Below are 144,179 nucleotides of genomic sequence, written 5' to 3' on the forward strand. Positions count from 1 at the left end.
TTTTTTTAATTTTGCCTTCTTTGACATGATGCTACGACCTCTCCCATCAACTTTCACCCACTTTTTTTCTTGCTAAATGACTCATCATGAATGACAAGTATCAATGTCCTGGTGATTGGATAATTCATAATTTCCTGGAACTGCCCCTCCCATACTAGCCACTCAGCATTACCTTACAAGCCTGCCTTTTCCCCGGGCACTTCTGGACAGGGATGCTTATTTTCCTTCCTTCATGATGGGCCCCTTACGGCATCTGGGCAAGGGTTGCATTGTCGATAGTTATGCCTGTGAGTACCCAAACTACTCCTGCCTAGGTCCTCTCTCTGTGACTGGGTTCTTTATCAAACACCCTCATGAAAACTATCTGCAAATACAGCAAATAGAATGATCCGCTTGTGTAAAACACTTTGTAAGCTTCATTTAAAGTTTAATTCACACTTATTTTAAACAGAAGTTCTCAGTACATCAAATGGTATTCATAATTACAACATAGCGACCAATTTTTATGATTTGCATCATAGCAATGCATGTTGCTTTCAGTCCAATTTATCCCTGTTTTTATTTTTTATCAACCAAAAAGTCTTAATTAATAACAGGTTGACTATGCTTTCTCATTGGGAGGATTTTGTTTAATCCTTACTAGGCTTTGTTCTCAGAAGTTTCATAGATCACTTTTAAGCTGGTTGTCCTTTACTCGTAATTGTTGGGCTAAGTTAGAAGCTCTCTGATAGGACTCTGAATGGTATGGAATATGGCTTTAAGTGACTACAAATGACATGAAGGAAATCCAACTACTCAAAGGCTAACTGAATTCTCTTGGCCACTCAGTTACAAAATAAAAGTAGCTGGGGGACAGCTTCATCTTACAGTACATTCAGAACAGCACCTTTTGCTCTTCAATCAAAATGATTGTTTCCTCTGGGCCAACTCGACCTCTAAAGAAAGTAACATTATCTGACTTCTCTGCCATCCTGGATTTGCAGAATAAAACAAAGGAAAGTTTAAGTTAAGTGAAAAAAAAGGCGGATAATGAAAAGAGCAAGTGAAAAACAACTAAGAGAACTGTAAAAGTTCACAACGAAAAGGAATAAAAATGTAAACAACTGAAGACTTCATTGTAAATGTGATTCGTTTTTGTTGGGACCATTTTAGTTTTTTTTAAAAAGATGATTTTGTGGTTTTCTTTAAAGTTAATATTTGTATTTAAGCCTTTAGTAAAGAAGATAAGCCATACATGGAAGAAAAATAGGGTTGCATTAGAATCTACAATTTTTATGCTTTTGTCCAAATCGACATAGAACACAAGCAAGATTTTAGACTGAAAGGTAAAAGCTTAATTGCAACAAGGTCCTTCAAGATTTATTGACCGCATTGTTTGTTCAGTTTTTGCTTTTCCTAAACATCATAAACTATATGTCAAAAATGTCATTCAACATTCAACAACATACAATATTCTACACTATCAGTGCAAAGTTTTCACTAAAAGCTCTTAGACCTTCTGATTCATTCTAACCCTGAGAACAAGGAGGACTTGACAAGTGGGGAGATTTTGATTCAAAGTATCACAATTACATTTGGAAACTGAAAAAGGCTTTGCAGCTGGTTTACTTTAAAGAAATAATAATAAAAAAAAAAGGATTTCAAAGCTTTTATCTTTTTACAGGGAGTGTGGTATTGGTTTTTATGGCCTATTTTAGCTGGAAAAGGTTTTCACTTAGAGAAGACTCCCAGATTTTGTCCTACCTAGTCTGCTTTATTCTGACTGTCCCCTTTTGGCTTTGGTATCATTTTGAAATACATCAACTCCTGATGCTCTCTAGTCTGACAAAGAAAAAGATAAAAAACTAGGGCAAGATCCTGGAAAGGACTGCGCTGTGTTTGCAACACTAAACCAGCACAATTGAGAGAAAAAATAACATTATTGGATCCATAGAGCGTACGCAAACTGTGGTGATCTGGATGCAAATTGTACCACAAATAATAGCGCCGGTCTCATTTGAATGTATGTAAATGAGGGAATACTCATTACTCCTACGCAATTTACCACCCTCGTATGCCAGCCCCGGTGTCAGGGGGTCAATTAGAGGGGCAATGCCCCCCCTGCCGTACCTCCTTGCCCCTCCATTGGCTGTCAGAGTGGTAGGTCTAATGATTTTTTTTTTCCTGCTGATTTTTTTTTTTTTTTTTTATAAAACGAGTCATAATTCGTTTTGTTTGTCACATTGTATCAATTCATATTCAGCTAACTGAAATCAATAAAATGTAAAATTCAAAAGAAATATTTTAAGATACTCTCGGCTTGTGTCGTGTGACTTTCCCTTTGTCCTAGGAATCCTAGGACAAAGGGAAGGGAAAAAGGGGAGAGAAAAAAATCCTAGGCTAGGATAGTGAGATGCGAATAAAAGTGGGCCCAGTTGCTACCTTGCGTCCCATTCCGGGTAGGCAACCAAGCAGACGCACTGTCCTGTACACCCATCCAGCCCGAGACATCTGGCGCCCTGGGCCCTCCCTGTTCTTAATTTTCCTTTTCTTCTTTTTCTTTTTTTTGGAAATAAAAAAAAAAAAGTTTGTATGAGTGTTTGGTGTTTTACAACTGGTTTTCATGTGCATATTAATTGAAATGTGTGCTTGTCCCGGTAATAATAGAGACCATAGTACAATACCTAACTTAGGTACAGTACTTAGGTAACCTAAGTACTGTATGCATATGTAGGTGCAGATCTGTGGGAAAATCATCAGCCCCCCCGTGGTCATCACATGCCCCCCTCACAATATGGTTCTGGAGCCGGGGCTGTTGTATGCACCCTCAAAGCACATAGCAACTCACCCACAAGCACCAGTGCTATTTTTCATTTGCTGTTAGAGCAGCACAGTTACAGCCGGTGAGACCCGCGTATTAAATCTGTGCAATTTCACCTTTGCCCTCTCTCACTCTCTCCCTCACATTAAAGGAGGTCAAATTGCCCTCAGTTGGTGGGGCCTGTGGAGCACAGCCTATATAAGGGCTGTCAAGCTACTGGGACTCCCCCGTAATTATGGCACCAGTGGTAATAGCCAGACAAAGGCACCGTAATAGCCGACGTGTCCAACAAAAGATATATCGGAGGAGAATATCACCAGTTGAGCTAAGTGAAGAGGAAGTCATTGACAGATACCGGTTGCCAGGCTTGCACTACTTGATGTCATCATGGATGACGTTGAGCCGGCCACCCAGAGAACCCATGCCTTACCTGGCATTTCTAAAGTACTCTTGACAATACAGGTTCTTGCATCTTCTATCAACATGGCCATGTGGGATGTTATACCGGACATTGTGAGAAGAGTGGGCAGCTATAGTAAGTTCAAAGAGTCCATTTAGATGAATGGATCATCGCGGTGGAGCTCTGCTATACAGTCCCCCAAGGTATGTCGGATTGTAGTGGTATGCTGCATCCTCCATACCATATATAGCCAGCTGGGCTGCATGTTGAGCAACACAAGAATAACACTGTCTCAGGGGATGAAGAAGAGTAGGCACCTGCCCCATTGGTTGATGTGCGGGAGGAAGAGGGCAGGCTCTAACAGAGCACATCATCCAAAATTATTTTCAGTAATATTTTGTAGCCGGCAAAACGTTATTTCTGGCAGTGTGTTTAGTTCACTTTAGTTCAAGCTGAAAAAAGTATTCTGGTTAACAGTATCATCTACTTTAAGCAGTGTGCTGTGTTAGCTGCAGTGTTGGGGAGTAACAGAATACATTTTATTGCAATTTTGTATCCGGAACACAACTTATGAATACGTATATATTGCTACATTTGCAATTGAAATAGTTGGTGTTTGGAATATGTTAAACTGTTGAAACCAAAGGATTAGCCTACACGAAAATGCTTTTTTTCAAAGCTTTCTCTCTAAAGAAATTGAGGCAACTCGATGCATTTCTAAGAAACCTCAATGTAAAAAGAATATAAAACCGTAATTGAGTGATCAGTTACAATGGAGTCGGAAATTATTAGTGTGTTACTCTTAATGAAAAGACCGCTAATCTACCTTGGTATAGACTATCTTTTATTTTGACCTGGATATTTACATTGTTCATGAATGAGTTTTGTTCAATGTGAATGAATCACGAGAGGATTGTTTAGTGAATCTTGCACAAAAATGTTTTGACATCACAAATAAGATTGCACAATATAAATGTTGGAAATTTGTACAAACTACATGTTTCAATACATGTTGTGCTAATGAGAAGCTGTTGCAGTCATAATAGACACAATGTTAACATATGTTGATGTTTATTCCTCGCCTTGATCTCTGTCTTCATGCAGTGTTGGAAGTTGTACGTTCCTCCACAACCTAGATGATTGCTGTCAGTACAGAGCCATGTACTGTGCATCAATACATTATCCCACCAGTCACATTTGTGTGATGAAACACACTTTTCACCTACTTACCCACATTTAAGAATTAGAAAAATATTGATTATTTCAAACAAACCTGAAAATTAATTACAACACAACTTCTTATCCTCACAATATTAATTCAGTGGCCACAGTGATAGGTTACAGTGGGTTTAAGTTGACCTCAAGTCAGGACCACGGACAGCTCTGGTCAAAAGTAATGAGGTCAGTACAAAAGATTTAGGACAGCAGACAGGTCCACATCTACTTTTATATATGTTGTAACAATAATGGTTGCCTAATAGTCAATAATATTGTCATGTAAGCCTGAATACAGTCACACACATGAAGTAAGATGCAATCACAGGTGTATCAAAACAATTATTTCATATAACAACTTCACTCTTGACACATTACAACTTTATCCTCAAAGTCTAAAATAAAAATCCTCAATGTGACCCTTAAACGCTGTGTTAGGGATGTGTAGGGGGAATAGCTTTGACAAGGAGTGATGAAATTTATAATATTAATTATTATTAATATTACAGTCATTTGCCAAGAGGTGCCATCTGAAATCGCGTTAAAGGGTTTCAGATCACTTCATTAGTTATTAATACCTTGTCATCCAGGGTTGTGAACTCTTTGTCAAGACTATCTACTCTCCATATGACAAACCTTGATTGTAATATTTTCATAAACCACAGACAACTTCTCAAAGTATAAACATTTATTAATCAAAACAAGTTAAAACCTACTAATGCAAAAAAGCTAAAAGAGCGCTACGCTCACTAAACTAAGGATAAATGTATATACATTTTAAAGGTAAAAGCTTAGTAGACAGCAAAAAAAAAAGCTCAGAGGCAGTTGTGGGTCCGAAGCAGTGGAACGCACTACTTATCAGAGAGGCTTCATTTCTGCCTGTTTTTAAATCTCTTTTAAAAATTCATCTTTTTACTTTGGCGTCTGGATTTTAAATTGCATGTATTTTATGTACACTGTTATTTTATATTTTGTTTTGTTTTATTGTTTGTCTTATAGTGTATGCACTTTTGCCACTTTTGTACAGCACTTTGTCCCCCTCTTCCTGGGTTTTTAAAGTGCTTGATAAATAAAGTTGGATTGAATTGGATTGGACACAACAGGCTGGGGGAAACACAAACAGAAACTACAAAATAAACCAAGAACTAGATTAATAGAATACACTTTATTGTAACACATGTAGAGTTACATACACAAAAGTTGTCTTCTGCATTTAACCAATCCCTGAAGAGCAGTGGGCAGCCACAATGTAGCGACTGGGTAGTCGTTAGGGTTAAGGGACTTGATCAACATCCCAAGATGATGGCACAGGCTGGATTCGAACCAGTGGCCCTCAGAATACAACCCCTCTTCCTTCACCATTAGACCACCACTGCCCTAAAACATAATATGTTTACCTATCATGTATGTGTCTACTCTGAAAAGAATGTCAGTGTGTGTGTGTGTGTGTGTGTGTGTGGGGGGGGGGGGGGGGGTCTGATGAGCACCTCCTACAAGTGGAGAGAGCACTGTCTGCCTTACTTTGGGCCTTTTCACAGAGGTTTTAGGATCAATCAATGCAGACTAAACATGTCACACACTTGCATAATCTAAAATTATGAAATGTCAGGGGATCTAATTTCTGAGCATACCTTTACAGTTTTTGAGAAATGTTCAATTTAAAGTGAGGCTGTCAGCAACATTAAACCATTTTTTTCATTATTTGTTTTTTTTTCCAGGATGAGAAATTATGCTACTCTTTATTTTTCTTTGCCAAATGCATGTCATTAGAAGACAATCATCCTGTTTTTTTTTTTGTTTTTTTTTTATACCAAAACATTAATCTAAACTTATACAAAACCTGGACATGCCAACATGACCCAAACAACTTTGACAATCAGAATATTTCAATTGACAATATGTAATTATGTATAGTTGTTTTAAATATTTTGAAAAAAGAAAAAAAAGTTTTTTTGTAGGCAAATTTCAAATGAGAATGTGACATTTGAAGTTAATTGAGCAAACTACACCACTTCAAAAAAAATTTCTCATTGAGCTTGAACAGAATATCATCCATATTTCCAGTCTTTTGACAGTTTTTCGCTCAAACGGAGAATTCAAAACAATAACGACAGTCTTTTATGAAGCTAATTGGAGCCATAACTGAAGCCAAATGACAAAAGTGCTTTAGTGCCTCTGCAAATGACTCAAAGATGAAATTAAAGTTCCATCAAGAGGCCTGAACAACAGCTGCAAAGACATTTGTGGTCTGCATATCGTTGACAGTTTAAAGAGCCAAGTGTCACATCACAGCATCGTGTGCATAGTTTAACAAATAAACAGAATCATCAAAACTCTTTGTATGATATGAAACCAGAACACAACAGAAATCTAACATTCCTCCTGTTTTTTTATTTTTTTTATTTATGCCTTAATTTACTGTTTGATAATAATCCTCCACACAAAGCCTTTAAAAAACAAATTTCCTATTTTTAACTTGATCGAATGGTATTGGTAGAAAACGTATTCTGCTCTGGACATGGTTGTTATTGGAAGCTCAACGATGCAGGTCAGTCCCTGCCAGGGGCAGTTTCCTCTCCTGTCTGAAATCTTTCCTTCCTTCCAAAAGTAATGATCACAGCAAGAGAGGAGCTTCTCAAATTGGCTGCCCAACAGTCCATCCTCTCAGGGAAAAGGACCAAACTCGCAAAGTGAGCAGTATTTTACTGGTGCACAGTGGTGGGCTGCCCTTCAAAGGCATGTGCTTGTTGGTGGGGTAATTGTTTAGTGTCTCCATATCCAACAGTGACCTGAATTACTCTGTAATCTCTAAGTCTGAATGTGAAGAGCCACGCTCGTCTCAGTGGGCTCATATGTCCTCATTGTCTACAAATAAAAGCTGAGGGGTGAAAAAAGGAAATCCAGACACATTTTGACAGACAGAAAGTTGTATGTTATGGGCTGGTGTGGGTTGTAAGTCCAATGCCCAGTGGCCGTTAGCTTAGTTAGCTGTATTTTCTAGTCGAGAGCATGTTTTCCCCAGATACAAAGTGCACTGTGAAAGGATCCCTCAGTGCGAGCACTTTAACTTACAGTTTCAAAAATAACTGATCTATTTCTGTCCGTGTTTGCTCTGTGACTGACTGAACACGGACCAAATGTGGACCCAACAACCTTTGCACAGTTTAGTACCTCAAGTTGACCTCATTTAAGCCTTTCCGCTCATTTAGAGAAAACGTAGATGATATATTGAAAAAAAGTTGAAAATTCTGTCATATACAGAGTATAATTTTAAGCAGTGACTAACAATAATGTTTACATCTTGATTTCATTGACTTAATTCCTGTTTTTTTTTTTCTCAATTTTGGGAGAATAGTGTGTTTCAAACTGCAAACAACTGCTTCAATCAAGTCATATGTATTTGATTTGAGGACTTAGGGATTCCATTTTGTTGTTTTAAATGAACAAGTGTCATTTTGGTTAACCCACTTATAACCCAGACAACACAGCCCTTGCTAATCCCTAAATGTGAAAAGTATTTTATAACTGTACATTTTCACATAAGAAGCTATAGAATATTGAGTTTGTTTGATATAGTTTGGCTCTGCTTTAGGGATTACTTAAATGTGTTTTTCTGATGGGTTTTGGTCTGGGTTGTTGAGTCTTGTTCTTGTTGTCTTGCTGTTATGTTAGACTTTTTTCCCTCTTTTTCTGATTAGTTTTGAAAAAATCTTCCAGCAAAACTTCTTTTTTTTTTCTTTCAGTCCGGTGTATTCGGCTGTCTGATGGCACAATTAGTAGCTTCACCTCTGCTTAGTTGGCGTTTTCTGTCAGTTTTAAACCTTTTCAGCAAGGTTTTACTTTATTTCTGTACGATATTTATGCTTGATTGTTTCTTTGACGTTTGTCCACTTTCAGTTCAATAAATGTGCATTTGGTTTCTCAAATGAGAGGCTGTTCATGGGATTTTCTCAGGTTATCTGCCACTTCTCTTCCTTTTCAAATAACTTATTTGTTGTAATTTGGATAAATGCAAGTAAAGGTTTTGTTTGTTACCCTGATGAAGGTCCTAAGTGTGCAGATCTTTTTTTTCCACAAATATGTTTCAAGCTCTGGCACCGATTGAGGTTGTGAGTGTGGTGACTTGTACTTCTGACTTGTAATTCAGATTTTTTAAAAAAATATATTTACTTGATTTGTTGCGTTTGCGCATCAAATAAGGAAATAAATAAGTGAAAAAGTAAAAGTATAAATAAACAAAATAAGCCCTTGATCTTCAGCTGAAGTCCCATGTGCTCCATTGGTCTCTCCCCTTCCTTCACAGCTGTGAGTTCCCCTTCATAATTAAATTTCATCATATGAGAAGACAATAATTGCCAGTTTGCTGTTGGCTCCTCAAACCAGGTGGTGCATAACATCTGCAACGTTTCACAAGGGGCTGCTACATGAAAGTCCAAATAATCAGGAGCACGCAGGACATTTTACATGGCCGTCATCTTCATGATCCGAGCAGAATGCACACTATTCACAAACCGCTTAAGCGTTAAAAGCTGTCAAATATAGGCTAACCTATTCTAATCCCACGCTTTTAAGCTGAAAAGTAGTTAAAGACAAAGGGATTGCTTCTCTACTTTTACCCTTGAGTGAGGTAAAGAGGTGGAGAGGGAGGGAAAAGGTTGAGCTACATCTAGTGTGTGAGTGGGTGAGGGAGGGAGGGAGGGGTGTGACTGAAAGAAAATCTCTTTTGTATTTTTGATCCCTAAATGTGGTCGTACTGTCCCCTTATCCCAGCTACTTAGTTTCTGCTGTGCGTAAGTGATGCCATGCACTTAGGGCTGTGAAAAGCAGGTCAATATGACCACTGAGAGGAAACCACATGTGCATCACATGGATAGCTTCGGGATTATTCCTCACAAAATGTCTTAATTCCTCTGTTCACTAATGATCTGGGGAAAATGCCCTCTAATCTCCATTCCATTAATTAAAAAGAGCATGAGCCCACGGAAAAACCACACCATCTGCTGCAGTTACACTGCTGCTGACAGATTGTGTTTTCACTTCTTTAACCATGGGGAGCTGGGCTTTTTAGAGCAAACGGATGGAGCGCTCATTGAGGTGATGATGGTGAACAGAGACAAGTGCTCATTGTAACGTGCAGAAGAAACAGTTTAATGCTTGAGGAATCCCTGGAAGGTGCAGCCGATATCTGAAGTGTCCTGCTTTTGTTTTAATTAGAAACATCAAAAATACGTTAGGGGTTTATTCATTCATTCATTCATTCTTTCATTCTTTGTCTGGTCTGTTTGTTCCAGTTCAGGGTCTCAGAAACAGGGCTCCACTGCATCACAGGACAAACAACCAACATCAAAAAACACTTCTACAATCTACAATAGATACACCATTCACCTAAAGATACATGTTTGTGGATGGTAAGAATAGACACCTCCCTTTTTAGGTCTTTTGACCACCAAATATGTTCACATTGACAGCCTTTTATTTTATTATTATTTTATTTAGATTTTTGTATATTGTTTGATTCTCTTGTGTTAATTATGGATCAACTACTTTGTTTGCACTGTGTTCCTGTTGTAGTGAAATTCTGTGAGTTTTAGTCCAGACTTGGTGCTTTGGTTCCTCAGTAATTAATAATAATGATAATAATAATAATAATGTAAACTTTATTCATCACCAGAGTGAAAATCTTCTCTGCATTTTACCCATTTAGTAGCAGTGGGCTTGCAGATGCCAAGAGAGCAGTTGGGTTGGGGTTAAGGGACTTGCTCAACATCCCACAGTGATGGCCCGGGTGAGATTTGAACTGGTTACCCTCCAATTACAAGTCCGCTTCCTAATCCTTTTTTGCCTTTACCGGTCTTATAATAACTATAAAAGTAATGTCTTAAAGTCATTTCTTTAATCCTATTATCCTTGACCCCATTCAATATGTATCAATCAAAACAATGATATTTGACTTTTTTTTTTTTTTTTTTTTTTTTTTTTTTTTTTTTTTTTTTTTTACTTTATATTTCAAAATATTCTCATGAGAGTAAATTTCAGAAGATTTGGATGAAAACTTTTCAAGATAAACTGATTCTAATTTCAAAGTTTGGCCTGATGATGGTGCTAGAGAAAAGGTCACGGTTTCATTATTAAGGGGTTATTAATGTATTCAACAAATTAACAAAGTGCCTGACACAAAAACTTGGTCAACAATTTTCTGAAAATAATTTTCTGGAAGCAAATATCCCCGAGGGTAAAATGTGTCAGTAATAATTGAGGATAATAGGAGGGTTTATGTATGGTACACATTAAAGTAACTCTGATTCTGGTTACCGCCATTAAATATGTAATATTTTCACCTGTGTTTATTTGTTTGTCTGTTGAGAGAATTTAATCTAAAATACTTAAAGTATTTAAAAAAAAAAATAAAAAAAATTGAACAAAAGATATTTACACCAGATTTCATTAAATTTGGGACGGGATTTGATCAATATTTTCTCATCATTGGTGAAATTTCGAGCATTTGTGCAGATGCAGATTTTCCCATTTCTTTGTTTTAAAAACAAAACAGTATAACCAATAAATGCAATAATTTACTCTTCTCTCTCACACAGGGATTCATGTACATATTCATATCCACAGTAGCGCCTCCAGGAATGAGGTGAAAATATGACAGGTCTTATCTGAATGTTACAGTTTTTTTTTTTTTTTTTTTTTTTTTTTTTCTTGTTGATTAAAAATATAAACTTTAAACTTTACATTTACTTATCAATCAAAAAACAGTTTAATTCAGAATGATGTGCACACAGCTGCCACTTTGTATTGGGTCTGTGGTTGGGAGACACCAGGGTGTGTTTGAATCTGATTATGCTCTCCTATGTGATCAAAGCGATGAAACAAGCTGATAAGAACTGAACGGCTGACCTGGACACGGAGACCATCAGACACTGTGACATGAATTGGATAGGGCCAGTGGGAAAAAAGGATTATCTGAGCAGATGTTTCCCCCTCTATTGGAACAGTAGGGCCAATAATAAACACACATACACACACTGACACACAGGATGCACACTAATCTGAGATGGGCTAGTCGCCACTGCGCATCCCCTTTTTCTCCTCTTTCTTTGATGGCTGGCAGCTCTTGCTCAGGTTCAAAACAAGTTTTTTCCCCTCCTTCCTTTAATATCTAAACTATAATCTCGTAGATTATTTTTTTGAATGTGTTTCCAGATGGATACATTATTGGTGATGGAGAGACTGTGTGTGAAATGGCATGGAGTTTACCGTTTTGTGTTGTTCACCTGTCTGTTGGATGCAGTATGGGGACAAATACGCTACTCAATTCCAGAGGAACGGGAGCACGGCGCATTCGTTGGGAATATTGCAGAGGACCTGGGTTTGGATTTGGATACACTCTCGGCGCGCAGGTTCCGGATAGTCTCAGGTGCAAAGAGGCAATATGTGGAAGTGAATTTGGAGAACGGGGTTTTATTTGTGAACGAAAGAATCGACCGGGAAGAGCTTTGCGAACAGAGTTTGTCCTGTTCTTTTCACTTACAGGTAGTGATAGAGAACCCACTAGAGCTGTACAGAGTAGAAGTGGAGATATTGGACGTGAACGACAATGTGCCTACTTTTCCATGGACAGAGTTCAATCTGGACATTTCTGAGTCCTCTGCGCCAGGATCGCGTTTTCCACTTGAGAGCGCACAGGACTTGGACGTTGGCCCCAACTCACTTCGCACCTATCTTCTGAGCGTAAACGAGCACTTCTTTCTGGATATACAGACGCGCAGTGACGGCAGTAAATTCGCAGAGCTGGTGCTCCAAACCCCACTGGACAGAGAGCAGCAGGGCGCACATCAGATGGTGCTCACTGCGGTGGATGGAGGCTCACCGGAGAGGTCGGGCACTGCGCAAATTGATATCACCGTTTTGGATGCGAACGACAACGCGCCGGTGTTCGATCAGTCGTTTTATAGAGTGAGGCTCGCTGAAAACGCACCAAAAGGCACAGTTGTCATCAAACTTAACGCGTCTGATTTAGACGAAGGTCCCAATGCGGACATCACCTATTCATTCAGCGGACACGCGCCCATCAAAGTGCGCCAGCTTTTCAGCGTTGATCCAAATACTGGAGAAATCAAAGTCAAAGGAGTTATCGACTACGAAAAAGCCAGGATGCATGAGATTTACGTCCAGGCTAAAGATAAAGGTCCTTCTGCCGTAGCGGTGCACTGCAAAGTGCTGGTGAACGTTTTGGATAAAAATGACAACATCCCAGAGGTGATCCTCACATCAGTGTCCACACCTGTGCAGGAGGATGCGCACCCAGGGACGGTTATAGCTGTCATCAGCGTCATGGATAAAGACTCAGGTGAAAATGGGAACGTGGACTGTGAGATCCCACACCACATCCCCTTCCAGTTACACTCATCCTTTAAGAACTACTACACATTGGTAACTTCCGATTTTCTGGACAGAGAGGCAGTTTCAGAGTATAATATCACTCTAACGGCCAGAGATATGGGTTCTTCTCCTTTGTTCACAAGAAAAACTATCTTAGTCCAAGTGTCGGATGTGAATGATAACGCGCCTAACTTCAAACAGCCGTCATACACTGTTTATTTGACCGAGAATAACGCACCTGGTGCGTCCATTTGCGCCATAACTGCGCTGGATCCAGACTTTGGCCAAAATGCATACTTATCCTACTCCATACTAGAAGGTAACATACACGGAATGGCTGTTTCCACGTATGTGTCCATAAACTCTGACAATGGCAACATTTACGCACTGCGCTCTTTTGATCATGAGGAGCTGAAAAACTTTCAAATAACAATTCAAGCGCAAGATGCAGGTTTTCCACCTCTGAGCAATAACGTTTCAGTTAATGTTTTTATTTTGGACCAAAACGACAACGCACCAGTGGTTGTATCTCCCGTTACGCAGAACGGCTCTGCGCCCATGGAGGCTGTGCCGCGGTCAGTGGATGCTGGATACCTCATCACTAAGATAAGCGCAGTGGACGCAGACGCAGGACAAAACTCGCGACTTTTTTATCAACTGCTACAAGCAACAGATCCGAGTTTGTTCAGCATCGCTCTGTACACGGGAGAAATCAGGACAATTCGCCAGATTGTGGAGAAAGACCCCACGAGGCACAGGCTGGTCATTTTAGTGAAGGACAATGGTCAGCCGCCGCTGTCGGCCACAGTTTCCATCATCCTGTCAGTGGTTGACAGCCTGCCAGATACGAAGCCCGATTTGGGTGACGTGTCACTGAGTGCCCGACACAGCTCCAACCTCTCCCTGTACTTAATCGTGTCCCTGGGCACAATCTCCTTCACTTTCCTAGTGGCCATCATCGTCCTCGTTGCAGTGCGCAGACTGAGGGGCAGGTCACCCAATAAAGACTCCAGCTTTCCACCCGTCGGCGGGTGTTGCTGCTGCTGCTCAAGTTCCGAAATGTCCAGCAGCAGCAGCAGCAGCAGCACAAGCAGTGCGGACGTGTTCACCAAGTCCAACCTCAATGTGCGGATGTCCGCGGGTGCGTCCGGCTGCGCAGAGACGAGTGGGACCGGCGCACTCCCTCAGGTGTACTGCTATAAAATGTGTCTGACGCCGGAGTCATCCAAAAGCGACTTCATGTTTCTGAAACCGTGCAGTCCGGTGATGTCGGTTCAACCAAACAACGCCAAAAGCACCGATTACTTGACCTCCGGCTGGAGCGCACTGGACCGCAACGAACTGTCCAGTAAAAGAACATCGACCCCCAGCGAGGTAATAACCTACATTTCAGGGACGCAAGCCAATATTTTTGATCTATGCGCTAACTTGTCCCTGCAGCTGTACAACACATGCTTTACACAGGCCAGTGCGCACTGAGCAGTCAAACCGATTTTGTACAACCTCAAAACTAATTAAATATATGACGAATAATAATATTTACCAGACATTAAATACATCGTTCTTCTCACACCTGTGGGTGGAGGGTTTTGTTTGTGCAGTTAACGAATTATAATCATCCATGCAGGTATAATCCCACAATGTGAGCTTTTCCATAAACCTTTGATGGTGCGTTGACCTGCTATTCTGCATGGTTAGACACTGAGCTGCTACAGCTCAAACGCATGGTTTTCACTTACAGTTATGTCAACAGCTTCTGCACAGTGCTCAAAGAGTTGGTATCTAATATTACTAATGTTAGATAAGTGTCAAACTCAAGGCCCTGGGGCCAAATCCGGCCCTTTACGTCATCTAATTTGGCCCACAGGGGCTCAGTTTTCCTGGTACTTATATATCGCATTATTGCAGTCATTCTTAATGTTAAACTGTTGACAAAAACTCAAAATTCTTACAAAATTATTAAATTTTCCTCAAATTATTACATAATGTTTCCCTTAATTGAAAAGAAATTGGTCACAGAATCTAGGAAATTTAAAGTGAGGATCCTATTGGGACTTATTGCTTGGATATTGTCTGTTTCGACATATTTTTCATTTTATGCACATAGAAGTAGAAACTAGGGCACAATAATGTTGATACTTGTTTTCCCGCATAAAATCTGTGGCTCACTTGACATTAAACTGCTCCGTATTTGGCCCCTGAACTGAAATGAGTTTGACACCCCTGGTATATGGAAATGAGATGTCAGTTTTAGCATATGTGAATTGAACTGTCTCCATAAATTGGTGTAAATTTGCACAAAACCTTCCCTTTTCAACAGAAAACTCTTTCCTCCTGCCAGTTTGGCCTTTTCTCCATGAGCTCCAACCTTGCTCAATATCTGATATCACCCTGACACAAATGCAGTATGAATGTCCTGCTTGAGTTGGTCATTGATTTACAAAGTTCCTCCATGTTTTCTACCTCTCAGCTCAAGTACTCCAACAAGGACTGGACATGGACCAAGAACCAATGCAACTCAGCATACAAAAGGTAAAATTATCCATTTTTTTTGACCAAATAAAGCACAAAATTGTATATGTGTGTTTATCTTGATAATAACTGGTGCTGTCCCTTTATTTGTTCAGGTACAGTTCTGCTAATATGGAGAGCACACTGTCAAGGCAACAAAAGTATGACCCAGATGGGTTTTCCTGCTCCGTGGCGCCACAATATTTGACATGGGGGAACCATATGAATGGTAGGTGTAAGCTTTTGTTCACTTGAAAGTATGTGGTGGGTAGAGGCCCTCTTCAGTCTATATGCCTTCAGATTTTGTCAAAGACATAAAAAAGTTGTTAAACCAAAAAATGCTTAACATAGAGCCCCAAAAACTGGCAGGATCGGGTGTCAATGCATGAACATGAGGGATTATTAAAGGCCCTGGAAGAAGGAAGAGTTATTTGCAGAACTGAAACTAAGAAGATGCCTTTAAACCCACCTTATTGAGATCAACAATTCCAAATTTAGATATGAGGTCATTGCAGAAATAATCTCCACATGCGAGCGGTAAATTATGCGCATTTTTTTTACAGATTCCAAGATGCCTCTTCAAGAGGAAGCAGCCGCTGACTATTCATGGACTCCCAAATACACTCCGCCTCAGTGTGAGCAGCCAGACTACCAGCACAACGTCTACATTCCAGGAGCTACATCCGGCTACAGCACCCTAAAGCTGGCACCCAGAGGAGAACTCCACATGTACAACACCTTCTCCACATTTGGCAAGAAAAAGAAATTCATCTCAAACTATGAACATACTTTTGATAATGACGATGCCATCATGGGCAATTCCAACTTTAAATAATGCATGAATCTTTTCACGTTTATCTCATCCATGTGTCCAAGTGGAAAGAGTTTTATCATCCAAATGGTTCATGTTTTTCACTTGATTCAAGGTTTATGTGCATAAAATACAAACGGGGTCATTCATTCATTTTGTATTAATAGAGAATGGAATGGACCTTTATTTTGAAATGGATGTTACAGAAGTTTAAATGTAAAGTAACAGTTTCTGTGAGGAAAGACTTGAAAATTGATTCAAGATCATTGAAAAAAAATTTTCATTTGTAAATAAAATTTCTCATGTTGCAAATCAAAGTGCTATACTTCAACAATATGAGATCTGTCAATATCTTTATAGAGAAACTGAAATTTGTACCAAAAGAAACCCCTTTTTGTTCCGCTTGTGTCGTTGACATTGTTTTACTTGCACACATATTCACGTGACCACAAAAAATTATACAATAAAATGAAACAACACAATATTAAATCATGTTTTCATTCATGCTGACTGGTGTAAATAAAACTTATGTTTCACATTATGGAGATTATGAACATTTATTCATGAGCAGCTCTCTGCTGGGAAATTGACCCACGATCGGTTCAAGCTTGACATTTTGACCCTGATCATGCATTAGTTCATTAAATCCAATGGCAGGTCATTTCAAAAAGCTTTGCAATCCGTCCACGATTCCCTGACTAATGGAATAGGATCTATACTGGATGAATATGAAATGGTAGTGTCATGAATGATAGAGACCACACATGCACAAACACTCAGTGACAGAATGCTGAGCTAGAACTATAGCATCAGGGAAACGGTTGAACTTCTTTGTGTTGTGCAGTGAACCTTCTCATTGGTTGATTGCTCAGTTATGTTCTGAAGGACAATGGAGAAAAATGAAGTGATGGTATTTTGAAAATAACATCGCCGGACATCCAATGGAGCAATCAACATTAACATCAGCCCTGTATAGTTTATATATATATAAATATATATATATATTATTTATTGATATCAATAAATGTGTCCGGGTCTGTTATATGGTGTTGTTTTGTGTTTTCTTTACAGATCTTGTTTTTCTGCATGCACCCGATTCTAAAAAAAAAAAAAAAAAAGATTTCCTTCACTGTGTTTGATAATCAATGCTAAAATTTACAATAACTTTTCATCGGAAGCCTCTTCCAGCAAGCACAAGTAAGAAAAAAATAAATAAAATGGAATGATCGGCTTTGAAGAGCATCCATTCACCCCAAGATAAACATCCAACCAACATTCCAACCATAAACCAATGAAAACAGAAAGAAAACCTCAACTATAATATTACTGTACACAGACTGCAAGCAAAGATCATCAGTCAGGGAGCATGAGGCAGCTCTACAACACATTTTGTGTTTCAAGTAGTTTTATTGAATGCATGGAACAACATCGATACAGGCTTTACAAGGCATACGCTTCTTTTACTTTATACAGAGTGATCGTTTTAATTAGGTACAAATAGAAATAATAATAAAAAATAAAAGTCAGTCAGCGCATTACAATCACAGTGTCGCCAAGTATGCATATGTAAACTTAATACAAAATGAAAAATAAAAGAGGCAGTACCCATGACATGAAATTATAGTAAAACAATTATCAAATGTAATTGGGAGATGTCTTGTGGCCTTCCAAACAATAAACACAACACTATGACCCACACGTCAAGCATTTTCAAGAAATGATAAGGGTTTCCAAATCTATTCAAAATGAGACCACCATAAAAGGCATGTCGTATTTTCTCAAGATTAAGTGTACCGCTAAGTTCTGTGACCCACATGTTGCCTTTACAAAACTGCTGGATGAGTTTCTTTGCAATAACCAATCGATCTAAAACACTGCCGTGCACACCCCATGTTCTCTGCCTCTAGAAACACCAAAAAAACAATAACTGTTGAATTTGGCATGACCTTAAATTTTAGAACTTTTGAACGAGTAAATGAAAATATTATTCCAAAAAGACTGAAGTCTAGATAGAACAAAGTAGGTATCTGTGTAGTAAGGTGCCTCGTTCTGTCATGCATTTTTCACACATACTGTAGGTGAACTGTGTGGGTAAATTTTATTAATTTTCTCTTTAGAGTTATGCAATCTATGCACAATTTTGTATTGTAAAGTAATGGTGTGCAATTATTGAAGTTGTATCACTTTTAAGTAAAGCCTGTTGCTAAATGTCAACAGGTAAAGGAGCATCAGATTATTGCTACCACTCCACTTTAATTGTGCAGCACATTTTCCCACCAATGCATCTTAAATATGATATATACTGTAGATTTAGAAAGGTTCTAATTATTGCTGCAACAAAGCTGTGCAAAAATACAGATTCAAGTTGATCTTATGGAGGTGAAGAGATTTATCTGGGAGTCCAGGAGTTTTTTTTTTTTTTTTTTTTTTTTCATTTTTTAAATCCAGTGAAAATGAGAGGAAAAAAAGGTCACATTTGAAACTTCACCTTAGGCTTAATATAAACTACTTTTCACTTTCCTGCTGAGTTGTCACCATAAATGTAATGTGACTCATCCTTCCTGTTAATTTATGAGAAGAAGCAGTCATTGCTTAAGAATGTAGAAGTGGGAGAAAAAGGTTATACATTTCGTTTGACCTCTCTTTACATCGTGGTGACTAAAGCCTGGATTTCAAACGACTGCTGTGGAGATAATCCTCAAGATCTATAGCACCTCCAACAGATCTATTGCAGATCACTGGGTTAATCCTTGGCCTGAGCCTGATTGTTAAATAACGGCTGCATCCTCACATTGCTGAATGCCAAGTGCCACATTTAGTTTCAAATCTCATGAAAAACACTAAAAAAAAGCAGCCTTTCACTAAAGACAATGATAAAGAAAGGAATCCATGTTGGATAAACAGTATCCTTCTGTCATTGACACACATTAAAATCAAGATTAATCTCCGACTCAATCAGAGGGGAAAAAAAAGCAGCTGCTTTGGTGGCTCATCTGTCCTTGTGCCACGAGCATTGTTGCATATGTCCAGTTTGTGCCGAGCTTCACCCACTGTGTCCCTGCTGTGAGGCAGCTTTACAGATCACTGTCCAACAGTGACCACTGCCACCATTGTGAACGGACATGGACGGACACGTCCCATTCGTATTAAAATTAAACAAAAAAACAGTGCAATAGATTTTTTTTAAATGCCCTGGAATCAGATTAATTATAACAATCAACCGTAACAACCATCAAAGTCTGATCTAAAGGTATTATAATGACAATTTATATGAAACAAAAGGTAACAGTAATTGAACAGAACTCTGATGTTGATAGTGTAAGAACTACTGCATGCAGTACCTAATATTCACTAATCCACTTATACAATAGTCACATATATTTGTATTGGTAAAATGCCTACTATAGACTGCAATTGGTGGCCTACTGCTTGGAAAAGCGAAAAACAACTTAAAGGCACAATGTGTAACTATTGGCCACTAGGGGCGCTAGACCTGTAACTATCACATCAAGTACCCCAAGTGGTCACAAGCACCATAGCACTATCGCAAAAATCAACAGTCAGTCAGTTCGGGCCAGCCTCCCTTCTCTTTTGATTGTGTATGCAGACAGTAGTTGACCTGTTACTTGTGGATAAGGATTGGCTCTAAGGACTGGGTCGGTCGGGCTGGGGTGCGAAGAGGGGCTGGGCTTGAGCCGCGGTTGGAGGAACAGCAGTGGCGCCCCCCCCCCACTTCCTGGCCTTGCCGCCATCGTCTGCCCCCTTCGACCAGTGGTTGGCGTGGCTGCCTGGGTCAGGGCAGACGGGGGTCCCGGCATGCACGGAGCAGTGTCCGGCGCTGGGCGGAAGGCGGGTCGGTGGAGGGGGCCGGATCTCGGCGGCATCTTTTTAGCCTCCTCAGAAGCAGTTTTAAACTTCAAGCTTGCCTCGGCCATGACCTGGAGTCAAACAGGCGGAAAGATAGTAGCAAAAGCCTTTTAGCCCAATGAGTATATCTGAGCCTGTGGTCACATGACCACATAAAGTTAAAAGTTCTCCAGGCATATTCCAGGTCACATGACCTGGCCAAAGACGGTCCGTCTACTTCAAACTTACATAGTCGGTATTTCAAGAGGGAAACCCCGCTCGGAGCATTGACATTGTCAAGTGCTGTATATTGGCCCATGAGGAATCATTTAAAATAACTCATATGGGTCAACTCTTTAGGTCAAAAAATCTGCGGCGTGCCTTTAAGTAAAGGTTTTATTTATTTTTTCATCATTTACTGACTTTAGTATTGCTTAGTTGACCACCAAAAATGAGCCCCAATATTGAAGAAACTTATTAAATCTAACTTCTTGCTCAAACGACACCAAACTCGCAACAACACATCTTCACACAAATCTGAGCCTATTGAAATGCTTGCAGTAAACAATAATGTAGACACACTTAATTGTTGTTAAATACATTTTCAAAGTTCTTTAAAAAAAAAAAAAAGAAAAAAAGTGACAGTTTTGGAGTCATGGTGTCACACTGGGAGCATGGATGTGGTGGTGGGGGACCGAAATGTAGAAAGTGATGGAGGCAGGATTAAGGCTGGCTAGCGTTCATCAAACTAGTCCATGTTTTATTGAAAAACTAACAAATCCCAAAATAGCACAAAGAGGCAGGAAGAAAACTGGGAACAGGAGGGGAAAAAAATGCAGCAGCACATGAACAGGTCAACACTGACAATGAACCAGCCATCATGCTTTGTCCAAACACTTATATAGTGAGAGAGTACTAAACATGAGGCAGCTATTCACTCACGACCTAAACACACTGACATCACGAACAGGAATACCTTAGAAGCACAAACACAAGAGATAAAACATAAAACTAGAACTAGAATGGAAACTAAACAGAATAAGCAAAGACTCACAGAGGACCACTAGGGCTAAATTTAACTAAAACTAAACAGAACCCACGGCAGTAGTCAAAGATCTTTGGAAAATATTAAAACTTTATCTCCAAAACTAACACAATATGTTTACAGCATTTTAAATTTGACTCTGGTGAACAATTGGAGTCAATGAAAATCTGTGTATTTTCAGATTTTTGTCTTAATAACTGAATTTTTGATTTTGACAGTCGTTTGAAATGTGCCTTTAAACGCTAACAGCTGCTGTCTTGCACACAGGTGACTGACTTAGTGAATTAATGAAGCTACAGGTGAAGTTCCCATGTGCTGACTAGCTCAGTGACATAGATGATGTTGCAACATCACAATATAGATGTGGATTAATTATATGTTTGACTTATTGATTTGTTGACTTTACAGAAATTGTGAGTTCAAGCATAAAATGCACCTGAGATTGTTCCCTTTTAACATCGTCCTTTTTTGCTCAGAATTGTCTAAATCCTTGATTCCCAAATTGGGGTACAGATACCCCCAGGGGTACACAAATTGTCATAGGGGGTACATGAATAACAAAATATAAATTGGAAACAATTGGAATATAAATTGATCAGCAGTCAGGAGCCTTCATGCATGGCCACAAACTACACAGTAGCCAATGGAACACAATCCATGGTTATAGATTATTATAAAAAAAATTAAAAAAAAGATTTTATATTTATTATATATTGTTTCTCAACAGGATGGGTCAAATTCTGAGACAAATTTCACAGTAGAGCTACATTATATGTATCATTACATCAGTGGTTTCCAACTTTTTTGGGTCATGACCTCATTTTTAAATCACAATTTGTTGGCGTGTCCAGAGCCTTATTTCTTTCCTTCTAGAATTAGCTTTTGATAATGTTTTGTTGTGTCCAGGGCTAGTGCACAAAGTGAAAAGATGCACCAGCTCAGATATTTTTTATATTCCATTTTATTTGAACTATACATTTATATTTTAACAAGTGAAAGTATAGAAAACAGTTGTTTAGGATTATTTTGTGTGTGCGAGTGTGTGTGTGTGTGTGTGTGCGCGTGTGGTATAATTTGAAAACAAATTTAAACACATTTAACATTACATTTTTAATTGGTATTTTTTATTATCATCATAATTTTTTTTTTGACATTTCAGGGGACCCCATTTGATATTCCAGGTGACCCCACATGGTGTCACAACTCCAAGGTTGAAAAAAAAAAAAAACTGCATTACATTAATATGTTTTTTTTAATTTTAATTGTGCAGGAGTAGGGGGTACATCACTTCAGGTTAAATGTCTGAAGGGGTACGGGACTGTGAAAAGTTTGGTGACCACTTGCCTAAACCATTGCTGTGCAACAGCTATTAATGCTGTCATACTGCTAAAGAAAAAAAATAATAATAAATTATATATATATATATTAGCAGTATGACAGCATTAATAGCTGTTGCACAATAAGTATAATTTATTAATTAATTGATTACAGTATAAAACTATTTTTGGCTCCACCTGTTGTGTATCTACTATAAGGATAAGAAGAACCCCAACAACTGTACAACATGATATTATCCATTAATTAGATTTACTAAGTTCTAATAGCAGAAATGTTGCATTATTTCATTTTATTCAAACAAAGTTCATTTAAAATCCCATCTCTCTCTCATTTTAATGTCTCTCGTTCACCCTGTGTGTTTTGCAGTCTGTGGAGTTTCCTGTAATTCTAACAGATGACACTAGATGGCGAAACAGGAAAGAAAAACATGAGGTTTGCTCTGATTTGGTCACCCATCACATCAGAATGTATTGTTGGAGGCAAGCCAGATGTAGAGAAAAGAATGGGAAACAATGAGATAAACAACAAGTTGGAAAAAAAATAAACAAAAGCTAAATAAGAATGGCTCATCATTATTAAATAAAATAAAATTTAATGAAATCAATGAGCGCATCCTCCAAAGGCCTTATGTAAGTTGATAAATATGCTGTTCGTCTAATCTTTCCTTGTCTAAATGCTGTCATTCTTAATGATGAAGAGAAATAACATGACGTAACAGAGCTGTTCACAGAGTGATGGTTGAACACCAAAAGGTTGTCACTTCTATGATGGTCTCAATGTGTGACAAGAGCTGGTGTCAGGCCCTGAGGTTATATCAGATACATTAGATAGATTCACTGATATACAATCCTAGGTTTGGGTTCAAGTCTTACATTCGCCTTTATTTTTTAGTGAGTTCGATTAAAATGTCCCCTTATCTCTCTCATCGATGAATTCCATTTTCCTGAATAGCCTGACTTTTTCGTTTTGACTGTTTCGTTGTGAGTATTGTTGTGAAACCTGACATTCCTCCTGTCATGCTTGATTCCTCTTACATTTTTATCTTTCTTACAAAATGTTCACCTTTAGCTGTTTGTTTGGACTCAAATGAACTAAGCTTTAATGACTACTTCCACATGCTTTCTCCTCTCTGTTCCTCAACAATGCATTAGGATGTTTTTTTCACAATAAAAGACACATGCAGGCTTGCAGAACTTCACTAATTTAAGGTCAACACATTTAAGAAATGATAAGGAAACAGGTGAAAAACACTTGTATTTTGAGTCAATGGTGCCTGTCTTACTTGGTAATAATGTGCCTGATGCTTGGCCTTGTATAACAGTGCTTTAAATCCAATGAGTTTGCTTTAAAGACCATAGCAAACACACAAAAAAAATTAAAAAAACAAAATGTTTTGACACAGGGCAAAAAAGGGGTTTATTTTTGTTTTTTTGTCTTTGTCTGTGGTTTTGATCTGTTTTTTGTCATTATATGTGTTTTTGTTATTTTTTATGTTCTTGTTGTAATTTTGTGTATGTTTCTTTCATTTCTGTAGTCGATTTGTGCATTTTTGGGGTCACTTTCTGTATTTTTGTTGTTTTTTTCAGTATTTTCCTATCATTTTGTGTTATTTTGTTAACGAGTTGTGCGTTTTTGGAGCTATTTTGTCATGTGGTGTTTTGTGTGATTTTCTACTCATTTTGTTTGTTTAAGTGGTTGTTGTGTCTGTCTTTGTTGTCATTTTATGTTTTATGAGTCATTTTGTGTGTTTTTGTGTACATTGTATATTATGTATGGCTTCATATTCCTTCCAACTTTTTGAATTACAATTTTGGGGCGATTTACTTTGGGTGCCGTAAAAAATTCGACTTGAGGGCCACATGTGGCTCCCAGGCCGTCAGTTGCCCATGTCTGCTGTAGAGTGATGTGGTGTTTATGGGTATGTGTTCTTCATTACAGTAACCCTCTTGTAAAATAATCAGTTCATTAATAATAACAATAATGAATAATTATCAGCATCATAGATTTCTGTTGTCGATTTTTGCAATTTTAGGGTCACTTTCTGTATTTTTGTGTTAGATTTTCTGTATTTTCCTGTCATTTTGTGTTATTTTGTTAAAAGTTTGTGTCTCTGGAGCTATTCTGTATCTTGTGTTGTTGTTTTGTGTGTTTTTGTTGTTATTTTTGTTTGTTTAAGAAGCGAATGTTGTGTCTGTCTTTGTCGTCGTTTTATATTTTATGAGTCATTTTGTGCAGTTTTTGTGTACTTTGTGCATTTGTGTACTATGTTGGGCTTCATATATTCCTTCCAACTTTTTGAATTGCAATTTTTTGGGGATTTGCTTTGGGTGCCGCAAAAAAAAATGACTTGAGGGGCCACATGGCTCCCGGGCCGTCATTTACCCATGTCTGTTAAACGTGTTGTTTATGGAAATGTGTTCTTCATTACAGTAACCCTATTGTAAAAAGAATTAATTTAATAATAATAACAATAATAAATGATCATCGTCACCATCATAGATTCACATTTAGTACCTTTATTTCTGTTTAGTAGTTGGCTCCATCCCAGGGCCCCCTGTTTACGCAGAGGTTTTTTACGCCCCTGTCAATGCATTGCCTTGCGCGCCCCGCTCTCTCAGCGTGCATGTACACTGTGAGTCTATGGCCTGCTGCAGCTCCAAGAATGACACCGGTGATCCACTCCATCAAGACGACCTGTGCGTAAGGGCGGATTTATTTCATTTCTCTCTTTGAAAGAAAAAAAAAAAAAAAAAAAAGACAACCTTTACAATGGCGCCGGTTATTGCACCTTCACGGACACGGTCGGTCGTGGCCGTTTTTACATTCATTGCACTGTGGGGATTTGCACACTCCATCACCCGGTATTCCGTACCGGAGGAGATGGAAGAGAGATCCTTTGTTGCCAATCTGGCCACAGATTTGGGTCTGGATGTTCGCAGCTTGGAGGAGCGCAACGCGAAGCTCGATGTCATTCACAGCAAAAATTACCTTGACATTAACAAAGACACGGGGGAGCTGGTGATCAAAGAGAAGATTGACAGAGAAAGCATATGCATGACTAAAACCACCTCGTGTTTCCTGAAGATGGACGTCATACTCTCCAACCCGGAGCGCATCTTTAACATCGAGCTGGAGATTATGGACATCAACGATAACGCGCCAGTGTTTCGCAGGAAAACAATGCACTTGGACATTACGGAGGCAACCCCTCCCGGTGAGAGGTTCTCATTGACAAACGCCGTGGATGCAGATGTGGGAGCGAATTCAATCAAAACCTACTATCTCAGTGAAAGCAAGTATTTCAACATTGACATCCAGACTGGCAGCGACGGCTCGAAATATGTAGATTTGGTGCTCAGTGGTAAATTAGACAGAGAAAAGCAGGCCGTTCATAATCTAATTTTAACAGCAGTGGATGGAGGGGTTCCTCCCCGCTCCGGAACAGCCAGCATCATCATTAACGTCTTGGATATCAACGACAACGCCCCCATATTCAGTCAGCCTGTATATGCAGTCAATGTATCAGAGAACACAGCAGCAGGGACGGTGGTTTTCACCCTGAACGCAACAGACTTAGACGAAGGCTCCAATGCCCAGTTAGTGTACTCCTATACACTGTACACCTCAGAGAAGACACAGGAGCTTTTCTCCTTGGATCCAAACTCAGGTGAAATCAAAGTGAAAGGGGTCATAGACTATGAAGAGTTTCAGAGCTTTGAAATGCACATCCAGGCTCAGGATAGAGGGACCAACTCCAAGTCAGGACATTGTAAAGTGACAGTGTTCATCACAGACCTGAATGATAACTACCCAGAGGTGACCATCCAGTCGCTGAAAAGTTCATTGAGCGAGGACGTGTCCCTGGGGACGCTGATCGCTGTGGTCAGCGTCAGTGACAGGGACTCTGGAGTCAATGGAAAAGTGGAGCTGACTTTGAGTCAGCAGGAGAGTTTGCCATTCATCCTTAACAAGTCCTCAGAGGGCTACTTTGAGCTGCTGGTGTCAAAGCCCCTGGATAGAGAGATAATAGGTAAATATGACATCATTCTGAGAGTGACGGATAAAGGCTCACCGCCACTGTCTGAAAATGAGACCATAAGTCTGCAGATCCTGGACGTCAATGACAACGCACCCGCATTCTCCCAGTCCTTCTACACCATCCATGTGGTGGAGAATAATCTACCTGGTGCTTTACTCACATCTTTAAGTGCGTTTGACCCAGACCTTAATGAAAATCAGTACCTGGTTTACTTCATAATGGAGAAGGAGATTGTCAACACGTCTATGTCCATGTTGTTTTCCATCAACCCTGAGAATGGAGATCTGTATGCCCTGAAGACCTTTGACTATGAAAGAGAGAAGGAGTTTCTGTTCCACATTGAGGCCAGAGACTCTGGTGTTTCCCCACTGAGCAGCAATGTGACAGTTCACATCATCATTCTGGACGAAAATGACAACACCCCTCTCATAGTATCACCTTGGCGAGCACAGGGATCAGTTGTCGAGGAGGTTATACCCAGATCCACTGAGAAGGGACACTTGGTGGCAAAAGTCATAGCCATTGATGCTGATTCGGAGCAGAACGCAAGGGTGACGTACCAGCTTTTGCAGATCAGCGATGCGACCCTCTTTAGTGTGGATCAGTACAATGGCGAGATCCGAACAACGAGGATGTTCAGTTACAGAGACCCACGACAACAGAGGCTCGTTATTGTTGCCAAAGACAACGGTAATCCTGCCCGTTCTGCCACTGTCACCATCAAGATATCAACAGTAGAACACGTCATGTCCTTTTCCGAGACCACCGAACTACCGCTGGACTATGACGTCTTCACAGACCTGAACTTGTACTTGGTGATTGGTTTAGGAGCTGTGTCCTTCCTACTTCTGATCACCATTTTGGTGATCATCGTCCTCAAGTGTCAAAAACCAAAGCCCAAGGCCATTAAGATGCCCCCAGCCAATAGAAACAGTGTGATCAGCAGGAACAGTATGATAAGCCAGAGAAGCTCCACCATCGCAGACTCCACCCTAATCTCCAGCGATGCCTACTGGTACAGCTTGTTCCTGGCTGAGACCAGGAAGGGCAAAGTGGTCGTCAGACAGCCCATAATACCAAAAGGAGCTGGGTATTTTGTCTCCAGTATACCAAGGAGCATAGGGCCCAGTGAGATTGACTCCAGAGCGTCCACGCTGGAGGTATGTTGAAATATTACATCACATAAAGTAGCACTAAACCGTTTTACATACAGGTGCAGGATTCTTAACTTTTTGTATATATATAGTACTCTTTAATACATACAGATAATCATTTAATATTGAGGTTTTTCTGTTGTAATTTGTGTGAAACTGAAAACATGAGATTCATTACTTTACCAAGTACTAAGTACTTATAGTATTGGAGATTATTTCAGAATAAAAATGATTCCTACACCCAAGGTCTGCTTCTAAATAGGGCTTCAACTTTCGAAGTGATACAAATATAAATAGCTTAAATAAATAAAGACAAAGGCTGTATGACGTTGAACTGACAAAAGGGGACGAAAATCAGAATATACTTTAATGATCCCAGGCGGAAATGACACCAACTTTCAAGTTCTAGCCTAAAGTATACCAGAGGTTGTTCACTTGTATTTACTATTATAAAAAAAAGAAGCCTAAAATGACATCAAACACAAAAAGCAACACATTTATATTTGAAAATACTAATAGTAAACTGCTGATTTGGTTAGCATTCATGATAGCGGTGTCCCAATACGATACTAATATCACTACCTTGAGAAAATGACCGATATCGCTTTGATACGGTCTCGGTCAATTTCTCAATTTTCTTAAACTTATGAATATTCTACAAATCAATAAAATAAATTCAAAGAACCTGAGAAAAAACCTCAATGAATCCAATTTCTTCTTCTTTTTTTTTCCTGACATCAGACCAATATCTGATATCACTATCGGATTGGGACACTCTTAACTCAATAATGATATTTACTGTTGTAGCCAGTTGAATAAGATGATATTCTTATTTATTGTGCTTAGTTGACACCAAGCGGCACATCATTATTGAAGCCCTGCCTTTTCAACTGGCTTCACCTAATCCTCAGTTTGCAACTTTATTACGTATATATATATATATATATATATATATATATATATATATATATATATATATATATATATATATATATATAATTAAGAGTGTAGCATTGTCATATTGAATGAAATGTTCATTGCAATGGGATTTTGAATGAAGGCCCCTGAACTTGGGATATTTTTAGAACATCATCCCGCTCTCTGACTCTCATGCATGTTTTGACACGCATTCAGTCTGACACTATGACTGAAAAATTCAGGTTGTGTTTAATATTTAGTTTGGGTTTCTGTTAAAAGTGTGAGGTTTGGAGAGTGCAACACAAACCAGTTCATCTCACTCTGGGGCTCAAAGTGAAATGTGATACGAGTACAAAACAAAACTCCATCTGATGCTGAGGTTGCAGCGTTTTCGATGGCATCATAATAGAAGTAAAGTATAACAAAAACTGATGGCACTCATTTATGAAGTGGAGATGCAATAAAAAGTGTGTTTTACTTTCATTTCCTTTTTAAAATGAAGGGACAATTTATGCAATTGTTATAAACAATGTCACTTATTTCTAGGGCTGGGCAAAAAATCAATTTAATCGATTATTCAAATTTGTAGATGAAACTATTTTTATTTTGCAAATTGGCGTTTAGAAAAAATAAATAAAATTATATACATGTTTTTTTTTCTTTAAAAAAGCAGAGTTTTTTTTTTTTTTTTTTTTTTTTTTTTAGGCAAAACCGCCCAGCCCTACTTGTTTCTAAAGAGGACGTGCAACATAAAAGGAGCAGAGACTAACAATTGAATGTGTACTCTCTTTTTAATATGTGCAATGTTGTTGTTTTTTTTTTTTTTTTTTTTTGCATAATTAGGCCAAAGAAATCCACATCACCACAGCAGCCCCAAAAATGTGCAACTATTTGATGTCTTGTATAGTATGTAGGTCATGTGCAGCAGATGCAGAACACACCAGCTTAGTATATCAGTGAATGATTGCAACGGAAGCCAAGATATGGCAGGTTCCACCGTGCAGGACGTGAGACATTAAAAGACTCCTGCAGTGATTTCACACACATTAGAACATCATCAATGTTAAAATACGTAGTTAGAAATCAGCCAAATGTTGGATTTGCAGAGTAAATGTTTAAAGAATATGTACAGTATGATACAGTGAGCTGTGTATGAGTGCGTGTGTGGGTGAGGTTCACACTTACCACTGAACTTGTCTTTTTTTTTTCTATTCTTAAGTACTCAAAATGAAAGGAAGTCCATTCTACAACTGGAGGTATGCTGGTTGCCAACTACATTCTGTAGTGCCACTGTATCTGTCCTCTCTTTATTGTATTTATTGTATTTGGTATCCATGTTTGGTTTGGCTCATTCACCAAAATTGGTTGAGTCCCTTTTGGTTGGCATAAATTATTCCTATTTAAAATGTACATTTTTACATTTAATAGAACGCCAATGCTACTAATGGTAGAAACAAGTGGATTGGCTGTGAAATGTAGTCTTTCCTGTCAGTTTATCCAGAGAGCTCAGATTAGGCTTGTGTTGGCTGTTGGTCAGATTTCCGCTGTGCACATGTGGCCAGCTGTGCAAATTTAGGACAAACCGATGGCACAGGCAGAATAAACAAGGATTAAAACGGATTTGTCCCAAATTGGTTCTCAGCAAGTGCCATACCTGGGTAATAAATATACAGCCTGCAGAGAAGCAGCTGTAATATTATAAAAACTATATTCTAAACCAGGATAGATGCAATTTTTGGCCCACCAAAAATACCAAATAGCACTTTGAGTTGCCTGCTTGTGCATGTTTTAATTACACTTTCTGCTTCCCCATGACAACTATTGGCTTTTTCCTGTACATGATTTTAGCTACCAAGTTATTGATTGACCATTGGACTGAAATGTCCCAAATTTGTAGTGATCCAAAGAACAGAGGTGGCAGTAACCAGTCACAATCCACTGTTGCATGAGTGAGGACTTTCCCTTATAATTAGTCAGACTGTCTGTCGTGAACTAACTCTACGTTCTGTTTCGCAGCAGGAGCCCAGAAGACCACTGCCATGATATAATCATCTCCTCATGGAATTCTCTGGGTGCCACTTTTCCCACTGACTCACAAAGAAGATGTAAAACAACTGTCCTCCCTTTAGCCCCCCCCCCCCTCCTCCTCCTCCTCCTCCTCCTCCTCCTCCGCTGCCCCTCTGCGCTCTGGCTCTGCTCTGGTTTCTCACAGCCAGACTACAGACCACTAATCACCTCTACCTGCTCTGCTCTTCCAAGCATGAATCTGCATGATTCTACGACTACTTTGAAGCATTTAGACAATAAAATAATCATTCGTAGCAGAAATAGCCGGACATCACAAAAGATAATAGTCATGTGGTAAAATCATTCAAATCAAAGTCAAATTTTGCCTTCTCGCTTTAGTGCTTGAAAAAAAAAAAAAAAAAAAAAAAATCCATAGTTTTTCACGAGTCACCACCTGGATGGGAATTTCAAAGCAAGACTTAAAAACACGCCTAATCATTAAAAAAACACACATGAATCAGGGTCAATATCCTTCTTCCATAATTTGGATAAATACATAACAGTATTTGGTTATGTCACTGATTCAGTTTTTGCACTCTGTGTCTCAGATTCAGTTTTATTTGGTTATTTTTTTTTTTTGTTTTTAAACAAGACATTTATATTGTGTTATGAGTGTGTTGCTGAGTATGGCTCACACTCTTAACTTTATTGTTAAAAAGAAAAAACAACGTTTTTTACAGTGTTTGTTGTGTTGAACAGGTTTTTGAATGTGTGGAAAAAGACAAAAAATGAATGAAAGAAAACAGTCGAGTGAATACAAATGTAGGAGATATTGTTCCGCCTCTTATTTGATTGTAGATATCGTAGGTCTGTCGGAATGAAAAAGGGACTTAGCTAAAACACGCAAACGGGACTGTGGAGAGTGGAATCACAGTACACTGCAATGTTGAAATCACTGAACCGCGATCATGTTGGAAACCGCCCACTCACTGCTTCATCCCGAACCTTCCATTGAGGAGGCGGAAGCATGAGTGGGAGGACTGGTGTTCAATTGGAGCAAAAAAAAAAACTGGAGCAGGGAGCACACACGGACAAAACAGCTACACGCCAAGCAAAATAGTTTCCAAAACTGGCTCAAACGTTCTCTCAACTTCCTTTTTAAAAGATGATTTGTGTCATAACGGGTTATTTTCCTATTTCTCTTGAAAAGATGCCAATTTAAAAAAAAAAAAAAAGAATAAAAATCACTACATGCACTGTGCAAATTGTATTATTCGATTTTAAAATCAAAGAAGTAAACATTTTGCAGAAAAAGTATTTTGTAATGGAAAAAAAAACCGCTCTGTTTATTGAAAAGAGTAAGAGTATTAATAATGTATTTATCTTTGTCAGGGTAAAAGGGGATAAAACGGTTCAGGCAAGGTGTTGTTTTATTGATATTCCTGTTTTTATAAATATTTTATGTATTAACTTAATGCTGCTTTTGTGAGCTTCTTTAAGGGCATTTTGTGTTGCATATTAGTAGTTTAGTGAATAATATGATGTTTTTTGGACAGTGTATATAACATCAAATGGGAAAACAAGGAATTAAGGTAGCGCTGTTGCACTACTGTGAAGCCCAGGACTTGATCCTGCAGAAACGGGAATCCTATTAAGAAGCCTCATTATAGGGTGCTAAGTCATCAAAAGTAATTGCATGAAATAGGGAAGATAGAATTAAGGGGAAAGAGAACGCCTCATGTTAATTATAGTTACAGTATTGTAGTGCTGACTTTGCAAGTTCAAATGAAAACTGCTGAGTCCATGTAGGGATGCATAAAAAAAGAAGAAAAAAAAACACATTAAGCAGGCGGCAGTGGAGAAGGTGGAATATCTCTTCATGTATCGAGCTTTTAGAATCTGAGTCGGTGAAATTCAACCCGTATTTTCTTTCCCGCTCACAGTTCCACCAAGCTGCCCAGACTTAAACACTGCACATGTCAGTCGGACCGCTAGGCGTCGTCTAATGAGGAATATCTTGCTCTGAGGAATGGGTTTATAACGTGCAATCACCGCAGTGTTCAAAGAAACTATCGATTGCACAAAGTGAGCTCCTTGCGTGCCTTTGTAAAAGATACATGTGACTGTTGATGAATGAAATAATGACATTTCAAAAAAAAAAAAAAGTGTGACAACTCCAACTGCTATCTTGATACACTTTCCCAAAATGGCCTGCCGGATAGGGATTTAGAACTAATGTTTTTGTTCATAATCAATATATACGTCCACTGTTATCTGAACTACTTTATACTTTGTGTTTTTTTATACAGTATAGACCTTTTTGATATCCTCTGTGTTCACTGTGATCAGATGTCACAGGACGTCCTTGTGCTCTGTGTAGTAAAAGTGATTTTCCTTTATGTGCTCAGCTTTTCTTTTTCTTTTTTTTTTACCCCTCCCATACAGCAGCTAATTTGCCAGTTGGAGTGTACAGTGTGCTTGCACCAGATTCAACAAGACAGTTATGGGTGTGACTGGTCTTGCTTCTTTGTCTCAGTCTGGTTAATCGTCAGTTTTTTGATGTTGCTTATTTGTCCTAAATGTCCTGCCTGATCATGCTAGTTTGAAATAAAGCTTTTTAACCTGTCTCTGTGTTAAACTGATCCAAAGTAACAGTTTGAATGTGACTCTCAGGATGTTTCTGTCGCTCTGAAACTCCCTCGCAAGAGTTATGACCCATTTTTCTCCTAATAACACGCATGATTTGGTCGTCTGAAACTGAAGAAGAAATCAAAAAAAAAAAAAAAAAAAATGTGCCTGTAGTTGAATCTTTAGCTGCAGGTAAAATACAGCTTCTCAAGATTAATCAGGCCTTTTGACTTCAAAGTCTTCATACTTTAGTTTTCTTTTGGTTGTTTTTTCCAGTTGGTGACAAGTATAAACTATAAACTTACACTTAATACTTAATGTCAAACCCTAATGTACAGTACATGTAGTCTTTACACTGAAGTTGTTTTTTTTTTTGTTTTTTTTCATAAAGGCAAATGTTACTGTGTTGGAGCGAAATCTCTTATAGTCTGGGCAAACAAGCGCCCCTTTATGATCTCCTGTTGATTAGATCAATGCTATTAATAATACATGACAAATGTACACACAGTGAAAATAGGCTTCTGTATTTATGCCATGTACAAACATGCCTCAGCAATGTAACATTCACAATCAGGATAATTTATTACTCTTATTTAAAAATAACTTTTTTTAAGCAAATGATTTATAACATGTATTTGGCATTATGGGAATATAAGTGCATGAAATACGTGCTGATGTTTATTTATTTGACACCTCACAAAAACATGTCACTTTTTCTTGAATTTTCTAGTTTTCTATTCAACCTTTTGTATTTCCAAATATATGTAACAAGCGCCTCACCCACTCTAATATAGGTTGAACGTTTGACTGACCTAAAGCACGTGTTAAATAAGCTGATAAAAGCACTTTTTCTTAAAACTACTTAATATTAAGTACTAAGCACAGATGAAAACCCATGCGAAATATTAGTTATTGATCAAACGTGCTGAATTGGCTAAAGATAAATAGACATTTTTAAGTCTAATTTTATTTTCCAAAAGAGTTTAAATTGACAATGATATATTGTAATAGTATAATAATTCATATAACTTGAACCACAGAATCTAAATGCACTAAGATCGATTTCAGCAACATTCTGACAGAGATTACATCAGATGGACCTTGTTGCTATAGACGCACTTTTCTAAACTAACATTGCTTCTCGTGCAGTGGTGCAGGCCTCCAGGTCTGTGACTTACTTGTGCTTTCAAAGAATCTGAAGTAGGTCGATGAAAATGAGCATTGCACCTGTGGCTACATTTATGAGTGCTGAGAATAGTTACCATCATTTCTCCCCTGCACAGTGAGCTGCTTTGAAGAATGTGTGCTATCCATGGTGCTGAAAGTGTTATTTCTTTTTTTAGAGGCAGCTGTGATAAACCAGAGCACAACCAACTGAAGCACAACAGTGTTTTTTTTTGTTTTTTTTTTAAAGGACAAATGTTAAAGCCTGCCAAAGTAGGTTTGTTATCACCATTGTTGTAGATATGAATCAATCCCACTCAGGCAGAAGCGCCGGAATAACATCCTCCTCCTCACTGTCAAAGTAGCAGAACAAGCTCTCACAGATGCTAATCAGTGATCTGGAAGAGGTATGCAATTAGGCACCACATAATGCATCAACTGGATTTCTATATGCATTGATGTAATGCATGCATATCTTGTCTTGAGGCTTCATTATAAATCATTTTCAAATGCACTCCTATCACTGTAAAACAAGCTTTTGTTTGCACAAAGTGTATTGATCGCTTAAGTGTGTTTTGCAACAAAATACGTCAGACACAGCATTTTTTTATTATATTTTTTGAAGAATTTATTTGACAATGAATGTATTTGGAGGGATTTTCATGCCAAAAAAATGCAACCATAAACACTTTTAACTGGTGTCTTTACCCAGTATAAAACAGGATTTTGTTTGCACGAAGTGTATTATTCGCTTAAGTGTGTTTTGCAACAAAATACATCAGACACAGCTTTATTTATTTTTTATTTTTTTTGTATTTTCTGAAGAATGTATTTAAAGTGAATGTATTTGGAAGGATTTTCAATGGCAAAAAAAAAAAAAAAAAAAAAATGCAACCACAAACACTTTAAACAGGTGTCTATACCCAGTACAAAACAGGCGTTTGTTTGCATAAAGTGTATTAATTGCTTAAGTGTGTTTTGCAACAAAATACATCACACACAACAGATTATTATTATTTTTTATTATTGTATGTTCTGAAGAATGGATTTAAACTTAATGTCTTTGCCCAGAGTTGATTTAAGCTGCTGAAGCCAAAAGCTAATGGACGTAGAAACTTTTCCCTACTCTCAATCCTTGCTTCTCAGCCATGATTGCGCAGAAGATGTGAAGTCAGTTTGCTGCTCACATGCTTCAATGGTCCATATTATTCTTGGTTAGTCCAACACTTATTCTACTTTGATTGTGTCATATTTGCAAAAAAACAAATTAATAGCATTTATTTTTTTATTTTTACTAAGAATAATAGTCCTTTACTCCTTAAACTGTGCCATTATTGGTCAAAGTGTCAGACAGGCTGTGAGTGCTTGACCCAGTTGCGTGAGTGAGCCAGATCAGCAGCAAAGATACCATGGCTAAAGCCTGTGCACAATGGGGTCATGAGATTTAGCACCTAGAGCTTGAGTTTGCACCACAGTTGGAAGGAAACTGAGCAAGAGTCCTGCAGCGAGTGCCCACTAATGTAGATCTCAAGGATAGATGTGTCATTTGTCTGATTTTCAAATGGAGGGCTTGCGTGAAAGGATGAAGCGCATATAATGTTGCTGCAGAAATTGATATGAACAGGTTGTCACTCTGATTTAGAGACAAACATGGGATAAGACAGGAATACAAATCCATTCCAGCATCCACAAAAGTCTACCATGAAAAATATCTCAATGTTCACAGACAATGTGTGTCTTGTTGCCTTGAAATTACAAGAGCGAGTCTTTTGTCAAACACTGATGAGAGCTGTAGGTGATCTAAGGATAGAAAGATAGAGAGAACCTAGATGTTGATCTAAAGGCAGAGAGCTGCTGCAACGCTGAATTAAAGCCTCATCTTGAGTGATGCCTTTGGCAGGTTATTTATGTGCATGGCTGCCCTTGCCATGGGGGTCACTGCTGAACTAGTTTGTGCTGGCCAGTCCGTGCTGCATGGTTGTTTTGGATGACCATGTGCTTGTTGAAATCCATGGCAGACTGTGTAGTTTGGCTGAATTAGGATGTCTGTCTGAAACTTAAAGAACGCTTGAGCGCACACATCTTCTGCCCTGCAATGTTGGGGACAGTCAGGGTTGCTTACTGACACACACACACATATACACACACACTGTTCCAAGTAACAACATAGTCCAATTAAAACATATCTTTGGGTGAAAAAGGTTAAACTTCACATGATTTGCATTGACAGTTTATTTTGTTGGCATGCAAGCTTTGTTTTTTAAGGATGCTGCAATGAGTTTCACATCGACGTTCATCGAAATGCTGTTGCCATGGAAACCCAACCATATGACTGCAAAACAAACAGATGCAAAATGGATTTTTGAATGAACACATACACATTAGAAGGTAAATGTATGTTGTTCTTGATGCAGGTCTTCACATTACTGCTGCTTGTTTGCTGTGCGGTCAGTGTAGAGGGTCAGTGAGTTCAGACTGCGATGCAGCAGAAAGCTGACACACACACACTAGGGAGCCGTTGGTTGCCTTTTCCCCTGTTTACATCAGTGTGTTAGAGCGAGAGCTGATCAATAAACCAAAGCAGAGCTTTTTGAAAATGTTCGGTGAAATCAGACTGGTATCAAACCAGTACAACAGCGTTTGGTCCATCATTTTGGTTAGATGTAAACCATTACATCAAATAGGTGAAATTGTCTTGTTTGTAAAGAAAATATTTAAATATAGGTTTTAAATGTACAGTCTGCTGTTGCACTTTTTTTTTTCCTTTTTTTTTTTAAATAACTCCCCCATCCTATTAGAGTTAGAATTGTGTTTTATTTGTCCATCACAAAAGTTGTTTTAATCAAAAAATGAATTTCACTAATAATATGCACTTCAATTGAAAAAAACACTCAGAATAATAAAAAAGTTCCAATGCAAATTAATATTTGACACAAAAATAGCATTTTAACATTTTTAATTAGAAAACATATTTCACTAAGCTTATTTCATTGTTTTTCCTGTTGTTTTCAATTTACATACAGTACTTTGTTTCAGATGTTATTTACTGCTATAGTATACGTATATATAAAAAAAATGATTTTAGTACTTCATTGCAAGAGCCTCTGGACCATCATACTGTTTAGATCTAAACCATTACATCCAATAGATGAAATTGTCTTGTTTGTAAAAGAAAATGTTTTAATTGAGGTTTTAAATGTACATTCCTGATCGCAAATATCCAAATCCTCTTGTATAACAAAGTCAGGCAGATCATTTATAATGATGAGCACAAAGGTATTGATCAACATTCATTTAATATTGGGATTTTAAAACATATTTTGGTGTTAGGACTAAAAGATGACAGCTTTATTTTACAAAACAAAACCAATTCCAGCTAACGGTAATCATCCAATGGTTTTCCACCATCAGATGCGTTCAACCAGTGATCTGCTCCAGGCTATCAGGAGTGCCTCGTTCTGCCTGCTGTTGTGACCGACTTCGCTTGTCTGTTTTGGATGAATTTCTCAGTCGTTAAATTCAGAGTAAAAATGCAGCGCCCTCCTCTCACATATACTATATTTACACTCTTTGTACATACTGTTGTAAATCTGCATGGATTGTGCTATGGGATATTATTTGATAGTTGTAATGTCATTTTTAAGCTTAACACCCCATTTTTTCCACCAGAAATCCTTAAATAGCCCCTAAAGTTTACGTGGGCATAATGTTTATAGGAGAACTTTCAATCTGAAAGAATTTTCAATCTGTTTCCATGTATGCATCATTCAAATAAATTACTATTTAAAAAACAAACACACAAACAAGACAATAAGAAAACACAAACCCCACCCAAAACAAAAAAAAAAAAGACTGCCAAGTGGCTGAATAAGAATAAGAAAAAGAAAAGAAAACAACAATAATCAAAAAAGTATAACAATAAGATTAAAAATAGAAAATAAATAAATAAATACATTTTAGAGATCTTTAATTCAACCTCCCCTGTTTATTTTATTTTATTTTTTTTTAAATATTATTACTTCATCACTTCTGCAAAATTCACATTTTTATTAAATGAGAGGCTTAAAGAATACACATATTACATGTTACAATTATGTTTTACATCGATTTTTGAAAAGTCAAGCTATTGTCGTCCTATTATTTTTCAGTGGTTATTTAAAAACACTGTGATTTAGATTGTCTTATATACTCAGAACTTGGGCACTTGGGGGCATGACGGGGTGGGGTGTTATGCAGGGGTGCTGGCAAGACTAAGCCATGCTGAACATTACGCAAAAGGAAACTGCATTATTTGCACCCAAAAGATTTTTATTATTACTGTTCTAAAATATGTGATTGCACATTTTATTTTATTTTTGAATTAGTTTTGGCGAAGAAAAGTCACAATTTCTTTTCACCTTTTTTCAATAAAGATGACATTTTTACTCATTGGTCCCCAGATTTACAATTTTGATATGATACGACATGAATAATGTTTGTTTGTTTATTTGTTGTCGTTGTTGTTTTTTTTAAAAAAAGATTTGCCTGACCCTCAAATAGCGGCTCGCCCTCGGACCCCAGTTTGAGAACCAGTGCTGTAACAGCATTTACAACCAGGGACGATGTGAATGTCTAAATATAGGAACATATTGAAATGTACAACATGAAAACATGAGCTCAGGAAATGAGAGCCTATAGTGTAGTAGTGTATTTTATCTAAAGGCTGTGATATTATCTCAGTATAACTATGGTGGTGTTTTCACTGCAGCAGACACAGCCTCATTGGATTCTATATCATGATGTTCCTCTTCAGGTCATGTTCTACAGAGAGATGATGACACCACATCTTTAAATACGATTATGTGACCTGACATGGTGAGGTCTACTACTGACAGCGATCCATGCTAAAGGAAGGCTGGGATTGTCAATGCGATCACAGCCCGATGCTCGGTAAGACGCTACTGGCAAAAAAAAAAAAAAAAAAAAAAAAAAGATACATGAACATCCTGGACCTGGCGACTCCAGCGCAGACAAAGGACGGTAGACATGAGCCACATAGAACCATAACATGTGTCTGTGTCCCAGTCCTGCTTTTCATCTCTAAATATTCAACTTGGAATATAATCTAATGACTGTTATAAATAACACGAACATGACCGTGTTCCATATGGTTTCCTCTCATTCTTTAATTTTCCTCTCACGTGGTGCACAAAAAATGTAGAGAGAGAGAGAGAAAAAAAAAACACACGAATTGATCAATAAACTTGAATCAATGCGTACAAATATGTCGCTGAGTTGGTATAGTGTCTTTATTTATGTTGATGCGTTAATGTAAATGTAAAATTAGGAGATGAGAGGATACAGAAAGGTGGAGAAGGAGGAGGAGAAGGAGGAGGGGAGCTGCACCACAGCTGGGAGACAGTGCAGGAGTCTGGGTGGGATGAGCCACGTTTGACCAAAGTCAAGTCAGCATGGATACAAGCATAGCACATCCGGTGTAAAGAATGTCGAGAATGTCTGTTAACAGACGCATACACAATCATCAAAATAATATCTAAATATGAGTAAAAGGAAAGGATTTACTAATACAACTATATATCTATATATATATATATATATATATATATATATATATATATATATATATATATATATATATATATATATATATTAGTAAATCCTTTCCTTTTACATATTATTTTGATGATTGTGAATGTATTGACATTTATAATCAAATACACTTCAAACAAGCCAGCGTTTGTCATTATTTCGAGGTGCAATGTACAATATAAATGAGCACAAAAATGTTCCAAATTATATTTACCCATCCATCCTCTCCGATCTATGGAGCTAGAAATGTGTTTTTATTTATCCATCAAAAAAGTATTTTGAATAAATAAATAAATAAAAAATAAAAAAAAATGACTTCAATCCAAAAACCCCACCCAGCATAAGCCATGTAATTTTTTTTTTTTTTTTTAATCAAATAAATTTGACACAAAAATTGAATTTGAACACTTTTTTATTTGATTCGGGGGAAAAAAGCGTTTTACTTAGCTTATTTTACAGATTATTATTATTTTTTAACAAATTTTATGTATGCGCTTTGTTTCAGATGCTGTTATTTTTAAAGTTCTGTGTACAAGTGAATTGAGATTGAAACTGTTTTTATTATATATATATTTTTTTTTTTATTAAAAAAGGTCATATTTGGTTGAAAATAATCGTTTTGATTGAAGTAATTTTTTTTTTAAATTTTTGTATTAGTTATTTTATTTATTTATTTCTTTTAGGATTGAATATTAAAGACACCAAACTATCTCCATACTAGCTGCGCTAGTAGAGGAATCTGGGTAAATGTCTTTCATTTTGAAGGATATTAAACTGCTTCCGGTTTGTGCGCTCGGATTACACTGACTTTGACGATCTTCCAGTTCCAGGGAAACACCCGTCAGCAGCGCGCTATGGCGACGGAGAAAAAAGCGCTTCACGGACAAAGAAAACATGGGTGCGCTGGAGAGGATTGATGTGAGCAGGGCAACACAATGGATGAGCTGCTCATACTGTCTTCACATGGAGACTTATTAGGACACCTTCATGAGGTGTTGGGATACGAGGCACTGCAAGCTAAAGAGGCGGAAGGCTGCGTTTAATCCGTCTGTGGATCACATCAGCTTGCAATGGCTGTGGCGGGGATATGCAACTGGATGGGAAACACTGTGCCTTTTTATTTTGTGATATTTTCCTTATTTTGTGGCCTTTCGTTTGGACAATTGCGTTATTCTATTTCAGAGGAGCTGGAAAATGGGGCACTGGTTGGTGATGTGGCGCACGACCTGGGGCTGGATATTCGAAAGCTTTCCACCCGAAAAATCAAGGTAACCTCCACCAGTGGCAGACGTTATGTGATTGTCAATTCCAAAAACGGCAAATTGCTCGTCAATGAGAGGATCGATAGGGAGGCTCTGTGTGATCAGTCCAGCACTTGCCTTATTAATCTGGATGTGATGGTTGAGAACCCCACTGAGGTGCATCATGTTGAGGTAGAGATTGTGGACACCAATGACAATGCACCACAGTTCCCCAGTGAAGAGTACCAACTGGAGATCACTGAATCCTCCCTACCAGGTTCTCGCTTTCCGATTGAAAATGCTCAAGATCCAGACATCGGGTCCAATTCGGTCCGCATGTACCAGCTCAGCACAAATGACCATTTTGCGCTTGTGTCTAACAAACCCTCTTTAAACTCCAAGCACATTGAGCTTGTGCTCAAGAAACCCCTTGACCGTGAACAGACGCCTTATCACCAAATAATTCTGAGTGCTGTGGACGGTGGGACACCAGACAAAACAGGGACAGCCAAAATCAATATCCGGGTCCTGGACTCAAATGACAATAATCCCATGTTTGACAGCTTAATGTACAAGGTGAAACTGCTGGAAAACTCACCCAAAGACACCATGGTGATCAAATTGAATGCTACTGACCTTGATGAAGGCACAAATGGAGAGGTTTATTACTCATTCAGCAGCTACACCCCAGAGAGGGTGAGGCAAATGTTCAACATGGACACAAACACGGGAGAAATAAGAGTGAGGAGCAATGTTGACTATGAAGACACCACCTCCTATGAGATGTACGTCCAGGCCATGGACAAGGGGCCGGGGGCTGCGGCAGCACACTGTAAAGTGGTGGTAGAAGTGGTGGATGTGAATGACAACGTCCCTCAGATCGTGTTGTCGTCCCTGTCGAGCCCGGTGAGGGAGGACGCCCGTGCGGACACTGTCGTGGCCCTCATTAGTGTCACCGATCGGGACTCCGGCGCCAACAAGCAGGTGAGCTTGGAGATCCCTGCAGGCCTTCCATTCAAGATCAAGTCATTCAGAAACTACTACACTCTGGTTACCTCAGCCTTCCTGGACCGCGAGACCACTGATGCCTACAATGTCACTCTGAGTGCCACAGACGGAGGAAATCCTCCTCTCTCTTCCCAGAAGACCATACAAGTGGATGTGGCTGATGTTAATGACAACCCACCACGATTTGAGCAGACATCGTATACAGTCTACGTGACTGAGAACAACGCTGCCGGTGCTTCTTTGTGTACTGTGAAGGCCCAAGATGCAGACATCAAAGAAAATGCACGCATCACTTACACAGTGCTCAATGACAACAACCACGGCATTCCTGTCACCTCATATGTGTCTGTAAAGGCTGATACTGGCGAGGCTTATGCCCTGCGAGCCTTTGATTATGAGTCATTGAGAGAGTTTCACTTCCAGGTCAAAGCCCAAGATGGGGGCATTCCTCCGCTCAGCCGCGTCGCCACCGTCTACATCTACATAATGGATCATAATGATCATCCACCGCTGATAGTGAACCCTCCTGGCAATGGCACTCGTTCTTTGGAGACGGTGCAAAAGAACGCAGAGCCCGGTTCCTTGGTGACCAAAGTGGTGGCCTATGATGCAGATGCTGGTCCAAACGCCTGGCTGGTGTACATGCTGGAGACAGCGACTGACTTGGACCTGTTCAAAGTGCATGAACACACAGGAGAGATCAGGACCACTCGGAGGATCCTGGAGGACAACTCCACCTCCTTCGCTCTGACTGTTCTGGTGAAGGATCATGGGCAGCCTGCCCTTTCCTCCACTGCCACCATCAATGTGGCTGTAATGGAAGTGCCACCCAAAGTAGTTCCAGATCCTAAGAGGATCATGCGACCTCACAGCACACTTCTTTTCTCCAATGTCACCCTCTATCTGATAGTGGCTTTGAGTGCCACCACCTTTGTTTTCTTGGTGACTGTAGTGGTGCTAGCTATTGTGCGATGCCACGCCTACTGCAGCCAGCCTGGCTCCTGCTCCCCCTGCTGTGGGTCACAGAAACCTCCGCCAGATGGTGGAAACAGCAGCGTGAGTGCCGGTGGAGCAGGTGGTGGAGCTGCTGGAGCACAACCTAATAACAATGTGGTGCTCCGTAGGGACCTCAAAGTGGAGCCCCATTACATTGAAGTGAGAGGGAATGGCTCCCTCACCAAGACTTACTGTTACAAGACCTGCCTGACAGCCACATCCGGCAGCGACACGTTCATGTTCTACAACACGGGGCGGCCCATCAGCGGCACCTGGGGCAGCGGCGCAGACCGCTTCTTCACTAGTGGAAGTGGATTTGTGCGAAGACTTAGCATGCCTGACGCCTCCCTGCAAATCTGCCCAGAGGTTTGTCAACACTTTTATTCGAATATTAATGTCAGTTTACAAAGCTTTAAGGCCCTAAATCACAGCATGTGGCAGATTCAAGGCTTGGGGACCAAATCCGGCCCTTTAGACCATCCAAGTGGGCCCGCAGGAGAAAGTTAAAAAAAAAAAAAAAACGTAAAAACTCAACAATATTTGCAGGGGATTACAGTTTTCACGGTGCTTATATTGCATGATTGCAGACAATTTTAATGTTGAACTATTGAAAAAACTCTTACCTTCAATTTTCCTCAAACTATTACATATTTCCCTTAATTTCATAGAAATTGGTCACAAAATCGAGGAAATTTAAAGTGAAAATCCTGTTGGAACTGATATCTGTCACTTATTGCTTGGATATTGTCAGTTTCTTACATATTTTGTATTTTATGTATACTTAGAAGTTTAAACTAGGACACAATAATGTTGAAATTACTTGTTTCACCTAGTCAAATTCCTCGTGTGTATAACATACATTCTTGGTCAATAAAGTTGATTCTGATTCTGATTCTAAAATCTGTGGCCCATTTAAAATTTAAATGCTCCGTCTTTGGCCCCTGAACTAAAATTAATTTCTTATCCCTGCCATAACTATTATTTTTATAGCAAAAAGTTAGATATAAAAAAAAAAATATCTCCCCTCAACATGTTCGCTATTCATCAGTTCTTCTATCAGTGGTTGACAGAAACTAGACTGTGACTAATTAAAAAAATACAGGTGAATGAAAACTTTATCAAAATATATTGATATTTACATTAACTAACTAAAACTAAACTATAATTTTGTCACATGGGACGAAATCCAATCAAAACTTTTGAGATCGTTTGGTCTTACGCGTCGATCACGTCAAGTCGGTCATTGATCACATCAAATCGGTCAATAACATCCAATATCAGGTTGATCAATGGTAATTGAATCTTTTAAAAAAAAAATGCATAAACCTTTATCCTGTATATTTTAGTCGACAATATCTAATATTTTAACAACGTAGTCACCTGAAATGTTAATGTCGTTTAGCTGACTAAAACTAGCCTTGAAATGCTCCAGGAAATTTTAACTGAAATTAAGTCACATTTTAGTCAAAAGACTATGACTTGAAATCGAAATTTGCTGTCAAAATGAGCACTGCTTCTAGTTACTGGTTGTATTTTTTTTTTTGCGTCAGTTAGTTACCAATGTATATGCTGTGAATGTGTATGAAGTTTGATCTTGACATCCTTCACCCCCTCCATTCATTCCTCACTGCCACTGTACAATCACCCAGTCCAGCCCAGCTGAGCTCACATTGAATCAGTGTCATTAGTGATGCTTTCCAAAGTTCTCGCGCTGTTTCTGATGAATCAGAGATTTGCTTTGCACTTTACATCCACACCATGTGACACGTCACATGATCAGTGTGACTTGAGTAAATGTGAACAGAGGAGTTAATCAAAGCCATGACAAGACTAAATCTCATTATATTTTTATTTTTACAGATATTTTTTTTTTGACTTATATTGTTAAATGGTTGGAGAAACATGTATTCCCATCACTATCTATTTCATCATCCTAATGTGTAATATGTACCATAATCCTTCTTCAACATTGGTGAATTGAAACACACAAATACAGTATATAGTCTACATATTAAAAGCATTTCCTGAATATTCAGTTGCCAGTGTTGTCGCTCAAATAGCCCCTTTTCTCTAACCCTGCAAATTACATTTTCTCATCTCGAAATATTTTCTCAAATTGGCAATTGATGATATAAATCTCGGTAATTTTATTTCAAATAAAGTCTTACCAGAAAGACAATTCTGGGTTATATTTGCTGATGAAAAATGCCACACAGACGCACAATATGCGCCACTTTTGGCTTTTTCTCCTCTAAGAGACAGCACGTGTGAGTGACTTCTGAAGTGTGGCTTGTTTAGGTAAAGGTCTGAGTCAGGACACGCTCAGAAATCCACCAAACTGTGTTTTTCATGCTGTTCTGTGAAGTAGTAAAAGCAAAGACTTGTAAAACAAGTATTTTAAAACAAAACAAAACAAGCTATACATACATACATACATACATACATACATACATACATACATACATACATACATACATATACTGTATATATCGATATAGGCAATATTGTAATTTTCTATATCACCAAAAAGAAAATGTGATATATTTTGAAGTCATTCCATGTATTTTTGTTGTCAAATTGTTGAATTTTGTAGTAGTTTTGTGTGTTTTCGGAGTAACTTTTTTCATTTTTCTTACCTTTTTGTGTATTTTTGTTCTCTTTTTGTGTATTTTTCTCTATACCTTGCATTTTCAAGTCATTTGGTTTAATTTTGCTGTCCATTTGTGTAATTTTGTTGTCTGTGTATTTCTTGCAAACTTATTAACAAACAGCTGCACAATATGCGCCACATTTGGCTTTTTCTCCTCCAAGGGACAGCACGTGTGAGTGAGTTCTGTAGTGTGGCTTGTTTAGGGTGCGCTCAGTGATCATCTACGTTTTTCACGCTGTTCTGAAAAGTAGTGAAAGCAGCAGCTCCTAATATGGGTATTTTACATAAAAATAAGCTATGAAATAAAAATATATTGATATAGGCAATATTGTAATTTTATATTTCGCCCAAAAAGAAAAGTCAATGTATTTTGAGGTAATTTTATGTATTTTTGTTGAATTCTTTATTTTTGTACGAGATTTGTGTGTTTTGGAGTAACTTTTGGGGGTTTTCTTTTGTGTATTCTTCTGTATAACTTTATTTTGAGTCATTTTGGTGTAATTTTGTCGTCCTTTTGTGTATTCCTTGCACACTTATTAACAAACAGCTGCACAATATGTGCTACATTTGGCTTTTTCTTCTCTAAGGGACAGCACGTGTGAGTGAGTCCTGTAGTGTGGCTTGTTTAGGATGCGCTCAGTGATCATCTATCTAAGATTTTCATGCCGTTCTGAAAAGTAATGAAAGCAACAGCTCCTAAAACAAGTATTTTAATTCAAAATAAACTATAAAATAAAAATATATTGCTATCGGCGATATTGTATTTTTCTATATCGCCATAATAGAAAACTCGATATATCACCGAGGCCTACATACTGTACATAAATGAGTAGCTTAAAACTAGTTGAGTATCTATTTAACACATTGCTGTTCGGCCATTCCTTTTTTTATTATTAGTGATATCCGATCTGTGGCCTAATGCCTGTCTGAGTTATAGGATGTGGTTGCCCTGGTGATGAAGGCCCATTCTGATTGGATTTAAAAGGCAATAATTCACCACAGGGGCTTCTGGGAATTTTAAGCACTCAGGCTAGGTCCATCAGGAGCAGACCGATTCCCTCCAGCTAATCGTAATCAGCGTGTAGCATGTGTACACAGTCAGTAGACACGCACAGACTACATCTCTCCCTGTCCTCAAAGCTGTCCAAAAAAAAAAAAATGAAAACAGTTGTTGCCCTTTTTCCTTTTTTTTTTTTTTTTTTTTTTTTGCCCTTTTTCCAATCCCATGTGTATCACTCTGTGTGTGTGTGTAAGCAGAGTCGTATCAAACTGCATTGTTCTCATCACATCCCAGTCCTGCTATGATGATTAATTAATGAGTTCATGGATCCTCTGTGCTCTGCATGGTATATGAAAAACTCTAACTCCCTCTCTTCTTCTTCTTCTTCTCCTCCTCCTCCTCCCTTCGCTCTGTCTCCCAATCTTTTCTTTTCCCTTTCCCCGTCCCTTTCTTCCCCCTCTTTTCTTTCCTCCTGCTCACTCAGCCAAAAGCCCCGAATGCTGACTGGCGATATTCGGCATCTTTAAGGGCAGGAGTGCAGAGGTAAGCATTTTCCATCTTTAACTCATTTGCAACTTATGATCAGCTACAGACAAAGTTGAGTTGCTCTAAATTATGTATGAACACACATTGTGCACCCTACACCTAAAAGGTTGCAATAGGCAACCATGTCGGTGCTTTTTCTCTGAATATGTGTTCACTTTGGGATGCAGAACCCTCTCCCTCTGCAGTGCCATATTATATTCCAGGCGTAGGCCATCTGCATTCTGAGTGCTGCTGCTTCCCCCCCACTTCCAGTCTTTAAGCAGGAAGCATGAAGGACAAATGAGCTGACCATGACCTTTCATAGACTATCAGATGATCACATGAGGCAGAATCTGCAAGAACTACTCAGATGCTTGTCCCTGGAGGTAGGGGCCAAAAACCCCAAAGCAGATGGCACTTCATACTGTAATTGTGTCAACACGTCACATCATCACATTGGAATACATCTTGATATTAGATTTCCAGGTACTGAATTAAATCTGTTTCGTTCATTAATCTAAAAGGCTTTTTTTGCCAACATGTGGAAAACCTTTAGAAGAAGCAACAACCATACAGAATGTTTCACAGCATATTCAGCTTTGGTCAGGCTTAGTGAAAAAATGTGTATCATAAAGTTCTCAAATAGGGGTACCTGTACCCCTAGAGGTATGTAATGTTACTACAGGGGGTACTTAAGAGAGAGAGAGAGTGAGAGTGAGTGAGTGAGAGGGGAAAAGTAACAAATAAAAGCATAAATTTTTTTTTTTTAATGTTTATTTTTTAGTTAAAAATGATAACCATATTAAATATTACCAGGAACTCACAACACAACAACAAAAACACACAAAATAAGAGAAAAATGTACTGAATAATCAAAATAGCAGACAACAAAATACACAAAATGACACCAAAACACACACACACTTAGAGAGAAAAATCCTTGCTATGACCAGCAACACACAAAATGACAACAAAGACACACAAAATCAGTACAAAATACACAAAAAACAACAGAGTAACATACAACACGACACAAGAAACAACACTAAAAAACACACACACTGAGAGAAAATAATTTAGCTATAATACCAACAGGGCACAACAACAAAAACACACAAAATAAGATAAACATATACTGAATAATAAAAAGAACAGACAAAATACACAAAATGTAAACCATTATCTTGATTAGAACATGAACTGAAAATACAAGGGACAATCTTGGTCCCACATCAGATGGGAGATGACTGGAAATGATACAAACTATAGGAATAAATCTATTCAGGAGGCACTAATATTGTTTATTTACAAAGTGAGATTCTTTAAAATGTGTTATCACTCATTAATTCCGTCATTATGCTCTATAGTGGTTTTTTCACAGAATTCTTAGCAAAATGGTCTTGTTGGACAAAGGGGGGACTTGCATCCTGGTTCCCAAACAGTTCCTGATTTAAAGTCACTTATCATTGTTTTTTTTTTCTTTGTAACCATTTTAGCAATTAGGCATTTAAAAAAAAAAAAAAGTGTTTATTTGTACGGTTGCCATACAGACAACCCCCGGTGCTATTGGTACGGTTACCAAAGTACACGTACGTAGCGTCTTAGGGTTAGGTTTAGGTTTAGCCTTAGTCAAGTGACCAAAACTGGCCAAATAGGGGCACTGCGTACGGATAGAATGTCGGTATATTGATACAGCAATCGTACGGATAGCCAGTGCCTTCAATAAAAGCCAAAATATCAACACAATAAAGTGTAAAGATTTTCAGATTAATTCAGATTGAGAGCGTTAATGCTAATGCCTGATCCCACTTTAGATAAGCCTTGGCCTTGCTCCATTAGAGTGGATTTTCCATCCTTTAAATCAACCATGGGCAACTGGCGGCCCAGGCCATATGCATGCAGCCCTTGGTCTAGGTTTGCTGGGTCCTCAAAGTATATGTACAGAATCACAAAAAAATACTAAACTATTCTAATTATAGACACAATGACAGAAAAATAAACAAAACATTGATAACACCAACAGAAAAATATACAATTTGACAACAAAAACACACAAAGTGGCAACATATTTACACAATAAGAGATAGAAAAATATTTGACAACAAAAATACACAAAATGTTGAATTTTTAAAAATGTGATCAGAAAAATACAAGACACAAAGCCTTTGCCCTTCCCTGTATTAATCCTCAAATTGGTCATTATTCTGAATGTTAGCATAAATATTGATAATGTGAATCACCTACAGTCACATTTTTGTGGCTGTGCTGTGATAAAAGTTCCCCATCCCTATTTTAAATGTATTGTTTTACTTTAGAAGTTTACCACTCAGCTCTGTATAGTCTCCATTAGCGTTGAAATGCAGCGAGATCCTGTTGTTTACTGATTCACTTTTCTCTAACACAATGAGGAAACAGTTTCTAAGATTTGGGTTATTCTTTCTCTCTTCAAGACATTCATGTTTTTTTAGTTGTTTTTTTTTTTTTTTTTGCTCCTGCAAGAACATCAGAGTAATAAAGTAAACACTCATTAGCTGACTTAAGTAAAGATCAGTGAGAGCAGTGAAGTTAAAAGAATAATTCACATTGCAATAATAGCTACAGTACAAGCAACAGTTGGCGGCAGTGTTGTTTAGCTTCAGCTTTGGAAAACTCAAAAACTGTTTCAATGTCATTAATCTTTTTCTTTAATTTGACTTGAAGAGCTGGAACTTTTGGAACTAATGAGTTTTCCTTCTTTTGGCATGCACATTGTACTAAATATTCATAATTTCATGCTAATTCTTGCAAACCATATGCCTAGCACTCAGTTGTGCTCTCATCAGCTCCAACCAAGTATGATTTAATTGGACATTAGTGGTAATTTCTGTGGTGTGGACGGGATCGTAGTAGATGCCCCTGTCATCAAGTCACTTTAACATGACATGGATTAACATAAATCATTGGTGCAATTTGCCTCTGTCAACCTTGAAATGGCAGCGTCTGTCGCAGACACGGGTGCGACGATGGTTCACATTAACGCTTAACTTCAAACTCACAGCGTGTAGCACCAACATGACTGACCCATTTCACAGTGTCAGTCTGCGTGTGATAAACAAGTCCAATCCATGTTATATTATTTCTCATTGTCATGGTCAAGGCTGTAATATGCTCATCAAAAATATTTCACTTTGCACGTTATTTTTTTGAATAATTGTATATTTGGAGTTTTTGCTGTTTAAAAAAATCAGGGGTTCTCATGATAAAAAGTTTATACAAACATAAAAATAGTTGGAAAATTATAATATATTGTTATATGTATGGATAGGTCTGAACTAGTTGAAAAGATCTGATACAGTGGAAGCAAAAAAAACACCTTTATGAATTGGAGCATTTATGTACACAAGGTGTACAAGTGTATGTCAATTTTGAGTAGTGCACAAGGGTTAACCTTCTATTATCTTTGGGGTCAGTTTGACCCCAGTCAATGTTTATGATTTGAAAAACAATAGTTGACTTTTTTTTCTCCTAATTTGATGGCTACAATCAGTTACGCATGAAATTATCATGATTATATGTTTGACTCATTGGTGTTCCTCTGGGGTCAATTTGACCCCAAGCTATTTTAGCTGTGTAAAACATCACTTTATCCAAATCATTCCTCATTGTGCTCTGTGTGTTTTGCAGTCCTCCACACTCTCACTCTTGAAAATGTCCTCTAAGAAAAGGTTTACTGTCAATGGGGTTTTGGAACAGCTCTTTCACAGTGAAAGTGACGTATAGGAGATTGTGCCTGAGACAGAGGATTGTGTTGAGTAGGACCAATGTTACAAAAAATGAAATAAAAATAACTAAATAAATATGGGGGGTCACCAACTTCAATCAATATGATTAGAAAAGATTTGGATGAAAGATTTTCAAGATACACTAAGTCCAAAACTGAAAGTTTGACCTGATGGTGGCGCTACAGGAAAGGTCATAACATCACCACAACCAATAGAGTTTGTACTTTTGTGGTCAATAATGTTGTCAGTAAATTTGAGAAGATTTCAATGAAAACCATTGAAGATAAATTAATTCTAATTTAAAAAGTTTGCCCTGATGGTGGCACTAGAGAACAGGTCAAGGTTTCATTATCAGGGGGTTATTTATGTATTCAACAAATAATAACAAAGTGCCTGACACAAAAACTTGGTCGACAATTTTCTGAAAATCATTTTCTGCAGGCAAATATAGCTGGGGTCAAATTGACCCCAAGGGTAAATGTGTTAGTAATATTTGAGGATAATGGGAGGGTTAAGCCAACGTGTTTTCCAAAACTTGAAAATCATTGTTTACATCCATTTCCCATAGCATATAATGTGGCTGCAGTGTGAGATGGAGCTGGTGTGCTGCATTGCAGAGATCCTCTCTGTGACGGCCCACCTGTATTATAGGCTCTGTAGGCTGCATTTTAAATGGCCCTGTATTGAAGATAGAAAAATCTCTCCAGGCGTGGTTTCAAAGACTAGTTTGGTCTTGAAAAAGTCATTTAGCCTCACATTTTATGCTTTCAAAGGAATAGCCTGACATGATCACAATTTCTTGAATAGAATCCATGACCTCCTACACAGTGCACAAGTCTCGTCTGTTGCCAGGCAACCAAAGAATAGAGACTTTCCTATTGGAGGTCACTGAGTTCAAAACAGCATCATTAGACTTACCACGAGTGTGGGGTCTTTATGCTCAACTGTATATGGCTGAGGAAATTTTAATAAATATTATATTGTTTTATTTTCCAATACAAGCGTATAATGACTTCAACTGCCACAAGTATGTAGTTAAAAGTATTTCTATTTAAAACCAATATTAAAATGGATATATATTTCCTATTTTAAGAAGCAGTAAACTTCAAAAAGACATCCTAACAATTGTTTTGCATTTTCCTATTATCTTTCACTCTATACCTGGAGTGTCAAACTAATTTTAGTTCAGGGGCCACATATGACCCAGTTTGAAATCAAGTGGGCCAGACCAAGAAAACAAAATGTATGTTTTTGTGAAGAAAAAAGCACAAATTCATACAAAATCCTGAATATTAAACAACTAATTTTCTGGAAATTTGCAATGTAATTTGCCAGTATTATGTTGGATAATTTGCGAGAATTTTCCAGGTTTTTGAAAATAATTGCGATTTTAATATTACTGTAAATAATGTAATGCTGCAATCTCCATCGTGTTTTATCAATGTATATGATCATTTACACAAAGTCCTGTTTTTGCTGTATTTTTTACTTTAAACAAAATCTTCCTGCGGGACAAAAGATGCTCTGGCTTGACGAACTTGGCCTGTGGGCCTTGAGTTTGACATACAGTATGTGCTTTATACAATCATACCGTCAAACTCTATTTTTGTGCCAACTGTGGGAATTCCTTTTATTTTTTATTACACTGCCTAGCCTAACGGAAACCTACTTTTCAATATGCATCATCTCAAACATTCTGGTTTAGGTAAATATTGAAGATATGCAACATGAATAGTTTATCTCATCTTGAACTCATACCAGTGTCTCGCTGTAAACTGATTAAAAATCCAAATGTGATGTCGCCACATACAAAATTTAAAGTTTTCTTCTCTAATTTAGTGCAATTTCCAAATCAAGTTCATTATTTATTAGAGGCTACAATACCAAGAGAATGAGAATAAATTGAAGCCACGTTTTTTTCAGAATCTGCGTATTTCTCAATGCTTAATGCATGACGGGGATGATAACCTGCTGTCCATTCACCTTTACCTACTTTTAGCCAATACATTTTACAATTTCAAATCCCCAAAACCAGCAGAATATTACTACTAGCTTATATAAATGTAAGTAAAAACCATTTATAACGGTTTTATGAATCAGATATGAGAAATGATCTCGTAGATTTGTCTACATTAGCATATAAAAGTAAATAATTTTTTTTTTCTTTGTAACCATTTTAGCAATTGGGCATTTCAAAAAAGAAAGTGTCTATTTGTACGGTTGCCATACGGACAACCCCCGGTGCTTAAGAATCACACTAGCATTGGGTGTATCACTTTTAAGCTCTCGTACAGGAGTAGACTTGACCTTAGGGTGCTATATTTGAACAAATGTGAGCCACAGTGAAGTTTACAGTGAAAATTTATCACACATTTTACATATTTTACTAATTGCCACCTACATACATGGACAAATATTTACTTTCTCATTCTGCAAAATCTGAGCACAAATGAAATGTTATAATGCTATATTTGTAAAAACCAACAAACCAACCGACACAAGTGGTGTTTTTTCTCTACACAGTGCTTAAGAGCCAATGAAGGGTCAGTTTTTGAATGGGTTCACGTTTTTCTGCAAAACATTTTCTCACTGATATTTGCACTTGTGTTCCACCCTCCAGTTCTGTCCATATGGAGGGGGCCTCGATGATGCAGGGGGCCCAGGGGATGCTGGTGCAGAACTGGCCGACTGTATCCAGCGCTGCAGGTGAGTAAGTGCAAGAGAATCATTTCTGTTTATACATCTTGCTTTCTTTGGAAATGCATGAAAAATGTGTGGTGTTTTATTCATATTATTAGGGCTGGCTTAGAAAACATTGATTCATCGAATTGAATCAATTTTCTTTTGAGTTCATCGATGTCGATTCATAAAATTATAAGAATTGATCATTTAATTTTGTATTTTCTATCATGTGTAATGCAGTGCTATGGTCTCAATTCTTAATGTAAACATTAATAATAGTGACTTTCTAATATTTAACAGAATTCTTCTTCTTCTTCTTCTTCTTCTTCTTCTTCTTCTTCTTCTTCTTCTTCTTCTTCTTCTTCTTCTTCTTCTTCTTCTTCTTCTTCTTCTTCTTCTTCTTCTTCTTCTTCTTCTTCTTCTTCTTCTTCTTCTACAATTTAAAAATTATTTATTTTAGAAATCATTACATATGATTGGACTTGTCTTATCAGTCTTCAACACAACATGCTTTTAATGCATTTAATTGAAATAGGAACATTTGAGTAATGTGGTAAAAATGGAATTTCAGCATGTGAAGTATGTTTTTTCCATTTTGCTGATTAGCTGTTTAAAAAAGTGTAAAAAAAAAAAAAGGTGTTATTTACTTGCACTGCATCAATTTGCAGCATTAATGGCTTCGATGTGATGACTGAGAACATTTAGGTAGAATTCTTCATATAATAAAGCCCCAAGAATGCCAAAGATGATAACGTTCCTACATTGTGAGCGTTTCTTCCTGCCCAGCTTTCATTCATTGATTTTTACATCTATCTTCAGGAACCAGAAGACACATTGACACTTGGTAGGTGAAGAGTAGCATCACAGTCAATCACTCCAATGCTCAGTGTCAATATGTCTCACCGTGTTTCAGTGAACAAGGGTTTTCACCCAGTGGAAAAGAGAGACTGGGAGTAGTTGGCAGCAGCCAGCTGTACCAGTTCATTGTGTTTCTGTGTCATCCTGCTGCACAGGTTTTTTTTTCTCCTCAAAGCAGATGGGAATGTGCCTCTGTGGTGATTTAAAGATTCAAATATTGCCTTTAAGCAGTGTGCACAGCATAACACGTGCATTTCAGTGGGGCGTCCTTGCATCGGTATGTGTGTGAAGCACGTCTGATCATTAGAGTGCAGGATAATCCTCTTTGTTATGCATCAGACGCCGGAGCCTTTTGTGACACATTTTCCAAGTCTGCAGTGAATTGTTCACCTAATGAAATGTCAGACATAGTGTGGTGTATCTAAATGTGGAAGCCTCAAACATTTTTATGTAAGTGACCTGTGGTGCAGATGAGGAGAGAGAGAGTAAGGGGGGTGGGGGGGGGGGGGGGGGAGTGTAATCAGTAAGTCAAATACACCATGCAAAATAAAATGAACAGTGAGGAAGATTAGGTAAAAGCAGTTTTGGAAAGGAGGACCGGAGGAGGCGTACAGAGGGATGGAGGGAAAAAAGCGAGGTGTTGGGGGATGGAGAGAGAGAAAGGTTAAGAGGATTGGCAGGTTCCTGCAGTAGTCTTGTTGCTAGGGAATGCCATGTGACCTGTTGCCTGGCAACACTGTCTAACGGAGATATTGCTGCAGCAGCCGCACCCTCCATCAGCAGGGAGTGGGCGAAGGCAGTTTCCATGGTAACCGGTCATAGCTCTGAATGGAATACTCACAGACGAAAAGAAAAAAAAGGGGAGTAAAGGACCGGAGGAGTCGATAATGGCAGGTATTAGCAATAAAAATAGGGCGATGAAGAGGTAATAATGTCGGAAAGTATAAGTCGAAGTCGACAGGATTCGTGCAGAATAAATGTGACGCGCTGCATAGATTTACAAAAGCACTATAACACTGTCAGATTTGCACATGTTCTACAAGCCACAGGAGGGATTTAGTCGAGATGAAACCTGTGTCGGACCATAGCCTAATTCAAATGTAGAACAAGAGGTTACATAAATTGGCGCTTTAAACACCCACATATCCACATAAGGTGTCATTTCAAGGAGCTGTACATGACCTGCTTAGCAGCAGCTAAACCAAAATCTTCTGCAGACAGACGTGTGCTTTGAAATATAGGCCAGTATAGAGCAGTCTTTAGAAAACTGCAGTAGAAAGGAAGGAAACACATCAATAGTTGTACATTTACTTGACACGTAGTTTGTCATACATTCGCAGACCAGGGTTGAGGTCAATTACAATTTTTTTTATTACAATTACGTCTTTATTAATGTTCAATTACAACTCAATTATGATTACGGTGACCAGCATTTTTTCCAATTACAATTAAAATTACAATCATTATTTTGCCCCTGAAAGCAGGGCCGGCTCTACGCAGGGGCAAGAGGGGGCAGCGCCCCCTCAATTAAATGTCTTACCTCCTCAAATTAAAGGATATGATTATGCTCAGATTTATTGAGAGACACATCTATTACACTCTGTTCCTGCACATTTTTACACGTGTATTAGCAAGCAAGCCTGCCTGAAGAAGGACCTTTAAGGACCAAAACGTCACGTTACCGGCTTGCTTTTTCTTCCTTTTGGCTGCTTTACACCAGTTATGGATAGACGGGGATATGAGGGCTGGTGGAAGGTGGTCTCCTACTGTTGGGACTGTGACAAACACCACCGCCGCGCTCCTCGGGCCGCTTCTATAACAGCCACGAGTGGCGCACTTATGCGTCCATCACACGGACAGGGGGCAGCCGCGCTACACACGGCAACAGAGAGCCAGGCTTTCAGCCACAATTTTTTGACCCACGGGACTACTTTGTAGGCCTAAAATGTTGCTCTAACACACCCCATAACACCAGGGATGATAAACCCCAGTGTGACAACCCAGACTTTGGGGTAAAAGTGCGTGTTATTTATAAAATAATAAAACTGGCCCACCATCTAAAGAATGTTTCAGCTTCTATGCCCCCTTCCACAATTCAGACTGACTAATAATGTATCCACCTTTATTAAACCTGCCAGCCCCTGTAATAAAACACAAACATTAATTACTGGGAATGCTAAATACTGGGGACACACCACCATGCTCATCCTCCAGGACCACTACACGGTGGCAATGAAGGCTGAGTTTGTAGCCCTCCGGGGCATACTCACAGCAGACAGGCGAGACCCCTTTCAGATAGCCTCATCCTGGGCTAGACACAACCTGGGGATGCGTTTACAGGATGAGACTCTGGAGCAGGTGGAAGTTCTCATCATATCTCATGTAGAAGATGTGAATGAGCAGGGGGAGGAGGTGAGAAAGGGGGAGACAGGGTCTCATCACCATCAGGATATTTCTGAGCCTTTTCTCTGTCAGTATACTTCTTGATTTAAATTATTTTTCAATGTAATGATTCTCAATGCATCTGACAGTTAAACGTGATATGAAACATATTTTCTTAATTGTTAATTACGTATGTGTAAGCCATACATGGTTCCCCGGGCTTGCGTTTCATGACATTGTAAATGACAGGTTTTTTTTAATAGAATTTCCATGCCAATTACAAAGTCAATTATCTGAACTCAGTTAAAAATAAATTATGATTACAACAGCAATAGTTTGGTTTTTTTCAATTACAATTATGTCATAATTGTAATAAATTATCAAATAAACAATTATAATTATAATTGACCCCAACCCTGACATGGACAATAGTAGCCAATGCCCACCGAGCAAGGTGCAGTGACATGCCGTGACCACGGGTTGGGTAGGCACGTTGCAAATCGAGACCACCAATGGCAGTTTCATATGTTTCTGCTGGCAAGTGTTAATTCAGTTCAAATCAACTTTATTTGTATAAAGCAATTTACAAGAAAGTCATCTCAATGTGCTTATCAAAATATAAAATTTATAATAAGAAAGAAAAAACCCAACAAGATACAGATGAACAAGCATTTAGTCATACAACAAAATCAACATCATAAACACCATAAAAGAAACAAGCAATTATTCAATATAGCCTCCATACTCTCCCAACAAGCTGTATCTCATGACACGGCAATACATCCGTTGTTTGTGTTGGAAACACAGAAACACGGAGAAAATGACAACAACAACTTAGAACAGCCTCAGTGAGGAGCATCTACAAAGCCAATCCTTCCTTTTGTACCATTCACTGTGAAAAGTATAAAACATTTTCTGACCTTACCTTTGCTGAAGCTCTGGTAACTCAGGTGTTGGTCTCCCATCTTTTAAAAGCTGTCGTTTTTCCTCAAAAAAAAGTTTCTCTATTGTCTCTAGCGCTGTTATCCTGCCTGTAGTGTTATCCCGCCCACTAGCTAGAGAACGTAGCAGCAGCGGTCACATGGGATCAATTCACTAATGCACTGTGAACTTACGTATAGCATTTAGCATAGCGCGGTTACGTCCAAAGGCAACTCTCTACGCTGCCTTTGGATGTAAATGGTTGTCATTTCGGGGAACCGACTGCGCATGCGCAAACACGCAAAAACACGGGAACAGAGGCAGAGCAGCAACGTGCCTTTGAGAGGGGGCGTGGCCTCCCTCTGCTTTTCAGCAGAGTGAGACGGCAGCCGTTCCAGGAAATAACGCTGTTTAGTAATTTGGGCTATTGAAATGCACAAAATGCGGACACTTTCAAACTTATAGGTACTGTAGGCTATTGTAAATGGAAAAATAAATAATTTATAATTATATTATAATTAAAACAAATAATCAAAATATCAATTCACCCTTGGGTAGGCACTGCCTACCTTGCCTACCCTGACGACACGTCACTGGCTAGGTGAGACCATCATATGACCTCCTCCAACCAAATCACAAACACATACTGTATGATCACACTCCTGCTTAACATTGAAGCACCTTTTACACTTTTGTTTCTGAGCTAAGTCATGCTCAATAAGAAGTAGGTCATGTCTTGAACCATAAAACCCAAACGATCTATGACCTGATTACCAAAGTTACATAAGCTGCCACTTCAGAATCTGAGTTAGGCAGATTCTGACTGCTATCATCATCCCTGCCTTCATTCATTAAGGGGTGAGTAGAGCTTAGCGTGTCACTGACCTTCTGAATCAAACTCTCGCACAACATGACTCAACTCAACAGTTCATATAGTTTAGTTTAAAAGTTTGCAGTGGGAGCTAATGATTTGTTAGCCCCGGAATCAAATTCAGTTATCGAGGGTGTTCCCCACTTTGCACGCAATGTCAGCTGAGATAGCCTTTAACAAACTCCCCCGGCCCTTTACTAAGGGTGGGACGATACACTGAGCTCACAATACGATACGATAGATGATAATGGGCTTGCGATATTGATGCAATACAATATTTTTGGAAAGGAAAACTCTGGCGACACTTCCTTACCCTGGGTATAACCTTTTCAACTCAATGGAAATGTAAAAACATATAATCAAAAAAATAACTAAAAACAAACCATGACAATCTGCATGTGTGTAGTAAATTTATTACATACAGAAAACAGAATGAAAAATCATGAACATACAGGTAAAGCAAACAGTGAAGGGCCACAGTACATTATACATTCCTTCCTTGAGACGATCTTGCACTAATAATGGTTAGTAAAGGAGACCATGTCCCCATTATCATTGCTTCTGTTCTCACAGCTTCAGTTTGGGGCTCCTTGCTTTAAGTTCTTACAGAATTTTTTGAGCAGAACTTTGGTGTGAAAAATACAGCCTTTGAGTAGTATTTAACCTACCGGTAGTTTGTCTGAATTTTTTTTTTAAAATGGAGACCAAATCTACTGGCCAGCATCAAATTGCCTGAACATATTCTATTTTAACTGGTGATTATTGTATTACTACCTTTTCATCAAATTGATGAATGACATATGTTTGTATGTTTTTTTTTTTAAATGAAGAGGAATGCATTAGCTGTCATTAGTGGTGTCCCAATACAACCTGTTTCACTTGTGATATGTTCCCGATATTGTGTCCTTGACTAATGATGACCAATGCCAATATTGATCCATTATTAAAACTAATCATACTTACTTTTATTACCTATTTTGCTTCATTGGGTGGTATTACTAAGACAGAGAACATTAGTCACCAACAGTGACTAATGTTGCAAGGCAAATGTATTTGTATAGCGCATTTCATACACAAGGCAACTCAATGCTTTACATGATCAAAAAGTGCAACAGAAAACATTCAACAGCTTGAAATCTATAAGAACATTAAAGTAAGCAATTTTTTAAAAAAAATCATCAGTAAAATCATTTAAAATTGTTAACAAACACGTTACATCAACAACATGAACAAAAACCTACACAGTAGAGAAATCATACACAGTAGAAGGCTGTTTTTGTAATAGATTTTGATCAGACTACTGAATGTCACATCTGAGTCAATCAGAACACCAAGGTTTTTGACTTGGTCTTTAGCTTTTAAAGATTGAGACTCAAGATACTGATGCTGCTGACAGCAGTCCTCTTTTCCTTGTACCAAAGACAATCACCTCCATCTTGTCATGATTTAGTTGAAGGAATTTTCCACTCATCCAGAAGTTTACTTTTTCTAAGCAATCACACAACACCTCTATGGGACCATAGTCATCTGGGTTCAGTGATAGATATAGTTGTGTGTCATCTGCGTAGCTCTGATAATCAACCTTACAGTTCTGTAAAATTTGTCCCAAAGGAAGCATATAAAGGCTAAACAGAAGGGGTCCAAGAACAGAGCCCTGAGGAACCCCACATGACATTGGTAATCTGTCAGATTCAAAGTTTCCAATGCTTACAAAATTACTTCACTCCTCCAAGTATGACTTAAACCATTGCATTACTTTTCCATTTAGTCCAACCCATCTTTGCAATTTGTGCAAAAGTAGGTATCTGAAAAACTAATCCATTTATTATTAACTAATGGATTACATAAATGTTAACCTTAAAAGTAAGAATATTCTACAAATGATTAAAATGAATAAATAAATAAATTCAATATAAACAATGTAAATTATATGTGAGATTTTAGATGCATGTCAATATAATCTGATGCTCTTTTCTTTCTTTTTCTATATCGCACAGATATCCAGTATTGATATTCAACACCTTAGCTGTTGTTGTTGTTGATGTTTACTGTACCTGTAATAAAAAAAAAAGATTTAGAATAATGTGAAATGTCCACCAGGTGAACTGAAATCGACTTATTTAAACATGTCGACTTACTTTTATCTCTTTTGCGGTCCCACCTGGTGACAACAATTATTTGTCCTGTTCTGCTTCAAAAAATTTCTTAGTCTTTTCCTTCCAACCAAAACGTGTATTCTGTTGTTGTTTATTTTTCACATTGCTCAGGTAGTGGGTGGAACATGTGTCAAACCGTGCTCTTCTTAAGTGAGCAGTTGCACAAAGACATACTGTAGATTGATTTTATTTATTATTTTTTTTAGCATTTTTCATACAGAACTGTTATAGTGAATTAATAATTTAAAGGCTGTCAAAGTCAGCTGCATTGGTATATTAATCTTAACAATATATATATATTATTTTTTTTATTTTATTTTTTGTGGAATTGATCAAACAAAGAGAAGTTGCTCACACACACACAAGGAAAAATCTTGACTTTTCCCAAACCACTGTCACTACATAATCTCATGACTTTATGATGAGAAGTAGTCAAGTGCACCAAGTCAAAGAATCAAATCACCCTGCATAAAATAGCAGGTGATGATAACAGGAAACGGTGTGTCAGTTATATAAACCTGACACTGCAGTCAGTGCTCATCCATGTTCTTCCTCCCAATGTTTGACACGTCTCCTTTACCTCACCAGTTGTGTTTTTTTAATATGTTTTTTACGCTTGTTTGTGCCATTCTTTAAATGACGTCGCTTTTTATGAGCAGTCGTCACTCCATCAAATAGGACTTATGGACTTATTTAAGGCCTAATACTCTGATTAAACACAAACAGACAGACCATACCCTCAAATACAATAATCCCAGAGCAGTATCAGGGCAATAACTCTGCTAATGGTGAGATAAGGCGATAACATGCGACACTGACTAATTATTGAACAAGCTCAATTACACTGAACCATCAGCTGATGGATGGTGTTTTTTTTTATAACCATGTTACTGAAGATAATAAAGACATTTAAACCAGTTATAAATGAATATACAAGAGTGATGGCATAGCTTCCACATTGTGAATAATTGATACATCTAGGTATTGGAAAAACAAATAATAATAGTCACAATAGTGTGATGTGTGGTAATTACACACCACTATTACTACTACTACATATTTTCTCCTTCCTTTAGGTTTGTGTTTTCTAAATTTCAATATGCAGTGAGTAATAGCACAACAACAACAACAAAAATGCAGCACAGCCTGGGCTTTTTGTGTTATTCAGAGGATTTAATTGGGGAAATAATGCAAAGCCACACTGAGTAATGCAAATGAGTTCATTAAAACAACAGCCGTAAACATTGTGTTGTTCTTCTCACTGTGGGGACACACTAGGACAACGTTGTCTTTATAAAATGAGGTACCATCTACGGGGACGGTGGTTGAAACCATTTCAGCACTCCAGTAATGTCATAAATAGCTAACGAAAAAAAGAAGAAAAAAAAATCAAACTGGATTTTTTTTTTTTTTTTTTTTTTGTGCCAGCGCCCATGTTTAATCTAAATAAAATCCAGACTGAAAGTAGGTCAGCGCAGAGGGAACTGGTGTGGTGCTGAGAGCACCGTGTCTGCAGAGCACACCCACCCCCATCCTTCTTACTGCCGCTCGCTCTTCCTCTCTGCTGCACGTCACCCTTCCTCGTTTTTTTCTTCTAAATAGAAAAGAAAAAAAATCACCTTTTAACCTGAATATAAATAATTTATCTTTCATCTTTTTTATTTTTCCAATATTAGTTCTTGCTATTCTATATTTAGTGATTTGCTTTTTATATTAATTTCCCCAACATCCATCCCAGTTCCTGTCATTCCTTAAGTGTGTAAAATCTTGTGTAGGCAAATACAAAAAAACAGAATCGTACTTCCCGAGTTAAACATCACTGTGGTCTTTCTGTGGTTTCAGCTGAATGGTTGTGCTGAATTTATTCCTTCCCTGTGGCTATCGTGCTGTTGTCAGTTCATTGACTACATAATACAGTCTAAGAAAAGGGCAATGCATGACATGTTTAAGAGTTATTGTTAGCTAATGGCAGGGATGATCTTGATTTAATGATGTCTGAGACACAAAGCACTGTGCTTGCTTATAGCAATGGAAAACAATAAACACATTACCATTGTAAGTAATTAACTTTTGTGTTATGAGAGATTAAAATTGGATTTTTCTTGGCTTTTATCGGATGTTCACTCCCTCTAAGTATACAAAGAAAAAAAGTGTAATATTCTTCCAGCTTGGCTGCAACGACCAGAAGTGTCTCATTGTTGCTTAGCAACTGTTGGCAAGATTAAACAATGTTTTTACTGCACAAACGATTGATGTTTTTTTTTTTTTTTTTTTTTCTTTTTATAATTCCCCCATTTGCTTCTCCGAAATGTAATATATCCAGAAAAATTTGGGCCAATAATGCGTAAACAACAGCAAGCCGCTTTGTGCAAATCAATGCAATCATACAAATTATGGTGCTTAAAGCGTCTTCTGTGCTAATGAGGATAATTAAAGCAGGTGATGCTTGAGACTCAACTGTGAATACTTAGAAGCACGGATAGAGTGACTTTCAGAAGTAAAGATGAAGAGATGCACATCAGTCAATGAGAGAGTGGCAAAGTAAAGAGTGCACAAATATATATCCTTTATGTTTTCAGCATACTTGATGTAAATGTTTTGTTTTGACTTCCACCGTAAACACTCTTATTGACATGGTTAAAAAAGTTTCGCACACGGCATTTTGAGATGTACAGTGTTAGGAAAGTTTATTTCTTATGAACTAATTCATAGTTTAGTTCACAGATTTTGAAATGATTCCGGACTGCTTCGAAGACGTTCTGGACCTCCATCTGGTGTTTCAGAAGGGGAAAGTAGTGCACTGACAACACTGTATGGTGGGGAAGGATGGTGGAAGGAATACTTTGAAGACCTCCTCAATCCCACGACACGCTTTCCGATTAGGAAGTAGGGCCTGGTAACCCAGGGGTGGACTCTCCTATATCTGGTGCTGAGGTTGCCAAGGTGGTTAAAAAGCTCCTCATTGGCAGGGCCCGGGGGTGGATGAGATCCTCCCATGGTTCCTCAAGGCCCTGGAGGGCAGTCATGGTTGACACGACTCTGCAACATTGCATGGACATCGAGTCAGTGCCTCTGGACTGGCAGACCAGGGTGGTGGTCCCTTTTTTTTAAGTGTATGTCCCAACTATGGAGGGATCACACTCCTTTTGCCTCCCTGGTAAGGTCTATTCAGGGATACTGGAGAAGAGGGTCCACTGGATACCCGGACCTCAAATCCAGAAGGAGGAATGTGGTTTTTGTTCTGCTCTCTCTCTACACCATCAGCAGGGTCCTTTGGGGTGCATGGGAGTTATGCCAACCAGTCCACATATAATTTTTGTCCCTCAGGGAGTACGAGCGGATCAGTGCTTGCTCCGTATTGCCGGCAGTAAGTCAAATTTGTTTCGAGTGAGGGTTTGACTCTGTCCTTTGTCACTGATTCTGTTCATCTTTTATGGACATAGGCGCAGAGTCTTGAAAGGTTTGGTTTGATGGCCCTAGGATAGGCTTCATCAGACCGTGCCCTTCAGCTGTTTTTGGGTCGATTCACACCCAACTGTGAAGCTGCCAGAAGGAGAATCCGCACCTCCAAGTCTAAGTCCATGGTTCTCAACCGGAAAAAGGTCGAGTGTCTTCTCCGGAGAAGACACTCGACTGAGCAGAAAGGTGAAGCTCTTGATTTACAGGTTGATCTTTATTCCTACATTCACCTATGGTCAAGAGTGTTGGGTCATGATCGAAAGGACAAGATTGCACGTACAAGTGTCCGAAATGAGTTTCCTCCGTAGGGTAGCTGGGTTCTCCCTCCCTTAGAGATAGGGTGAGAAGCCTCTGGATCTCTTGGGTAGAACTGGACAAAGTGGCCGAATAATTTTCCATTAAAAAATAGAGAATATCCTTTAGGGGAGAAAGCTGCAGCTGCTACTGTGGACTGACTGGCTGCCGTTCAGGTTTGCTGTTGACATTGTCGATTTGTGCAGTTTGGGTGATCATACGGAGATGTCGTATTAATCATGGAGACAGAACCTGAGGTACTGCAGCCTGCTGCCTCCACCAGTGTGACTCTGTGGTGGTTGGGTTGCCAGATATGGTGTTTTTCCTCTGCGTGTTTTTGACGGGTTTTCGCCTGGAAGCCTCTATAGAAATCTGGCAATCTGCAGAAAGAAGTTAAGAGCACCGTTCACAAATGTCAGAATGAACACGCTCACAATAACGTTCATCAGGTGGAAATACCATACGTTCAGTTCATGTTTGCCAAAAATATGAACTAGTTCAGGAACGTTTGTTCATTGAACACGTTCAGGCACAACATTGGATGTTTAGTCCTATAGACCAGTGGTTCTCAAACTTTTTTGGCTCAAGTACCCCCTTTCTCTTATTTCTGAATCTAAGTACCCACTTTGTCTGACAACAACATTTTGCTGAGAATACTATGAAAAATCCACTATAGAGCACAATGATGGAATAAATCAGTGATAACACATTTTAAAGAATCTAACTTTGTAAATAAGTGAAATGAAAGTGTTTAGTGTCTCATGAATAGATTTATTAGTTTCTAACAATTCCGATCATCTCCTACCTGGTGTGAGACCAAGACTCTTGTATTTTCAGTTCATGTTCTAATCAAGATCTTTTTCATCATTATGATTTTCATTTGAACAAATAAATAAACATTACAAAACCCATATTTTTGATGCTTTCATTGGTTCATTTTCCACTTTCTCCCTGTAGTGCCATCACATATCCTCATTTGAGAAATACTGCTGTAGACGAATGTATAGAAGTGTTTTTACTTGATTCTTACAGTGATTACAGGGAATAGCTGATCAGCTGACATAAGTGGTAATTTTAGAACAACTGTCTTTATGGCTTTTGGTGTCACCCACTGAAGATTTTGTTGTATGACCCATGAAACCCATCAGATTAATTATTAAATCAAGCATTTCTTCTGAACTCATGTCTGTATTGTTTTTGTCACTTGTGTAGACGGTGAAGGCGGTGGAGAGCTGTCACCACCAGTGGGAGCCGGAGTCAACAGCAACAGCTGGCACTTCCGATATGGTGCAGCTCAAGGATATTGTCCTCCTCAGCCTCTGAAACCAGGAGAAATCCCGCCTGAAGCCTTCATCATCCCCGGATCCCCAGCCATCATTTCTATTCGTCATGACCCAGGTCCTGTGGACGACAAAGGTGAATTCATTAGCTTCGGCAAGAAGGAAGATGCCAAGAAGAAGAAGAAGAAAAAGAAGGACAAGAAAGACAAGAAGGATAAGGGAGGGAAGGATGATGGTGATGACTAAGGTTGTCCTGAAAACAGAGCTACAAACAGAGTACTATACCAATTTCAGAAACAGAAAAACAAGCCAAATGCATATTGTAGGATCAAGGAAGCCAACTTTGGCCATATTTACATAGACACTGTACAGTGGCCAAATCCTCATTAGATCAGGCCTGGCTCCCTATATAATGTGAATGCCGAACCAAGGTTTGAGTTAAAAACACAAAATAAGTCATTGGCTTAGATTAGCTTTCATGGGTTTCCTGCCACACCCCATATCTGTGCCCCTGGATTTTTATATAATCTAATCAAAAGCACTCAAAAGATGACTTATTTGTATCCAAACCATTTTTAGCTAAGGCTGTCTGTGCTAAGCTCTATGTCCTCTTCCCTTTTTGGCAGGCGGACGCGAAGAGAAAGCTGTGCTATATTTCAAACTTTAAACAAAGGCTTTTGTCTTTAGTATCATGGAGGCCTTGTAGGGTTTGTTTAAAAAAAGGGGGGAAAAAAACTAAAGAAAGGATAGAAACACAAAAACCTACTTCTGATGTTTGTTCTATAAAATAAGCACCTTTAAGAGAATGAGGTGGACCATACTCAAGTGAAGAGCTCTGTTTCACTGTAACATAGCACATTACATAGGCTGAGAGACTTGGACTGGGTTGTATTGAGTATGCTGAGTTTTGTCCCGGGCTAGTTTTGAACATAGTAGCTTTGTATCTGCGATTTCATTTTCTGATAGCAAGTTAATGAATTCAATCGTACCCTGCACTGAACAATGGGTACGGGGAACAATAACGCTATAAACTATAAATTACCAATCATTGCTCAGCAATATTTCCATAATAGGATTGAATGGGACCACTAAACGGTCATAAAAGGTCCACATTTTTTAATTTCTATAAATCCCTGTGGAACAATCCACAGATAGAATGACTGGCAACACTGTTGTTGGAGATTGCAATTAGCTGGTAGTCTTGCAAAAATCTTTATATCAGTAACATTAGCCAAATAAATAGTTTTTGCATTTTTCTATTATAGTGATGATTTTTTAATTAGAATTTTATTCAATGTAGTTTGATTCAATTGGAAATTTAGAACCAGTAAGAAAAAAATAAAATCCAACACAGAATGGAGATAAATTTGCAAAACAATTGCTATGAACTCTCACCTGTAAAATGGCATTGAATTGGTAAATTGATAAATATTCTATGTGCAAAGGAAATAAAATGTTTTTTTTTAAAAAAAAACAAAAAAAAAAAACATCAGCTTAAGTGTTAGTGAGTGCAGTTGTGTGATTTTGTATCATTTGCACCGGCTTTATTGCTTGCTTGATTATTTGATCGCTGCGTGTGATTTTAGCTACTGCTGTCATTGGCTGCTTAGCATAGATTAAGGGAACCCAACAAAGAGCTGATGCAACCCTGACGAAAAAAAAAAAAAAAAAAAAACGAACACATGCACTGTTTGTTCTGCTCAGTATACAGTATATATGAAGATGTAAATCGAAAAATCAACATGTGAAAGGACTATACACAACTTTCTGGAAAAGTCCAAAAACTTAAGCTAGTCTTCTCCTTTGAGAGTGTATTATATGAGACACAGGAACGTTGCTTGTCGGATCCCTCTACTTCTGTCTTTGAATGTTCAGTTGTTGTTCTTCAAGCCCGGCGTCTCTGTCTCAAACTGCTTCAGTGCTTGTAGGAGGAATTGCTTGGCCGCTGCCTGTTTCCTCTAATCTAACATGTTTAGAAGACATCCTTAAAGTCACTTTCCTTCAATAAACAGTTCAGTTCTAACATTGTTATATTTGTGTATATTTACACACGTTGTGACATGGACATCAGCCAAATACACATAGTAATACATACACAAGGATTACAAATACAGTACATGTTTAATCAGGTTCAATTGAGCCTACTGCCTACTGTTTTTGCTCATAGTTGACAGCTCTGTCGTCTCTTACATGGGTCGTGAGCATAACGGATGCTCTAGGTTTGCAGAAAATTAGATTATGGTGTGCTATAATGAGGTAAAATGAAGAGGGAGGAAAGCAGGGTGGAGACTTAAGAGTCTTTGTCTAGCCCTGATTGAGACGAACAAAAAAATGTCGGAGAAATCTGCAGCAGTTGATCGACTTAATTCTGAAAAAAACAAGTGCATGCAAGGGAAAAGAAGCCAGTGGTTGACAGAGAAAGTGAAGGTCCTTCTGGTAGTGAGATATGGTGCTCATAAGGAAAAGTCAAAAACCACAGCCAAAGGTGCTTTTTAAAAACGTAATTATGCAGAGAGCGCACAACTTCCGCCAAGCGCCAAATATCGTCATTGCCAGATATTGGCAGTTGTCTGGATTATTCAAACTTTAAAAGGATTGGAAGACATTTCTATCCCCATTAATAACAATACAGTAGGTCAAAATGTATGGGCACCACCATTTGTTATGAAAATTAAGTCAAATTTCATAAAGATTGGTCAATTACAAAATTTCGCTAACGTTGAGATAGGGATTTTGATTTTTTAGACTGATCCAAAATCCAATATTGATCTGGATCCCCTTCAATTTTTAATGGAATCTTCCATGGTGTAAGGTCTTTATTTGGTTACAATTCTGTCGAAGTACTTTTGACCTAATCCTGCTGACAGATAAACAAATAAATGAACGCAGGTGAAAATATTACTGCCTTAGTGGAGGCAATAAGCCTAAATTAAAAAAAAAAGGTGGAAATCGATGAATACATGTTTGGTCTTAGTGATCAGATTGGAAAATCATCAACTACTTGCGTGTTTTCTAATCTACCTTTCCCAGCCAGTTGTCACACTGTGATGAAATCAAATGACTTGAGTAGAGCGAGGATTTTACGTAGACATAGCAGATCCTGAAAGCAAAAAATGCACATTTACAGTACACTTAAGTCATGCAAAAAATGGTCAAGTATTCTAGGGCAATGCAAACAATTTTGTAAAATCGCAACTAAATGCTTCATTAAAGGCTCTAATGTCACATTTAGTGTAAAACTTTAGCAGGCAGTAGAGTTCAGTACCATCATGACATAAAGTGTCCCAACGTCTCACCTGTGTGTTATTCAGTGTTACACTATCATCCTACATGTAACGTTTGGGTATTTACAGTACGTGCTGCTATCTGGCTAAATCCTTCTCATACACATGGTTCCCACTCCATCCCATTCTACAGGTGTACTCATGTGCTGTCAGATCACAAAGTGGCTGTTTGCATGTTATAAACAAAGGAAACAGATAATTTATAGATACTATTTATACATAGATATGTTTTCCACCAGAAAATGCATATTTCAATACATATACTTTCTGAAAGACAACACACCTGCTTTAAGAAACAAGAACTTTGTTCATTAACAAACTCCTTCATAACAACAGTGCGTACAAATATGCAACTAACTCCTGGAACAAAAATATAAAATTCACATTTTTTTATCCTGTTTAAAAAGAATTCAATATCCTAGATATTACACAATGCTATTGTGTTATGCTAAGAAATGCCTTTTCTCTCTTTAAACTTGTATGATTTATATATATATATATATATATATATATATATATATATATATATATATATATATATATATATATATATAAGGAAATCAATCCTTAATGTTTAGCTTGGAAGCTTTGACCATACAAACACTATTGTGAAATGGAATCATTTATTCATCTCTCATATAGATCAATGCCAAGTACAGAAAAAAAAAAAAAAAACTTTAAAATGTGGAGAAAAAAAAAAAAAAAAAGTTGATGTATATTCTGCTTGTGTATAGTGAATGTTCCTCAGTCACTCGATGTGGCAGTCAGTGCGGCATCCCAGTCGGCTGTGATCTGGTCATTACATTTTTGTACATCTGCTCATCATTGTAAAGGTGATAATAGTGATTCTTTGAGTTCCTGAATTTGGTAATGTGTTTTGTTAATAAGTCACAAATAAAGTTCTTTTCATAAATATTGCACACCGTGTCATGGTTTCACTTCTGTATCCTATTAATGTTTCATAAAAGCAACACACTCCAGAATGCAAAATGTGTTTAGAATACATAAGATCATCATAACATCTTTACATTTTAGAAACAAGAAAACAGAGTGGCCTAAAAATCACAACTTCAAATAGTCACCAATCTGAGCATTAATACAGTTAACAAAGGATTTTTTTATTTTTTTTTTTCATTTCATTTCATGTGTTTCTGTCTTTTCTTTTATTTTGTGCATTTTTGTTGTTTTATGTCTATTTTTGTGTCTTTTTGAAGTCCTTTTGTGTTTTTCCTGCCATTGTGTCTTATTCTTGTGTGTTATGAGTCATTTTGTGTGTTTTTGTCTTCTTATGCAGTGGTTCTCAACCTTGTGGTCAGGACCCCATTTGGAGTCGCAAGACACTGGGAAAGGGTCCACAGATGTCTATAAGAAACTAAAATTTATATATTTTTTTTTTCACAATTTCAGCATATTTATGCTTATTTGTACTCTTTTTCTGCAACTACAATAAAATTGCAATATTTAACCTATTTTCATTACTTTTTCTTGCTACATTACTCCCATTTCTTCCACTTCTCCATCAAACTTCAATGCCTTTTCTGCACTTTTTTTTCCAACTTCGAAACATTTTCGGCACTTTTAAATCCTTCCCACTCCCTTTCCCACCTAATGTTGCATATATTGACCCATGTTGTCATTTTAAACCCTTTTCACCATAATGCATGCTTATTTTTGCCAATTTAACCACATTCACAATTTGTCATGCCCATTATTTGCCAGTTTAAATTAATTTTTCCTACTTTTTAAATTACTTCTTGAATGCTCATGCCGTTCAACCACATTTAGGCAAGGTGGGGGTCACCTGTCTCTGGCATCTTTATTTTAGGGGTCACGGGTTCAGAGGTTGAAAACCATTCATCTAGTGTATTTTTGTATGGTTTTACTTTAAGTCATTTAGTGCATTTTCTATGGGGGTTGCACAAAGTTAGAGTGAGGGCCGCATGTTGTCCCATGTCTGATGTAAAGTCAAACGACATATTTGCTGTTACAAACCAAGATATATACAATTCCAACATTTACACTTATTTGTTTAGTCCTCTTCATAGTCAGTTATTAGCATTAGCCTGTCAGCTTGGAATGCAAAGTGAGATTTAATCCTTTTTTTGCTAATTAGCCGAGTGGAAAGGTATCTTTCTGACCACAGAGGAGGCATTTTGTTCAATATTTTGGGTCCCAGAACTGTTCCATCAAGATATTGAGTTCTGGGTTTGATTTTGAGTAGTTTGCATGTTCTCTCTGTTTCCTATAGGCACTCTAGTTTTCTATACAAGTGCAAAACAGGTACAGTAAATTGGATTCTGTATTGTCCCTATAAATGAAGAGGTTAGTGTATGTGTAACATTGGCATCCTGCCCAGGGTGTAGCCAACCTGTGCCCAGGGTGTAGCTACTCTGCCTTTCGCCTGATGTGACCCGGGAATTTCACTAACATGCTCCATCGACAATGTCCAGAATTAATGATTTTATTTTAGTTTTAATAAGTGATGTCCCTATGTAAAATCAGAAAGATGGCTGATGTGGGATTTGAACAAAGACTTTTCTCTGTATATAATAAAATGAAGGGGCACAATGAGAGTATAGCTTTAATAAGGGCTCCCTCTGCTGGTAGACTGAAAAAAAAAAATATTTATCATCACAAAGCATGACTTCATCCTGTGTCAACAGCTTCTGATGGAACCTAGACCAAACTCACAAGAACATTTTTTGGACATTTTTTGATCTCTGAAGAGGCAGATAGATTTTTTTTCTCCAAAGTCGACACTTTAAGCCTATTTTCTTTATGGTAGTGTCAGCGTTCAAATGTAAAATGAAGAAAACATTGATTGAAATGACCTGCCAGTGATTATTTATTTTTCTGTGATGTCTATCTAATATATTTAGGAGCTTTGGTTGTTTTAATTAAAACACCAGTGACAGCATTTGAGCCAAGTTTATAACACAGTATTAAAAGCAAATCTCGCTGACCTTCCTTGTATATCTTTGTTGTTAGTCTGCCTCCTTGTGGTCAATAATACTCCATTGAGTCACAGTGTTTATTGATCTATCCATCCGCCCATATAAATAAAATGCTGTCTTAAGTGCTCTAGAACTGAATCACATTCCCACCACCATCCATGCAGAGGACTCCCTATTAGAAAACACTTAAACATAGATTTTATTGTCACCATGGGGACAATAAGTATCTTTATATCATCTCATCCTCACAGAGAATCTTTGTCAAAGGAAACTTCAGTATTTGTAAAAAAAAAAGAACACATGTAACATTAACAGAATCCATAATGAACAATATGTGCCTGGTCGGCAAGAGTTTATGTTCTGTTTTTAAAACTTGACCTATTCTATAGAATGCACTTTGTCACGCTAATAACAAAAATGCTTTAATCGTTTGTCATTTTGAGGAAAAAAACAAGAAGATCTGTTGCATTTTTTAACCGTTATGAGTATTTAACTACTTTGTGCAAAGCAAGCTTGATCTGAAAACTGACGATTACATAATAAAGGCAATACATATTGAGTTCTGATTGACCTGGGTATTTTTCATAAATGACTTTGGGAATAACCATTAAGTATACTGATGATTTAGGCACTCTTGTCATGAGGGTGATAGTGCAGACAGAATTAATGTATAAGGGATTCCACGGTTTCCACCCATGACACGTTATACGACCTCTGCAGGATCTCAGAATTAGATGTATACTAGATATTCACTCAAATAGAACATGTAAACACTGTTAGCATTGGGTGATGCACTTGAGTGAATGTCTGCAACAATCTTGCAGTCATAGTAAATGTTAGTGCACCAACTCAATATAATGTACAAGAATGTATTTTAATTGGTCACATTTTCATTTACCTCATGGTAAACACAAAAATTGTCAAATTTGTTTTATTTTGTATCATTTAAAAGGGAGTTTGATTGGAAGCCAAATAAATACCTATTAGATTAATCCCCAAAAAGAACTGGTGTTTATTATGAGTAAGTAAACTTAACGGTATCACACTAGTCTCTCCATGTAGATGGTGTGTTGTGACATTTCCTGTTATTTCTAATTCAAGCCTAAAACCTACTGAATGGTCCATTTTTGTGGGTTGATGACTGGCACATGTTCTATTGTGAGTATCATATCAAAGGGATTCTGGTTCCTTCTTCAGTCCACTTAATCTGAAACAGTCACTCTAATGAAATTGCGGCTGCTCTACGAGGTTGTTTTATCTCTTTACAAATGGTAATGTATAAACATTAGCTTTGATTAAATGGCCTGCCCTTAACTCGGTAAATGGACGATTTAGTCATCTGTACCTATAAGCAGTCCGAGTGTGTCACACATACTGCTGAATGCTCTGTTCCAGATACAATAGCTGCTGTTGCTTATTGTTGTTGTATGGGGCAATTGAAAACCTACTTACTTGCTAAAGCGTATACCATATTATAGTGTTACCTAACCACTAGGAACAAATCCCTAAACCTAAAAAAAGTTAGGACCTAAAAACTAAGATTATATAGTCGAACACCAACATTATATTCAAACACAATCCACCATCTACACATATCTGCAATGAGTGAAGTCCAGTTAGACGAGGTTCTGAACCTTGTTGTACACCCATTAGACTGCTCACACAGCTCACACTGTTTACACTGATGTCCACACCGTACTCATTCTCATTCCACTGTATTCTTGTATCATGTTTTTCTGCAGTCTGTGCCTTCTCCTCGCCCTTCTCTCTCTTTTCTGTTTCAGGTGTCTTGAAGCTGGAGTTGCTAGTTCCTGATCTTTGGTTCACGGCTCAACTGGTGTCTTGACGTTCCTTTCCACTAACCCCAACCATTACTTCCTGTTAAAAGAAAAACTGTGAGAAGGGAGTTTTTTTCTTTCCACAGTTGCATATGCTTGTTCATGTGGATTTGTTGGGGTTTTTTTTTTCATTATAAATTTTATATTTTGAAAGCACTTTGAGGAGACTTTTGTTGTAATTGGGGCTATATAAATAAAGTTGAAATTAAATGAATTGTTCTCGTAGGAGTTCTTTTATTACTATTTTTCATCTGCAACTCCTTTGTCCTGGAGCTCCTCCTAGGCTAATAATGCAGCACTAATGACACATATGTTATCTCGTAGGGGCAATGTCAAGGATGTGCATTCAATCTTTTTTTGGAGCCAAAATGTCAAGGTCAAGGTAGCGTCAAGTGTCAAAACCCAAAGCTTCCATATCTCTACGAATATTTATCATACACGTTTGATGCTTACATTTATGAAAAGCTCATCTCAAGATCAGTATTTTATTTTGTTGGACCAAAGCTGTACAACCTACCAGTAAAAAGATTGGTAGGGGTAAAAGTTCATGAGGTCAAAAAAAATAAATAAAAAATTCCCCTATAACTTGGCCACAATTTGAAATACAGTGCTCAGACTGTGACCATAATAATTTCTTAGATACAAAAAGTACTATGTCTTTAAACAAACTGGGGAAGCCCAGAAGATGATGTCATGGCTTTGGAAGCTCCTGATAGATGAACTGACAACATGCGAGTTTATTGAAGCCACATCTGGAGATGTATTTTAAGGCCACACCTCAAACACTATGCTCGGCCAGCCATCTGTTCGACTCCTAGGTCAGCTGTTTGTTTTTGCAATTTATCATATGTCATATCAACTCGATTATATAATGAATTTGTCTTCACAGAGAACACTGAAGTTAGTTTCTTCACTATGTTTGATTCAAAACTGTTCTTGGAATGTCATGACGTGGCATGACATAGCCTCATTCATAGCTTTGATAGCCACTGTGAGCTCATTTTGGATCAGGTTGCACCTGTCAAATCTCATCTGGTGACTCATAAAGCAGCATGTCCCTAGATTAATGATGGCATCCGTGATATGAAGAAACTATGTTGGAAAACTGAGCGTCTATGGAAGTCTACCTAACTTGGGGTCCATAGGTCGTACCTTAGGGAACTTATGTCTTCTTTAAATGAAATGATAACAAATGCCAGATCTGACTACTTCCATAAACCGATCACCTTGAATAAAAAATAATACTCAAGTGCTGTTTGATGCCATCAACTCTATTGTACGTATGTCCTGCTGCTCCTCTTACACCTGTGTTTTGTAACGATAAAATCCAGGATATTAAAGATCAACTTCCAATGATCTCGTCTTGCACAGCTGGCGCTGTTGAGCTTGTTCCCCACGAATGGTCCTCTTTTAGCCCTGTAACACAAATCAATGTCTCAGCTCTGGTAACCAAAATGAAGCCTTATTTTTGTGCGTCCAATGTTCTGCCTTATAGACTTTTTGTAAAATTATTTAATGTCATTGGCCCCTGGGTTACCAATTTGATCAACCTTTAACTTTCAACTGGTGTTTTTCCCAGTTCTTTTAAACACGCAATTGTGGAACCTCTTCCCAAAAAACCTAATCTGGACCCAACAAATCTTAAAAAAATTTGTCCAAAGTGTTGGAGAAGGTGGTCTCTGATCAGTTGGTGCCCTTCTTGGAGAAGTACAACATTTTTGACACTTTTTAGTCCAGTTTTTGTAAGTATCACTCCATGGAAACCGCCCTGCTTAAAGTGTCGAGTGATATTATAATGTCTGCGGACTCTGGAAAATGTACTGTCCTGGTCATGTTAGATCTCTTGTCAGCATTTGACACTGTCAGTCAACAAATCTTGTTGACAAGACTGCGTGACCTGATCGGAATGTCAGGACCAGTCTTTGTGTGGTTCTCCTCTTACTTATTGGGCAGGAGCTTTAGTGTCTCTGCAAATCCGATTTGTTGTGCTGGGTTCCCCAGAGCTCTGTTTTGGGCCCGATTTTTACTCTATGTCCTCCCATCAGGAAAAATTATCCAGAGCTTTCATGATGTTTCCTATAATTTGTTTGTTGATGATATTCAGCTTTACTGCTCTTTTAAGACCTCTGAGATCCAGAAAGTAAGTTCTCTGCTGAAATGTCTCGGCGCAAATTCCCTGAAACTGAACTCAGACAATGGTTAACCCCGATGTGTCTGAGCGACCTGATGTTGTCTGCTAAAACAAGCCTCAGAAATCTAGGCATTATTTTTGATAAGCAATGCCCTAAGAGCATCACTCAAAACTGCTAACAAGGAACTGTTTTTACCAACTGAGGAAAATCTCTTAACTTAGAACAACCGTGTCCAGAGATAATCTTGAAATGATTATCCACGCCTCTGTGTCTTCTCGTTTAGAACTCTGCAGCGAGGTTACTGACTCACACAAACAGAAGGGCTCATATGACTCCCATTCTAAAAGCCCTTCATTGGCTCCCAGTCACTTTCGTTTCAATTTTAAAATCCTGGTGCTAACCTTCAGAGCTTTGCATGGTCATGCTTCAAATAAACATTACTTCCTTACCTCCTTGTTTGAAATCATAAGAAAATCAAAAGATATCAGCCAAGAAATCGGGGAGAGAATTGTGGAGTTCCACAAGTCTGATTCATCCTTGGGTGCAATTTCCAGATGCTTGACAGTGCCACGCTCATCTGTTCAAACAATTAAATGCAAGTACAAACATCATGGGAATGTCCAGCCATCACACTGCTCAGGAAGGGCTTTGTGTCTCAGAGATGAACGTGCTTTGGTCTGAAATGTGCAAATCAACCCCAGAACAAAAGCTAAAAAACTTGTGAACATTTCCGTCATATTTTTCGTCGACTACATTTCTTTAAGCAACAATAACTAGAATATGACTAATTAATAAAACTATTTCCAAATATATTTGTTATTAATATTTACAAAACATCATTTTGTCACATTTGAACAAAATTCAATCAGAAATTGTGATCATTTTGTCTTATACATTGATCACATCAATATATATATATACAAACATCAATACCATTCAATATCAGGCTGATCAATGATCAAAGTGCATAAATACTTATGCTTTACATTTTTGTCAACTATTTTTGTAACAGATTTAATCTACTAAAGTCTTAACGTTATTTATTTGACTAAAACTAGACTATAAAAGAAATGACTTAATTTTGACTGAAACAAAGTATTTTTGTGCAAAAAACTTTGACTAAAAGTAAATAAAAATGTTCTGTCAAAATTAACACTGGATAAAAGTTGCCCATCTCTGCCCATAATTTCCAACAAGATACACTGTGTTTGGTTCATGGATTTTAAGTGAAATCTGCATAAAGACTTAACATTTTTCCAATAGATTTACAAAGTTTTTTTATTATTAAATGCTACAGTTCCACTGGTATTTTGCTGGCTTGTGTCTTTGCGACTAGCTGCTTTTTACGTAGCAGAGTCATTTAAACACAGTCCCTTCAACACTGCTGTAAGTCACTTCCTCTCACTTTCTCTCTCCCTCCCTTTCCCTCCCAGCTGTAGCTCAGGATACATGAATGCTGGGAAATGAGAGAGACAGAAGATGTGAAGGGAAGAGAGAGTGGGAAGAGGAGGAGTCATTGCAGGGACTACAGTGTGTGTCGGAGTCCAGGACAGTGGAGCATCATGCAGATGATGGAGCACAAAGCAGCAGCATCACCAAAACAAGCAGGGTAGTGGATTTAACTGGATTCAGGGAGACATGGATTAGTTGAGGTTGTGAGCTGGAATCATTGCTTTCCACAGCTGACTGCAGATGGACTTCTATCCAAGTTTACAATGCAAGGAATTCGACATGAGACAACAATGTGGCTTTAAATGTTAAGGATGTTAGATGACATTAAACAAGAGGTGGAAAAGTAGGAGCTGATTTCAAGAAAACTGCACAGTTTACACCAGGAGTAAACAAATACTAAGGTATGGCATTTGGCTGCAATTACAAAAAGATCATTAGCTTTATTTCTTTCATTTCTTTAAGGGACACATTATAACTATATGCATGTGTTCAAAATCTGCGAAGCATGATTTTATAGTGTATTATTTGCACAAGACAACACTTGTAGTTGACACATTATAGGTTGCTTAACTGAGCACAACACACCCATAGAAAGGTGTGAATGACTTCAAATATGAAATGTAATTTGGACATTCCTGATTGATGAATGATAATGACAATTAAGATGATAATGATAGGAAGCAGTGACCAAAGCTTTTTTGTAAGTAGTTGATAACACACACAGAGACACATCCTCCTCGAAGGGGTCAAGGCATATTCAAGGTAAATGCCCAGGAACTTAATGAAGTCCATGATGAATAAGCATAAATTTTGGCTTCTTTTTAAGGTGAGACCAATGTGGGGGAGAATAGTTTACAAACTGTCTCAAGAAGAAGGGAAAACAGGAATTTGTCCCTTTTTGTTTTTTACTTTTAAATCCAATTCACCATTTGTGCTGTCAGAAAGAGGGGCGATCTATGGTGTTTGTTTGAAATGTTTTTATGATTTGGAGCCTTTGTTTTCACATTGACAGCCTCCTCTTACTATCAGTCTTTTGACACTTTTTCTTATCTAGCTAAGTTTGAAAGTGCTTTTCTTTTCTCATTATTTCTAATCTGAAATTGATTTTATATCTCTCTAGTGCTTTATTTTTTCAGTAATCAATCAATTCTTGGTCTCATGTCAAATGTTCTTTTCTTTCTTCTAGACAGATGTAATGATGTGGAAGCTTCTATCATCAGACGACTGAGTTACTCAGACAAGAGATGGGAAGGCGAGCGACTGACTTGACCGCTCCGGTTCCAGTTCTAGGTGTTCCTGTGTTGGTTGGGGTTCATGCGTGGAAGACAACAGAAGGAGATAGAAGAGGAGGAGTGCTGCAACATGCTTGCGTTGGTGTTCAGACTTCGCCTGGGATAAGCAGGTCAACAACCTGCCTGACTGACTCCCTCTTTGATACTATTACCTTCACTTCTAGCAGAAAAATCCATAACAAAACAGAGGGCAAGGATCTACTACAGCTAACAAAGGACGACAATGAGAAAAAAGCGATTTTAAAACAGAAGTGTGGAGATGTCAAGTACAAAAAAGAAGTGTCTTTCAAAGCTCTAAGACATGAGAGCTCTACAGATGTGGCCTGCCTGAGATCAAGTGGTGGAACTCATTGCTACACCCGGGCAATCAAAACCAATCCACACATTGCAGGGCACACAAGCAGCGCCAAGGCTAAATTTAAGTCTGGGAAGCGCTACATCAATGGCAGCGTGGTGGATTCAGAGGCAGTGGGTGGAATCAGTGTAGATAACCATGAGAAAGAACCTGTAAAGGAGGAAAACTGTTATCAAGAGGTTCAAAGCCAGTACAGGCATCACGAAGATGAGCCCAAGAAGATACAGCCATTATCTGCAACTCAACCAATCAGTGTGTCACAGAAAATATGCAACCACTGTGGTGGGAGACAGTCAGCAAGCATCAGAGCCACCAGTGTGGGCGGCTCTTGTCTAGGGGAGACACCATCAACATCAGCCTGTGCCACACTCTCTGATAATCAGCCTTCGGCTTCGTCCCAAATCTGGAGAAACCTTAAAATAGCCCAGCTAAAGAATGAAAACACTGAGAAATGGACACAGACCACAATTAATCCACAAAGAATATTTCTTCATGAGGAACTCAAATACAGAAAAATTCCACATCCTGCATGTCCGGTGCACTCAAGAGGGAATACGGCTGCTGTAAAACAGCCGACTTCATCAACGTCTGTACAACCGTCACCATTCTCCAATGCTAAAAGCATGACTGTCACAAAAGCTACAATCGAGCCCAGGCATAATGAGCACCAGGTTAAGCTTCCACAAGACACTCATGTCACAATGAGACCTCAGATGGGATCAGCTTCTAAAACCAACAAGATCAACCAACACTCATACACGTATCCCAGGAGGCTCAAGTCAATGGAGGAAAACTCAATACAAATTAATTTACCAACAGATATGTGTTTGTCTGCACAGGCTGTACCTGTAAAAAATCTATCACCACCTTTTTATTTGTGCACTAGAAACACTTTTAGCATCAACACAAACCGGGACAGGTTTAACTCCCCAGAGTCTTCTAAAAATATAGGTAATGCTACCAGTGCTAAGCACAAAAACGTCAGTCCAAATTCCCCTAAAAACACCATGACCTCAGCGTTTGCATTAAACCAAAATAAGAGTCGGTGTATGCCTTTTATGCATGATAATCTAGTGATTGGTCATGAAAAGCCTAAAATAAGAGCATCACCTGCAAGTAATAAATCTTACATTAATGCTGTAGTTAGCTCAAATACTTTGAACCATGAAGATGTTTTAGGCCAAGACAGTGTTTTACTCAACTCATTCAAACCCAAAGTTTTTGTTTCAACACCGTCACTTCTAACTTCTTCAAACAGATTTAAAGCCACCAGTTTAAAAACCAAAGTATCTCATCATGTAGCCCTGAGGGACGCCTCTCAGGTGAAACAACCAGCTTCTCTAGAAAGTTCACGTCTGTCTAAAAAACAAGAGAATTACTCTGTATCCAATGAGACTTTATATCAATCAGCCCAAACACATCAAGTACCTCAAGTAGCAAATAATAGAGCTCAAACTGGTGATGAGTTTGGTTTTGTTCCCCATCAGGAGAATCGATTCTGCAACTCTTTGCTTCACATTTCTGAGACACAAACTCTGCGTAAAGAACACAACAAAATATGTGTTAGAAACCACTCTAAATCCGCTAGCAACTCAGATGAAGAAATGCCTTCGAAAAAAGACAAACTCAATGATAATCTAATCAACGAATTAGTGGCGCATGAGTCAAAAGACCATAAAAATTCAAGTCTATCACAGGCCACCAACCTTGAGAATTACATTTCCATAATTAAGTCAAACAGTTCATGTCTGCAGGGTTGCATAAACAGTCAACAACAAAAGTTAGAGCGTAATTACGAATATATGAAAGAGGACTGCAGACAGCAGTTTGAATCATGCCCACTGGTATCAGTCATAAAGTCCAACGCAGAATCTGATATGTCAGTCTGGCATTCAAACATTGAGCTTGAACCAAATAAAAAATCATCTCTTTTAGTCAAAGAACAAACAAAATCTCAACCTGTCATTTCAAATGAGGAAAAAAGCTTTAATAACCCCATCCATCAGACTTCTGGTTTCATTACATCACATTTGCCACAGGCACACACAATTCCACATCATTCCTTTCCTGTATCAAACTTATTTAGCACCAAGAGACCCCACTGTGCACAAGGTGGGCCTCAATCTAATTCCTTAATATCATCATCAACAACACATTCAGCATCACATCACCACCTTCAGTCCAGTGAAGCAGAGGCAGTCATCAAAGCTGATTTACACCCAAGCCCAGCCCCACCTCAGTTATGCCCAGAGGAAACATGCTTGGCTCACTCCCACCCGAGCGACGCAGGGCTGTTATTGCCGCCTTCACCTCAGTGCAGCAAATCTGCAGCCCTGCAGCGAAGGCTAGAGACTGTGGAGGCCAGCCTGGCTGCCAACAAGGAAAGAATTACCACTCTGCTTAACATCATTCATGACCTGGAGATATGCCGCAGTCCCAGCAGCAGGTAAGATGAAAAGATTGTGTGTCTCACTTAGCAGGGGAAATACTAAAGAAACAATACTGTTTAAGGGACCCTCCACTGTTTTTTACAAATGTGGCCCAAAATCTTTGAAATGTCCTCATTAGGAGATCAATACCTATCTTTTGCCCCATATTTCTTTTATTATGAGAATAAAAACAGTTGACCGCAGGGGGCAACAGTTCCAACTCTGCAGTTTGGTAGAAGACAATGAAGCAGAAAAGAAGAGGTCAGTGCGCTGACACGCTCTGGTGGCTGAAGTTAGCGTGTAAACACTGTTGAAGGACTCCCACACAAAAGGACTTATATCCTCAGAATTTGTGCGTTTTCAACAGTCCGTGATTACTCGTCAAATAAAGTACACCCATTTTTAGTTAATAAAAATAATATGGTGCAAAGTAATGTGTATCGTTAGGCATAGATCTTCTAATAAGGACATTTCAAAGATTTTAGGCCACATTTGTCAAAAGCAGTGCAGGATCCCTTTAAGCAATTTCACCATTTAATTCAATAAAGCAGTGGGTGGGGTTTACTGGTGTTCTTGATTTAAATTTCTCGCTACTACACTACATGGAGTAAAAGCAATGTTTAACGAAACAAAAAAAGAATAGAAAAGACAATAATGTCAGTGATCTGAAAATTGCGCACAAAAAAGCCAGTTGTTTTTTTACTGTGTCACATTCACACATGTACCCCATGAGATACAGACAACAATGTATGTATAAAGCGACGAAATTCAGTAAGTATTGTGTTCTTTACTTGATACGTAACATTCCTTTGGGTCTTTCAATATTGCTAAGTCATTAAACACGTAGAATGAGAACATTTCATGGGTGATTTGTAGCCCATATTGTTGACTAATTTGGCTGTAAGGTGGTTAGGGCCAGACATCATGCTAAATGAGCCAAACAGGAGCAATCCCAGTATAGGGAGTTATCACATACTATTATCATTTGTAGGTAAAAGTAATTTGGTTGCATCAGTTTATATTTAAACTTTATGATTTCTTTATGTAAAATAACATTTGAAGGTGCTTTCTTTGTTACGGTGTCATTGGTATGTAATTGTGAGTCCATGACGTGAGAACGTCACACTATGACAATGTTTCATGCCTTCAAATAGATTAGTAATTAATGCAATTCCATGTGACAGGGCTTATTTTGGTATTTCAGGGGGGCATCTCTCAATGACATTTTTTTTTGTCGCTTACATCTTATGGGACAGATATCAGGAGTAAACACAGCCTCTTGGCAATGTGTGATTGTCAATCGCTCTCGTCCATGGCAGTGTACTAATAAGCTGTGACTACCTCCGAGGTCATGTTTCAGATCTCATTAGATAATGAGGCAGCTTCTCAATGTCAACAGAAACAATGTGAAACAGTAATAATAACAATTCTTCTTCTTCAGCAGACAGCAAAGCTTTAAAACTGGAAAGGACCTTAAAAACTGTTCAGCCTGCCAGGAGACTGCTTGCATTGTGTACAGGTGAGATACAGGGGTGCACCCAGAAATTATCACAGGAGGGCTGGAAAGAGGGTTCCCTGTGAACATATATGTGTATATACTACAATAGTATACATTAGGGATGGGCACATTTTTATTGATGTGAGGGCTGAAAAAAAAACTGTATTTGTCTGCATTTATACAGGAAAGAACAAATTGTGTTGTGTTTTGTAAATTTTTTGTAAATTCTTGTTCTTGCTTTGTGTGTTTTTGGGGTCATTTTGTGCAGTTTTGTTTTGTTGAGTATTTTTCATGTATTTGAATTGTAGTTTTTTGTGATACTGGAGTAATTTTGTGTGTTTTTTATGTAGTTTTAGTGTCAGGGTTAGGCGTTGACCCAAATGCAGAGAGTGATGGAGGCAGGCAGGTGTAGCGCTGGTCGTAGTCCATTTTTAATAATGAAACTCAAAACAGACACAAGGAAGCTCAGGGGACACTGAGAGCAGGGAACAAAACACAAAAGGCCACGATGAGGGTCGACAATACACAATGATCCAGCAGACATTCAGTGTTCAAGCACTCAGCTAAATAGTGGAGGAGGCCTGATTGGGAACGGGCTACACCTGGGTGGAAACATGAGGGAGCTAATCAGTCACAAACCAAGCACACAGACATCAATGGGGGTGGAGCCACAAGCAGGAACACCTGAAACACAAAAGACAAGAGGACCATCAGGGCTAAATAACAAAACTAAACCTGAGATTTAGAAGTCATTTTGTGTAATTTTCTGTCATTTTTTATATTTATGTTGTGGTTTTTGTGCATTTTCTTGTGTTTTAGTATTTATTTTGTGCATTTCCTTTGGGGGCCATACACAATTAGGTTGAGGTGCCACATGTGCCTACCCAGCCGGCAGGTGATCTTGACTGTTTTACACCATGGCATAGTAAACAAAAATCTCCTCTATTTACTTTAAACCACTAAAACTGCATTTTTCTGTTTCTTCACGTGGACCCAGAGACATCCAGCCTCTTAATACAAGTCTCATTCCCCACATCCGGGGACAACAGGCATCCCTTCAAACTGCTTTTTTCCCCCTACAAATCAAAGGTTAGGGATCTCCTCTGACCATCAGCCAAACCTCCATAAAAAAGACCTTCTGACTCCTTTGCACGCCTGCTGAGTAGGACTTTCAAAGCCTGTCTCTGACTGACCCGCATGGAACTAAAGTTAACTAAGCGCTAACTGATGAAAAATGCTTAAACTGTATAACAAGTCTGAAAGCAAAGTTCATATATTTGTCACGCAACGTGTTTATTTCCCTTTGTGATCTCTGCATCCATTGAAGTCTCCACAGTTGAAAGCTTGCATTTAAAAAAATAAAAATAAATAATCAATCTAATTGTTGATCTTTCTAGGTTTACAGTCAATGCGACCAAAGTAATGGATTAAAATAACTCCAGCATTCACTTTCTATAAAACATAATTAGTTGAAGTTTATTATGATAATTTTAATGAGAAGCTTGTAATTAGGTATCAGTCAAGAATGTGTCTAACAGCAGTATGTTATGTTTTATATCAAAATGATCAGAAAATCAGGGTCTTAATTTGACTTTTATAATCTGTTTATGTTTTTAGTTATTTTAATGACCGCATTTACACACACGCACAGCCTCATTTGATTTTCTTCTGTTCATTTACATTATTCTTTTATTCATCTCTTTCATTAAATCCTCCACTCTTTATTTTACTCGAGTATCTTTGTAAGTAGTTAGCATTAATTTAGGGAACGTAGTGCTTAGTTGTAGATGTTGTTGTGCATAATTTAACTTTTTGATAATAAATGGCTGGATAAAAGCATCTGCTAAATGAAATTGTAATCCTTTTTTCTTGTGTTTTTCCCTAGTGTGGAGTATGACTTCAGGCAGCAGGAGAGACGCTTCCTGGAGATTCTGAATTGTACAGCAGGTGGCAGCCATTTTTTCCCCACGCACCATTCCCGGCAATCAAATTGTACGTTGCTCAGAAATGTTGTCATGAAGCACTTGACAAAAACCAAGGTGAAAAGCAAAAAGTTATGCAAGACCGTCTTTCGGTGGCTTCCCAGAAAAAATATGCGGGTGTAGAAAAATTCCTGTTTTTTAACCTTTAAGTTTAGCCACAGACTTCCACTTAGAAAATTTAATAAACCTGCATGAAAATACATTTTCCTTAAGGACTTTATTGTTTTTCTATTGCTTTACCTGCTGGACTGGATACAACATTGTACTGTAAGTGCATTTCCAACCTCTATTCCCTTTGTCATCAATGTGATTTATATACAGCAGTTGATGCATTTCATTTTCTTAAGTGATGTTTAATTCCTGAAGCTCAAGTAAACATTGTTTCCCTGGAGGGGGAAATAAAAACGGTTACGCCTTTTCATGTTCCTTCAATGTTTTTTCAAAGCGGCAAACCGGCCCTTTAAGTGTAGAAAATACTCTCAATCATTTTGCCTTTGCAAATTATGTGGATGGTCTCCAAATCCCCAAACAATCTGAATTTCATAAAAGGTCCCCCCAAGTGAAACAATGCCATGATGAGTGGTCGCAATGAAGCATGAGCTACACTCTGAAGGGTCATGAACACTCTCATATACAGTAGTGTACATAAAGTGCAGCTGTGACAAAACGAGCCCCTGTGGATGGTCTCAAGATGGGTATTAAAGAAAAAATAATAATTACAAACTTAACCCAAAAAAGATGATGAAAATTATTAAAAATAAAACTACTTTTGTAAGTTCTTGAGTGATAGTTTTTGACGAGTTAAAACTTACGTTTTAATTAAAAATCCAATAACAAAAGACGGAGGAACAAAAGCTATTGGCCCAACGGCACAGGAGGGAAAGATTGTATTACCTATTGTGAAAGTGGAGGCCTCAGAGCCTCATTTAGTCAGCACCATTCTGCCTCTGTTGCACAACAGAGGTGTGTGAAGTGTAAAGCTATTTACTTATCATCAGCTGCATTCCAGTTCAAATATGTAATAGACAAGAGATCATGAAGGATTATCAAAAGGACAGCCTGTTTTCATTTTGCAGTTTTCAATTAATCACAAAAAATGCAAAAAAAAATAAAAAAGAAAGAGAGATTATAAGACAGAAAAGTCTTGTTAAAATCTTGCCTATATAGAGATACCACACTCCAGGTCATGGCATTCAAATTTTGGAATGTGGCGTAAAATTTGTTGAAATCCAGCATAAAGTGAAAGCTAATTACTAGGGATGTAACGATTCACTCAACTCCCGATACGATTCGATTCACGAAACTGGGTTCACGATACGATTCTCTCATGATTTTTTCGTTTACAAAATGGGACTGTAGACAAAAACTAGAAAATACTGTATTATTTTCCTTTTATTTTTCATTGTCAAAAGAATTCCTTGATAAACTATTCAAAACAATGCAATTTAACTAAAAATAAATCTTGAATTAAATAAATAAAGGAATAATACAAATGAAAATGAAGCCTATTAATTTAAATTCTGGTTCTATAATAAACAATGCAAAACTGCATAATAGTTATTTTTCTTTTAAAAGTGCAACTGAAAATGTATTTTGTGCCTTAACAATTGGACTTTAAAAAAAAAAAAAACCTTCATTGCACTGATTTACGTCATATTTGTTTGGACCAGCAGAGGGCGCTGGTAACCCAGTGGAGAAGGCGGCCAGAAAGAAAGTATTAGCAGACTCCGCCCGCCGCCAACACTTCCGGATAGTGCTTTAAAAAAAGTACTGCGATTCAATTGTCAGAAAATCGATATCAACCGTGATACCTATGAATCGATTTTTAACTGCCTTACGATTAATCGTTACATCCCTACTAATTACTACCTAATATTAGAACAGAGGTAGGCAAACTTCACCTGGAAATGTTTTTCATGCCCACTGAGCCAAAGTTCGCCATGGTGCGGAGATGTGGATGAGGAACCAAGCACAGAGAGAGAATCAGGCAGGGGAACAAGCCACACCTGGGTGCAAAACATGAGGCAGCTAATCACTCACAACCCAAACACACTGACATTACTGGGATGTGGAGACACCAGCAGGAATACATGGGAAGCACAAAGACAAAAGATAAAACATGAAAACAGAATAAACAGAAGCTAGGTTTCCATTACCCTTGGAAATGTGCAAAATCTAAATAGCGCAATAAAAACTGGTAATGAAAACACCTGAATTTCAAAAAAGTCAAATATTGCTAAAAAGTTTTGACGCTTTCATGAGGAGCTATTTCAGACGTTTCGATGTTGAAATGTGTCGCGAAAGCGCTATGGAAATGCTTTACTGCAAATACATGTCACCAGTGTTTTAAGTGGGCCGGAACGCATCGAGTTCTGGGACTTCTAAAAATGTCAAGCGTCCTGGCACTTCTCCAAGCGCCAAGAACGTACTTTCAATGTTCCGGTACGTTCACCAGCGCGTCTGTTTTAATCCTTCAAATACCGTAGCTGCTCCGCCGCTTATCAGAGCACATCGGCCTTCACAGTGCTGATGCAGGTATTAAATGTGTCCAAATTAGTCCGGGGTGTTTATCTTATTTTCATTTGGGTTTTTGATTGTCAATGTTGTGTATTGTGTTTTATTCCATTTTTCTTTCTTTTTTTTTTTTTTTTTTTAATTAAAAATTAAAAACACCACAAAACAGTGACATTAATTGTGAACTACTAAAATATTTAATAAACGTCGTATGGTCGGTTTTCATTCAAATATTCAAATCATTTTTATTTATTGGATATGTTCAGCACTTTACCTGTTTGTTAATAAAAAGCAAAGGAAATGTAACTGTGCTCTCAATTAGATTATTTAAATTCTATTTACATAAAAAAAATAAGGATTTTAGCCAAGTTAGTCCCTTTGCTTTTGGGTCTTGGGGATGATGCTGCACGGAGTGGTGGTTGTGCTCATTAACCTTAACAACGCAGCCTCTGTCCGACTCCATCCAGCTGCTGTAACTCATATACAAAATATTGTACTGTCTGGTCTGCTAACTGCTGGAGAGGTAAAGCTAAACAAACATTGTTGTTGCAACCGAATGGGGAAAAAATTAGTTTGCGGCAGGGATTCGAATGAGCGATCTTTGCATCAAGAGGCGAGTCCGTTTTGTGTTGAGCTACTAGAAATGTACGCGTAAATGTACCTTTTTTTTACTGCCACATTAGACGTAAAACAACAAAGGAATACAGAGTGCTATAATAATCGAGGTTCTGAGTGTCTACTAATATTTTTTGTGAAAACAAAAAAAAGAAGGAAAAAAAGATTACCAGATTAAAATTAGACCAAAATGGTACACGAAAAAAGAATATATTTATATGTCTTAAAGTTCCCTTATTATACTGTATTTCATCAACTTCACACAGCTGTCAAAGGTCCAACAACACTGTATTCCTGAATTTCAGCTGTCGAAAAGTTGCTCAAATGAGCTCTGCTGAGCTCTCCTGAGAACATTCGGTTTATGTGCCTGAACCTTGAAATGCCAATGAGCTCCGTCTGTCGACGCCTACTTGGAGAGCTTTGCTCTTGCTGGGACAGAATATAGGCACTTATGTTGATTTGTACAACCAACAACAGAGCAATATGTGTGTCTAGCTCTGAGTGACAACAATGCACAACACTACCACTATCTCACCGCTGGACACACCAAACTTCACCTCGGGGATGAACGCCCCCCTCTCGGATGTCTCCCATCACTGCTCAGAGGAGATCGACCTATGAAAATGACTCCTTTGGTTACTTAACGACAGGAGCTGAATCTGAAAAGCCTGCAGGAGCTCGTTTTCCTTGTTCTGGGAGTTGGCAGGCTCAGGGAGGACCAGTTTATAGATGTAGAGACCATAGGTGGAGTTTGAGATTCTTGCCAAGGGGGAAAGCAAAAAAAAAAAACATATATATATATTAAGCAGTGTTTTATATCATACAACACTACATGTGCTTTAATATGGGAGACACACTTTAACATGAAGGGATATACTTGCTGGCAGTTGTAAAACACTAAGTTAAACAACAGATAAGAGAACATAGAAGGATCCATATGGTTTAAAGGTCCCATGTCATGCTATTATCTCCATTTGGTCTAAGAACCCCAAAAACATAGTATTTGAGGTTTATTTTCCCAAACTCGCCTGTTTTCCAGAGTTTTAGCCTCTGAAAAGTCACTTTCTGAGCAACTCTATAGAAATAGGCTGATTTGTTGCCTCCTTATGCATATTCATGAGTGGGCGTGTCTATAGACGGGACACTGACTTCCTCCTCCCTGCACGGTGACGTAGGGCCAAAGGACGGCCCCCCCACTCCGTATCTGAGCTCATGCTGCTTTATAAACACGAGACAGAGCGTTGTGGCGGGGCGTTCACCGGTACATACATAGACTGTAGAAAATACATACATAGCACTGCACGAAGGACGCTGAAATGCTCACATTTGTGGACTTACAGCGAGCAACAGAGACAACAGAGAGCTTCCTGGAGGCACGGCTTCTCCAGGTCAGTGCCGCGTCATAAAATTGGAGCGAGGTGTTTGGGATCACTCTGCAGTAAGAAAGGAGCAAATCACCCTCTAACTAACTAACTAAAACACTTTGAACATGTGTATGAAGCCCTAATAGCACTTAATTTAGTTCATCTAGTTAATTTAGCGTAACATGGGATCTTTAAGTCCAACAACGTAAATTATGACATTAAAGGTCTCTAACAATGTTACTCCGCAGTCCGCATTTGCTGATTGTCTAGGTGCTCCTGTGGCCGGTGGATGCCGATTTTATTGCGGGGTAGGCGGCGAGTAGATTATCATAACACTGCTCAATCCATCGCTTTATATCTAGACACTGAGTGCAGGGTTTGCTCGTTCTCTGTTCCAACCAGCTTGTTTTCTCAGTGCATCACTACTAACAACAGACTAGTGGGTCTATGGAGCACCTGCGGTATCCTCCATATTGTAAACAAAGCACTCAGCTGCTACGGGAAGCAGGATGGTGAAATGTCATCGGCTGCTGGTCCTTTAAAACTTTTGAAATTGGATTTGAAATGAAATAATATTACGTCAATGGCACTGAATGAGTTAAACAGCACAAACCAGGCGGCGGAGTAAAACAGCCATCGCAGAGGACGGAGTGAAAAGTAAACCGTGGAAGGAGAGTGAGGTTTTATAGTCTATACTGACTTTGGTTGAACAGAAACTTTATCAATGATACACACACGGAGGGACAAGATGTGTTATTTACTTCCGTAAACAAGGCCCTTATTTGCTCATGTGGTACACTTTAGGGTTACATTCAGTTCAAAATCTGAACAATTAAAGAAATTAAAAACAACTATTGAGCTTAATGATGGAATGTACGAGTGATTACACACATTTTTAATAATCTTATTTTGTAAGTGGAAAGAAACAGTATTTAGTGTTGTGGTTCCCAACCTTTTTTGGATCATGACCCCAATTTAATATCAAGAATTTCTGGCGATCCCAAAAATCATATTTGAGCTCAGAAAAAAGGAATAATAATGAAAAAACTTCAAAAATCTATTTGTCAGAAATTTCAGGCGACCCCACATGGGGTCCCGGCACCAAGGTTGAAACACACTGATTTAGTGGCTCCTTAATAGATTTATGTCTATAATTTTTTATCATTTCCAGCCAACTCACACCTGGGATAAGACCAAGACTAACACTTTATTTGTTAATTTTTCTCTCTCTCTCTCTCTCTCTCTTTCTCGCTCAAGTAGTGCCATAGCGTACCCCTGGGAGTACACGTACCCTCATTTGAGAAACACTGTTCTAAACAAACCTAAACAAAAAATGTAACCTTTATTGAAAAAAGTGAAACTTGTCAATATTTTTAAAATGAAATTAAAAGAACTAAAATTTGTGCAGTATAGCAACAAATAAATAATAAAGTCCCCCAAAAAATATTTTTTCATCCCTTTGTGTTGTTATGTACCTCACTATTGGAGACCCATTGCTCTAAACTAATAGAAATCAGTTTAATGTGTAAGATAAAAGAGCAATTTTTTATTATTTTATTTATTTTTTTGTTTTTTTATTGTTCAATGTCGATCAATGTCATCAAGAAGAGCATTGGACCTCAAAATGCAGTCAGTAGATATTTATTCATAATTTTTTTTTTTCACAAAAAAAACTTTATTTTGAAACAATTGTCCTTCCTGTGACACTTGATATAATCAATCAAACAATCACTCAGTCAATAAAATCCTTTGTACAAATGAAAAAAAAAAACGAAAAAAAAAAAAAGAATAAAAGAGGAGAGCGATAGAAAAACTTATAAAGAGAGACAATTCACTCCCATCTTATCATCATGTACTGAAACCATTTCAGACCAAACGATGCTCGTATTTGCAACACAGAACCCCTCTGTCACATTCAGCTCATTATTTTGGTTTACTGGTCCGTCCACATAAAGTACGATGATTTTCCCAGTCACAGTATGAAAAGCTATCAAGTGCTGGCAGCACACGCCATGAAAAGCTGTCATATTTACTGCAGAATCTGAGTTTGGAAAATAGCAACAACATTTGGAAATAATGATGAGACGGAAAAAACGACACTTTACAAAGAGTGGCAAAACCACACAAGTAAAAAACAAAAACAAAGAAACTGTCAATTATAGGGAATTATACATTATGAATTATTTAAAGGTTCCATTAAAATCAGCTCTGAAATCTTTTGAAATTATTTAAGATTAAAAAACAATACTGTTTTTCAAGTGTCTTTATGCACAAAATTTTATAGATTTCATAAAATAGCTTGTTATTCATAATAGCATAACACCCTGCACTATTCAGGAATTACATTTAAAAGATTGCATTACTTTTGATCTCTAACTCTATTATCAATTGCCTTAAGATTACCGGTAAACATGTAATTGCATTTCAGTGAAAACAGTTTTTAAAAAATACTTATTATTTCTATTATTCTAATACTATTATTAACATTTTCTAAATTTTGTTCTTTTTTTCATTCACTTTTCTTGTTTTATGCACCGAGTTTAATTCTAAATGTGCTACAGTGTAAGGTAACGGTTGGAAAAGCCAAAAAATTGCAAGAAGCCTCTTCTCCATTTCTGTAAAAAAAAAAATGGTGTTTGTTTCTCTGAGTCATTTTTGTAGGAACAAATTATTTCCACTGCAGTGCTTTTCTCGAGGCACCCTGTCGAACATCACATGGGCAATTTTTTTTAGTCTGAAACTAAGAGAAAAATGCTCTTCCTCTCCATGCACAGCTAACTCTACACCAATTTCCACAATTATACATTACACACGATTTATGGTTTTAATTTCCAACTAATAGTCAGTGTGTCGTGCTGACATTGTTTTTTATAATAGCACATAAAATGTTGGTTGGAAACATGTTTTAAAAGATGTGATAAACAATCATATCCTGAGTTAGTGTGAAACTGTGGGGAGTAGAAATGGAAACGACAGGGGGCAAAGAGTTGTGGTTTGACCTCATTTTGTTTGCAAAAGAGGAAACAAGCTTCATTTTTGTATCTGCAAAGGCATTTTTGTGCTAATAGTTATATAAAAAGACATAATACAACATAAAATGAAAAAAATCAGTTCAAGATATAAAACTATAGGTGAAAATAATTGACCTCATCTGTACAAGTTGTCTTTTTGTTTCTCTCAATAATAGTTTGTTCATAAAAGATTCATTGCTCAGGACAGTAAATGGAGTTTGACTTATGACCATGTAAAAATACACCATTTCTATATTATTTTAGGCTAATTAAAAATACTAGAGGACATCGGTTTGTTAAAATGACTCTTGGAAGATAAAACTCAAAACCTCTCTCTTGATGGTGCAACAAAAATAGATTGATATTTGAAACGATTTTTGGATTTGAGACATGTATATTTTCTATTCATTTATTAACTGTGATTAGATGCATATGTGTTAGTTTGACCCTTTTTATGGTCAGCAGATCTATAGCATTTGTGTTATAATTACCTTCAGGCAACATAGGCAAATCCAGGGGGTGAAACACATGTGAAGGATGAAAACAAAAACATTATATGCAGTTGTTATTATTTGTTAATATGAAAAAGCAGGCCACATTAATGAAACTACTTTGCAAAGCCTATAAAATAATAAGAAAAAAAAAATAAATACATGATTGACTTGATCCCAGAATGCGTCACGAGAAATCCTTATTTACTGTATTATTACTGGTTTCTATAAAAATCTTTTTTTGTGAGGTGTCTTATTTATTTTGTAGATATGTATTTTACGTCCCTTTTTTAAAACTATTTTTCAGACAATCTTCATTTTATTTATACAGTATATAAAAACAATTTTCAATTTGCTTTTATTCATTGTTGTGGTTTCTTATTTTCTGAAAATGTAATAAATGGTCAAAGGTAAAGGGTGCAAAATGGCTTAGGACCGGCGCTGCTGTTTAGGATCCAAATATTGTTGTGAACTCATGTATCAATGTATTAATGAAAAATCTATTGCAAATGTATTAATTTTAAACAATAATTTGTTTACTTTTTCTAAATAAAAAGTACATTAAAAATGGAGGACTATTTCTAATATTAAAGGTCCAGTATTATGCTATTTTTCACACATCTCCATCTGTTCTAAGAACCCCAACAACATAATATTTCAGGTTTATTTTCCCAAACTCGCCGATTTTCCAGAGTTTTAGCTTCTAAAAACAGGCTGTTTTGGGGCCTTCATGCATCACATATGAGTGGGCGTGTCTGTAGACGCACAGTCCACACCACAGCTGATTATCATAGCTATTTTCTTTTGCTATCCACACACTCTTGTTATTGTTTTCAGCCGAAAGACACCACATTATCCTAAAACACATGGCAATTTCAGCGGCAATTGTGATTGTGAGTCAGACAAATGCTGCTTCAGTGTGTGTGTGTGTGCGGCAGCGGCAGCAGCAGCAGCAGAGTAAACTGTCAGCTGAGTCAGCTGTTTCATATTCTCACCGAAGTGTTAAGCTGCTAAATAACTTTCTTGTCATCCTCACTTCTTCTAACCACAGAAATAGTCCATTTGAGGTGATAATAATTTGTTTTATCCTACCGCTGCATCGCATTGGGTCACAAACACGTCAGATCATGTCAAAGGCGATATGAGGCGGTATAACGGCTACTAAAAGTGGAACTGATTGTGAGTGCTAACAGTGTTTCAAATTATCTGCATACTGGATTATCTATATACTAAATGCATATATTATCTGTGGATAAAGGGACTATAGGTTAAGGGAGCAGGCTTGTTATCGTAGGCTCACTGGCTCTAATCTCCCTGGTCCATCACTGTTTGATGTTGATCAGTCCCTTATATTAACACTAACTGCTCCCTGGGTGCTACACCGTGGCTGCCCACTGCTCCTCAGGTAGGGGTTAAATGCAGAGAAACCATTTTGTGTATGTAGCTTTACATACGCACTCGATTTATTTTTATCAATTTAAAAAAAAAATGAAAAATTTGATATTTAATCAATAACTTTTATGAGACTTCTACACAGCAGTTTTAGTGAATAGAAACGTGTGCACTTTATTTTATGACTGCAGTGTGTAACACTGCATTCTTTTAAGTGAAAATGTGCAAAAACTCCAATAATAAATAATAAATAGGATGTTTTGAAGCAAATGGTTTTGACTCAATTTGTCCTCTGAATGATCAATATCTTCTGATGAACATATACAGCAATTTGATGTTTCCTCTCTATGTTTAATTTTGATATTAACTGGGTAGAATATTGCAATATATCGTGATAGTGCAATAATATTGTATCGTAACCCAAGTATCGTGATACGTATCGTATTGCAATATCCTTGCCAATACTCACCCTATTGTGGACCCAGTACAATCTTCCTGTTATGAAAAAAAAGAAGGGAGTTTTTTTTCTTTCCACTGTCGCTAAATGTTTGTTCATGTGGATCTTGTTGGGTAGTACAATCTTCCAATATATATATATATATATATATATATATATATATATATATATATAACTGCAGTGTTTGTTTTACATGTGAGGTAGTTTGAGAGGGAGGAGTTCACATTATTATAGGGTAGGAGGAGCCAGGATTGTCATTCATTGACATCTTTTTACAAAATGTGAATTAACAAGGGAGGGAATGTATATCACTATAGCAAAACCATTATGAAGTGATTTTTTTCTCCAATACTGGTTACTAACTCTGTAATCCACTTTCTTATAGATTCACCAAACATCAATAAAGGCTTTTTTCCTCTCTCTCCTCAATGTAAGGAAGCATCACCACTGGTTTGATTCACAGACACTATCATAGACTCATTCCACCAGAGGCTCACTGATAATGTTCCTTAGGAACAAAGAGGGCAAAGAAGGACATCATGGGCTTAGTTTTTTTCCTCCTCTCAGGGTTGAGTATCCTTCAGAGGAGCTTTGGAGGCGCAGTGATCCACTGAGATGTGAGATATTTGCTTCCCCTGGGATGGAAATGTAATCTGACAAAGAAAAATGAAGGACGAGTAGAAGGAGGAGGGGAGAAGAAGCACTACATTTCCGTACAATAAACCTGACCAATTGCCCGCAGCTTTTAAGTTTCTCTGAAGGAGATGTAATGTGATATGAATTTTCAGCTTTAATGAAAGTGGACATTTCAGTCTTTTTTTTTTTTTTTTGTTTTCGTTTTCAGACACACTCAAGGTGTGATGCCCTGCATGGTTTTAATGATACAGTGTGAAATCAGTGATGTTGGCACATTCACCTCCTCACACCCTTACACTGGCTTGAGCAGCATTTAAAGTGCGATGTACACATTCTCCAAACACTCCTTTTCTGCGTTTCTTTCATAGAACCTGTTCCAGCAAACCAATTACTGTTGTCGTGTTTTTGTATAATATTGAATCGCACAAATAAAAAGGTTTTGTAATCATAATTGTGCTTTGAAATGGAATTCTCCACATCACACCTTGAGAGTATACTTTCTAAACATAGTCGAAAGAAGAAACAACATTGGGTTAAATAGTCTGGACTCTTTTTATTTCCTTGCACACTTTCAAGTGACATACACACAACATATAGCCCTGAAAATAAGCTACGCACATTTTTTTTTAACTCTTGTTTCCTACTCACTGTAACATGATAAAATAGCTTACATTTTTGATAGAAAAAGTTCTGATGAACTACGACCGGGCCCGCGGAACATCTCTGCACCGAATAGCAAGTTCCCCAGAAGTCGGTGAAATGACTCCACAGAGTAAAAGAAATGAAATTGTGCAACGTAAAATGGTTATCTACTTTGAATTGCCTTTGAAACAATATATCACATGACTATGTTCCAATAAATCTTGATATGTGCATCCCTCCCGGGTAGGGACAAAACTGCCCCCGTGAGAGGCAAAAAACAAAATCGCGGTGTATAAACGTGCTCATTTCATTAAAAATGTGGCACCAGCGAACACGTTTTATTTCCCCCGAGTACGAATATGTGGTTTGTTTTCGACTAGGGGCCGAATTGCGCCTGCTGGAGGCAGCGGAAGTTTGGTGTGCTTCAGCAGGGGCGTGTTTATACTAATGATGGCTCCGTTACGTAACGCGGGCCTGACCCGCCCATTAAATCCTGAACACAGGAATTGGAAACTGTTTTTGAAGCCTCGCTCCACAAATGAATTATAAATGGTTGATTGAAAAAAAAAAAAAAAAAAAAAAAAATGGTTGATTGACTTTGTACATGTTTTAAGGAATACATGTATGACCTATTTAATATGTTTAGAAGAAATAGTCTGAATTTGCTTTGCACGGTCTTTCAAGGCATCATTTACTCTTTTATTAAGGTGTCTAAATATAATAAATGCAATGTGTTTCAAATGTCAAAAAGTAAAAAACAGACTTTACCTATACTTACTTTGCGTATAAGAACCTTATATCAGCAGTGAAATAAATCTTTCAGTCGGTCCATCTGAAGACACCTCATTAGAGGACCCACAGTGCACAAAGCCTGTCAGCAGTGGTAGAAGGAAGACCTTTGTTACAGACTCAGGTATTTATCATCCCATTTTTTATCTAATGCAGGATTCATCTTTGATGAGAAAAGGAACATGGAGCAGGTCAAGCACACGGCCTTGAAAACGCTTGTTAGTCAAAAACTGCTCCTCAGGCTCACTCATATCGTGTTTGTGCATCCAGCGTGAATGATGCTGATTGAATGAAAACACAGCCGCGAGATCTTTGAAAACTTTATTTATTTATTTATTTTTTTTATTTTGGTTGAGAAGAACAAGAAGTTAAAGTCAGAACAACTGACCAAAGACTTTTAAAGTGCTCACGTTAACACTTCCACCAGCATCGTTTCCCTTACTTCAGACTTTAGATTTAAAAAGGAATGTGTTACATGAGCGTTTGAGAGTCATGACATTTACAGTTTGTGTCTAACATCCGAAAACCTTCATAGAAAAAAAAAAAGAATTTGTAGAAGATTGTTTTCTGATTTAAACACATTAAAACATTTTCCAAAAAAAAAAAAAAAAATGTTAGAACTACCATATGTTTATGTATTATTCTGATAAATTTCACAAATTATCATTAACAAAAGTGCACATTCATGATACAATCACATGGACTTCCCATATGCAACAAATCACATCACATGTAGTCAGGGGTGGACAGTGGACTGGGACAAAAATTCCACCCTGGCATTTTCTGTCCATTATCAACGATACCATGTTGAAGCTGTTATTAATAGTCAACATGTGGCTCTTTATGTCTTCATTTTAATTAATATTCCCCCAGAAAACCTTAAAAGAGGGAAACTTTTCAACCCCTTTTTACCTATTTACATTTTGCTACTTTTTCAAAAAGTGCTGACACTTTTTTCAAACTTTAGCTACCCTTTGCCAAATAAATATCCTTTTTTTAATTTATTGTCAATTTTTGCACTTCTTTTTGACACTTTTATCCAAACGTTGTTCTTTATTTTTTTTTGGACACTTTTCATCCAAATAAGCTAACTTTTGCCGAATAAATACCACTTGTTCCACATTTTTGCCGTTTTTCACTTTTGATTGCCACATTTTGTCATTTTTTTTTAGGCTGGGCTACTGGACTTAAAACGCCACTCACTTTGTTCTTCTTAATTTCCAAATTAAGGGGAACATAGTCGTGTGATATATCATTTCAAAGGTAATTCAAGGTAGATTACAAAAATGCCTAATTTGATGAGGGGCCCGGGGGCCCATCCTCTTTTAAGGTAATTTCAAATTTTATCGGAACATAGTCTTGTGATATATTGTTTCAAAGGCAATTCAACGTAAACTGAGAATTTATGTCACACAATTTGATTTGTTTTACTTGGTGGAACCGAGTCATTTGACTAAATTCTCGGGAACGTGGTACGTGCTATTTGGCGCGGAGATGTTCCGCGGGCCTAGCCGAAGTTCATCGGAACTTGTTCACTGTTTACCACATTTTGCCCATTTAAGCTACGCTTTGCCGTTACAGACCACCCGGTTCCTCTCTAGTTGCCCATTTTTTTTTTACCACTCTTGACTGCTCACTTTTCAATCTTTTTCTTGCCATATTTTTGCCACTTTTACACCATTTTTGGCTACCTGTTATCATGTCTGCCTCCACTCGCTCATCAAAAAAAAAAAAAAAAAAACCTAGCAGACCGAATCGGGATGATGCCCGATATGTCAGATAGCCTGTCTACCCCAGCATGGATGTAAAGCAGACAGATAAACAAAGAGATCCTCACTGATCAAGAGGTTCTACGATGTTTTTGTCAGTCCATCAAATGTATAAATGCTTGATATCTGACTACCTGTCACACATTTATCCCACATTAGGATTTGTGTAATGGGTAAACTGGAATGTGCAATAAAACATTTGATGTATTCATGTCGTGTGTGGAGCCCAGAGTTCACAGCAAACATGATGACGCTGCTTTTAGTCGTTATGCTGCAAAAAGTGGAACAAACTGACAACAGAGCTGATGTCAACATCCAATGTGAACAAATCCATGTTAAAGGCCCTCCTTTTCTGTTTTTATTGTTCATTCAAAACTCAGTATAATGTTGTTATTTTTTATTTTGGTTTGATGTGTTTTCTGTTGCAATTTTGAATCATGTAAAGCACATTGAATTTCCTTATGTATTGAATGTGCTATCTAAATGTTTTTTTCTTACCTTATAAATGGCTGCTACTTTATGTTCTTTATTGATAGAAAGAGTTCAAAATCTATTATTGCCACACTGGAGAATGGAAAAACAATAAAAAAAATTTAAAAAAAAATACATTTAAAAAACAAGGAGGAAGCACACTAGTATAAAGTTAGTTAACTACTTTGGTGAAAATTCTGTTGAATTTATAGGTAGGATTTGAGCTGCAGAGCTGTAACAGCCTGTGCATTAGTAATGGCGGTGAGCCACGGTCTAGTTGGCACACCAATGTATAATGTAATAAAGCATGTCAAAGATAGATGTTGTACAACAAGGCGCCTTATTATCTGGGCTTGCACGGCAACTCATTATGATGGTAATCACAACAACATTATATGGATAAACTGTCTCCACTTGTCACTACCTCCTTACCACCAACAGGGGGCAGGCATGAGTTTTTTTTTTTGTTTTGTTTTATTTTAAGTGAATTTCTGCTGTTGATTCACTAAGTCAGAGAAGAGTAATTGAATTACAACAAATTACTGAATTCAACAGTAGGTTTAACATTTCAGTCTCTGGGGAAACTGAAAAATATGGATGTAGACTTGTGTCTTTATTATTCAATGGAGAATAAAAACAAACTTTTCATTCAAAAAAAAAAAAATAAATAAATATTTTAATCAAAAACAAATATTTTCAAAGACAAAAAAGTGTTTGAATGCAAAAAAAATATTTGAGAACCAATTAATTGCATTTGAACATTTTTTTTTCCTGTGATTGAAAATCTTCATTTTTGATTGAAAATGTTTTTTTTTTATTATTATTATTATTGAATAATAAAGACGCAATAGAAAAATAGAATAAAAACCTCTTCTAATGCAATTTGGTTTTTTGTGCTCTGCTTAACAATTTCATACTACATATGTTGTCAAATGCAGATTTATTTCATACATTTCATCAAGTTGCTTTTTTCTTTTTTCTTTTTTTTATAGAGTTTAATCAAACTAATAAAAATAGAGCAATGATATACAGTTTCCTTCTTCTGTCTGACCTTTTTCTTTATGACCGATGTAATTTATATGTAAGACATTAATCCTTGTTTCTCCCTGGTGACCCTGCTGCTATTTATAGTTAAACAAATATTCCAAAATCTCTTCTCTTCCTTAAGAGTGAATGATTTGTGGCTCCCTCTTGGATTGATTACATCAACATTCCCATCAGCCCACACACTGACCTGTGTAAGAATGATCATGTTGTATTTATGTATGACGGACTGGCTTCTTGTCCAGGGTGTAGCCTTGATCTCCATGTGAGCTGCGTAGGATGAAGATAGAAATGATGTAGATTATCTTTCATTTATAGCTTCCAAATTTCTCTTTTAGGGTAAAATGATTCTGCTAACTCAGCACATTGTGGTTATTCAGCTTTGACACAGTTTTCAAGTGTTACACTGAATACTGAATCTGTGCTGCCTGGATAATTACTCAGCTGTCTTTGGATTGTTCTCTAGTATTTATTTTGGGGATAAGTAGGGTAATTTAGGCAAATAGAACACTGGCACTAACGCAACACATTCTAGCTGTATTTTTACTTTTTTTTAATCCAGTTCCTCATTAGCAACACAAAGTACTCCTGCTTTTTTATAAAACAATATTTTTTAAACGTAAATAGTTAAGCCCTGTTTCTAAACTTCCTCCTACAGTTTGTTAATATACATTGTATAACTTTTCAAAAGGATTTTTCCATTTTGAGTTGCGTTTTCTTTTTACGTTATTCATTTTCACTAAATGCTGTAGACTCATTTCTATTGGACACTTACCCAAATTTAAGAAGATCAGTCTTGTGAGAAAAATATAGTGATGTTGTGTTTTAAATTTACAAAATCCAACCTTTTAAATCAGACATTCTGTGCTGATTTATGACGTTTGTCTTTACTGTAGTGGTTCGTAGTCTACAGTTTAAATGTATCCAAAAAAAAAAAAAAAAAAACATTATACAGTGTGTATATATATATACACAAACCCTTTTTAAAAAATTAGAATATCATTGAAAGTTGTTTAATTTCCATAATTCACAATTCAAAAAATTAGAATACTGTGAAGAAATCACCATTTACTTCTCAGTTTTTGCAGACAAAAAAGAAAGAAATTAGGATCACATCAAATCAATAGTACTTTCAAAACGATGTGTCAAATTTTAATACTTGGTTGGGAATCCCTTTGCCTTAATGACTGCCTCGATGTGCCGTGGCATTGAGGCAATCAGTTTGTGGCATTGCCAGGGAGTTATAGAAGGCCAGAGTTTTTATGATGCTTGCTGTCAGCTGTTCTTTGTTTTAGGGTCTGGTGCCCCTCATTTTCCTCTTGATAATACCCCATAGATTCTCATTGGCTGATTGGCTGGCCAGTCAAGCACTGTGATGGCATGGGCACCAAACCAGGTTTTGGTGCTTCTGGCGGTATGGACAGAGGCCAGGTCCTGCTGGAAGATGAAATCTGCATCTCCATACAGATCCTCAGCAGAAGGAATCATAAAGTCCTCTAAAACATTCTGGTAGACTGTTGCTGTGACCTTGGATTTAAGAAAGCAGAGTTTACCAACACCTGCACCGGACATTGCACCACAAATCATGACTGACTGTGGATATTTCACACTGGACCTCAAGCAGCTTGGGTGCTGTTCCTCACTAGTCTTCCTCCAAACCCTCGGACCTTGATTACTTCTACTTTCATTGGAAAAGAGGACCTTGGACCACTGGCCAACAGTCCAGTCCTTCTTCTCCTTGGCCCAGTGGAGAAGCTTCCTGCGTTGGCTCAGGCTCAGAAGTGGCTTGACCCGAGGAACCAAACAGTTGTAGTCCTTCTCCCGGATGCGTCTAAATGTGGTGGTTTTTGAAGCTGTGACTCTTGCCTCATTCCACTCTTTCTGGATCTCTGCCAGATTCTTGAATCTTCCCTGTTTGATAATCTGCTGAAGCCCATGGTCATGTCTTCTGCTGGTGCATCTTCTCCTACCACATTTTGCCCTTCCATTAGACTTTCCATTGATATGCTTGGACACAACACTCTGTGAACAGCTAACCTCCTTAGCTATGAACTTTTGTGGCTTACCCATCCTATGGAGGGTATCAATGATGGTCTTCTGGCCAATTGTCAAGTCTGCAGTCTTTCCCATATTGAACCGAACTGAGACAATTGAACCAAAGTGCAGCAATTTAATGACACCTGGGGAAACCTGTGCAGGTGCTTTGAGTTTTGTAGATGATTAGTGTGTGACACTCAGTTTAAAACATTCATTCTCATCTTTTGACTTCCTGTTTTTGTGGGTTTTTTGAGCTGGAAGCCCAAATTATGAAAAAATAAAGAAATAAATAATTAAAATAGTTGAAATTGTGAGCCCTGAATCTATATTATTGAATGGAATTATGGTAATTAAACAACTTCTCCATTATATTCAAATTTTTTGGGAAGGGTCTATATATATATATATATATATATATATATATATATATATGAACACAGGTAAACAAGCAACAATGATACATCAATTGCTGATAAATGAAATAAATGTTAAAAGTTACCAAAAGAAGCATCCATCTTATTGAAAAAAAAAATGACTTCATTGCACATGCCATACCGTAAAAAAAAAAAAAAAAAAAATCCACTTTAATATTTGCTGTTGTGCCAAAGCAGGAGGTCAAACAGATGTTAGTGTTCTTCGCTACGTTCAGCGGCACTTCAATGTTTAAGCCGTGTGGGATTTAACAATATAATAATAACTTGCAAACAGTTATGCAATAAAAAAGTTGTACAAAAGTCATAATTTGTAATAAATGTTTGCACAAATTCAAAGAAAAACAATAAAACGCCATTCATTTACTGTAACCTAACGACATATAGTGAAAGCATCATTAGTTTAATGATATATAGTGAAAGTAATGAATTATGATGGGTGGAAGCTTTTACCAGGTAAGACAACTCCTTTGCCCAAGTGACATATTTCAAGGCGATGATAATAAATGGAAATTTAATGGATAATATATAATAAATTACCTTTAAACAGCTCATTTAATTCCCCACATCTTTAACTCAGAGGGCCACTGAGGGATTCAAGCTCATCACTATAATATAAGTTACTCTAACGTATCAAAGCTGATCCTCTTTCAGTTCACGTGTCTTTTATTAGTTTTTATTGCATGACTAAAATACAGATAGGGTAAGCCATACCATGTATCTAAAGGTTATTTTAATGTATTTGAGCAAATTGCACACAATGAATGAGTGTAGGCTTGACTTTTTTTTTTTTTTTTTGCTGTTTACAGATCTGTGAGTACATTAACCAGGAGGAGAGAGAGAGAGAGAGAGAGAGAGAGAGAGAGAGAGAGAGAGAGAGGCTTGTAATAAGTTTACACTCAGGCAGGAGCGAGAGGAGAATCAGCAGAAAGAATAGAAGGATCTTTTTTTTACACATTTTGGACAAACCATGACAGGTGAGACAACAATTAAATGTCATTTGGAAAAATACTGTGCATATAACTGGAAATAACTGGAGCAAATCCGTACATTAATGTTTATGTTGGACCTGTTGCTTAATGATTAAGCTTGTGTGTTTTTTTTCCCCTGCGGCTAATGATCCACTGGTGCTAACTGGTATGTAGGTAGAGTGTGGTCTGGATAGAGCTGTATAGCATATGGAGAAGCTGTTATTTATTGGACGCCTTGAGACAAACTGCTTCACCACTTCCCACACATACTGTACATACATACATACATACATAACATACATACATACAAATGGTACATAGCCTTACAGCTAGTTTTTACACCTTTTTTTTTTATCATTTTGTCATTGTTTTACTTAAAAACCAAATATGAATTGTTCTACGATTTATTGTACATCGAGAAAGCATCATTAAAGGTAAACTTGCACAGCTGTTTTGTTTTGTATCTGTTTTTACAAGAGTTTGTGTGTTTTATTTGCCTATTAATGTTTAATTTCACAGCTTTAGTTGTCTCTGGTGAGACATAAACTAATTAAGTTTTGTCTTTGGAGCAATTTTTGTGATAGAAGACAAATTGATTAACACAACCATAAAAAAAAAAAATAAAATTAAAAAAACATGGCAAAAATATAAAATCTCTGGTCAAGAATTAAAGAGAAAATCCCAAATTATTGAAATTCTCCTTGAAATCACGTTGGGAAACCATCAAATAGCTTTAAGATAGTAAGATTTGCTGTAGGTTTTAATGTTCGTGGGCAAAAGTTCAAATGACTTAACTTGCAATTTGACGATGTTGGTGAAACAATTCCTGCTAAACTAAGCATTTTATCCTGCATTTTGAAACGAGAAATTGATCAAACTGAACTAAAACTAAATAGTTACAGCTATAAGTTTGCCACTGTCATTTTAATAATTTATTACCTTGCTTTTCTCTCACTGTTTACTTTTCCTCCTCCTTAATTCGTTGGGTGATCCAGGGGATTTTCTAACCTAGGCCGTCTGGATGGAGAATACTAAATCATACACTTGACTGATAGTTATAGCGACTGAACAAACACAGGACAAGGATGCACTGTAATCAACACACTTAGTCCTGAACCTTTAACATTATTTATGTGGTACATTAGGCCGTAAAGATGCTTTCAGGTTATAGCTCGTGATCACAGCATGTGACGCATGTATCCGGGCGTATTGTGTTGTCATCAACTTTCCTCTTTTCAAGTACAGTAAACAAAAATATGCAGCTATTAGGATCAGGGGGGAAATGTTGTACAAGTTGTGTTTTTTTGTTAAGCTCTTTAACATTTTCTCACAAAGCTCTCAGTGTAATTTAAATCCGTCTGTCGTGATTGCAGTGCTGCTGTGGCGTTATTTGTCATTTTGAGTGAACTTTGTGGGAGGCAGTGGAATAAACTATACAGGGAATTGTAAAATGATCTGCTATGATCCCCAATACCAGTGTTGGGTTTCACTTTTTTCCACCTGTGCCACATCTCGACAGGCATCTGAGTGACTCATGATAGTGAATTATCACTTCCTGTTATTTACCCATTCTATTAAACTGTCTTCCATTCTTTATGGCCTTTTACTGACACGGACTGCATCTTATGGCTTGGATTAAAGGTGGCTTCACACTCTTTATGTGCTGAACAAACAAAGTCACCACGGAAACGGCCAAGATCTAAGCTTTCAGGGAATCCATTGACATTTATTTACCCAAGCTCAAAGTCTTCAAATGATCCTCTTCAGGTGAAACAAATGCCACCTTGAATTTCATTACTCCAACGAGGATTTAGTTGAGATTGTATTGGAAAATGAACGACTAGACTTGTATTATTAATGAGAACCTTGTAAAACTGCTACCTGATATGCGACATGAAATAGGGTAATCATTAATTGATATAGTTTTTCATCCTATAGCTATAAAGTTTAATGTTTTATGTCTAAAAAAGAGACAATTTTGTGAATGCATATTCATTAAAATGTGGGGAATAATGTAACCTTAGGACTGCTTTTGTTCTGCCTTGATGAGCATCTACTAACTACTTCCTTACTGATTAAACAAAGGATAAACGTCATTCCCAGACACATTTTGTGTAATAAAGCAAAACAACTAACCTAGATCTCTCACTGACGAACAAATGTACATCACTTTAATGGAAAAAGCAATGATTCCAATAATGAATCACTGTTGTCGTTTATTAACAACATATCAAATAACAAATTTTTTCACATCGCTCCAGTGATTTCCTGCAACGTGAACATAACTCTCTATATCCGCTATTCTTGTTATTGTTCCTGTCATCTTTAGTAATCTCTATATATTGGATTTTATCGTCTTCCTTTGTTGGTTATTACTCACTGCTTGTAAACCAAACATGAATGGTTTGACTTTCCCTCTAAACAAACAGTGAAGCTAGAGGAGGTTTAATGTTTGTCGATGTCTAATTTATACAGACATTCAGTAGCTGTAAATGTAACGGCAAAGGGCCACAAAAGTGTTACGCATCACGTAGTAGAGCAGTGGTTTTCAACCCCAAAGGCCTATACTATGAAGCTAGATACTTATATCCTGGATATATCTCTGTTAGCAGGCTTCACCTAACCAAACATTGTCTGTCAGACAGAAGCTGTCCTACGAATCTTGATTGCAACTTGCTAGGTTAAGCGTGTTAATTCCAGCCTGGCTACGTGTGCGCTCTTGAGACAGGGGAGGAGATTACAGCGTCAGACCAATCACAATCACGGAAAAACTGTGGAGAGCAACTTACCTCACAATTGAGGAAAAACTCTTTATAAATATGAAGAATTAAAATCCATAATTCTGACCAAAAACAACACTGTGTTAATGCTTAAATTAGTGAGATTATAAAAGGAGAATGAACAGACACTCTGATCAATTTCACTTTCTCTTTTACCTTGTCTGTGGCTCTGATGCTGCATTCATGCAGATCAGCCTAAATTGTAAGGTGGAATATTTTTATATTTTATAATATCTTACAGGACTGAGGCTCTTTGCATCACCACAGAATACATGAGTTAATTAATTAATTAATCGGCCTGAAAGCGCCCAATGCACACAGGCTTTATCAGCTGACTTATTTTACTCATCAGCCCATCAGATAAAAATCTATTTATTTCTTATATAATGTCATCAGTAAATGAAAGGATTGCATCAATGTCTAAATATTCTCTCTCCTGTCATTGTCACATTAGATCCACACAGTGACGTGTTCACACAATGATCCTCCTTTTATTGGACATTGGTCATTTTCTAAGAGAACTGATTGGTCAGGAGGCTCAGATCTGATCCAGAACAAAACCTGGTCCCAACCTGGTAAGTCATTCAGCCTAAGTTACCATGGTGATTTAGCAAGCACACAGTGATTAAACTACAGAAGTTAGCTTTGTAGTAAAGGTCCCAAAAGGAGTCTCACACACATACACACATAAATTAAAATAACTTGTTTTTGTTTTGTTTGTATTTGAAAGAGCAAGCACTTCCCAGTTAATTTATTCATGAGGAAAATGGAAGGCAAATTTGTTGGTGCATATTTTCTTTGTTGCTTTTTTGGTTCTAAAATGTACGATTTAACACTTAATGAAAAGGTAGCACTTTTAAAGTAAAACTATTCTTAACTCCAGTTTAAATTCACCATCTTTAACTGGCCATCCAACAACAACAACAACAACAACACAACTAAATTCCCACCTAAAACCCAGAAAATACCCTGTTCTGGCTCTTCACTTTTTTTTTCTTATTTATTTTACTTTTTATTATCAGTTTGAAAAACAAGTTGAAAACATTTTAATTCATTAAATATAAGATATATAACTGGATAATCAGTAAATAAATAAATGAATAAAATGTAAATTTTGTGGATTTGTGTATCGTGTTGTCTCGATCTCGTGCATCCAGCATTGTGTTTCACATCGTATCCTATCATGAACTCTGTGTGTCTCTGGATTTTCAGAAAATGATTACATTTTGAAGTAATCGGATGCTACGCCAGACTCAGACTACACAAAAAAAGAGAACAACAGACGCAATTAAAACAATCACAGTGAGCAAACGTAGGAGCATCTGTGTTGTCTTGCGTTTACACACGCCGGTGAAAATTTTGACTAAGAAGAAAGAAAAAAGGCAAAAAAAAAAAAAAAATTAAAATAGAAGACTCATGTACAGAAAATAAAACACAAATAACGGAAGGCAAAAATAAAAAAAATAGTGAAGCAGAATTCAAAAGACATAAACTCAAGCAAGCCCTAAGGACACTTCCAATGACAATCATGGCTTGAGCTTTATTTGCCTCTAAAATGCTGGAGACACAGCTGGAACTGCCTGTTATCAAGAGCCTGCAACCGTTTTTAAATAGATTAAAATGGTGATGACGCACAGTTGGTGCCGACTGCAAGACCGACACTGCATGACACATATCCGTAGCAGGTTCAAGTAAAGGAAACTCAAACAAGCCTCTACATAATGTTTACTTCAAATGATTAAAGGTCTTTAAATTCATGCACAAGCGATTAAAAGTTGAACTATTGAAATGAAACAGTTAAATGGATTTTTTTCAACCCCTTTGTTAAGGGGTTTAGAGTTTTTTATTTTATATATAATTCACTTTGGCTGTGGTGGGTTTTGTAAATGTTATTAAGATCTTGTCTTGCATCACTCTGACAGTGATGGAGGATGAAATGCAGCCCACAGGTTTTCCATGAAGTCAAGCAAGAAGAACAAGTCTCCAGGGACCTTGTTCTCCAACGAGAACATGTATTTATGTAAAACAACATTGTTGTTATTGCTCTGTGCTATAGGCAGAGGTGGGTTAACAACAACGTTACTCAAGTAAAAGTAGTTACTTCATAATATAATTACTCAAAAGTAAACATACTCTATAAAACTAAGTACTTAAAAAAAGTACCACGTGAAAAAACTACTGAAGTAGTGAGTAACTTCAAATGAAATTTATTACTTCCAAAACAAACCATCACTCCCTGAATGAGATGCTTGGATATATTCATAAAAAAAATTAATTAAAAAAAAACGTAGCCTGCTTAAAAAAAATGGAATGAACGTAATAAAGTGTGTATATCGGTGGTTCCAAACCTATTTCAGGTCATGATCCCATTTTTATATCACAAATTTCTGGCGACCCCAGATACTTTTTTTCTCTAAAATTACTTTAAATATATTGATATTAGACAAAGTGAAATACTTCCTCTACTGTACTGTATGTTTATTTCTGTGATATATTGTACTGTTTTTTTTTTTTTTTTTAGTTGCACAAAATAGATAAAAATAAATTAAAACTTTGTATTTATTTATTTAGAAATATTAAATATATAATTCTAATCAGTCATTTATTTCATTTTATTATTATTAGACACTTCAGGCGACCCCATTTTATTTCCAGGTGACCCCACATTGGTTCATGACCCCAAGGTTGAAAAACATTTGGAGCGTTCCTTCATCCCCTTACTGAGAAGCTAGCATGATATGCTGGTATGTGTTTAAACTTTAGGTTCTCTAGTTTCACATGATATATGTATCCCCTACATTGCATTAAAACTGGGCCCGCTACACCCTCTAAAAAGTGGTTTATCATACCTGTCAAGTTTTGGATTTGAAAATAAGGAAAATTTTCTTGCGCCCGCTATGAGACGTCCCACAGTGTACAAGAAATCTAAAATACCCACTTCTCAACCACTGAATACAATTGTGTGATTAGAGTCTCTTAGGTCGACCTTTATTAACATTAAAATGCTGTGAACATTCTTACTAGGGCTGGGCAATATGGACCAAAACTCAATAATTTTATTAAATAAAGTCTGACCAGAAAGACAATTCTGGGTTAAATTTGCTGATGCAAAATGCCAGACAGGGACATTTATTAATAAACAGCTGATCAATATGTGCACTCAGAAATCCATCTAACTGAGCTTTACATGTTGTTCTGAGAAGTAAAAGCAGCAACTCCTAAAACTAGTATTTTGTTTCATATGATATATGAAATATTATAGTTTTCTATATCGCCAAAATAGAAAACTCGATACATCTTGATATATCGCCCAGCTCTAATTCCTAAATTATAAAACAGCCTAAATAAAAACATAAATGGGTATATGAAGCACATGTGTTTATTTAATATACTTACAGTTCATATACAAGTCAACACGTTACATATTTACTGTTAATTTCACGTTGCTTGTCTTTAAGTTAAACATTAACATTTTATTTTCTTTTAATTTCTCATGCTCACTCATGTGGTTCTCTGGTATTCACTAATGACTTATTAGACAGATTTGTTGCAGACTTTACATCCTTTAACACTTTTTTTAAAGCGCAGCATATTTGTGGCGCTTGTGATTGGCTGGTTTTTCATGGTGACTTACGTGGTTCCTTCCGCTGTGGTAGACGTTAAAATCTTAGTTATTAATCTAACAGAACGTGTAACTGTGTCCCATCATTCTGCTCTTTAGGGTGATAAACTCTCTGTCACATTTCACAACGTATTTACACCAGTTCTTTGTTTTTCTTCGCCGGAACGTCTTCATTCATCATCTCTTTTCTGAGTTGTTTCCAGGTTTGTTGCCGCTGTCAGCACTAATCTCGCGAGAACTGCCACTCAGGCCATTTCAGGTGGAAAGTTCTCGCGAGGCTAGTGACGCCGTTCAGTATAGTAAGCCATCTTTTATTTATTATTACATTAAAATACGGGATAATTACGGGAAAATAATAATACAGGAAGATGGCGGGAAAGAGGGGTAAAATACCGGAGTTTCCCGGCCAAAACGGGATACTCGACAGGTATGTGTTTATAGTTAACCCTGCAACAGGCAATAGGCTACCAACAAAGGTGGGTTGTGCAGCAGTACTTATAGTGGTAATGTGTTGTAAATATATATTTAACTCACTCCATATTAGATGGTTAGCTTTGAAATCATGAGTAACATCAGCCTACTTACCATCACGTTAGCTCATATTTGAAGTGGAATTCTCAAAAGTCAAGATTTCCACTGTTTTGGGCTGACAAAGTAGGAAGTGCATCACATGACGTTTGAACGGCAAACAGGGGGTAATTGCACATTTTCTGGAGGAGACGCCAGTATTGGTGATTGGTTAATAATAATGTCTCTGACAGAGAGCTGCAGAGCTGCGTCTGAGCTCGCCTGAATTTATTTATTTATAGACAAATTGATGTAACGACATGCATGTAGTCCAAAGGAACGGAGTAAAAGTACATATATTTTCTTACAAATTTACTGGAGTAAGCGTAAAAGTATTCTGCAAAAAACCTACTCCTAAAAGTACAATTTTAAAAAAAAAAAACACTCAAGTACATGTAACAGAGTAAATGTAACGCGTTACTACCCACCTCTGGCTATTGGACATATTAATTCTTTAAATACTTTTACACTGTGTATAAAAGGTACAAACAGTGAAGTGAGCTGTCAAGACTCAACAAATAGAGGTCAAAAACAAAATATATATATAGAGAGAGAACCCATAACAATGTATCAGCAAGCGATAAATAAATAAATAAATAAATAAATAAATAAATAAATAAATAAATAAATAAATAAATAAATAAAACTAAGGCAGTCTTCAAATACTTAGTTTTAGTGTAGAATTTCACACAGCTCATACAATTAGCTGTCTGAGTTACAATATTTTCAAGTGAGAGTAAAATCTACTTTGCTACAAGTATTGATCCCTCCAGATCATACACCACCTCCTCTAAACCCAACCTGGCAACACAGCTTCTGCAGCTTTACCATTCCCCTGTCCTCTTGTTTTGTTACTTGTGTGTTTGGACGTGTGTAATTATCGTTTACTGATTTATTCTTTATTAGGCCCATTTATTTTTCACTATATTCAATTAAAATCAAATTTATAAGGATGACAAATGCAGCATCCAGCACAAGGCTGCCACCCAAGGGCTTCATGAAACAGATGTTGCTGTGCATTAAGAAAAATGGTGGAATAAGTGTGGCTTTCAATTCAATTAAATTCAACTTTATTTATATAGCGCAAATGAAAACAAAAGTAATCTCGAAGCGCTATCAAAATATAAAATTTGTAAGAAAAAAGAAAAAAAAAACCCAACAATTCCACATGAACAAGCATCAGAGACAGTGGGAAGAAACAACTCCCTTTTAACAGGAAGAAATCTCCATCAGAACCAGGTTCAGAGGTGGCAGCCATCTGCTTTGACTGGATGGGGTTAGTGGACAGGAGGAAGGGAACAGAACAGGATAGAGAGATTGAACATCAGAGTGTCCAAGACTAGTTGAGCCGTGAACCACAGATCAGGAATATCCACTCCAGCTTCAAGACAGCTGAAACAGAAAAGAGAGAGAAGGGCGAGGAGAAGGCACTGACTGCAGAAAAACATGTTACAGGAACACAGTGGAATGAGAATGAATATGGGGTGGACATCGGTGTAAGTAGCTCATCTTTCTTTAATAGCTCATTAGAAAGGCGACAAATCTCTTCCCATAGATTGGTAATGTCCTTGTTGGTGTTTAGTAATAAAATGTCTATCTCTGACGGTAGCTGAGGAGCTGCATCTCCATGGTCTGTAGATACGGCCATCTTGTTCAGATGTAAGACCATCCTGTGCACATGTAAAACTTATTTTTAGGTTTAGGGCTTTTTTCCTAGTGGTTAGGTAAATGCTATTATACGGTATACGCTTTCGTAAATAAGTAGGTTTTGAGTTTAGCCTTAAAGGTGGAGAGAGTAGCAACCTAGACTGGGAGCTGGTTCCAAAGGCAAGGAGCCTGGTAGCTAAACGCTCTGCCTCCTGTTCTACTTCTAGACACTTTAGGTACTTCCAGTAGACCAGCAAACTGAGAGTGGAGTGTTCTGCCTGGGTGATAAGGCACTAATAGGTCTTTAAAATATACATATACTGTATATACATTTACGTTCTCGGTGGGTTGCTACTTACATAAAGCCCCTTTTTTTTTGAAGCATATGTATTTATAATGGTGCAACCTAATGTGCATTGTGATAAGTGACTAAAAAGTCATCATAAGCTATTATTTTTCCACCGTGTGGTTGGTTGTTTGTCATTATTTTACAGGCAATACACAGACCTAGTTAGAGGTAGACTGCATGACGACACTTGCTGCGTTCATGCTAATAGTTAATTAGCAGATAACCTGTTTGAGCCTCAAACACTGAATAGGGAAGAAATGGGAATTTACTATAGGTGCTCTGTAACTTTGTTGTGAAGGCAAAAAGGTAGCAAACCCAAAAAGCAACCCTAACCGTATGTGTATCCTAAAGGTTTGTTTTTGTTTTTTTAACTTCCTGTAATGATTTTATTTCTTATTCTTTATTTTGTTTTTGAAACAAAATTAATGTTCTGTGTCATTAGGTCAGGATTATATGTAAAATTTTCTATGTGGATCATGTTCGTCCTGACGCTCCTAAAATTGTCTTCAAATGTTTGTATATCCTCAAGTATCTTTCCCATTGAAAAATATTTTGTGATGACACCAATGTCAGGAAATTGGGAAACATTTTTTTAAGGGTCTGAGAGGCAAACAGAATGTATGTTACAGGAGGAATAATCAGCTCTATTATCAAATAGCTATTCTAACTGATTTCTATTTTTTCCCCAACAGGACTATTTCAAATTTAAGGCCTCACCCAGAGTTGTTGGAAAAATTATGGATAAAAGTGGATTCCCTCAGAGATCTAACCCTGATCCCAGTTTCCCTTTAGTGTCCTGGGAAGGACAGTCTGATGGAAAGTGAACAGCGGTGTCTCACGGAGTCTGGCAACGCATGGATGAGTTATTATTTTCAACATCTTGAGCAGCATCGCTGGCCTATATTGCACCATGATCTTCACAGCTCTCCGTTGGCTAGTCCTGGTCTCTCTTATCATTCTGACCATAGGTGGCAATGTGCTGGTGTGTTTGGCCGTGGGGCTCAGTCGTCGACTGTGGCGGATTGGTAACTGCTTTGTGGTGTCTCTGGCAGTGACTGATCTCCTACTTGGCCTGCTGGTCATGCCCTTATCTGCCGCAGTGGAGCTGCGTAGTGGGAAGTGGGCCTTTGGGGGAACTTTGTGTAACATCTACGTTTCTCTGGACGTAATGCTCTGTACATCCTCCATCCTCAACCTCCTAGCAATCAGCGTAGATCGATACTTGACCATTTCAGCTCCACTACGTCACTCGCGAAGGGTTACCCGTTTAAAAGTGACATTAACCATCATTGCCATCTGGGCCTTGTCACTAGCTGTGTCCTTTGTCCCCATTCACCTGGGCTGGAACACTGTGGACTACGAAGTGCAGCATACAGACTGGGACATTGGAGACAAAAACATAGAGGGTCACTACTGTCAATTTGAATGGAATAATAACTATGTTCTGATCTACGTCTTCAGCACATTTTACCTGCCTCTCCTGTTAATGTGTGGGATGTACTTTTGCATATTTAGAGTTGCACGAAAACAGGTCAGTATTTGCCATTACTTTCTCACAAGCAAGGTTGTTATAAAAGCAAATTGACACAATTTGTTGGTTGGAATCATCTGTTTCACTCTGCACAGGGGAATGGCACACTGGGTTGCAAAAGGACTTCATAACGTGGGTATTTTTGTGACAGTAACCCCATACGCGGAGTTTGCAGGGGTGCATTGCAAATTCTTAATATAATTTACATAATATACAAATATTTTAAGTACCAAAAACAAAGGGACAAGGAAATGATAAAGACGGCGATATAAGATTCACAAAATAAAATCAGGTAAAAAAAGTTTTAAAGGACCGCAGCGCAATGACATTTGACCCTCCTGCTTGACGTAGCAGCTCAGATGCGGCCATGTTTACAACATGGCTGACACCGCGGGTGCTCCGTAGACTCATTAGGCTGTTGTTTGTAGTGATGCACTGAGAATACAAGCCGACTGGAACAGAGGACAATCAAACACAGTGTCTGGATATAAAGCGGTGGATTGGGCGGTGCTGTTACAATATACTCCCTCCTCCCCAAAAAAATCGGCGTTCCCCTGGCCGCCGGGAGTGTGTATGTATTCAGCATTCAACGAAGGCAGTGTAACGTTTTTAGAGACTTTCAATGCCATCATCTACGTTGTTGGACTTTTAAATGCTTTTAATCCTTTTATTCAATCCTACCTGTGTCTAACTTAGTGATTTACAACTGTCAGAATGTCTATCCCTCCATGGTAACCTGTAGGAAGTGTCTATTGATACGGAAACGTATCAATACCCCATGGGGCTATGGGTACGTTTTCCGGACCTTTTCTACATAAGCGTAATGTGCCTGTGCGTTCACTGTGTCAGAATGTCTATAGCACCTGACTCAAGGATTCTTCCTTCTGCAGCCATGGGTTCAAATCCCACATTTGTCATATATATTTTTTCATTTTAACATATTTACAACGGCAAATTCCACCTTTTAAAAAATATATATATGAAAAAAAATAAACATTTTAGAGTATTGCCTGGGTTACGGCTAAAATAAAAGGGTTAGTGGGTTAGCTAAAAATAAATATGAGCTAAAATAAAACTGACGGAACTTTAAGTCATGTGGTGCACCTATCACGTCACCAAAACTGGCCAATGAGGGGCGCTGCTTATGCATAGACTGGCAGTTTTTGTATCAATAGCCATGGCCTAAAGTGTATCTCCCATATTAAAGCACATATAGTGTTCAAGTTGTATGATATATCATGTAGAACATCATAAATAACACTACTTAATTTGAGCAACTTTACTCTCTCCTTCTTAAAGTTAGAGGAGGTGCTGAACATCTCAAGCTGCATTTTGGATTTATCTGAGCAGGTCCATAATACAGCTTTCAAAACGTGTGTTACAGAAATGAGTAATGATAATCATAAGTTGTTTTCATTCCTTATTTGTGAAGGGAAACTCGAGACGTTCAATATGTTTATTTATGTATTTTTAACCTACTCGCCACAGATTGCACAGGTGCTAGTTTTTATAGGAGGGGCAGGGCTAACAGTGACGCCAGACAAGACATCAAAACATCACAAGCCACTATTCTCAGCCAATAGAGGGCAGTCTATCTTACATTTTTACAAAAAAATATGCCAAATTGAAGTACTTTGACTAAAATGTCAAGCGTTGTACTAGGATCAATCAGCAACATTATTTCATACTCAAATACCTTTATTCTCAGAAGAAAAAAATGTTATGGGGATACTTCATTAATCTTAAATCATCTGCAGCTCCTTGGCCAAAACCCAAATAACATATTCTAAAGAATCACATGTTTGAAAAAAATAATTAAAACAGGATTTACTGAAGAAATCAGAAATACATCAATACATTCCTGATCAAGTTTAAAGGCTGTAATAAAAAAGGATGTAAATGAATCATGGACATGTTCAGATGGATTAACGTATTATTACTTCAATGCTCTGTACTAAACAATGCTCCACATTCAGTACTCAGCATTACATTAGTGCATATTTGCACTGTATTAAAAAAATAACATTGAGCCAGTCCTTGCAGAAGTAGGCCTATATCCATCTATACAAATATATGATTCACGTAAAAAACTGAAATATGCATTTCCAGATCCAGCCATTTCATTCAGATCATTGCCCAAAACTGTAAAAATATTTTTTTTACTTATTATCACAAGGTAGAATTGATTTACCAGTTGTTTTCAATGCAGTACACACACGCTGGCATATTTTTTAACAAGTGGATTCAATACCTACAAACTTGATTCAGAACACATTGTACTTAAGCACTCATTCTTGCATTTTGAATCTGTGGTCACACTGTGTGCCAACATTCTTCTCTGTCTTTTCCATTTCTTCTCTACAGCTGAAGCGTATTCGTGCGACCACACCATCCTTTGCACGTTCAGCCACGGCCGTCGAAGCCCGAGAGCACAAAGCTACGGTAACCTTGGCAGCTGTACTGGGGGCTTTTGTCATCTGCTGGTTTCCTTACTTCACCTATTTCACCTGCAAGGGCATCAAGGAGAAGACGAACCCCCCAAACACACTTCACTCTGTAGTCCTATGGTTGGGCTATTTCAACTCAACCCTCAACCCCATCCTGTATCCTGCCTTGAATCGGGATTTTAGAAAGGCGTACGGAGAGCTCCTTCGCTTTCGAAACACATTTCGGGGAAAACGCAAGCTTTCTCGAACCTCTTTGGATAAAAGATTGACAGTAACCAATGGACACAAAGTGAAAATCCGAGATGGAAATAACATCGAAAGCTGAGGGAAAATGCCTCATAACGCATGAAAAGATTTAGTGATCTTGATAAGCAAGGTTATTTCAATTCAATTCAACTTTATTTATATAGCGCAAAATACAACAAAGTCATCTCAAAGCGCTTAACAATGTGACATTCATAGTAAGAAAGAAAGAACCCAACAAAATCCACATGAACAAGCATTTAGCAGCAGTGGGAAGAAAAAAGTCCTTTATTTATTTTTTTTTTAATAACAGGAACAAATCTCCGGCAAAACCAGGTTCAGAGGTGGCAGTCATCTGCCTCGACTGGTTGGGGTTAGTGAACAGAAGGACGTCAAGACACAAATGTGGTATTTAGCTTAAAGCTCAATGTTAGTATATTTAGGTCTGGGCGGTATACCGGTTCATACCAAATACCGGTATATATTTTTGTTATGATATGAAATTTTTAATATACCGCCATATCAATGTATTTTATTATTACACAACATTTGGAACGCTGCGCCACGTTTCAGACCGGACCCTTTTCAACGTTGCACTTCTAAACAGGAAGGTCAACAGTAGCGCTCTGGTGTCAGTTGCGGTGTAATAATACGTGTAAAGGGATAAGAAAAACACAATTGAAAGCTCTGAAGCTGCATGTGAGCATGAGCCTGCGTGCGCATGCCTCTGCTACAGGAGAACAACACTCGTGGACACAGAGGCACGGTTGGCATAGCGTGTCGGCAGTTTGGCAGTAATACACAAAAAAAGAGAGCAAAGGATCGCAATTTGTAAATCCTGTAATGCGAAAATAAGTCCTGGTGGAGCTGCAAACAAAACAGTACCTTATTCACCATAAGACACCGCCACATCACTGAGTATGCAGCATTTAAAGCTAGAAATCAAGCTAATGCTAAAGCTAAGCTAGCGCGGCAAAGAGCCACTGGGCTGCTGTTGCAAACTTGTATTATTTTACAATATTCACTCATCATGATGGTAAAATAGACCATCCTAAGTCAATCTACTGCAGTAATGCCTCTCTCAACCAGTAGAAAATGTTAGAATTTTGAAAAATACCGTAATATACATTTTTGGTCAGCCCTTCTTATATTTGATGTTTGCAAAGTTTTGTCAATTCCAAGAAAAGCAAAAGGAGCATCATGTTTTGTAGAAGTGTCGTGCAGGAATTGATGACTCAGCATGTTGTGTTGGAGACGCAGAAGGTTAAAAGTTTGCAAAAGGTCCATTATGTCTTACTACTGTCCCGCCAGGAAAAAATAATCAGTGATCAGACAGTGGGTATGACTTGTGCAATAGGTTTATGTTTGATTTTACAAAGAACATCTTCATATCATCATGAAAGAAAAGCTGCAACTGAAGAATGAGGAAACCATGAGGCTTTTTAAACCAGTATTTACATGTATTGATTGGGGCGAGAGGAGATTGTCACAGGCGATCATTAACTAATGATTAATGATATTACCAGGATGTTTTTTTCAACATATTCCCTTTAAAAACATATTAAGAAATGCATCATTGAAATTGTGAAATATTATCTCTCTCTAAGGAATTATTGTTTCATAAAATTACTGCACCATGTATATAAAATATTTATTGCAATAGTTTTGTTGTTTTGTTTTGTTTTTATGTGATATTTTTTTGTCTGGTTCATATTTTTTTGGGCTCAGACACTAGTCCTAAAACAGTTTGTGGTTGTTTCTAATTTACTGTGATAGTTTAAAAAGTCAAAGTGCTAAAACTGTGTGTTTATTGTAAAAAATAAATGAGAAGTATTATTAAAATGAGTTACAACATTCACTCTTTAAACTATGTGTGGGAAATTGGAGGTCTGGGCACAACATGCAGCACTGCCTTTAAGTTCTTTTTTTTTTTAAATATGTAAAGATACACTGAACAAAAATACAAAGATGACTGCAAAAACAAACAAAAATAAAATCACAAAATTGACTGAAAAATTTACAAATTGACAAATACATTTACAAAATAGACAAAACAACAAAAGAAAAATACACAAAACAGTGACTCAAACATCCCCACATTACAACAAACACACAAAAAAGAACTCAAAAAACAAAATAGCAAAAAAAACATAAAATGAATCTTAACACGCAAAACAACACAAACAAACAAAATGACAGGGAAACACAACAAAATGACAACAATCCAAAAGAAACGAGAGAAAATATACAAACGATCACAAAAAACACATAAAATGACACCAAAAAATAGACAAATTTAGCACAGAAAACAAAAACAGAATTATCATGTTGTTGGCTATTATTCTAAATGGAAAGTGCTGACATGACTGTTATTAATTTTGCAATCACATTTTTTTTGTGATAACACAAAACCTCTGCTTCGTAGTCAGAGCCCCTGAAATTTAAATCAGAATATTTGCACAATTGTTCATATGAGTATGGCATGTTTGTTCAAGTATGTGTGTGAAAACTGCTTTAGAAAACAATATTTCTAACTGGAAGGTACATGTTTTCATAACCCTAAAGAAATTGAAAGGGTGAAAAACATTTCTTATTTTTGTTTGTTTTGGGTTTTTTTTTTGGGGGGGGGGTTTCGTGCGTGCGTTGCCGCATGTACTGCCACACTGAGAACAAAAACTCCTTATGTGAAACTGGCTGGAATCCACCATGTGATAACCATCAGTAGAGGATATATTTACATCTGACACATGCTTGAAGCATGACTCTTTACAAACGAGGAAAAACCGAGAATACAAATGTGTGCTTCTGTTGTTAGTATTTTAATCCACAATATGATTTCCACAGGTTTACCTTGTTTCTGCATGGTCATTTAATCACATGACAGTGCAGAAGGCCTCTGTGCGTACAACAAAGAAAGTCTGAATGCATAGTTTTTGATTTGATTTGATTTGAATTGCAAAACATCCTCCATAATCTGCATGAATTACAGGCTCTTAGATTACATTTACGTAGTTATTACACAGGTACAAGATGGGAACTTGTCCACAACTATAATTTAACTTGACAACTCAATATTATAATTGTTTGATGAGCTAAACACTATTTGTTTCAATCTAAATATATGACCAAAATACACAAACATTCCCAGTTTATATTAGAAATAGGCATGTCTTGATACAACTTTTTCACTTCCTATACAATACCGATATTGCAGCCTTGAATAATGGCCAATACCGATATCGATCCGATACAATATCAGCATGAATCATACATACTTTTATTACTAATTTTGTTGGTTAGACAAGGCTTGATCAAGCGATGTTACTCAAACACAGAACAATAGTCAACAATTCAAGGTCACTTCAGTCATTCAGTCAGTATATGATGGGAACAACTGAGGGCGGGGACAAAAACAACAAATCTTATTGGATCGCATATATTGGAGAGTCTAGATGCAGTCCGATAAAATCCGATATATTCGTTTTCTGACTGATATCAACCAATATCCGATATCAATATTTGACCCTATTTAGAAATGTACTGATATATACAGAGATTTTTTGATTTAGTTTTAGATGGACAGAGAGACAATTACAGCAGTGATATCAATGATATACATGGGATGGTGAGAAGTAGAAAAAAAAGACAAAAATCACAACAATTGTGACAAAAACAACAATAGCAGAAGTAATATTCAACCACCGTAGCAACAAATATGATAAAACCAATCGCGCAAAGTAATAAAACACAAAACAAACAATACAGATGACCTCAGATAATAACATAGAGACAATAATTATGTGACAGTAAAAACTGGCTTTGAATAAAGACGTTTTGAATGAATGGCTCCCATTTTTTGTATATATAAATGGTGATCCAAACTTCATCACTAATATTCTCGCCAAGTTCTGATTTCCAACTTGTTCCCGGTTTGTTGAGTGTAAGACTGAGTCATGTTTGCAATAGGTTGATGTGTTTTTTTTGTGACATATTTTGACCGTTTGTATTATAATAATAATAATAATAATAATAATAATAATAACTGCAAGCAGTTATGAAAGGGGGACAAGCCTTCCTGTGCGACTCGGCCCCCAGGTGCAGCGCCCCCTAGTGGTGTAATTTATTAAAATTTTGCTTATACCCTTACAGTCACATGCCAACCAATGATCTCAGATTTGGTGTTGTTAGCATTTATTTTGACCGAGATATGCAACAGTTATGCATTTTTATAGCTTGCTAGAAAAATAAATTATTATTATTATTATTATTATTATTATTATTATTATTATTATTATTATTATTATTAATAATTATTCGCGCATATTTTTAGCCAACAAAATTATTTTATCAACTTTAGATCAGGTCCAAATGAAGACTCTACGTGTCAAGTTTCACGCTGATTGGACAAAACCCCAAAGAGGAATTTGAAAAAGTAGGTTTTTGATATGTCGTGACTTACAAAGAGCAATGTGCTGTGGGAGTGGGCGTGGCCTATGTATGTAGATGCGACTCTATGTAGGGAACATGGGAATATGAATTTTTTTAAATTGTGAATTAAATTGTTAAAGTTAGATGCCAAAATGTTTTTGCAATTATAGCGCCACCTAGTGACGCAATTTTTGGTATGGGTGGTCTGTGTGGTCTCCTATATCTACCCTGTAAATTTCACTGCCCTCAACATAATAATTCAGCAGAAATAAATGTTTATTTATTTATGTGATTTGATGTAATAAGCCACGCCCACTTTGACCAATCACGAATACCTTTGACATATCACCTCAAGAGGGACCCAAGATCATACCCTCCAAATTTGGTAAATATTGGTCTTGCCATTTAAGAGATATAAATATTCGTTATTTGTAGCGCCCCCTAGTGGCCTATCTTATTCAAATTTGGCGCAAACCCTCACAGTCACATGCCAAGTAAGGATCTCAGATTTGGTGTTGTTAGCTTTTAATTTGACCAAGATATGCGCCAGTTTGCGTTTTCATAGCAAGCTAGAAAAGTTTACTCGTTAATAATTTGCGCATATTTTGCCCGCACAAAATTATTTTCTCAAATTTAAATCAGGTCTAATAGAAGACTCTACCTGCCAAGTTTCACGCTGATTGGACAAAGCCCCAAGGATGAATTTGAAAAAGTATGTTTTCCAGTTTTTGTGATTTTGCTCAGAGAAAAGTTTGGCGGAAATGGGCGTGGCCTAGCCCAGGTAATTCAGTGCTATTCAATGAATCTGTGGATATGAAGGTTTTAAATTTGCAACAAACGGTGTGGGAGATATTGGCCAAAACGCTTGACCTTTGTTATAGCGCCACCTGCTGGCGGACATATGTGAATTTTGGCGTCCAAGGTCCCCTGGGGGTTTTGGACGCAACCACCAAAGGGCACCGCCCTACCTTGCACGGTTTATTCTGGAGCACCACTTTTACCGAAGGAAAAATAAAAGGTAACAATAATAATAATAATAATCGGAACGATTACAATAGGGTTCCTAGCACCGCTGGTCCTAGGAACCGCGTATGTAAGCATACGCGGTTCCCTGGCCCCGTGGGCTTGGCCCCCTAACTAAGCTGATTGAATAAAAAAAGTACTGAGTAATAAGGACATCAGTAGAAATGTAAAATTATCCCCTAAAAAGAATACTCAAGTAAAGTACATTTACTTGAAAATACTAGTCAGGTACAAAGTGTAAGTACATTAACTTAATTTTTTCACACTGTATGTGTACATGTACAATATAGGAAACCGTTTGTTGACGTTACTTGAAAGTGAACGTTTGCCGTGGCAGCAAGATAAAAGAGTACCAAACAAAACGGAATCTTCAGTTGCTTCTCTCACTGCAAGTGGTTAAGTAGCAAAAGCTCTCTGAGTGTCTGTGATGGCCAGGCCACACAGAGGTAACAGCCCCTAAATCATTTGATTGACACTGACATTATTCTCTGTCCCTTTAAGAACAGAGGTGGTGAGGGGCTGGCCTGGAGAGAGCTGGAGGCGGCCTTAAGTGGACCAGACCATTGCAGAGGGGGACTGAGGTTAAGGGGGCTGTGTTTGTCCCTTAGTTTTGGGTGTTTATCCCCTGTGTTTCTCCTTATTTATATTTGGTATGGTCCAAACTCTATTTAAATTGACTCCTGTCTCATTTGAGGCAGTTGGTTTTGTGTTAGTTCTTGTTGCACATGCTACCTCTGTTCTTGGCCTGTGTTAGTCTGTGGCCAATAAAGCACCTTTTTTGGAAATGTAACGCTGTTGTCTCCTTGCCTCACTGCTTGGACCCTAACAATTGGTGGCAGTGGTGGAATCAGCCAGTGAGGACAAGGTTTGTTTTCTCTCTTCATTGATCATTTTTTGGATCATACCTTCAATTTTTTTTTTGGGAATGCCTGTGAGAGGAAGAGGACGACCCCGAAAAGAACCACATGGAGTAGTAGAAAGTAAAGACTCTGAAGGAGAAATGGAGGAAAATAGAGATTCTGGAGAGGTAAAGGGCACTGAGGAAGAAGGGGAGGAGCCAACACTCTCAGACCTAATGGCCATTCTTCAGACACACATGGGGCAGCAGAATGTTCGAGAGGTCAAACAACAGCAACAATTTGCAGCTCTGGAACACAAGTTTCAACTCTTGCAGTTAGAAGTGAGTAGTAAAAACACCGATCCACTATCAAGTAGAGAGCCAGGATCTGAATCTTGTCAAGCTGACTTTTCTGATGCACAGGCTAAAGCAGAGCACATGTCTTCCTCACAAACTCTGACTGGTCAGTCCCACACTTGTCATGAACCTAGAATGGAAAAACTAACAGATAATGATGATATGGAACATTTTTTGATCACATTTGAACGTATCGCCCTTGCATGCCGATGGCCTAAATCTGATTGGGTATTCCATCTAATTCCATTATTAACAGGGAAAGCAAGAGGGGCATATGTGCACATGGACTTTGAAAATTCACTTGACTATGTACAAGTAAAATCTGCAATTTTGTCAAAATATAATATTAGTTCAGAGACCTACAGGCAGAGATTTCGCTCTCTTGAGATTCATGCAGGTGAGAGCCCAAAGGAACTGTATGCACGGCTGAAAGAATTGTATGTGAAGTGGATTGAACCAAAAAGTAAAACCATCCATGATATTGGTGAAGTGATTATTTTGGAGCAATACTTGAGAATGTTGTCCCCTGAGCTTCAGGTCTGGATTAAAGAACGTGACCCCAAAACTGCCCTGAAGGCAGCGGAACTGGCTGACATTTTTGTGGCTGCGCGAGAGCAAGGACAAACATGGAGCTGTGAAGAATGGAAGATGACCTGGGACTATGATTCGGCTCCACAGCGCCACCTAGGGGCAGAAGGTGTGAGTAAACCTCAAAATGTTGAAAATCAATCAAGGCGGCCACAGAAATATTCTGGGAGAAAACCTATCTGCTTCCTTTGTGGGATTGAGGGTCATATAAAACCGATGTGTCCCAAAAATACAGCTAAAATGAACCAAATGTGTTATGCTCCCTGGTCGCAAACTGAACTTTCAGTAAATAATCTCCAAACTGTGAAAATGGCCAACATTGAAGTGAATGGGACTGCTCTAAAAGCTCTATTGGATTCCGGGAGTGACCAGACTTTGATTCATAGAGAACATGTCCCTTTGAACCAGATAAATGTGGCAGATACTATACCCATTTGTTGTATACACGGAGATAAGAAAAATTATCCTACAGCTGATTTGTATCTAAAGATAGACGACCAAACTTACTTGCTGAAGGTGGGCATTGTGGACAGTTTGCCATACCCGGTAGTTTTAGGCCGGGACTTACCAGTGTTATTTGATTTACTGGAGAAGGATCAAAGCCAAACTTGTTGTGCTGCTTTTACTCGTGCTCAAGCTCAAAAACGTGAAGAGACTTTTGATCTGCTTAGTGCTTTGCCCTTTTATAATGAGGAGTTTGAGACAAAACCTGGAAAGGCATGGAAATCGCGGAGGAAGAGAAGACAAGAAAAGTTTCAACATACAATTGTGACGCCTATCGAAAATACGGAACCAGAGTTGTCTATTGATTTTGAAATGCCTACAGATATTGTTGAAATGCAAAAGTCTGATCCATCTTTAGTGCCTCTCTTCCAGGAAGTTGGAGCAGCAGCCGGAGAGATGTTCGAGTATATACTGGATAATGACATACTGTATCGCCAGCAGGGGACAGTACAGCAACTGGTTATCCCCCAAGTGGTGAGGAGTACAATACTCAAATTGGGCCATTCAGTGCCCTGGGCTGGTCATCTTGGTAAGCACAAAACAGCAGCACGCATTCTTCACTATTTCTATTGGCCTGGACTCCACAAGGATGTAGCACAGTTCTGCCACAGTTGCCCTCAGTGCCAAATTACATCCCCAAGAATGCCCTCCAGAGCTCCACTCCAAAACATGCCAATTATTGGAACTCCATTTGAACGTATAGGAATGGACATTGTTGGGCCTGTTGAAAGGAGTAAATCTGGATATCGCTACATGCTAGTTATAAGTGACTATGCTACCAAGTACCCAGAGGTCTTTCCATTGAAAAATATCAAGGCGAAAACTGTTGCTTTCTGCCTGGTACAGTTTTTTTCACGAGTTGGGTTTCCTCGAGAAATATTGACAGATCAAGGCACTAACTTTATGTCCACTCTGCTAAAACAGGTGTATCAGCTTCTTGGCATCAGACGTCTGAGGACTACACCATATCATCCTCAGACTGATGGGCTGACAGAGCGCTTTAATCAGACCTTAAAGCAGATGCTCCGGAAATTTGTCAACAACACGGGCACAGACTGGGACCAATGGCTGCCATACCTCCTGTTTGCCTACAGGGAAGTACCCCAGGCCTCCACAGGTTTCTCTCCGTTTGAACTTTTGTATGGGCATGAGGTACGTGGACCACTCTCATTGCTCAGAGAGATCTGGGAGGAACAGGAGGGGAGGGGGGAACCTGTTAATGTGGTCTCATATGTTGTGCAGATGAGGGAGCGCCTGGAAAGGATGAGCGAACTGGCTCAAGCACACATGAAGAAGGCCCAGCAGCAGCAGAAGTCCGGGTATGACCAGTCAGCTCGTGAGAGATCGTTCAGCCCTGGACAACAAGTTCTTGTGCTTCTGCCGAGTGAAAACGATAAGCTGCTGGCTAAATGGCAGGGGCCAGTTAAGGTGATCAAGAAGCTCGGTCCGACAACATATCAGGTTGAAGGTCCAGGACAGCGCCACTCAAATAAAGTGCTGCATATAAATTTACTGAAAGAGTGGGTGGAGAGGCCTGGAAGGAGTGTGATGCTAATTAGAGGAGTGGAAGAAGAGGAGGAGGTTGAAGAGCAATACCTTCCATCTGCAGCTTCTGGTCAGGGCTTTGATTTAACATACCTCCCACAAGAACAAAGAGGCCAGGTGAGCACACTTTGTAAAATGGATGTTTTTCAGCAAAACCCAGGAAGAACTGATATTGTTGAGCATGATATTGTACTCCAAGATTGTGCTACTGTTAAAAGACTCAGTTACAGGATTCCTGAGCGCCTGCGGATCTCGTTAAAGAAGGAGGTTGACCTAATGCTGTCCCTGGGGATCATTGAAGTTTCGAAAAGCGAGTGGTGTAACCCTGTGGTCCTGGTTCCAAAGAATGACGGAACCATAAGGTTTTGCATAGACTTTAGGTACCTTAATTCTATATCACTCTTTGATTCCTATCCTACACCGAGAATTGATGACCTGCTTGAACGGCTTGGGAAGGCCAAATATCTGACAACTCTAGATCTCTCTAAAGGATATTGGCAGGTTCCCCTCACTGAGCGGTCCAGGAAATTGACCGCCTTCCGAACGCCATGGGGACTCTTCCAGTTCACGGTGATGCCCTTTGGATTACATGGTGCACCAGCAACCTTTCAGAGACTTATGGATCAGGTACTCAGGGAATTTTCAAGTTTTGCAGCAGCATATTTGGATGACATTGTCATTTACAGTTCAAATTGGGAGGAGCATATGGACCACTTGCAAGCTGTTCTGCAGTGTTTGCAAGCATCTGGCCTTACTGTAAATCCAGCTAAGTGTGTCTTTGCAGCTTCCCAAACTGAGTACCTCGGACTTGTCATTGGGGGTGGAGTGCTGCGGCCGCAGGTAAACAAAATAAAGGCTTTGGAATCTTGTTCCCTGCCCCAGTCAAAGAAGCAGCTACGCTCCTTTCTGGGGATGGCTGGCTTCTACCATCGCTTCATTCCCCAGTTTTCTGCCCGGGCGGCAACTCTGACTGACCTGACAGGATCGCGGAATCCAAACCACATACAGTGGACAAAGGAAGCAGTGGCAGCCTTTCAGGACATACGTCAGTCACTGAGTAAGAATCCAGTTTTATATTCTCCAAATTTTGATGATCTCTTTATTGTGCAAACTGATGCTTCTGAAAGAGGACTCGGAGCTGTCCTCTTGCAGGGACCCCAGCATGATCGCCACCCACTGGCCTACATTAGCAGGAAGTTGTTCCCCCGTGAGGTTCGATATTCAACAGTGGAAAAAGAAGCTCTCGCCATCAAGTGGGCCCTGGATTCTTTCCGATATTACCTTCTCGGCCGTGAGTTTACCCTGGAGACGGACCACAAAGCCTTACAATGGCTCAAAAGGATGAAAGATACTAATGGGAGAATAACACGGTGGTATCTTGCCCTACAGCCTTTTTGTTTCTCCATTCAACACATCCCAGGAAAGGATAATGCAACAGCAGATTATCTCTCTCGCTGGGGTAGCGAGAGTCCTGAAGAGGGGGGGTGTGTGATGGCCAGGCCACACAGAGGTAACAGCCCCTAAATCATTTGATTGACACTGACATTATTCTCTGTCCCTTTAAGAACAGAGGTGGTGAGGGGCTGGCCTGGAGAGAGCTGGAGGCAGCCTTAAGTGGACCAGACCATTGCAGAGGGGGACTGAGGTTAAGGGGGCTGTGTTTGTCCCTTAGTTTTGGGTGTTTATCCCCTGTGTTTCTCCTTATTTATATTTGGTATGGTCCAAACTCTACTTAAGTTGACTCCTGTCTCATTTGAGGCAGTTGGTTTTGTGTTAGTTCTTGTTGCACATGCTACCTCTGTTCTTGGCCTGTGTTAGTCTGTGGCCAATAAAGCACCTTTTTTGGAAATGTAACGCTGTTGTCTCCTTGCCTCACTGCTTGGACCCTAACAGTGTCTTTGTATTAACAAGTAAAACAAGCATTTTTTGTTTGAAAAGTTTGAAAGGTTAAGTAGTAAAGACCTGAGTGAGGAACGGCTGCTACAGGTAAGACAGTATTTACAGACAAAATATGAGGATTCATTTTAATCTGCTAGGATGAAAGAACACTTTAGTCATTGAATGAATCACTAGATTTTCTTTCAAAAAAACTAAATAAATAAAAGTATGGATTATCCTTAGAAAATATATTAACTTTGGTTATAATATTTAAAAAAATATTTTCCTTCGAAAATAAATTTAATATCTTATGTTGATGATTCTGTTTGAAGCAGTTTGAGAGCTTTCAGAGCCAAAGGTGTGTACAGGCCTGATATTTTTATTTTAATCCAAACTTTAGGAGTGACAGAACAAGTTGTGATTTCCATGTTTGTGTGGGTCTTAGTGTTGAAATACTGAACGCAATGATGAGTGTGACAGACTAAAAGTATTATAGAATCTACTGAAACTATTTATTATCAGAAATTAAACAATTGCAAAAAAAACTAAGCTGACAGGAGAGAAAAAGTACTGAGTAATAATGACATCAATAGAAATGTAGTGTAAAAAATATCTCAAAAAAATATACTCAGGTTAAGTACATATACTTGAAAATATTAGTTAAGTGAAGTATTTAAGTACATTAACTTAATTTGTTCACACTCTATGTATACATGTACAATATAGGAAACAGTTTATTGACATTACTTGAAAGTTGAATGGTTGCCGTGGCAGCAAGATGAAAGAGAACCAAACAATACCAGAATGTCAGTTGCTTCTCTCACTGCAAGTGGTTAAGTAGCAAAAGCTCTGAGTATCTTTGTATTAACAAGTAAAACAAGCATTTTTTTGTTTGAAAAGTTTGAAGGTTATATAGTAAAGACCTGAGTGAGGAATGGCTGCTACAGGTAAGACAGTATTTACAGACAAATTATGAGGATGAATTTTAATCTGCTAAGATAAAGAAAATGTAGTCATTGAAGGAATCACTAGATTTACTTTAAAATAAAAAATAAAAATATCTTTAGAAAGTACTTTTACTCTGGTTTTAATATATTTAAAAATATTTTTTTTCCTTAAATTATTAGTGTCAAGAGATTCAAAAAGAAAAACTGAGTGTTTAACTAATTGTGCTTTGTAATTATTTAATTAATGTCTTTCTTAATCTCACCTAAAAATATCTGAGAAAAGCCCTCAACATCAGGTATTTTCATTTAAATTAATAACATTATTGTGGCTACTGTAGCTATTTACTATAATTCAGCTGTATTTGAGACTATAATTCCTACGGCTGCTGCTACCTTTAGTTCAGACCATCAGGGGAGAATATTGCTGTGTAATTTTGTCAGGTTTCAAAGAATAAAAACATAGAAATGAAATAAAACATCAGGTCCATATGAAGTGCTATAAGTTAGCGCATCAAAAACAGTAACAAAACTTTTCTGAGCAATAACATCATTGAACACAGTCCGTGTAATTACACAGAACTTGTTGCTTTTTCTCTCCTTCAGATAATAACATTTATCCAGTGAGTTTTGTTCATTTGTCAGTCGTAGACTTATTCATTTTGGCTCTGAACCCTGTCATCTTGTCCAGTGTGTACAGACAACACAGCGTGTTAGCAAGTAGCAGCTAGCACTGTGCTAGTGTCCGTGCTAGCCGCTACATGTTAGCATTGAGGTGGTACAAGTAGGGTGGCCATATGTCCGGCTTTAAGACGGAACGTCCGGTTTTTAAAAGGTCTGTCCGTCTTCCGGCGCAGCCTTAAGCCGGACGTCCATTTGTCCTCCTTTTGACATAATCTTTTTTTTCTCCCATCTCATATGGTCTCTAATGAAAAAGTAAATGTGCCTGAACAAAAATAACTCAAACAATAAATAATAAAAAAAACACTACATGCAATTATGCTTCCCCTTAAGAGGTATTTGTGGCAGTTTATTGGATGAAATTGGCGTAAAATAAATATAGGACATTTGATTGGTTAACAGTGCTGAACGTAATCAAATTAGCCATGAGGACGTCGTTGACGTCAGGTCAGCGTCAGCCAGACAACGTGAAGCCACCCTGTCCACCTGCAGTCTGCAAAAATGCCTCAAAGAAAAACTACATTTAATCCTGAATGGACAAAGGAATATGGATTCATCTCCAAAAGTAGGAAGGATGACTGCCATGCATATTGTACGCTGTGTCGTTGTGATGTGGACGTAAGCAGCAAAGGTAAAGGTGCCCTCGATCGACATGCTAGCACAGACAAGCACAAGAGCAACAATCAAAGCGCGGGCACCTCTTCACTTTTTTCCTTTTTCCCTGAAGCCACATCTCCCCAGGATGACAAAATATCTGCTGCAGAACTTTGTAAAGTTTATCACGCCGTCAAGCATCACCAGTCATACAGGAGTGTAGACTGTGGAATAAAAGTTGACCGGGAGATCTGCAACGACACAACATTAGCTAAAGGAGTAACCTGTGGGAAAACTAAAGCTAAAGCTTTATGTGAAAATGTCCTAGCACCCTACTCCATCCATGCGCATGTGGAATACATAAAAGAAAACGAACTGCACTATTCTCTGGCGACTGATGCCTCGAACAAAGGTACGACCAAGTGTTTCCCTATTGTCTTGAGATATTTTCACTTTGTGGAGGGCGTGCAGCATGCGCTGCTCGATTTTTACAGTGACAGCAACGAGACATCGGAAGCTATAATAAATCAGCTGCTGGCAAAACTTGAGCTGTCTGGTCTGGATTTGCAAAAAATGTCAGCATATACAGCAGACAACGCCAGGGTTAACTATGGAAAACACAACAGTGTTTATCAGAAGCTAAAACTTGCTCAAAACGAGGTGCTTGCTGCAAACTGTTTAGCACACAAGATATGCAGCTGGCAATATGGATCTGGATATTGAAAATGTTGTGTTAAAAGTGTATAGCCATTTTAGCATCTCAGCCAGTAGAACAGCGCAGCTGAGGGAGTTTTGTGAGTTTGTGGAGGTGGACGAGTGCAACCTGCTGCGGCACGTCATCACAAGGTGGCTGTCTCTGCTGCCATCTATTGACCGAATGCTGAAGTGCTGGAAGCCCCTGACCAGCTATTTTCAGAGCCTGGGTGATGAAGAATGTCCGAATATTTTATGGCGGTGCTTTGCAGAGGACCACACTGAAGTGTCCGAGATGTACCTCCACTTCCTCAGTCACATTCTGAAGGTGTTCTCAGACTGCATTGAGGCACTTGAGGCCAAATCATTCAGTAAAACTTCTGTTTTTAAAGTGATGATGACGGAACTTTAAGGGAAACTTGAGAGGAGGCTGAAGGACCATTTTTTTGGCTTTGCTGTAAACAGCAGACTTAAACAGCTAACTCCTGATTTGGCAAATAAATGTGAGGCTGACTTTATTCAGTTCTATGAAAGAGCAAAGAAATATGTGAGTGAAAGGTATGACTTCTCTGAGAACAGCTTTCACAGCAAAATGTCAAAACTGCTGTGCTGCTTTTGAAGAGTACAGTGATGCAGTCCAGGCCTGCAAACTGAAAAACATTGATATGGATGGACTCTATGAGGAATACAGCATGGTGGAAGCTGTTCTCAGCTCCCCAGAAATGGAAGGTTGCCACTGGGAGAAGCGGTATCTGAAGCTGTTTTCCAAAGCAGATGTCCCACTGGTGAACCTGAGGAAAGTCAGCGCCGACATCTTCTCCATTCCATGCAGCAATGCACATACAGAACATGTCTTTTCATTGATGACCACAGCATGGAGAAATGAGAGAAATCGTCTCGATGTGGAAAGTGTCAAGGCAGAACTGCAAATTTGTGTCAACTTCATGTTGGAGTGCACAGACATGTACAGAAAATTTCTGTCAAACAAAAAACTCTTGGAAGCAGCCAGAAAAGGCCAGAAATATAAAAAGTAGACCTTCACATCTTTGGTGAGTACAACAAAGTTATACTATGTGATCATTTTGATATTATTTTTTAGTTTTTATCCGAGCTTTGTTGAGTTTTGAAAAGTGTCCTTTTTGGTGTTATGGAAATGGCCACCCTAGGTACAAGAGGCTGCAAAAGGTCCAGTGATCAGCAAACTCTCTTTCTTAAACAATTTGAAAACAACTTTGCTTTTGTTTTTTTCCATCCAGTGTTTTTACAAGCAAAAATTAACACCAAAGAAGGACACCGGTGTCCTGTCTTGTATTGTAGTCTGTGCATCAGTATTATGGGTATACCGGGAACACTTTAAATAACAAAGGTTCCGCTCTGTTCGGAGCATAAAAAAAGCGATTAACGGCGTTATATTTCTGTAATTATTTAATCAATCGTAATTAACGCGTTTAATTCCCATCCCTACATGTAATACATAAAAAAAGGTGTTTGACTTCAATGTTCACAGAATGGATGTGATATATCAGGAAGATATATTTTTTTGTTAAAAAAAAAAAAAAAGGCCTGCAAATCCATTAAGTTTTTTTTTTTTTTTTTTTTTTTTAGGTAACAGTTTGTTGACATTACTTGAAAGTTGAACGGTTGCCGTGGCAGCAAGATGAAAGAGAACCAAACAATACCATAATGTCAGTTGCTTTTCTCACTGCAAGTGGTTAAGTAGCAAAAGCTCTCTGAGTATCTTTGTATTAACAAGTAAAACAAGCATTTTTTGTGAAGTTTGAAAGGTTAAATAGTAAAGACCTGAATGAGGAATGGCTGCTACAGGTAAGACAGAATTTACAGACAAAATTTGAGGAGGAATTGTAATCTACTAAAATGAAAACAAAACAAAAAAAACACTATAGTCAGTGAAGGAATCACTAGATGTTTCCCACTTTGACCTTGGGGTTTCCAGCCCATACTCTGCACAGATGTACCAGCCACTTAGATATATATATATATATATATATATATATATATATATATATATATTGTTTGGAACACTTTGTGGGAACTTTCAGAGCTAAAGATGTGTGTGCATGTAATACAAAAAATGAGAGTGTTTGACATAAATATTTTTAATAACTTTTACAGCAAAAATAAAATGCTCAGTTTACCAACAGAAAATTAGGATGTGCTACACATGAGGTCAATAGAGGGAAAGGACTTCACATATATAGTGGATTTGCAGACCTGCTTTTTCTTTAAAACCAAACTACAAGTAGATACTGTTGGGTTCTCTATCATCTTGCAAATAGACAACCGTTCACTTTCAAATAATATCAATAAACTGTTTGCTATATTGTACATGCATACATTAAGTATGGACAAATGAACTTAAAGTACTTAATACTGTACTTAACTAGTTTTGAAATATATGTACTTTATTATTATTCTTGCTGGATATTTTTACCATTACGTTTCTATTGTCCCTTGTTTCTCAGGACTTTTTCTTTTGGGCTTTTTTTCTAACATAAACTTTAGAAGTGACAGTACAGAACAAGATTTCCTTCTTTGATTGATTATTAGTGTTAAAATACTGAATACTAACCTTGTGCCCTGTCTATCCACTTTGACAGCACATCCTCTAATGGTAGGCCATGCCCTCCACAGCCCCTCCACTCGGTACACAATCCTGGAGTTTATCGGAGAAGGTAGCTTTGGGAAAGTTGCCAAGTGTCGTGCTCACAACAGCAGCAAATTGGTGGCAGTAAAAATCCTAAAGAAGGAGTATTTTCAAAATGTGGAGGACGAAGTAAGTGTTTGGTGGCCTCAACAGAACTTTAACAATGAATTTTTGGGGTAAAGTGATAATAAAGATGATCTAATTGTCCTTTGTTTTCCTCTGGCTGTCAGTGTTGAAGACCATCAGCTCTCTGAATGCTGATCACTTCAATCTGGTGACATTTTATGAGCAGTTTAATACCTGGGCTATAAGTGCCTCGTCTTTGAGCTGTTGGACGTGGATTTGCTCCACCTGGTCCGTTCATTAAACGTCAACTTCATCCGTCCTATTGCAAAGCAGGTATGCATCTTTTTATTACTTGCTCATCAATTAAGAAAGCCATGAGTTCAAACCTGAGCTTAAACAGCTCCATAAGAGGAACTCATTCTCATCCTTTTCTCTTTGTGTCCCTGCAGCTGATGGAGGCATTACAGGGACTCAAAGCTGTAAAAAATAATGCACACTGACATCAAGCCAGACAACATCATGATGGTCAACATTGATGAAAGTCCATTTAGCTTAAAGCTAATTGATTTTGGAATGGCTTCTCCCATTTCTGCCGCCATGCCCAGGCTCAGACTTCAACCAATCGGCTACAGGTATGAGGGTGTCACCCTGAACGACTTCTGGGTTTTTGTAACAAATCTGTGTTATCATAGTGTTGGTACTTAATGCTAAAGTGTATTTCATTCATTTTGCTTCACAGGGCCCCAAAGGTTTGTCTTTGCCTTCCTTACTCAGGGGCCATTGACATGTGGGGAGTGGGCTGCACGCTGGCATTCCTCTTCTGTAATGACAACCTCTTTCCTGTCCACTGTGAATATCTCATGGTAGGTCGTCTTTTTTATACATCATCCCTCCAATCATTTAATTACTGTTACGGCAAATTTGCGGTTGACCTCATTTGGAGACATGATTTATTGCTCTGGTTGAATGATGGAGTCCAGGCGAGGCATTGATGATTTTATAAAAAAGATTTATTATAAAATTAAAGAAAAAAAGGAGTAAACAAGAAGCTTCCATCCTGAAAGAATGAAAGGCAAAAGGCTCGTGGCAGAGCAAAAAGGCAAGACCCACTCTAACTAACAGTTTCACAGCTTAAGCTTTTAAACAGAAAAAGTTCCACCCTGAGGTGAGGAGAAGGAGGGAGTCAGATGCCAAACAGTGGAAACATTTGAGGATGATGAAGACGTGTATATTATGAGGAAGATTGGGCACTACTCTTATCTATCCTTGATAGTGTGTGTGTGCATGCATATCTGCACGTGAGTTTGAGTTTTGGCCCTCAGCAGAGACTCTGTGTTGCACTGAGTACAATACGATCTGTACTGTTTAATTTAACATGATTCAGCTGTTCAAAAGTGCAAAGAGTAATGGAGTCATCATGTATTAAAACATGACAAATTGTACACATGAACACACATTTGATGATATTATGATGAATATAAAAATTGCCATAACATTACCTACGTTCTCTTATTCACATGTACACTGGTATAGATAGTCTTGACGAACTGCCCCTAATGTGTGCAACTGTGTTCTTTCTGCAGATGCAGAGCATGGTGGCGATGCTGGGAATGCCATCAAAACACCAGCTCCACTTTGGCCTTTACAGCAAGAAGTTCTTTTGTCATGAGGTGGATGAATTGGGCACAAGATGGAGGCTGCTGGTAAAACATAGTTTTTATTGTTGTTGAACCTTGATTATTGCCCTAAACGTATCCTAAACCCCTTTTATTGTCATTGTGTTTCCTCAGACACCAAAAGAGTACAAGTCTAGGAACAGAACAAAAGCTGAGGAGTGGCCAGAATATCGTCCACATTTGTCATCATTAGATGACCTGCTCTATGTAAGTGTTCTCTATGATATTTGAGTTCAAATACATAGAGATCTCTTCTTTAAAATGTAACCTACTTTAGACATGCATTTATAAGCTGAATTTACTCACCGTTTCTTTTTTGTTAACATTAGCAAGAGAGGTATGAACTTGTGTATTGACCAAACACTCTATATTTTTATAAATCCAGATGTCTGAACTGGGGACAATGAGACAATGGAAGACAGGAAGGCCTTCATCGAGTTCCTGAAAGAACTCTTGAATCTGGATGGGGAAGAGAGAATCTCTCCCACTGTTGCTCTTCAGCATCCCCACATTACGGGGTCATACCTGAGCCAGGAGCCAGACAGCAGAGAAAAGTGAGTATCTGCACTGTTTAAGCATTCGCGCTTATGGAAATCAACTTGTTGTTCTTTTGAATTTTGTACTAATCTTTTTCAATTTTTCCTCTAGTCAAACCGAGGCACATGTCATTGAGTCACATTCACACGAAGACTGGGATGCCGAGTCCCCCGTTTTTCATGAAAACTACAAAGTTGGACTCAATGAGGCACATTCACCCGAAGACTGGGATGCCGAGTACCCCGTTTTTCATGAAAACTACAAAGTTGGACTCATTGAGGCACATTCACCCGAAAACCTTGGATGCAGAGTACCCCATTTTTCATGAATACTACAAAGTTGGACTCATTGAGGCACATTCACCCGAAGACTGGGATGCCGAGTACCCCGTTTTTCATGAAAACTACAAAGTTGCACTCATTGAGGCACATTCACCCGAAAACCTTGGATGCAGAGTACCCCGTTTTTCATGAATACTACAAAGTTGGACTCATTGAGGCACATTCACCCGAAGACTGGGATGCCGAGTACCCCGTTTTTCATGAAAACTACAAAGTTGGACTCATTGAGGCACATTCACTTGAAGACTGGGATGCCGAGTGCCCCGTTTTTCATGAAAACTACAAAGTTGGACTCATTGAGGCACATTCACCCGAAGACTGGGATGCCGAGTACCCCGTTTTTCATGAAAACTACAAAGTTGGACTCATTGAGGCACATTCACTTGAAGACTGGGATGCCGAGTACCCCGTTTTTCATGAATACTACAAAGTTGGACTCATTGAGGCACATTTACCCGAAGACTGGAATGCCGAGTACCCCGTTTTTCATGAAAACTACAAAGTTGAACTCATTGAGGCACATTCACCCGAAGACTGGGATGCCGAGTACCCCGTTTTTCATGAATATTACAAAGTTGGACTCATTGAGGCACAAATACCCAAAGACTGGGATGCCGAGTACCCCGTTTTTCATGAAAACTACAAAGTTGGACTCATTGAGGCACATTCACCCGAAAACCTTGGATGCAGAGTACCCCATTTTTCATGAATACTACAAAGTTGGACTCATTGAGGCACATTCACCCGAAGACTGGGATGCCGAGTACCCCGTTTTTCATGAAAACTACAAAGTTGGACTCATTGAGGCACATTCACTTGAAGACTGGGATGCCGAGTACCCCGTTTTTCATGAATACTACAAAGTTGGACTCATTGAGGCACATTTACCCGAAGACTGGAATGCCGAGTACCCCGTTTTTCATGAAAACTACAAAGTTGAACTCATTGAGGCACATTCACCCGAAGACTGGGATGCCGAGTACCCCGTTTTTCATGAATACTACAAAGTTGGACTCATTGAGGCACATTCACCCGAAGACTGGGATGCCGAGTACCCCGTTTTTCATGAATACCACAAAGTTGGACTCAATGAGGCACATTCACCCGAAGACTGGGATGCCGAGTACCCCGTTTTTCATGAAAACTACAAAGTTGGACTCATTGAAGCACATTCACCCGAAGACTGGGATGCCGAGTACCCCGTCTTTCATGAATACTACAAAGTTGAACTCATTGAGGCACATTTACCCGAAGACTGGGATGCCGAGTACCCCGTTTTTCATGAAAACTACAAAATTGGACTCATTGAGGCACATTCACCCGAAGACTGGGATGCCGAGTACCCCGTTTTTCATGAAAACTACAAAGTTGGACTCATTGAGGCACATTCACCCGAAGACTGGGATGCCGAGTACCCCCGTTTTTCATGAATACCACAAAGTTGGACTCAATGAGGCACATTCACCCGAAGACTGGGATGCCGAGTACCCCGTTTTTCATGAAAACTACAAAGTTGGACTCATTGAGGCACATTCACCCGAAGACTGGGATGCCGAGTACCCCGTCTTTCATGAATACTACAAAGTTGAACTCATTAAGGCACATTCACCCGAAGACTGGGATGCCGAGTACCCCGTTTTTCATGAAAACTACAAAGTTGGACTCATTGAGGCACATTCACCCGAAGACTGGGATGCCGAGTACCCCGTTTTTCATGAAAACTACAAATTTGAACTCATTGAGGCACATTCACCCGAAGACTGGGATGCCGAGTGCCCCGTTTTTCATGAATACTACAAAATTGGACTCATTGAGGCACATTCACCCGAAGACTGGAATGCCGAGTACCCCGTTTTTCATGAATACTACAAAATTGGACTCATTGAGGCACATTCACCCGAAGACTGGGATGCCGAGTACCCCGTTTTTCATGAATCCTACAAAATTGGACTCATTGAGGCACATTCACCCGAAGACTGGAATGCCGAGTACCCCGTTTTTCATGAATACTACAAAATTGGACTCATTGAGGCACATTCACCCGAAGACTGGGATGCCGAGTACCCCGTTTTTCATGAAAACTACAAAGTTGGACTCATTGAGGCACATTCACCCGAAGACTGGGATGCCGAGTACCCCGTTTTTCATGAATACTACAAAGTTAGACTAATGGAGGCACATTCACCTGAAGACTGGGATGCCGAGTACCCCGTTTTTCATGAATACTACAAAGTTGGACTCATTGAGGCACATTCACCCGAAAACTGGGATGCCGAGTACCCTGTTTTTCATGAAAACTACAAAGTTGGACTCATTGAGGCACATTCACCCGAAGACTGGGATGCCAAGTACCCCGTTTTTCATGAATACTACAAAGTTGGACTCATTGAGGCACATTCACCCGAAAACTGGGATGCCGAGTTCCCTGTTTTTCATGAAAACTACAAAGTTGGACTCATTGAGGCACATTCACCCGAAGACTGGGATGCCAAGTACCCCGTTTTTCATGAATACTACAAAGTTGGACTCATTGAGGCACATTCACCCGAAAACTGGGATGCCGAGTACCCCGTTTTTCATGAAAACTACAAAGTTGGACTCATTGAGGCACATTCACCCGAAGACTGGGATGCCGAGTACCCCGTTTTTCATGAAAACTACAAAGTTGGACTCATTGAGGCACATTCACCCGAAGACTGGGATGCCGAGTACCCTGTTTTTCATGAAAACTACAAAGTTGGACTCATTGAGGCACATTCACCCGAAGACTGGGATGCCAAGTACCCCGTTTTTCATGAATACTACAAAGTTAGACTTATTGAGGCACATTCACCCGAAGACTGGGATGCCGAGTACCCCGTTTTTCATGAAAACTACACAGTTGGACTCATTGAAGCACATTCACCCGAAGACTGGGATGCCGAGTGCCCCGTTTTTCATGAATACTACAAAGTTGGACTCATTGAGGCACATTCACCTGAAGACTGGGATGCCGAGTACCCCGTTTTTTATGAAAACTACAAAGTTGGACTCATTGAGGCACATTCACCCGAAAACTGGGATGCCAAGTTCCCCGTTTTTCATGAATACTACAAAGTTGAACTCATTGAGGCACATTCACCCGAAGACTGGGATGCCGAGTACCCCGTTTTTCATGAATACTACAAAGTTAGACTCATTGAGGCACATTCACCCGAAGACTGGGATGCCGAGTACCCCGTTTTTCATGAATACTACAAAGTTGAACTCATTGAGGCACATTCACCCGAAGACTGGGATGCCGAGTACCCCGTTTTTCATGAATACTACAAAGTTGGACTCATTGAGGCACATTCACCCGAAGACTGGGATGCCGAGTACCCCGTTTTTCATGAAAACGGCAAATGTGGACTCATGGAGGCACATTTGCCTGAGGATTGGGATGCTGTGTACCCTGTTTTAAATTTAATTGTGGCATATTAACCCAAAGATTGCAGTACCGAGTACCCTCTTTCATGCAATTGGCATAATTTAGCGACATTGTTCAATAAACATTTATGACTTACCTTCTTTGTTAATGTCTTCATAGTTTTGACCGCTTTCTCAAACATTTTTTTCAGCTTTTTGGGGAAGTACCTGACATTGTAGTGTGCTAAAGGGTTTGGGCATTGCCCAATACATGTCGGCCTGAAAAACTAATTCCAAACTCCAACATGGTAGCATGATCTCAGCTTCCTCCTATGGTTACCAGAGGTCCATGTGGCCTTTGTCCTATCTTTTCACCTCATGCAATGCTTCAAAAATAATGCCACTGATACAATAACAGATCATATATTTAGAATTGGTAAAACATTTGTGATGGAATAAAATTTGACAAAATAATATTGATTAATGAACAGGAGTGGTAATTTTGACTCTGTCCATAATTATTTTCCTACTGAAAAGATCAGCACAGTACAAAAACAATTAAAAGGGTTGATGATGGGTGATCTAAAAAAAAAAAAAAAACTATATACCAAAATAAAAAAGAGCCTCTGCTCTCTACTTGGATGAGTTATTCAGAGTCGAAGACCAGCACATGATGCCGAACCTTCTGAGTCCAATTTCTCTCAGCAACTGAGTTAAGAGTGAAAATCCTCCTTATATAGTCCAGTCCAGCTGATTGTCAACAGCTCACAGCCGTGCTCAACTCTACAGGTGCAGTAGATCTCCCTATTTGGCATGATGAGCTGGACATGGCTGTGTACTTTGTGCCATTCTGTAACAGTATGGTAAATCCCCCAATAGATCCCCTGGAATTATGAAACATTTTGGCCTCAGTAAATGCTATCCAACAATTTGATCTTATTTCAAATTTTGTTGGTATTTTCCTGCATGGAAACATCAGAGTGAAAGAATCTTGTCAAAAAAATTGCAAATATGGCAAAAGCTGCATTTGTTTGCACGAGACAAATGTTTTGTCAAGACCTTGATGTACTTTGCCACCATGTAGACCCCTATGTGTGTGAATGTGGACAGAAAAATAGAAACGTGGAGAACAATTAAAGACTCAGACTCACTCAAATTCAGCCAAACATTGGCTCATTGGACAACTAATGTTACTATTTAAGTTGTAGTGAGTTGTATTTCACAGTTTCAGGGTGATCAATATGCTGTATTACTGCGATACGTTCAATTAAGACTTAGACTTTCTTTATTCAAACTTCATTCAAACTTGAACTTTACAGTACAGATAAGAATGAAATGTCGTTGCATTGGCTCGTATTGCAGGATAAAAAAAAAAACAGCAGCAACAAATTTACATACATAAATGTTTGTTCGACTTATTTTTCTAAAACAAAGAAGAAATAGGTTTATTACTAAAAAATGCCAGTATGTTAAATGATTAGATAAATCAAACACCATGTTTTCTTATTGTTGTTTTTTTCCATTATATATTATTCTTCAACAGGATAGGTAAAATTCTGAGAAAAATTCCCTTGTAGGGCTAAACTGCATATGACATTGCATTATTATGTATTTTTAAGTGCGGAGGAGTAGGGGGTACATGGTTTTATAGGTTAAATGTCTGAAGGGGTACGGGACTGTGAAAAGTTTGGAAGCCACTGTCCTATGTAATATTTTGGATTTTCATGCTCAGGGTTGCGGGTTCGAGTCCCGGTTACCTGATTTTCTGTGTTTTTTTGCTCAACTATTTTCCTATTATAGTGTTCTTTGGGTTTAGAGGTTTAAACCCACTCCCTGTTTTGTCAGTGTGTTTACTTTGCTTGGGTAAAAATGCAATACAAGGTAGAGGAATTGTTTAATTCAGAATTTAAATCGGAATAAACCAGCCACCTAATTCAGATTTAAGTTTAATTTGGAATTCAATTTGCATTAGGAATTAAATGTTTAAAGATGATTTAACTTTTATTCTGAATTAAAGAGGAATGAAAGCTCCCATGTAAACATTGCCAGCGACAAAAAAAAAAAAAAATAACAATAATAACTAGAACTGCAAGCAGTTATGAAAGGGGGCCAAGCCTTCCCGTGCGACTCTGCCCCCAGGTATCGCGGAGCCCGTGGAAGTACGTCACGACAGATGACAGGCTCGGGGCGAGCGTCAGGAAACAGGCCAAACTGCCATTTGCTGTGAACAGGTGGATATAAAGTTTTGGAAGATGTGATTTAAAGTGTGAAAGTGACAAGCCAAAATGCATTTGCACCCATTATAGCGCCACCTCGTGGTGCACTTTTTGGTATGGGTGATCTGTGTGCTCTTCTATAGTTACCCTGTAAATTTCACATCCCTCAACATATTACTTAAGCTGAAATAAGGGTTTGTTTATTTATATGTTATGATGTAATAAGCCATGCCCACTTTGACCAATCGCGAATAAATTTGAGATATGGCCTCAGGAGGCACCCAAGATCATACCCACCAAATTTGGTAAAAATTGGTATTGCCATTTAAGAGATACAAATATTCCATTATTGCAGCGCCCCCTACTGGCGTAATTTATTAATATTTTGCTTATATCCTTACAGTCACATGGCAACCATGGATATCCGATTTGGTGTTGTTAGCGTTTATTTTGACCGAGATATGCAACAGTTATGCATTTTATAGCTAGCGAGAAGAATTTACTCAGTAATTATTCGCGCATATTTTTAGCCAACAAAATTATTTTATCAACTTTAGATCAGGTCCAAATGAAGACTCTACGTGTCAAGTTTCACGCTGATTGGACAAAACCCCAAAGAGGAATTTGAAAAAGTAGGTTTTTGATATGTCGTGACTTACAAAGAGCAATGTGCTGTGGGATGGGCGTGGCCGCTGGTCCTAGGAACCGCGTGTGCTTACGTACGCGGTTCCCTGGCCTCGCGGGCTTGGCCCCCTAATAATCAGTTTCTCTATAGGTGAAGGGTTGTGTTTGATTATTTGCCAATTCAATTGTTTGAGAGAAAAACTCTTATTTGTAAGTAAATCAAAAATAAATCTGGTCTTGGTAAAAATCAGACTCTACCAAAGGATTTTAATCAATAAACTGATGTTTTTAATACAAGTTTTTGAACTTAAGTATTTTTGTAAAACTCACACTGATTTAAAATGAAGGTACTTTACTGGGTTCAAGCATTTTGCTTTTTCAATACATAAAATATTCCATAAATCCTATTCAACATATTCAACGAACAGAAGAAACACAAGAAATTACAGTCAGAATGAGAGAAAAAAAAGCACTTCTTGTTATAGAAAAAAGTTAGTTATCGTCCCTTTGCAGCTTTAAGTCTTCCAGAGTTTTAGTTAAATATGTTGTAATTGATTTGATATTTAGCAGCATATTTTGTGATTTGAGGAGGTCAAACAAAAGAGTTGAGAACTCCTATGGGTTTCTATGTCAGCACATTTTTCAAACTTGTGGGGATCTCAGCCAAACAACAGGTGAAACAAGGACATTGAGGCCAAAGTTGCAAAAAAACAAGTTTAAAAGTCATCTGGTATGTTACACCTGGGTTATAATTTAGATTTCATTGACAATGACAGATATTTAACTGTAATCGAGAATCGTTAATCTTCTCTGGTAAATATAAGCACTTCCACCAGATGGCATAATAAACCAACATTCTCTCTGCATTATAACGACTGGTATACTATATTATTGCTTTATTTATTAAAAAACTAAAACACTATTATTAGGGACTGACTATTGCCAAAAATTAAAAAAAAGGGTTAAATATCATCAGGCTTAAGTCCTTGCAACAATATTGACAATATTACCTGCTGCACTGTATACATACATTTATATTTATTTATCATATTTATCCTTTATTCTCTATCTATCGTTTAATTATCCCTCATCCTGTATATTTATTATTATTATTATTATTATTATTATTATTATTATTATTATTATTATTATTATTATTATTATTGGCTTGTTTCTTTGTTTTTTGTTCCGTGCACCGACTACCAATTCAATTTCCTTGTGTTGTCTTAAAAACTGTACTTGGCAAATAAAACATTTCTGATTCTGATTCTGAACAACAAAAAGGCTCATGTGTAAAAAAACAAAAAAAACAAAAAAACAAAAACAAAAACAAGCAAAAAAACATCTGTTTTGGAAACTTAGAGGGGAAGCGGGAGCAAATCTGTCTGTAGAGTAATAAAAAAAACCATTTTAAAATAAAAAAGGCTTTACCGTGGGCAAAGATTAAACAAAATTGAATATATAATTTTCCCTTTGTTTTTAATCAAAAACCTTAAAGGTAATCATATCTGAAGAATAACATCATATAATGAAAATGTGGATGCAAAAGAAAACCCATCAAACTTCAAAATAACCACCAACCCAACCATTTCTTACTCATCCAACACAGTTACAAAAACAT

The 144,179-nt window shown here is 38.0% G+C and overlaps 6 protein-coding genes across 12 annotated transcripts; all 6 read left to right on the forward strand.

Annotated features, from left to right (window-relative positions):
* The first annotated feature begins 11,549 nt into the window (after nucleotides 1-11,549).
* On the forward strand, nucleotides 11,550-16,156 carry LOC114475432 (protocadherin-10-like). The gene is made up of 4 exons (XM_028466205.1): nucleotides 11,550-14,177; nucleotides 15,274-15,335; nucleotides 15,431-15,543; nucleotides 15,878-16,156. The coding sequence occupies exons 1-4, from the start codon at nucleotides 11,613-11,615 to the stop codon at nucleotides 16,147-16,149; spliced, it is 3,012 nt and encodes a 1,003-aa protein (XP_028322006.1). The 5' UTR covers nucleotides 11,550-11,612; the 3' UTR covers nucleotides 16,150-16,156.
* An 8,808-nt stretch (nucleotides 16,157-24,964) lies between these two features.
* Nucleotides 24,965-33,097, forward strand: LOC114475433 (protocadherin alpha-C2-like). 4 transcript variants are annotated; one of them, XM_028466209.1, is made up of 3 exons: nucleotides 24,965-27,553; nucleotides 29,685-29,721; nucleotides 30,482-33,097. In XM_028466209.1, the coding sequence occupies exons 1-2, from the start codon at nucleotides 25,124-25,126 to the stop codon at nucleotides 29,694-29,696; spliced, it is 2,442 nt and encodes an 813-aa protein (XP_028322010.1). In that variant the 5' UTR covers nucleotides 24,965-25,123; the 3' UTR covers nucleotides 29,697-29,721; nucleotides 30,482-33,097. The 4 variants fall into 4 exon arrangements, with proteins under 4 accessions (XP_028322010.1, XP_028322011.1, XP_028322007.1 ...); XM_028466210.1 differs by having other exon boundaries at nucleotides 30,485-33,097; XM_028466206.1 differs by lacking the exon at nucleotides 29,685-29,721.
* A 7,566-nt stretch (nucleotides 33,098-40,663) lies between these two features.
* LOC114475443 (protocadherin alpha-C2-like) lies at nucleotides 40,664-68,878 on the forward strand. 2 transcript variants are annotated; one of them, XM_028466225.1, is made up of 4 exons: nucleotides 40,664-43,464; nucleotides 47,233-47,291; nucleotides 53,655-53,740; nucleotides 65,870-68,878. In XM_028466225.1, the coding sequence occupies exons 1-4, from the start codon at nucleotides 40,924-40,926 to the stop codon at nucleotides 66,181-66,183; spliced, it is 3,000 nt and encodes a 999-aa protein (XP_028322026.1). In that variant the 5' UTR covers nucleotides 40,664-40,923; the 3' UTR covers nucleotides 66,184-68,878. The 2 variants fall into 2 exon arrangements, with proteins under 2 accessions (XP_028322026.1, XP_028322027.1); XM_028466226.1 differs by having other exon boundaries at nucleotides 53,655-53,744; nucleotides 65,870-66,012.
* Nucleotides 68,879-77,716: 8,838 nt separating this feature from the next.
* On the forward strand, nucleotides 77,717-79,863 carry LOC114476051 (uncharacterized). Its single transcript, XM_028467296.1, has 3 exons — nucleotides 77,717-77,998; nucleotides 78,784-79,775; nucleotides 79,817-79,863. Exons 2-3 carry the CDS (start codon nucleotides 78,842-78,844, stop codon nucleotides 79,861-79,863), a joined length of 981 nt encoding a protein of 326 aa, XP_028323097.1. The 5' UTR covers nucleotides 77,717-77,998; nucleotides 78,784-78,841.
* LOC114475939 (uncharacterized) lies at nucleotides 79,698-85,332 on the forward strand. 2 transcript variants are annotated; one of them, XM_028467156.1, is made up of 3 exons: nucleotides 79,698-81,690; nucleotides 83,115-83,192; nucleotides 85,057-85,332. In XM_028467156.1, exons 1-3 carry the CDS (start codon nucleotides 79,868-79,870, stop codon nucleotides 85,274-85,276), a joined length of 2,121 nt encoding a protein of 706 aa, XP_028322957.1. In that variant the 5' UTR covers nucleotides 79,698-79,867; the 3' UTR covers nucleotides 85,277-85,332. The 2 variants fall into 2 exon arrangements, with proteins under 2 accessions (XP_028322957.1, XP_028322958.1); XM_028467157.1 differs by having other exon boundaries at nucleotides 83,118-83,192.
* An 18,392-nt stretch (nucleotides 85,333-103,724) lies between these two features.
* hrh2b (histamine receptor H2b) lies at nucleotides 103,725-117,206 on the forward strand. 2 transcript variants are annotated; one of them, XM_028466980.1, is made up of 3 exons: nucleotides 103,725-103,793; nucleotides 113,445-114,283; nucleotides 116,648-117,206. In XM_028466980.1, exons 2-3 carry the CDS (start codon nucleotides 113,663-113,665, stop codon nucleotides 117,053-117,055), a joined length of 1,029 nt encoding a protein of 342 aa, XP_028322781.1. In that variant the 5' UTR covers nucleotides 103,725-103,793; nucleotides 113,445-113,662; the 3' UTR covers nucleotides 117,056-117,206. The 2 variants fall into 2 exon arrangements, with proteins under 2 accessions (XP_028322781.1, XP_028322782.1); XM_028466981.1 differs by lacking the exon at nucleotides 103,725-103,793 and adding an exon at nucleotides 107,078-107,142.
* Nucleotides 117,207-144,179: the final 26,973 nt, after the last annotated feature.

Source organism: Gouania willdenowi, chromosome 14 (genome assembly GCF_900634775.1).
Source record: "Gouania willdenowi chromosome 14, fGouWil2.1, whole genome shotgun sequence".
In the NCBI taxonomy this organism is placed as follows: domain Eukaryota; kingdom Metazoa; phylum Chordata; class Actinopteri; order Blenniiformes; family Gobiesocidae; genus Gouania; species Gouania willdenowi.

Bases quoted from the DNA above. Each gene is read 5' to 3' on its own strand.
- LOC114475432 (XM_028466205.1), top strand. From the start codon at position 11,613: ATGTGTTTCCAGATGGATACATTATTGGTGATGGAGAGACTGTGTGTG. The intron at 14,178-15,273 runs GTAATAACCTAC...TCTACCTCTCAG, and splicing joins GAACATCGACCCCCAGCGAG to CTCAAGTACTCCAACAAGGA. The intron at 15,544-15,877 runs GTAGGTGTAAGC...TTTTTTTTACAG, and splicing joins ATGGGGGAACCATATGAATG to ATTCCAAGATGCCTCTTCAA.
- LOC114475433 (XM_028466206.1), top strand. From the start codon at position 25,124: ATGGCGCCGGTTATTGCACCTTCACGGACACGGTCGGTCGTGGCCGTT. The intron at 27,554-30,481 runs GTATGTTGAAAT...TCTGTTTCGCAG, and splicing joins CCAGAGCGTCCACGCTGGAG to CAGGAGCCCAGAAGACCACT.
- LOC114475443 (XM_028466225.1), top strand. From the start codon at position 40,924: ATGGCTGTGGCGGGGATATGCAACTGGATGGGAAACACTGTGCCTTTT. The intron at 43,465-47,232 runs GTTTGTCAACAC...CTGCTCACTCAG, and splicing joins CCCTGCAAATCTGCCCAGAG to CCAAAAGCCCCGAATGCTGA. The intron at 53,741-65,869 runs GTGAGTAAGTGC...TCACTTGTGTAG, and splicing joins GACTGTATCCAGCGCTGCAG to ACGGTGAAGGCGGTGGAGAG.
- LOC114476051 (XM_028467296.1), top strand. From the start codon at position 78,842: ATGGGAAGGCGAGCGACTGACTTGACCGCTCCGGTTCCAGTTCTAGGT. The intron at 79,776-79,816 runs GTCCGGTGCACT...GCTGTAAAACAG, and splicing joins AAAAATTCCACATCCTGCAT to CCGACTTCATCAACGTCTGT.
- LOC114475939 (XM_028467156.1), top strand. From the start codon at position 79,868: ATGACTGTCACAAAAGCTACAATCGAGCCCAGGCATAATGAGCACCAG. The intron at 81,691-83,114 runs GTAAGATGAAAA...CTTCTTCTTCAG, and splicing joins TGCCGCAGTCCCAGCAGCAG to CAGACAGCAAAGCTTTAAAA. The intron at 83,193-85,056 runs GTGAGATACAGG...GTTTTTCCCTAG, and splicing joins ACTGCTTGCATTGTGTACAG to TGTGGAGTATGACTTCAGGC.
- hrh2b (XM_028466980.1), top strand. From the start codon at position 113,663: ATGATCTTCACAGCTCTCCGTTGGCTAGTCCTGGTCTCTCTTATCATT. The intron at 114,284-116,647 runs GTCAGTATTTGC...TCTTCTCTACAG, and splicing joins TTAGAGTTGCACGAAAACAG to CTGAAGCGTATTCGTGCGAC.